The sequence below is a fragment of the Mustela nigripes genome, chromosome 15 (assembly GCF_022355385.1).
Source record: "Mustela nigripes isolate SB6536 chromosome 15, MUSNIG.SB6536, whole genome shotgun sequence".
NCBI classification, from domain to species: Eukaryota; Metazoa; Chordata; class Mammalia; order Carnivora; family Mustelidae; genus Mustela; species Mustela nigripes.
Window position 1 is genome coordinate 52,181,915 of NC_081571.1, and position 144,179 is coordinate 52,326,093.

Genomic DNA, 144,179 nt, shown 5'->3' on the forward strand with positions numbered 1-144,179 from the left:
GCATACCCCACTCTGAGCTGCTGCTGTAGGCAGACACTGGAGAAACAAAGCAGGGAGTAACAGGTGGTGTCTCTGGTGGTGCAAGAGTGTGTTTCTGTTGCAGGATTATAAGCTCCTTGGACGTGCTCATGTCACACTTCCGTTATCTTAATAGCAACTAGCCCAAGGCTCTACGTATATGCACACTTGATAACACTTAATGGTTGAATGAATAATTTGATACTGAAATTACAAAGCTACATAGTTACGAATTATTTAAAGGATATCTGTAAAATGACCTCCTTGAAATTACAGCTTAGGTTTAGACTTATTATAAAATGAACTATTATACCATTTCAGGAATGAGAGAGTGTTAACCTAAAACAGGAGCCAACAACATAACATTCAATCCGATAAATGGAATGTTCTGTCACAGGACTGTGAAAATTAACTGAGTCACCACATGGGAGACATTTAAAACAACTGGGTGCATAATCAGATCCCAGTGATGAGAAGAAGTTTTGTTAGTAGTAGTGGTAGCATTCTGTGTGTGTGTGTATACTGTCTTCTCAGCAAATCTTTCACAACAGAAGCCATGTAATATATTTATATGCACAAGGAAGAGGTCAATACAAATATATTGGATAAATGAATCACTGATTCTACTTGAGGAAGTTTTCTATCTGAAAAAGCTTTGGAATGGTACTGTTGCTGCTATGGGCAGAGAGAAGGAGAAGGATGTTGTATGCTGCAGAATGAGGGCTTTAGGGTTTCACAGGGCTGGGCCTCAGTCTTATGCACTACCTGCATTTATGTGGACAAATTACCTAATTTTCCTAAGATTCGGCTTCTCCATCTATAAAATGTATAAGAGTAACAACCCACGCCCCTCGTGATTGTTTTCCAGACTGGGTGAGAAAGTATAGTGCACAATACATGGCACAGTTCTTGCACTTTATTTTGCCAATTATTATAATCACTTAGGAATTCAGAGTTGTATCTTCTAAGAAGCAGAGAAGTTTAACAACCTTAACATACAACGTACCTCTTTCTTCCTCTTCCAGTTTATGGAGTTAAGAACACTAACAATAAAACAGGTTAAATCAGTAGGTATTTCTGCTTCATTCATTTGGAAATGCATCCTCTTTTGGGACCTCTCCTGAATTCTTGTCTGATGTGATTATGAAGAATTTCACCTGCTTGGCTTGTCATCTACAAATTAGGTTAGTAGGTGGTGGGGAGACTGCGTCTGATTCTGTTAGAGTCCTGGCTGTGTCAGTGATTGTTCCTTATATTGGGGATCCTGGTTCTGCAAAGTGTGACTCAATGAGCCGCAGGTTGTGCATTCTAAACTGGGGTCCCAGTCTCCCCACTTCTATAGAAGTAGACCCAGGCAGGTCCTTAAGCTCCCTGCAAAGCTATTTCCTCATGTGGAAAATGAACACAACCACCTGAGGGCTCTTGAAGGCCTGTTGTGAGATGAACATGAGCTAATGTACTGGTAAGTGCTTGGTAAGCTGTCAAATGTTGTATAATTATAAGGTAATCTATGACTAATATATCAACAATGATTTATTGATTGATGCCAGAGTGAGTGACTAATTTCATCAATGCTTAAGGCATTTAGGAAGTTATATTTGTGTAATATTTTCACAATCTCCCATACTTGAATTAAAATGCATTTTTAAAAATGATTAACTTGAGAAGACTATCTCAAAGATATGGTATCCTTCCTTATGTGAAGTCTCACACTTCGATCTCATTTTTTGGTTATTCATCATCTTTGGAATTTCTGCTTATTTTGTGTTAATGTTAAGGAAAAATAACTAGTTTTGGGTGTAGCTGTATCTCCTATGTGAGGGTTGTAAGAGAATATTTACCTACGCAGATGGTTGAGATGCACCAAAAAATACATTTGGCCCTTTATTAAGGACATACAATGGCCAAGATTAAAAAAAAAAAATGTGGTGGCATGTCACCTGCAATCAATTCAAAGATGTTAGAATGTTGCCACAGACTGAGTGCCTCAAGCAGCAGGGAAAAAAGATGTTATTAAATATTTCTGTTACCCATGCTTTAAAAAAATCATCATGTATGCAGCATGGTTGGTCATTTTTCTCTGGCGTCTAAATCTATTACTAATGACCTTTGCTATACAAGCCCTTTGCTATAACAAAATAAGAATCAGGACAATGTTGATTTAGTAAACATAGGAGTGACTATGTTGATGTATTTTATTTATCTATTTTTTAAGTAGGCCCCACATCCAGCATGGAGCCCGGTGCAAGGCTTGAACTCACAACCCTGAGATCAAGACCTGAGCTGAGATCAGGAGTCAAACACTTAACCAACTGAGCCACCCAAGTGCCCCTATGTTGATGCATTTTTAAAGCCCACATGTTTTTTGGTTTCATTTTGTATCTTTACCTTTAATAATTCCTACTATAGGGTGCCTGGGTGGCTCAGTTGGTTAAGCAACTGCCTAGGGCTCAGGTCATGCTCCTGGAGTCCTGAGATTGAGTCCTGCATCAGGCTCCCAGCTCCATGGGGAGTCTGCTTCTCCCTCTGACCTTCTCCCCTCTCATGCTCTCTCTCTCTCAAATAAATAAATAACATCTTTAAAATTTTTTTTAAATAGTTAAAAAAATAATTCCTACTATAGTTTTCTATCCCTAGTGGGAATAAAATTTCTTAAAACATTGTTTCAGTGCAGAATGTCACCTACCACTGAGACAATCATCACCAGAGCAATGGTGGAGGTTGAGGAAGCTGGTCACATAGGGAGGGTGATCAGATATTGAAGATTCTGATTAAAGTGACTTAGCAGGGGTTTTTCTAAAACTAGATTTTATATGAAGTATACAGATGGGCCTAGGGAAAGGCAGGATTCTGACTAAATTTGGTTAAGTATAGAATCCTTTTCTCTTACTGCTCACCTCTAGTTTTTAAAACAGTGGAGATTCAACAGAAAGCATGAGTGAGATGGAGGGACCCAGAGAGGGAGGGGATGGGAAAGAGGGGAAGAAGAGAGAGAGAGAGGGAAGGGGGAGGGAGAGGGAAAATCCATGAGAAGATAGTTGTCAGGAGCTTTAAGAGAACCTGGGGTTTTTGATATATATACCCTGGAAGGGGATTGCCATCTCACTACTACCAAGAAACTGTAGGTGGGGTTGGGGGTGCTCCTGTCTGGTTAGCAAAGAGAAAAAATCACTGTGTTGGGAAAAGGTTCACTTCTACCAAAGTGTTGGGTCAGGAAGAATCAGTTTTCTTGTGGATCCATGAGACAGACCAAGCAAATGCTTAGAACCAAGGGACTTCCCAAAGAAATGGGGGAGATGAATCACTGGGTACCCTCAATGGGCCAAAGGAAAGGGGGGAGCCTAAAGTTAGTTGAATGGTGTAACTTATCTCAGAGACATGGTACTATGATATGATGGCACCTCCCCAAAATAAAACTCCACAAAGGTACTCCATTGAAGCAAAGTATGATTGTGCAGTAGACCCCATCTAGAGGGAACCGATGGTATATCAAAATGTCTCTGCACCCAAAGAGTGTGCTGTTTCCCCAAAGACCCTACCCTGCTTGGTTTGATGCTGGGACACAGAGGATCAGGGAGCTGGGCTTGGGAGAGAAGGGGGAGTGTTCATGCCATGCTCTGCTACAAAACAGTTCCCTGTCTGAATTAGAGCTGAACTGCAGGGAGAGAGCTTTCACTTGAAGGATGTGAAAAATTGTCCTTATTTCACTGATCTTCTCATTTTCATATCCGACATGTGATTTTTCCAGTGACTGAGAGGGACTTGAGAAACTGTGGGACCTGCCTGAGATTTCATCCAGGGAAGAAAAAAGGAACAAATTCAGAGGGGGGTGTTTAGAGTGACCATCTGAGAAAGGACACAGTTGCTTCACAATCAAAATTCTGTACATTTGACAAGGAGATTTCACACCAATCACGCAGACATATTTATTACAAATTACCAAAAAGCATTATAATGAAAATGTAATAATACATCAGGATGGGAGTTTAGACCAAGACCTACAGACCACTGCATTCCGAAACCGAATATAACAAAGATGTTGAGCATGGCTTTTTTGGCCCCTTCCCTCTCCCTTCACTTCCTGTCCTCCATCTCCTCATTTGTTTCAATCACTTCCAGCACTTGGGGACATTTTTAGTTTAGTTTGGTTATTTCAGATTCAGTCCCACAGTGGGGCTGTATAGAGATAAATATATCTGTAAGCCAGAAATATCACAAACTACCAAGACGAATCATCAGATTGCCTTGTCATGTTGCTCTCAGTTGGAAAGAAGTATCTTAAAGCTAGAGAGAATTATTCTTAATATGCAATTCTCTTCTAGGGACAGTATTTGATGTTAGATCTTCGGTAATGTTGTTTTGCAGCAAGGGAGCTTTATCTTGCATATCATCTTCAACAGAGAATTTAAGAATGAGCAGGTTGAAAAAAAGTGGATGTGAAAGGTCCCCTTTTCAGTGATGTTAAGTAGGAAATGACAGTGTTTAGAAATGAGTGTGTTTTCTTATTGGTTTTGTACATTTTTTTTTAAGATTTTATTTATTTATTTTGGAGTGAGAGAGAGAGAGAGAGAGAGACAGAAAGAGTGTGAGCATGGGGTGGAGGGGAAGGACAGAGCAACAAGCAGATTCTCTGCTGAGCAGGGAGCCTGATGTGGGGCTTGATTCCAGGATGTTGGTATCATGACCTGAGCTGAGACTAGATGCTTAATCAACTGAGCCATCCATGCACCCCAGTTGTGCACATTTTAAAGTATCATAAAAAGCATTTGATTGCCAAAATATATAAACTTTGATGTCTTACAATGATCATGGTTATAATTTCACGGGAATCTTAAAGTGACCCTCAGATTCACCTACTTGTGCATCTATTCATCTTTTCTCACTTCCTTCATCCTTTCTCAGTCATAGGAAGCGTCGTTTATCCTCATGATCAAGGCCATATTCTCCCTTTCTGCTTTAGGATCTCTTTCATGACTTTGCTCCATGAACAGTTCCATCTCTATTCTATACTTCCTCTGTCTCTGATGGCTTCTACTATTCAGCTTGGAAAACATGATTAATTCTTCTTCTGGTTCTGTATTAGGACATAAGCCATCTTTGGCTTTGTATCTCTGTGTAATTACTATCCAGTTATTCCTGTGTTCTCAATCATTTCCTAGTGTGGTCAAATTCAATGGACAATTTTCATCCTTAATGTACTTATCATAACATTAGTTAATGATGTTAAGACAGTAATAATTAGTTAGTAGTAATAAATAATCTCCCCAAATATCAGAACCTTAACACATCATAATTTGAGTAACCTTGCTCACATCATAATCTGACAGGCGTATTTTCAGTTAAGGGTGGTTTTCTTCCCTGTGATGATTCGGGAGCCATGACTCTTTCCCTGTTGTTGCTCTGCTATCAGCTAAACCCTTAGAATCCTTTGCTTCTAGCCCTTAGAGGGAGGAAAAACAGGATGGAGAAGGATATCTTCTTTTTAATTGCTTTGGCACCCAAACCTATTGATAACTGGTAAAATGGCACCACCAAAATTTCACTTGAGTCTGAAAAATAAAGACCTGGTCTAGGTGTTCAGTGACAACTTTCTCCTAAGAATGGGGGCACACAAATTTTCAGTGGGGAGTACTATTGCCACTACCTATTTCTTGAAACCACTCTTTTACATGGCTTATAATACTTTTTTTCTGCCTCTCCTTCTATATCTGATAATTTCTTTATATCTTCTGTAACTCTTCTTTTTATTCCTCCCTCTCACATCTCACTGCGTGCTAGAGCTCTCTCCTGTTTCCACTTGACACTGCCCACATGAGCTCTTAGAGACTCAACTAAAATCTATATTCTAACAGTTCATAAATTTGTTTCTCCAGCCAACCTTTTCTTAGAACTTTCAACTACACATTAAATAACTTTTGGACACTGGATGACTCATAGTCTCCTTGAATTTATTGTGTCTGAAACTAAACTTATTTTCTTCCTTCACCCTCATCCTCAACCTGAATCCTGCTCCTCCATTAGCCAGTTCATAACATTATTACAGAGACAACCAATATAGGTTGACCTGGGAGTCATCCTAAAGCACTTTTCCTATCTCATGAATCTCCTTCTTTGTACATTCTTCCATCCACCCCATTAAAGATCAACTTGTAAATATTAGTGGTACATCAACTGCATTTTGATTACATAATCTCTCTTCCAACCCTGCTACCACTACAGGTAGTGGCCTCATGATGCCCATTCTAGAGCTCAGGATTATTGTTATAGAGTCTAAACTGTATCTCAGCCTCCAAGTTTGTGGCTTTCAAATTTACCAGCCATACCACTGTCAGCACAGTCTATCTAAAATGAGTATCAACTAAACTGGCTACTCCCCTCAATATCCACCTGTTGTTCTCCGTTTCTCCATAATTTACCAGATAGCATTCAGTTTCTTTGGCACATTATATAAATCAGCAATTAGCTGGATCCTACTTTTCTTTTTTATGTCAACTGCTGCTCATATCTAAAGTCCAAAAATACTGAATCAGCTGCTCAAACAATATATGTTGTATTCCCTAGTAACCTTGCTTATGCTTTTTCTCCTCTGTGAAATAGTCTCTCTCTATTCCCCATTTTCCCTTCTTACTTAGTACTCATGACTTTGTTCAGACATTACATACTCTAGAAAAGATTACCCAAGCCCCCCCCCCTTTTAAGATTTAATTTATTTATTTGACACACAGAGAGAGATCACAAGTAGGCAGAGAGGCAGACGGGGCGGGGGGGAAGCAGGCTCCCTGCTGAGCAGAGAGCCTGATGTGGGGCTCAATCCCAGGACCCTGAGATCATGACCTGAGCCAAGGGCAGAGGCTTAACCCACTGAGCCACCCAGGTGCCCCTATCCAAGCCCTTTTAAGCAACCTGAGTCCTATGCATCCTTAAACATCATTATCATTAGTTTTACCACAGTATATTTAAATTACCTATTTATTTTCTATGTTGACATAGGCAATGAGTTCCTCAAAGGCATTATCATCCCTATAGACTCAGGGTGGAAAAGAGTGCCACCCATAGAGTAGGTACACAGTAAATGCTTGTTGAACTGAAATTGAGCATTATTACATTTCATTGCTATCATTTCACCTGAAACATTTTTTTGTGTCCAACTTTCCTAATAGTTAGAGGAAAGACAGCATCTCTCTAATATCCTATTTGGCAGTGATAGATAATTTCCCATTTAACTCACCTTTTATTTTTTAAACTTCATTTGATTTTTTTGTCTTCTAATATGCTTTCAAAAACAAAACTATATATGTATCTGCTTTTGCATTACAAAGAGGAATATAATAAATATTTTTATTCCTATAAAATAAGATAAGCTTATTGAAACAATAGATTGCAGTATCAACTTTGTGAAATATTTTGGAAGACTGATATTAAATTTTGAGTTTTCCACTAAAATGGTTGTATTAGCCTGGGTTCTCCAGAGAAACAGAACCAGAACCCTATTTCTTATAATTAATTGGCTCCCATACTTTAGATTTGTATTCAGCAAGCTGGAGACCCAGGAGAGCAAATGAAGTAAGTTACAAAAGTCTGAAACTGAAGACATGAAAACACTGATGTTCCAGCTTGAAGACAGTCGCACAGAGAGAACAGATTCTCCTTTACTCCACATCTATTCAGGCCTCCAATGGGTTGAGGCTGACTCTTATTGGAAAGTGCAATCTGTTTTCCTCAGTCTACTTGTTCAAATGTTAATCTTATCCAGCAACACACCTCATAGACTTATCCAGAAAAATGTCTGATCATATATTTGGGCATCCCATGGTTGAGCAAGTGGACATGTAATACTGACCATCACAATAGTGTATCATGAACATCTCCTATATCATTAAATATTTATCAAAGCCATATCATAATCTTAAATCTTATGGATGTACCACTAATGACTATTAAATTCTACTGCTAGATATGAAATTGCTATAAATTTTTAGCAACATGAGTAAAAATACAATGAACATATTTATAAAAATCTTTGATTACATATCTGTCATTTTATAGAGATAAGTCGATGAGTTATCTATCTGCCCATCTTTGCTTTCTTTTGGCACTACTTCCCCACTCAGTGTGGTGGTGGTGGGGCTACTGAGTCTTCTTGCTTGAAGAGGTACTGGTAGTGTGGCAGAAATTTTGAGTTCTTCCCCACGCAATTATTTGTGGGTCAGGCTCACAGAGACACTTTATCTTCAAATTGTGACTTCTAATGGTACACTGGGTGTTACCACCCAGAAGGATTTATGGACTTTGCCTGGAAATGAGGTAATTGTGTTCACCCACATTGCATTGGCAGGGACTCAGTCATTTGGCCACATCAAATACAATGGTGGCTTTAAATTGTAGTCCAGTTAAGTACCCAGGAGGAAAAGAGAAATGGTTCAGCAACAGCCAGCCTATATATTTCCGCAGCTAAAAATAGATAATTTAAGATAGCATTTATATAGTTATAGAAACATGTTAAATTTTTGGTCCAGGAGAAATGAAAACTATAGATAAGTATTATATTTTATCTTCTGAACATTCTGTTATTCTAGTATTTCTAAACTACTCCTAAAAAAGACTCAATTAAAATGTTAGACAAACTATCTCGTTTAGGTTCTACCCTTCAAAAATTCTATCGTGTATTATTTTTATCAGAACCAATGTACTAATCCTATTTCATTTAGACAGCTTTATATAATATAAAAAGCATTGTCTTCAGGGTTAGAAAAACCCAAGTCACAATACTGATAACTACTTACTAAAGACAAAGTCTTAAACAAGCTATGTAACCTTTCTGAACCTCAGTTTTCTGTCCTAGAAAAGAGGCAAATATGTATCTCACAAGATAGCTGTAAGAATTAAGTAATATATTTAATGTGTAAAGTTTAATGGTTGGCCCATAGTAGATACTCAATAAATGTTGATTCCCTTCCCTTGGAGTATTTAATGTCTATTGGATAAACTTAATCAATTGCTACTTGATAAAACTGTTCCCTCACTCTAATTAATAAAGCAAATCAATTGGAAGTAAGTAATTTAAAATGCTGGAGAATAGAAATTGTAGCTATTAAAGTGTTGGCAAAAGTTACTCTTCTTCAAATGAAAGAAAAAAATAATGCAACTTGGGGCACCTGGGTGGCTCAGTTGGTTAAGTCTCTGCCTTCAGCTCAGGTAATAATCCCTGAGTCCCAGAATTGAGTCCTACATCAAGCTCCCTGCTCAGTGGGGAGTCTGTATCTCCCTCTGCCCCTCTCCCTGATTGTGCTCTCTCTCTCTCTCAAATAAATAAATAAGTAAATAAATAAATAAAATCTTTAAAAAAATGCAACAAATACTAGTTTTCTCCATATTCTCAACTTTGCAGAGAAGATAGCACACAATGAATTTAGTGTTCAAAAGACTTTAAAGACTTTAAAGACATTGTATGAGTACAGAAAGGCAGTCACCAACCTTCATGGTGAAGGGTAGCAGAATTTGTCACTCCAAAATATGTCGCTCTGAGATAAGGATTTTTTTGAACTGAAGGCAATTGAGGAAGAGTTTTTAAAAAAACAATAAACATACAACAAACAAACAAAACAACAACAACAAAACACTTCACTGTCCTCCCCTTATTTGCCTAAAAGCAGGACACAAATTTACAAAGGTGCCCCCCTCTACCAGAAAGGATACAAGTTAATCACCAGAGACAACCTTTATCAGCCTGGAGACTTTACTAACTAGCCTTTATATGCCATTAGTTTCTCATATATTTGCCTGCCCACAATTTTCTGCCCCTAGAGACTCACAGTCTTTTGTCTTGTCACTTGTCTAAAAATTTATTGTTCCTTTGCTAAGAGGCTATAGAAACCCAAGCTCTAGCCACTCTGAGTTACTCATCCCTGAATTTCTCCCATGTATATATGAAATATGCTGGTTAATAAAACTCTTGTTTTTCTCTTATTTAATCTGCCATTTGTTACAGAGCCCCAGCCAGGAATCTAAGATGGGTAGAGGAAAACTTTTCCTCCCCTATAATAGCAAGCTAAATTTAATCTTTCATGAGAAGAATTAAGAGAATTTTGTTGGAGGTTGCAGTACCTTAAAATATAGATGAAAAGAGTAACGAATTATGTAGAAGTAAAAGATCAACTCAGAAGTAGAAGATATCCCACTCTTACGCTTTCCCATGCTATCACAGCGTTTGTCATACCTTGGCTTGTTCTTTAGGAGGAAAAAATGGAATATAAACCTTGTCATCGTCATGTCTAAGTAGACTCTTTGGTCATATTTTTATTTTGGAGATTTGATAACATCTACAGCCTACTTGATTTTCAAGGCTGCTTTTTATCAATGTCTCAAAAGCAGTTGAAACCTAACAGAATTTAAAGCCAGTCACTAAGATCAGGGAAGGCTGTCACAATTTTTTTTTTTTTAAATTAGGAACATACTGGTTTTCTAAAATTTGGATGAGATGACATAAGTGCATGGCTAAGCAATTTTCAAAAATGTAGTTATTACTTAAATCTTGTCTTTAAAGGAAATTAAAACCCACTGCTTTGAATTTACAAGTGGTACCAAAACTTAACATCTCTGCTTAGGGGATTTAAAACAACAAAAAGGAATAATTTCATTTTAGTTTACTTTTAGTTTCTTAACTTTAGGGAAGAGAAGAGTCCACTTAAAGCTGAAAAATATAGATGATCCTTTGAAGGTGAATTTGGTTCAATGTCTTCTTTCTAATTATCTTCTCCACTTTCAACCAGTGGCACTATTAACCCAAATATGTTGTGTTTAGCTACCACCCCCACCACATCCCTTTTCTTGATGACCTTTCTTCCCATATGTTTGTAACTGTAACATTCCCCATCTTCATTGCATTTCATTTGTTCAGGGCTTGAGATTCAAACTATATAATGGCTCTAGGCCAAACGGTTAATGAGCAAGGACTAGAAACCTGAATTTTGGTGACCTACCCATTTTAGTGGAGATTTTTAGATGAATTTACTCCATACTAATTTCTGAAAGCATAAGTGCTGATATTTTCGGTTTGCACAAGAGCTCTGATTTTAAGGACACTCAAGTTATACTTCCTGGTGGCTACTTACCTTGTATCGCATAGGGTGGACTATGGCTATCATCAAGTCTGCATTCTTTTGTGGTAAGAGAAAAGGTTGAACCAATTGGTTAGTCTAGTGGTTCTCTACGAGTATATTTGGGAGGGATATCCATAAAAGAAATAGTGATGTGGTGCCCTGCGACTACAGGGATATCTAACACATTTTTAGTTCTTTTTAAATTCAAAATGATACTTACATTATAGAAAAATTATGACAGACTGACCAAGGTTTAACAGCAGACTTTCATTTCCTACATCAAGCATTTGCTGAAGACAGAGCTAGGAATTTAAATATGGCCTTCTCTGGAGATGAGCAGTTCTCACAAACAGACTAAGAAATTTGCCTGGAGGCCTTCCAAGAGTTCACTTGAAGGTCCCCTTTCATTGGAACAGATGACTTGGTAGGAGGGATGGTCTGCAGAAATTCTGCCTTTTCCAATTTGACACTTTCCTTTCCTCAGTCTTCAGAGCTAATATAGATCTAATTTTCCCTCCTTTCTCATGTCATTTTTCATACCTTGACACAGGGCATCTCTCATATTTCTGCTTAGATCAAGGGCAGAGCCAGGCAGATCAAGGCAGAGTAGAGCCTTAACTAAATGTTTATGCCAAGTGTTCAAATTTATGGCTTGCATGGAACACTTGCATGGTCATAGGAAGAAATCTGTTTTGTTTCCTACTTAAATTAACTTAATTTGGTCTAACAAATCAATAGTCAAATGTTGTCTGACCTGCTCTATGTTTCACAACTTCCTAAAATAAAATTAAAATTGATCTCAGAAGAAAAGACTAGAAGGTATGTCAATGTTTTCAAAATGGAAGATAAAAATAATCTTTTATTCTTATCAAGCAAAATAATTCCTTTTAAGAACAACGTGACATGGGCAGATTCCATGGCCAGATGGGTGGCCTCGGGTAGACAAAATAGTGGAACATCTGACAAAAATTTGTACTTTGGTGTCAGGTAGACATAGCAAATACAGAAGTTAGCTGATTCTATGACAAATTCCTGATCTTTTCCAGATTCATATGGTCAGCCCACTTGTGAAAATTTAGGAACTATGCCTCAAAATAACAATAAACAAAATATGATAATGTTCAAAGAGTAGAATCATAAATAAAATATTTATAGTTCATGTTTTCAAATATCTCTATGGGTGTCTGCCACGGAAGACTAGACTCAAAATTACTGAAGCCTTAATAGTATTTAAATGTGATATTTATAAAAATTAGATCTCTGCAATTATATGATATAATCTACATACATGATATATATTCAGCTAACATTTTTAAAGTGATTTATTTATTTTTAAATTATTTTTATTAACATACAATGTATTATTCATCCCAGGGGTAGAGATTTGTGAATCCTCAGGCTTACAGATTTCACTGCACTCACCACAGCACATACCCTCCCCATTGTCCATAATCCAACCACCCTCTCCCTACCTCCCCACCCCCCAGCAACCCTCAGTTTGTTTTGTGAGATTAAGAGTCTCTTATGGTTTGTCTCCCTTGTGATCCTATCTTATTTCATTTTTTCCTTCTCTACCCCCTAAACCCCCCACATTGCCTCTCAAATTCCTCATATCAGAGAGATTATATGATAATTGTCTTTCTCTGATTGATTTATTTCGCTCAGCATAATACCCTCTAGTTCCATCCATGTCATTGCAAATGGCAAGATTTCATTTCTTTAGATGGATGCATAATATTCTGCATTATATATGAAATATATGGAATATATGGTGTGTGTATATATATATATATGTGTGTGTGTGTGTGTGTGTGTGTGTGTGTGTGTGTGTATATACCACCTCTTCTTTATCCATTCATCTGTTGATGGACATCTAGGTTCTTTCCATAGTGTGGCTATTGTGGACATTGTGCTATAAACATTTTGGGTGCATGTACCCCTTCGGATCACTACATTTGTATCTTTACGGTAAATACCCAGTAGTGTGATTCCTGGGTCATAGGGTAGGTCTATTTTCAACTTTTTGAGGAACCTCCATGCTGTTTTCCAGAGTAGCTACACCAGCTTGCATTCCCACCAACAGCGTAGGAGGGTTCCCCTTTCTCTGCATCCTCGCCAACATCTGTTGTTTCCTGACTTGTTAATTTTAGCCATTCCGACTGGTTGAGGTAGTATCTCACTGTGGTTTTGATTTGTGTTTCCCTGATGCCGAGTGATGTGGAACATTTTTTCATGTGTCTGTTGGCCATCTGGATGTCTTCTTTGCAGAAATGTCTGTTCATGTCTTCTGTCCATTTCTTGATTGGATTATTGGTCTTTGGGTGTTGAGTGTGATAAGTTCTTTATAGATTTTGGATACTAGCCCTTTATCTGATATGTGTTTGCAAATATCTTCTCCCATTCTGTCAGTTGTGTTTTGGTTTCATTGACTGTTTAGTTTGCTGTGCAAAAGCTTTTGATCTTGATGAAGTCCCAATCATTCATTTTTGCCCTTGCCTCCCTTGCCTTTGGTGATGTTTCTAGGAAGAAGTTGCTGTCGCTGAGGTCGAAGAGGTTGCTGCCTTTGTTCTCCTCAAGGATTTTGATGGATTCTTGCCTCACATTGTAGTCTTTCATCCATTTTGAGTCTATTTTTGTATGTGGTGTAAGGAAATGGTCCAGTTTCATTTTTCTGCATGTGGCTGTCCAATTTTCCCAACACCATTTGTTGAAGAGACTGTCTTTTTTCCATTAGACCTCCTTTCCTGCTTTGTTGAAGATTAGTTGACCATAGAGTTGAGGGTCTATTTCTGGGCTCTCTATTCTGTTCCATTGATCTATGTGTCTGTTTTTGTGCCAGTACTGTCTTGATGATTATAGCTTTGTAATAGAGCTTGAAGTCTGGAATTGTGATGCCACCAGCTTTGGCTTTCTTTTTCAACATTCCTCTGACTATTCGGGGTCTTTTCTGGTTCCATTTAAATTTTAGGATTATTTGTTCCATTTCTTTGAAAAACATTGATGGTATTTTGATAGGGATTGCATTAAATGCATGGATTGCTTTAGGTAGCCTAGACATTTTCACAGTATTTGTTCTTCCAATCCATGAGCAGGGAACGTTTTTCCATTTCTTTGTGTTTTCCTCAATTTCTTTCCTGAGTATAGTTTTCTGAGTACAGATTCTTTGCCTCTCTGGTTAGGTTTATTCCTAGGTATCTTATGGGTGTGGGTGCAACTGATAATGGAATTGACTCCTTAATTTCTCTTTCTTCTGTCTTGCTGTTGGTGTACAGAAATGCAACTGATTTCTGTGCATTGATTTTATATCCTGACACTTTACTGAATTCCTGTCTGAGTTCTAGCAGTTTTGGAGTGGAGTCTTTTGGGTTTTCCACAGAAAGTATCGTATCATTTGCAAAGAGTAAGAGTTGGACTTTTTCTTTGCCGATTCAGATGCCTTTTTTTCTTTTTGTTGTCTGACTGTCAAGACTAGGACTTCTAGTACTATGTTGAATAGCCGTGGTGATAGTGGACATCCCTGCCATGTTCCTGACCTTAGGGGAAAAGTTCTCAGTTTTTCCCCATTGAGAATGGTATTCGCTGTGGGTTTTTCATAGATGGCTTTGATGATATTGAGGTATGTACCCTGTATCCCTACACTTTGAAGAGTTTTGATCAGGAAAGGATTCAGCTAACATTTTTAAGAGTGGTTTAAATATTTTTCAAAAAATTCCAGTCTGGGATCTAGTTTTATTTTTTCACACTACTGATTTGAGTGATAATATTATTGTCATCCCAGGAATATCAGCATCAGTTTTTCCATTCATTCTTATAAATGTATTTGTGTATGTGTATTTGTGTGTGTATGTATGTGTGTATCTGGGTGTTTGTGGGGGTGTGTATTTTAAGCACTGACCAAGGGTAGCAACTGATGTAGGCAGCTGACAGCCTCTTTTGCTTTGCCAAAATAGACCATAGGTTGTAGGATTTTTATAACAACCAATTCCTGACATTCCGTAATTTCCATTGTCCTGGAGAGAAGCCGAAGGCTTATCATCTCTTGAGTTGATTACAAAAGAGCTTTCCTGATCTTCTTCTTTAACGAAAATGTTCTCATTCTCTTTCTTTGCAGGGCCCTAGGCTCTTGTTTTCTGAGATAAATCACTCTCTTTCCTCCCAAAGCAAAATGAAAGGGGCAATTATACCCTCGGTGATTCTTAATTGTCCCAATTAACTAAGTCAGTTTCTGGAGTCTGAGCTGAAAATGAAGCTTAGAATGTGCCTTCAATAAGTGGAATTTGTTAAGTCAACTTGAGCCCTTTTTTTCCCTAGCAAAATTCAGCTATTTGAATTTTGAACTGCAGTCACTCTACTGGTGCCCTCAATTTAGGTTAGAATAAAAGTAATGTGCTCTTTTTCTATATCCTTAGTTAAATTACAGGGAACAACAATGAAATTCCAATACTGTGTCTCTTAAGAATATTTTAAACAATAAGTTTCATTTCTTCCACATGTTTCCCTTATATCAAATCAGTATTTAATATTTGTTTTTGCATTCATGCCTGTTTACCAGTGAGTATCAATATATCAAATAGATTTTACCGACTACTGATATAAAAAGCACTGTGCGTCTAACAGGGAAATTAATATCTGGATTATATAAACTAGATATGTTCTTCTAGGGAATATTAGAAAGATTCATTCATTAGTGATTCTGATAATTAGAGGAATTTGAAAAAAAATGTTTTGAAAAAACTTTAAGGCTACCACTGGGTAATTAAATTGAAACATATATGGTTTGAGTCATTGGATCAAAAGAAAACAAATACAATGTATATTTAGCTAAGTCAAAGGAGAAGTGACATCATCAAGATGGTGACATAAGTTATTCCTGACTTCAGTTTCCCTTACAAGAAGACCAACTAGCAACTCTCCACACACAAGACATCACTGTAAACATCCTAGAACCTGAAGATGAGAAAGCAGTCTATTGGATAAGAGACTGAGAAGGACCACTTTAGAAGGGTAGGAGGAATGGCTATATTGTTCCCAAATTGCCCTTCCCCCAGGTTGGCATGGTGCTATACCCAAAGGGCCTCATGGGGCCTATAGCTTCTCCAGTGAGAGAAAGAGAGGTCAAGGCTGACCAGGTCCTCCAGTATAGCAGGATGCTAGTAAGTTAACTCAGGTCTTGTCTCATAGGAAGCACTCAAGCTGAGAGCCCAACTAGTTGCTTGTGTGTCTACAGAACTAAGCTGCTGGCTCCATTTTGCCAGAGAGCTTCATGGGCAGTTTTGCCTGATTTAGGTCCACAGCCAGTGAACCAAACACACAGGCCTGTTTTACAGCCCCACCTGGGCAGGGAAACAAATTCACCACCCTGCCAATGCTGAATATAGCCCTCAGTTCCACCTAACCAGGAAGTCTAACCAGAAAACTTGGAACATTACATAACCCACCTATAGCCCTGCCTATGGTGGCACTCAAGCAGAGAGCCCAGCCAGTGGCTTTCTCCATCTGTAGAATCAAGCTGGTGTCCCTGTTTTTCCAGGGAACTGAGTGGGTGGATCTGCCTATTTTTGGTCCCCAGCCAACGAGCTTCAGTGGCCTTGGAGCTTTTTCTACTGCTCTTCTGGGGAAGGAAAACAAGTTTGAAGTCACATCTGCTGCTGAACATACCCCCAGGCCCATTAACCAGAGCACCTGAGAGAGTATGTAGCTCATCCTATAGCACTGTTTGTAATAGCAGCTGAGCAGGCAACCCAGCCAGTAGTTTGGCCTACTTACAGACCCAAGCCAGTGGACTTGTCCAGCCAGGGAACCTGGTAGGCAGACTGGCCTGATTTAAGTCTCCAACCAATAAGCTATAATGGCTTTGAAGCCTGTTCTGCCACCTTGCCTGGGAAAGGAAGTGGATTCACATCCCTGCTACTGCTGAAGATAGCCTCATGCCTGACTGATCATGAAGCCTAACCAGAGCAACTGGGAAGCTATGTGGCTCATCTTACAGTCCTACTTGCAGTGATATCTGAGCAGAAAGACTAGCTAGTAGCTCTGTCCATTAACAGAGACAAGCTGGTGGCCACATCTGGCCAGGGAGGTTGGTAATTGGTTCTGCCTGATTTGTGTCCCCAGCTACAAACCACACCAAAATGAAGCCTGTTCTATAGCCCTGCCTAGGCTGGAAAGCCAATTTGAAGTTCTAGCTATGGCTGAATATAGCCCCCAGCCCTGCTTAACCAGAATCCAACAAATGGGTCAATGAAGAAATTTAAAGGAAAAAGAAAAAGCTCAAGAAAAATGAAAATGGAAACACAATGTACCAAATCTTATGGGATGCAGCAAAAGTAGTTTAAAAGGGAGTTTACAGCATTAAATGTATTTCTCAGGAAAAGAGAAAAATCTCAAATAAAATAACTTTATACCGCAAGAAACTAGAAAAAGAAAGCAAACTAAGCCTAAATTTAGCAGAAGGAAGGAAATAATAATGATCAGAGAGGAAATAAGTAAAAGAGAAGACAGGAAAACAATAAAAAAGATCAATAACACTAAAAGTTTGTTCTTTAAAAAGATAAAAAAAAATTGACAAACGTTTAACTAGACTAACCAAGATAAAGATGGAAGACCCCCATAAATAAAATAAAAGAAAGAAGAGATATTATAACCAAAACCCAGAAATATGAAAACAAACATTAGAGACTACCATGAACAACTATTCACCAACAAGTTGAACAAGCTAGAAAAATGGATACATTCCTAGAAATGTACAACCTACCAAAACTGAATCATGAAGAAATAGAAATCTGATCAGACTTCCATTAAAATGAAGGAGAATGAATCAGTAATCAAAAACCTCCCTGGGGCACCTGGGTGGCTCAGCCAGTGAAGGGTCTGACTCTTGATTTCAGGGCAGGTCATGATCTAAGAGGGTTGTGAGACTGAGCCCTGCATTAGGCCCCAAGCTGGTCATGGAGCCTGCTTAAGATTCTCTCTCCCTCTACTACTCCCCCCCGAATTTGTGTGCTCTTTCTATCTCTCTCAAAACAAAACCTCCCAACAACAGCAAAAAGCCCAGGGCCAGATGGACTCATTCATGAATTTTACCAAACATTTAAAGAATAATTAATGCCAATCCTCAAACAGTTCCAGAAAACTAGAGAGAGGGAATACTCTCAAACTCATTAACAAAGGCAGCATTACTCTGATACCAATGTCAGATAAGGACACTACAAGAAAAGAAAACTACAGGCCACTGTCCCTGATGAATATAGATGCAAAAATTCTCAAGAAAATACTAACAAACTGAATTCTGCAGAACATTAAAATGATCATGCACCATGATCAAGTAGGATTCATCCCTGAGAGGCAAGGATGGCTCAGGATGCACAAATTAATAAGTATGATAACTATATCAGGTTAATAGAATGAACAATAAAAAAAATCACATGATCTGAATAGATGCAGAAAAAGCATTTGACAGAATTCAACATCCATTTATGATAAAAACTCTCAACAATTTGGGTAGGGAAGGAACATAACTCAGCATAATAAAGGCCATAGAGGATAAGCCCAGAGCTACCACCATACTCATTGGTGAAAGACTGAAATCCCTAAGACTAGGAATAAGACCAGGGTGCTTACTTTCATCATTCCTGATCTGCATAGTAATGGAAACCCTAGTCAGAACAATGAGACAAGAAAAATAAGTAATAGCCATCCAAACAGAAAAGAAAGAAGTAAAATTGTCTTTGTTTACAGAACATGATTTTATTTACAGAAAATCCTATAGATTTCATCAGGAAACTGATAGATCTAATCAATGGATTCAATAAAGTTGCAGGCTACAAAGTCAGTAGTGTTTCTATACACTAACACTAAATTGTAATATGAAAATGAAATAAAGAAAGCAATACATTTGCAATAGCATCAACAATAGTAAAATAGTAATAAATTTAACCAGTAGGTGAAAGATCTTTACACTGAAAATTATAAAACATTGATAAAAGAAACTGAAGAAGACACAAATAAGTAGAAATATACCTTGTGTTCATGAATTGGAAAAACAAATATTTTTCAAAAGACCATGCTATCCAAAGAGATCTATAGATTCAATGCAATTCCTATGAAGGGGGAAAAAAAAAAAAAAGATTTCACTGGCATTTATCACTGAAGTAGAAAATACAATACTAAAATTTGGGTGGAACTACAAAGGACCCTGATTAGCCTTCCTGAGAAAGAAGAACAATGCTGGAGCATCATACTTCCTGATTTCAAACTATATTGCAAAACTATAGTAATCAAACAGTATAGTATTGGCCAAAAAAGAGACACAGATGATTGGAACAGAATTGAGATCCCAGAAATAAATTCATCCATATAATTTCAACTAACATTTGGCAAGAGACTCAATAACACTCAATAGAGAAGACATTATCTTCAATAAATGGTGCTGAGATAATTGGATAATCACATGCAAGAGAGTGAAACAAGACCCAAGTCTTATACCACCCACAGAAATTAACTTGAAATGGATTAAATATGTAAATGTAAGACTTAAAACCATAAAACTCCTAGAAGGACTATAATATAGGGGAAAAGCTGCTTGACATTGGTCTTGGCAACGATTTTTGTATATGACACTTAAAGAACAAGCAACAAAAATAAATAAGTAGACTACATCAAACTAAAAAAGTTCAGAACATCAAAAGAAATGATCAACAAAATGAAAAGGCAACCTATGGAATGGGAGAAAACACTTGTATATTCCTAGCAGTGGAATTGCTGAGTCAAAAGGTAAGTGCTTATGTGTTTTTGTTAAATACTGCCAAATTTCTCTCCAGAAGGTATATATCAATTTTCTTTACCATAAGCAATGTATGAGAGTGTTCCCTCCAACCTCTCCAACAGAATGTGTTGACTTGCATTCTAACTTTTACCAGTCTGATAGATGAAAAATGATATCTTAATATTGTTTGTATTTCAATTTCTCCAATTTGAATTAGACTGAATATTTTTAATGTTTGAGCATCATTTTCAATTTTTTTAGTGATTTCTATTCATTTCTTAGTTATCTTTTAAAGAGGTTAATACAGAAAAATGTCTCTGATATTTATGCACATATTTACCATTTCTAGTACTCTTCTTTACTTTCTATGAACCCAAGTTTCTGTCTGGTAGCATTTTCTTTCAGCTTGAAGAACTGCTTTTAACATTTTCCCTAGTGTAGGTCTGCTGGTAACACATTTTCTCAACTTTAGTTTTTCTGAAAAAGTCTTTATTTTGCCTTCAATTTTTGACAGGTATTTTAGCTAGATATAGAAATCTAGGATGCCAGTCACCTCCTCCCAGTATTCTATATTGTGCGGCTGTCTTCCAGTTTGCACCTTCTCTGACCAGAAGTCTGAAATCATTCTGACCTTGTTCCCTTGCTTGACTCCAGCTGGTGGTTTTCAACCCCTGGGCACCCAGAGGACCTCTGGGAAAGAGTTTTCAGGAGGGTGCTGTCTTGTATTGTGTCGGTATCTCCACTGAGGTTTTTTTGTTTTGTTTTGTTTTGTTTTTAATTTTTTATTTTTTTATAAACATACATTTTTATCCCCAGGGGTACAGGTCTGTTAATCGCCAGGTTTACACACTTCACAGCACTCACCAAAGCACATACCCTCCCCAATGTCCATAACCCCACCCCCCTTCTCCCAACCCCCCTCCCCCCAGCATCCCTCAGTTTGTTTTGTGAGATTAAGAGTCACTTATGGTTTGTCTCCCTCCCAATCCCATCTTGTTTCATTGATTCTTCTCCTACCCACTTAAGCCCCCATGTTGCATCACCACTTCCTCATATCAGGGAGATCATATGATAGTTGTCTTTCTCCGCTTGACTTATTTCGCTAAGCATGATACACTCTAGTTCCACCCATGTTGTCACAAATGGCAAGATTTCATTTCTTTTGATGGCTGCATAGTATTCCATTGTGTATATATACCACATCTTCTTGATCCATTCATCCGTTGATGGACATCTAGGTTCTTTCCATAGTTTGGCTATTGTGGACATTGCTGCTATAAACATTGGGGTGCACGTGCCCCTTCGGATCACTACGTTTGTATCTTTAGGGTAAATACCCAATAGTGCAATTGCTGGGTCGTAGGGCAGTTCTATTATCAACATTTTGAGGAACCTCCATGCTGTTTTCCAGAGTGGTTGCACCAGCTTGCATTCCCACGAACAGTGTAGGGGGGTTCCCCTTTCTCCGCATCCTCGCCAGCATCTGTCATTTCCTGACTTGTTGATTTTAGCCATTCTGACTGGTGTGAGGTGATATCTCATTGCTCCACTGAGTTTTTAATCTGTCATGCTTACCAACACTTGACATTTAAGGACTTCTAATGAGTTTGTTTGCTTAATTTATCATTCTGCTGATGTTTTTAGGGGTGAAAATAGCCTCAGGTCTTTTCTATGATATATAAAGTTTGTTATTTTCTGGAATTTTATTCATTTATGTTTGTGTATTCAATTCTGTGATGAGTTAAAAGGAGTAGAGGGGTGTCTGGGTAGCACAGTCAATTAAGCTTCCAACTCTTGGTTTTGGCTCAGGTTCTGATCTTGGAGTAACTGGATGGGGCCCTGAATCAGGCTCTGTGCTCCTCATGGAGATGGAGTCTGCTTGGAATTCTCTCTCCCTCTCCCTCGCCCTCTGTCCTTCCCATGATCCCCACCTCGAGCGCATGCTTTTTTTTTTCTCTTTCAAATAAATCAATCTTGAAAGAAAAAGAACAAGAGGTTAAAACTTTGTAGCATCCCCAGCTTGTTAGTGTGAGAGTAATCTAATGGAGCAGAAGTTCCTGACTTCCAATGAGAATGTTTGTAGTTACATTATTCAGGTCACTTGTACACAAAGTCAATGTTCACTCACTTCATAGCATTCATTAAGGCCCCTGTTAAGGTATGATTACCTTTTATTTTACTGTAGGTACTGTGAGCTTTAGCAAGATAGAAAGTGTAATTGTTAAATCTAGAGATAAGTCAATCTACAGTTTCCTACTGGTAATCAAAGAGTGCTTGGCTTTTGTTCTCAGTGCTTAGTATTGTCAAAGGGATTCAAGGAACACAATGGTTAAAGCTACTATATTAAATATTAGCAATATATTTATAGATCACAATGCTCTATAACCTCTAGTAAATTGAAGTTTCTTTAAAAAAGATTTATTTATTTTTGTGTGAGAGAGCTAGCGCGGGAGTGCACACACATGCACACAGGAGGGGGCGGGCGGGGGCGGGGGGTGATGGGGAAAGGAAGAAGCAGGTTTCCCGCTGAGTAAGAAGCCTGCTGCAGGACTCCCTCCCAGGACCCTGGGATCATAACCTGAGCCCAAGGCAGACACTCAACTGACTGAGCCACCCAGGCGCCCAATAAATTGAAGCTTTGTTTTTCTTTTGAGTTTCTACTGAACTGTCATTCTTCTTGCGTAGATATCTAGCAGTGCCCAAACACAGGTCTCTATAAGAAAATGGAATTTGGAGAAATGGGTGCAGATTTCCAGTTTGCAACACTTTCTCTTCTCTCTCATATAATACATGAGATTATGTCACCTCCACAAAAGGTTTAATGGTGAAGAAAAGTTTAGACCATGACTTTCAACTCCATTAGTGTGTTTATCTCATTATTTTATTATGTTAGATTTAAGATAACAATCATTTGATTAATGAGTTAAATATTTCATTTCTAGGAGTGAATAACATTTTCTAACCTTTCTTTTGTTTCCTGAAAGAATACCAATTCAAGGGATTATGTTAGTTTTCATTTGAATACATGTCAGATATTAGGAAATAAAATGGAATGCCTGGAATGACTTTGCATTTAATTATGTTACAGCTGCTTTTGGAATAGCTAGATATTTTTATTGTTTCAAAAAATGCTATCGTGCTATAAAATCAATATTCTTTCTATTATTCTTTCCAAGGTGGATATTCTAAATTTATTAGTTTTTATTTAGTGGTTGACAATTCAATTGCATAAGTCTATTCATAACTAGCTTAGAAAAGCATTTGCATATTCCACTCTCTTGGTGTTTATAAACCATGTTAAATATTTTTATTCCACTCTCTTGGTGTTTATAAACCATGTAAATGTCGACTGTCTAAGGCATACTTTTCCCATGCTTATTTTTTTATCTGTTGCTTGAAATGAAATGGAATAGGGATACCTGCCTGGCTCAGTCAGTAGAACACTCTTAATCTCAGAGTCCTGAGTTCAAGCCTCCCATTGGGCACTGGAGACTACTTAAAAAAAAAAAAAAATTATAACTCTCTATAGTAAAGTCACAACTACAGTTTCAGAAATGAAATGGAATAAAGTACAGGGGAGAAAGATACTTCTTTTCTCCCCCCTTTTCCCCATTCCTACCTTTGTCCGTAGAAAAAGCATAGGCATCAACCACCAACACTTTGGCTTTTGTGGAAAGTCCTGGGTGTGGGTTAGGGATAGGGTGAGGTGTGCAGAGTGAGGAACTACCTTATCTGTCTCCGCCTTTACTAAATCCCTCCATCATGTGCAGGGATTTATCTGAGTCCTTTATCAACATTTCAGGTGTAAAATTACTGGATGGCAGGACAGTATAAGAGAGAGAAGATACAGAGTTAAAGCAGCCCCAAATGCCCGTGCCTGGAGTGTGTTGCAGTTTTATTTGGCCTGGGCCAGGTGGAGAGGAAGATAAAGTCTGCGTGACTTTCATCTTCTATTACCTGTTGAGTGCCTTTAGAAGTGCACTAAACTTTCCCCACTGAAAACTAAGTAGAGTAAAAGACAAAAATGCATTCAGTTTACTTAGGGTTTTATCAGTTAACTTATCTATACAACTTGCTCTCCATAAGATTCTAAGATAAGTGGAACCCAAACTATTAATTCTACTCTAATTGTGAGGCAACTGAACGGCAAGAATGATGTACCAAGTTCATACAGACTTCAAATGGCAGAAGCAGACACAAACCAAGGGTGCAAACTTCCAATCCTCCTATTATAGATGGTTCCACATTTTCCCTTTGCAACTAGTAATTCAGTTTTCTGGGTGATCGCAGGTTTGAACTTCCAGGGGGAGCCCAGTCCTTGAATGATATCTGTTTGTCCTGTCCTAAAATTTTTCTAACTCCATTAGCAAAACTCCTCCAAGCAGATAGCTTTAGGTAGAAGAAAAAATCTATATTGGATGCACTGAAAAGAATGCAAAAAGGAATCAAAGGCGAAGTTAATTCCCAAGAACTCTTAATTTTTCAACCTCTACTTTTTTCTGCGGTATTTATTTATTTATTTTTAAAGATTTATTTATTTTAGAGAGAGAGAGAGAGAGAGGCATGAATGAGCGGAGGTGGGGGAGGGGCAGGAGAGGGAGAAAATCTCAAGCAAATTCCGTGCTGAGTGTGGAGGCAGGCATGGGACACCACACTGGGCTGGATTGCACCACCCTGAGATCATGACTTAAAGCAAAATCCAGAGTCAGATGCTCAACAGACAGCCACCCAGTTGCCCCTGTGGCCTACTTTTAGATCTTAACTCTGTTTTGCAGTTCAACTATCAATTTGTGTTTTGCCTAGTCTGAGGTCAAACAATGGTCAATAACCACTGTTTATTTAGTATATTGTTTGTTCATTTATTTAACACTTACTGAATCCTGACTATATACTAATCATTAGTATTTGGCCTAGGAATTTAAAAAGAATTAAAAAGAATTTCCTGCTTTCAAGGAGCATTTAGTGTAGTAAACAAGATAGAAAAGTTAGCAGGACCAAGGTTTTTCTATTGATTACAAAATAATGATCACATGCATTAGATTCTTCCCACCCTGTCACTGTCCTTTCTCACTGCTATTGTAGTCAAGAAAAATGAAATTCCTGAGTAAACGCTCTTTCAGAAAATGCTCTTTTAGATAACGTAAGTTCAGAATGGAATCTGCAAATGTAAAGTGTTCTATTTACCCATGTTATAAATTCAGAAAGGGTGGGGCTGTTCAGCTAGAGAGTTTCACCAAACACTCTGTATCTCCTCTTAGAAAAACCTCCATATTCATTTTTGTGTAACCATTGTCCAGTATTATTTGGTAGAACAATGCATTTTGCTACTGAGGTTCTCAAAGTACAGATCACGGAAGACCAGGGTTCCCCAAGACCCACTCAGAAGTTTGTAAAGTCAAAATTGTTTTCATAATTAAAGGAAAACACTTTGTCTACTTACAACATTTTTGACACCAAATACATGGTTTTTTTTTCCCTCAGCAGCAACCAATTCTTTGACTCCCTGGGCAACGCCCGGGTGTCCACTGATTCAATTAATGCACAAGCTAAGGGCTCAGTCCCACAAGGCTGCCTCTACTTCAGATACAGTCACAAGTTCCTGACCTCTCACACTTCCCATTGACCAGACACAAACTGAGGGTTTCCTGATCCTTTTCTCAGTTTCAATGATTTGCTAGAATAGCTAATAGGACTCAGAAATGGTTTACTTAGTATTGCCACTTTATTTCAAAGGATACAGCTCAGGAAGAGCCAAATGGAAAAGACACATAGGACAAGCTAAGAGGCAGATCATGGAGTTTCTACCCACTGGGTAAACTGAGCTCCCAGCACCTCAAGGTGTGCACCAACACAGAAGTTCTCTGAATCTCTTTGTTTAGAGTTTGTATGGACATTGCATTACATAGACATGATTGATTAAACCACTGGTCATTCATGTTTAACTAAATCTCCAGCCCTTTTCACTCCCCCAAAGTGAATTTATCTTCTGTTAAGTATTTCACTTTTTTTAGCATAAGAAAATTTGGCTTAAAAAAAACCACACACAACACTTGAAACAGACCAAGATGTCATGGTAAATAGTTAAGACCAAAAAAAGGTTTAATTATTATGTCATCTTTTAAAAAAAGGAAACTACATCCTAAAATTTGTATGGAACCACAAAAGACCCCAAATAGCCAAAGGATTCTTAAGAACAAAGAGTAAAGCTGGAAGTGTCACAATCCCAGACTTCAATATATTACGAAGCTGTAGTAATCAAAACAGTATGGTACCTGTACAATAATACACATAAAACGAAGGAACAGGATAGGGAGTCTAGAAATAATCCCACACTTATATGGTTAATTAAGCTTTGAAAAAGGAGGCAAACTGGTGGTTACCAGAAGGGAGGTCGGTGGGAGGATGGGTGAAACAGGTGAAGGGGATTAAAGAGTACACGTATCATGATGAGCACTGAGTAATGTATAGAACTGTTGAAGCACTATATTGTACACCTGAAACTATTATGACACTGTATGTTAACTATACTGGAATTGAAAAAGAATATAAAATGCCAATTTTATAAAGATACAGCAAAAATAAAGATAAGCAAATTAATATTTATCTTATTAAGAAAGAGAAAACTGGGAGAAATTTTTATTAAAGTAACTATGAATATAAGTTGAAATTACAAATATAATTTTTTGTTAATTTTCCATAAAAAATATGTGCACACCCATAATTATTTATCTATTTTTTTAAAATCAGAGTCATTTTTTTTCTTTTAGGAGTACACCAGTTTTATTGTATTGTTTTAACTTAAGATGTTTTTAAAAAGGCTATTGTAAACTTTTTTGTTTGTTTTTATGATAGATCCCAATTTGTATTCTAACTGAAATACTGACATAGGTAATATATCATATAATACTGTCATATTTTGTGATCATCTGCTTGGTTTTAGTTTTTCTATTTCAAAATACTACTCTTGTATCAAAAGGAAAATAAGGATATAGAACTTCCATTATTTATTTATTTATATATTTTTAAAAGGTTTTGTTGATTTATTTGAGAGAGCGAGAGCGAGAGGGTTGGGAGGAGCAGAGGAAGGGGGACAAGTGGACTTTGCACTAAGCAGGTCTCGATTTTAGGACCCTGAGATCATGACCTGAGCTGAAATCAAAAGTCAGATACTTAACCAGCTGAGCCACCCAGGCCTCCCAGGACATGGAACTTTTAGAAGAAATTCTTTGTATTTCAAAATGATGGTAATATTTCATTATGAAAATAGGACATACCCACTAATAGAAAATGTAAAAGATATAGGAAAGTAGGAGAAAAGCTACCAGAACGACTATTGACATTTCTAATATTCTCTTTCAGGTTTTTTTCTACGCTATACACATGGTACATATTTTAAATCAAACTTTAGGTAATATTTGTTCTCCTTTTTTCTCTTTAAAGTAAGAAGAAAACTTTAAAAACCCTTCAATGGGGTCTTGCACATATAAGCTACCTTCCCTGTGCTCTTTGTCAAAGAACAGTATGGCTTAGTTCATTTTGGTCATGTTTATAATGATATTTTGAACCTGTTTACACACATCATCTCATTCAGTTTCCTCAAGAGCACTCTGATACAACTGTTATTCCTATATCCATTTTATAGGCTAGAAAACCGAGGTTCTTAGAGATCTGGCAATTTGCCCCCCATCCTACTGCTGGTAAGTGCCTAAGATTGGAACTCAGGTTTTAGCTGAGGGCAAATCCTCCAATTTTAACCATGAATTTTATTGCCAGCTATGTCAAAGTGGTTGAGTAAAATTTAAAATGAAAAGAAAAACAGGTTAGATAGCTTAGTGGTCATCACAATCACAGAGACTACCTTTTTAGATCTGTGCTCTTCTGGTTGAATGACTGATACAGTCTCCTTTGGAGGGAAAGGTCTGCATTTATCTTACTGAGCTGTTGCTTTCTCTGTAGACTGTGGGAAAATTGAGAATGCCCGTTCTCCATCGACCCAGGGAGTGCACTGGCCATGGCAGCTCTTCCTCTCTAGGAGGGCCAGAGAGGGGCACAGTGGCGACCTGCACAAGAGTGCACTGTTGCTAGTCTGCAGTGGCGCCCTGGTGCATAATTTCATGTGCTGTTGGCCTCCTATGCTGTGACCAACCTGGGGAAGGTCATCATGATGAAGACAGCAGACTTCCAAGTCATGTTGGGGAAACATGATTGGGATGACAACAGGGATGAGAAGAACATCTAGAACCTGCGTATTTCTGCAGCTTAAGCGTGATCGCATCCTTCTTGATGCTGAATTTACCATTCTGAGGCTCCTGGACAAGGCTCATGTCAGCCCCTCATCTAGCTCATTTTCCTCAAGGCCACTTGTGACCTCGGCATCTCCTTCTAGGAGTCCCACATCACTGCGGCCTGCTGGAAGGTACTAGCAGACTTGAAGAGCACTGGTTTCAAGAATCACACATGCTGTGCTCAGGAGTGGTCAGGGTAGTGGACTCATTGCTGTGTGAGGAGCAGCATGAAGATGATGGCATACTAGTGAGTGTCATGGACAACAGGCCATCTGGGATGCTACCTCCCTTCTGACATCTTCATCAGAGAGAGTGTGTGTGTGTGTGGGTGTGCTGGTGTATGGTCTGTCTGTCTACCGTCCATCCACCCATGCATCCATCCATCCATCTCTCCTTCCATCCGTCTCTGTGCTGCATGAGGCAGTGTGGACCTGAAGTGTGATTTTGCCTGTGAATTTGGCTGTGCTAGGAGGAGGCTTCTGATATCAGAGTGAAACTTAGTGGAGGGTGAGTAGAGCTCAGTTTCTATAGGCCACCGCCTCCTTGTCTTCTCAGACAACCATTTGGAAGACATCAGGTCTTACAAATACTGAGTTCTTCAGAGACAGACCATATGAGTAACAAAGAAAAACTTCCCATTTAACCAATCCAGGGGCCTTCTCCACCCTCCAGTGGTGTGAACAGCAAGGTCAGCTCTCGTTGAGAGAAGGTTAACTGGGGAGTCTGGGTTTCATGAGGCCTATTCTGAGGTTCCATTGAAACCAAGTTCCAAAGAACTGCCTGCAAGACGGTTTAGGACAGTGGAGCTTCGATGAGGCTTATGCTTTTGAATACATTGCTGCAGTATAGTGTGGTTCTTTTTTCCTTAAGATGCTCTATACACATATTACTAAAGCAAGAGTTGGTTTCTGACCTTCAACAAACAAACAAAACACAGCTCCCCTAGCAAGCAAAACAAAGCAAAACAAAACAAAACAAAAAACCAAAACAACAACAAGCCCTGGAGTGGACTGCGTGCTTGGTATTTATAGATGTTTGAACTCGGGGAAGAGAAACAAGGGAGGGAATCCGAATCTGTTGAATGAACACAAGGGGAAAAGACCTCAGGAAGTCAGAGGGGAAAAGGTTTTCTGAAGGAAGAGGGACTGAGGCTCTGGGCTACAGATCTCACAGGCAGAGGGGAAGGAACAGGAAGACAGTTAAATGATGGGACAAAAACCAAAGTAAACCATCTTCAAGGCTTTTTGGGATCCTGTTCCTGGCAGTGTAATTAGTGGGTGTTTCCTCTGATATAAAGAAAGGGAAAAGATGTATGAACGGCTCTCTAGGGATGGAGTGGATGGTAAGGAGTCCCTACTGTAGATGTCGAGTATGCAGGCAGAGTCTCTCTAATGAGTGTTTTCCAGTACCAAGTTCAACTGTTATGTGTGAAGATAAATATAAAAAGCAGATACATTACATTGGTATGTGGCTATTTCATCTACTTTGTCTGTTGAGGAGGCTAGCTGCCTTTGTCCCAGTGCATCACAGCCAACATAGTGTCTCTAGTTATAAAGCATGAGAAGGTAGATCTCACTTTAAATATGGTAAAAAAAAAAAAAAAATCCCGATTATACAATTTGAGATTTTTCAGATCAGCCCTTGGTTGAATCTCTTTGCTTAATGTTTTCTGGAGGTCAAAAGGAACAGGTAACGGTCTGCATTGAATACAGAGAAAGTTACTGCTCATTCCAAGCGTAGATTTTTAGGAGGGTCTTCCTTGCAATCACTTGCTGTTGGCTTTTTCAAATTTAAATGAGAATCAATATTCAGAACTGGTTTTGGTGGACCTGTGGGAAGATTCTTGAAATTATGCCATGGGTCAAGATGAATTTGACTTAGAAGTTTTAAAGCCTTTGTTGGTATATTTTAGAAGATCAAAAATTTAGATTAAAAACATCTTAGCACTGTTTTTTCCCAAGCCAAATCACAGCAAAATGTGTAATATTTCCCCCCCAGACATCTTAATAGGTCCTTCTTAAAGAAAAGTTTATGTAATACCTATGTTTTGACTCCTTTTACAGAATGCCTAACTAACGTTTCACAAAGAATGTTTCTCATGTGCTTACTGTTTTAAAAATCACTATAGTAGATGCTATCTTTAATGCCCTTCTCTACAGACACTATTTTGAAACTTCCACTATTAACTATTTTTGGTATTATTTCCAATTTTACTCATTTTCATTTAAAATAAATCAATATCAAGCATTGATTTTGGACGTATTAAATTACAAATCTGTGTGTCCACCCAGAGTTGAGTATGAGTATTCTGTATATTCAGTGAACATTCTCTATCCCTAGACTTCTAAGCCTAGAGCACTTGCCAGAATATTTTGGTGAATGATTTAACTGATGGAAAACATGGGTCTTAATAACACCATATTGAATGGGCAAAAAAGAAAACAACAACAACAAAAAAACCCAATACATTTTGGACTGATTTATGCACTAAAAAAAGTAAAGAATCAAGAATGGAAATATATCCATAATTTTTTTTTGTTTTTACTTAAATTTATATGAAAATATAATAGCTCAGAATATCTAACAGTGTGGGTATATTTTCAGCATTTAAGAACTACTAGTTAAAATACATCAGTAGGATATTACATCTAAATTGCATTTTTTGAAGATAATTTAAAAAATAAACAAATATCAGAGGTCTCATTTGATTACACAGAGAACAGTAAATAGAAGTTCTATTTTTCCCTCAGGGCCTTTGTCATTATTAAACAGGAATTGTTCATCCAGAGCTCCTGAAATAAGACGTCCAATTAGGGTACGTGCTAACTCATCTTGCAACTGATGGAGGAGAGTCGAACAGAGGTTAAACATGACCTAAGATTGTTGGAAAAGCTTCCAGGAATTCATTTTCAAAGCAGATAATGTAAACTGTTATAATGGACAGCACTATTCCCAGAATAATTCCTTCAATATTTTGCAATTATTAGATTCTAAATAAAGTATAAAATGCAATGTACAAGAATTATACTTGGCTAAACAGTGTTGGGTGATATAACTGAGTGGGTTATTCTTTATTTTGTTTAATATTTTGAAACCAACAAATATTTTGCTGTATAGGTTCTTTGTAGAACCTATTTATTCTGCCTGAGGTTTATGATGTTAAATATGGATCAAAGTGGTTAACTTCCTAGGTATCCACTCAAAATTCTTCTCATTTAAACTATATATTATAAAGGAAGTTTTGAGTATTTCAATAATTCCTAGGAGAGTCACTTTCTAGGTAAGGTACAAGTAATTTATATCCTGAGTCAAATCATTTGGGGGAAATCCTTCCAGAAAGTTAAAGCCTGACCATGAGCAGTGCTTTTAAGGCCTTAATTAGAGAAGGAGGCCTGCATTATTTAAATGCTTTCTAGATATATCTAGTATGCAAACTTATTTTTTAGGTATTCAAAGAAATTAAAAAAAAATGGAAACTTGGAGAACTTTGGAAATTATTTATAATTGAGTACAAATTGGCAAAATATGCCTTACTTTTCCTCATTTATGAGTTTCTAACTCAGCCTTTGATGGCTAACCTGGGAAGTGTTGGTGTTAGCAGAATGAATCTATCAGGCTGATAATACTTAGCACTTCTTAGTCTTAGCTCAACCCTCATGAAAAGGCTTTCAAACACCATGGTTTTGTTTTCATATGCTTGCAAATTAGAAACATCATCAAACAGGCTAAATAAAAAATAAGATTAAAAAAAAATTTTCTAAACAGAACAGCTAATTTCACTGATTCATTAAATAAAAGTGGTGGCCATGCTTCTCTTTTTCATTATTTGATCAACTTAACCAGATATATTGTTCAGTACTCTCAGTCTTTAAGTTCCTGAAGCCTCTTTTTAGCTGCAAATATTTTTTATTTTCTTGTCTTTCTCAATCTGTGATTAATGAACAAAGCATGTATAAACAATTTCTTTAAAATAAACTTAGTATGTGGGGGATTTTTAGAAACCCAGGGATTTTCAAGTAATTGAGAGATATGAAAAGAGCATTTGGAAATCAAACTTTGGATTCAGTTGGTAGTGAAGGAACTATAAGCTTTATAGTAAAGAGATGAAAACGGAAAACAAGAAAATCCTTATATAAAGGGGAATCAAACCAGTTCAAAAGCTGTATTTCTTTCTTGAATTGAGCAACTCAATATTCATGAGATAAGTCTTCCTCCAGCCCTCTGACCCTCTCACATATATCCTGCTTTTTAGTTTTAACAGTGAACTCTATTAAAATTAACTCCTTTCGTGTATGTGTGAAATTAGTCAGGTCTGAAATGGACTCCAGGCCTCTGGGCCCATGTTTTTTTCCTATGGAATTACTGAGGGACTATGAACTACTGTGTCATGAGAGAAGAATAGAAAGGCCAATTTATTATCATGTGTCTGCATACATCTTGTTATTATTTGCAAGTCTTAATGCTCACCAGTCACTTCAAGTTTTATAGGATGTAATCTAGTACATGTAAATAAAAGTCAGGGTTCTTGAAACAAAACCATAAAAGTAGCAGATTGTGATCAAAAAGCAGATGTTTTGTGATGTCAAGCTGAATATTTATGGTCTTCCTTTAAGCCAATCACTGAAACTGACAACTTATCACAAATTATTTGACCATCTTAAGAGAACAATTTCATTAGAAAGAAGCTAAAAAATTTGCAAACAAATAAACAAGATTTTTATTCTTAAGAAAAGGAAAGAAACCCGATATGAGACAGAAGTAGAAAAATTCTGTAAATATATTCAAGAGTCTCTGATTAGTAGTGACTAGTGACCCATAACAACTAGCTCAGACATCTCTTAATTAGATTGTGCTAAGTACTCCAATTTACCTGAAAGTTGAAAAAATTACTCTCAATTTGGTTCTTACTAATTTAAATTCTCAATCAAAGTAAATTTAGTGATGAAATTTAGAATAAAAATATGTTTAATGAACATCTTATGCGTTAGTTGGTCTAGGAAGTGTTCCCATTTTATTCTGGCTCTTTTATAGAAAGGCAGAAAGGAACTTGAGAATTTACTTTCTGTTACACAAACACATCACTCTTGCTTTTTTTAATGAGGGAGAAGTGACACTATTATTCACTATGTTTCTCTTGTGTTAGGACATAGAAGTTTATAATTGAGGCATAAGGTCACTTAAGCCTAAATTTTAAGTGAAACTTGAACCCCCAATACAACATCCCTAACATGTTATCTATCTTTAGGTGGATCATTTTGTATCAACTCATACCATTCGTAAGTTCACTCACTTAACAAATTTTTAATTGTCTACTATATGACACACATAGTCCTATGAAATGGAGCTCCTATATTGAACCAAACAAACACAGTCCCTTTCCATGAGGAATGTACAAACTGTTTCTTTTTTTAAAATATTATGTCAAATGCTAACCTCTCTTTAACAACAACCTTTTGCTATTAGTTTTCATCATAACCACCTTCTATTCCTATAAGCTACACAGTTAGACAGGCTCTTTTTATTAACTGATCTATAAACTGATAATTTTTACATCAAATCTGATTAAAAATAAGTTTTGAAGGTGAAAATTTGAGCTAACTGTGGTAGAGGCTACTTGCAAAACATTTCAGCCAAAACACGTGTGATTTTGAGTCATTAAAACAGACTCACTGAAAGTTCTACCTTTTTCCTTCCTCTGGTCCATGTTCCTGAGCTTGTTTCATTAAAGCTCAGTGCATAAAACTGATTGACAAGTAAAGCAATGTAAATGCAAATGCCTGAATCCACAATAGGGCAGCTCCTTTAGAAGGGAATTGATGGCTCTGTAAATACAATACAAAATAAATACTTATGTATTGCGAATCACCTACAAAAAAACCATTATTTTGTCCTTAGAAATATTTTGTTGTTGTTTTATAGGTAGTTACCAAAATTATTTTTTAAAAAGGATATAAAGTAGACATTAATTATCTGCAGATTATATATGGGAAAGAATTCAACATATAATCTCATGTGCTAGAAGACCAATTATTCTTTGAACCAAACCTTCCACCACCAATAATGGAATGCAGCCATATTTTCTTAATTGGCTCATGAATATGTTAAGGGACTAGAGTTATGATCTTTTGCATATTTATTAATTCTATGTTTTCCTACTTATCTAGAAAGATTAACTTTGACAAAGAAAAGAACTTATATGAATTTATTTTTTTAATTTACAAAAAACATATTTTATGTCTCCATTTACAGTCTTCACAGTATATCTTCACTGTGTATATGGAATAATTATTGATTTTATCAATTCAAAAAATCATAGGTGGGTTATTCCAGACCTGCTCCTTATTTTGTGTAAACGCAAAATCTCCTTTTCAGTATTTCTAAATGTTAGTTCTACCTTGTCAAGTAGATCCTTAAGTTGTAACTGCCACTATACAGAATTTTCTTTGTCATCATTATTTTCATCATAAATGAAAGCATCCATTTTATTAGCATAATCCTCTATCAACATTCTGGTGCTAAATATGTTCCAGTTGATAAATATTGGCAAAAGGGATCATCTGAAAAAGAGGAGGAGGAGGAGAATGTTGTCTGGAATTGCTTTATTTCTGTTACAATGACTGTCTTCTTTTTTACTTACTTTGGAAGAGCCAAAGTAAGTATAATAGCATTTGTCATCCTGGAAAAGAAGGGCAGGCTCAAATCACGAGGGCTGTTTAGGTAGTAATGGAAGGAAGAGCAGAAAGGAGAGAAAAGTTTCAGTCACAACCAGATCTAAGTGGGGAGTTGAGTCAACCAAAGAATTTTTGCTTTGTGATTACTCTTTACTTCAAGTGCAATTGCCTTGGCCAGATGTCAGGATTAAAGGACTGTTTCCTGAGGTATAGTCCTCCCCAAGCTGAATCTCTGGGAAACTGGCCTGTTCGTATATGAGGATCACATATATCCCCACAAGTAAGTGAGATGAAGGGATCATCTCCTACCACTGTGTACGAGTACTGTGCTTCTCAACCTTTATTCTAGTCACAGGCATTCTTGAAAATCAGATAAAAGGCATAAGCCCTACTAGAAAATCAGATAAAAGGCATAAGCCCTACTAGAAAAGAGTATGGGCACACACACACACACACACACACACACACACACACACACACACTTTTGAAAACAATTTGAAGGGGTTCATATGCTTCCTGACACCCAGCCATGATTCTCCTTGAGGCCAGAGATTCCAGGTTAAGAATCTCCTATACTGGAGAAGAAGAAAGTAGATTTTATCAGCCTATTCCATGTATCACATATTATAATAAGCACTTTATATACACTATCTTATAATAATCCTGTGAGTTAGTTTTATTGTCTCCATTTTTTAAATGAGCTGGTGAGCATCAGTGATTTGTTCATGGTTAAGCAACCTATGACTGAAGACCTCAGAATACTAATTAGTCTGTTCGTAGATACCTTATTGCTGCATTCTTTTAGTCTCCTCTTTCTGTTTTCCCTTTTGTGTAGCAAATATTCCAAACTGTGTTCCTGGCTCTCAGCTCCCTAGAGCTTTGGTTTCCCTTTATCCTTACCTGGGCCAATATTTACTCATCTTCCCACTGGGGGTTCCCATTATGCTTCCTGGCTGGGATTTGGTGCCATGCTCTCTCCTTTCACCAGCTGCCCAGAAACAGAATCTTCTGACATATCCCCTCCATTCTCTCTTCTACCCAACCCCCACCAATAAGCCTGTACTGGTTTAGTCTCACATCTGTTCTTAAGCCAATACTTATTGAGGAAGGAAGTAGATCTTGGTGTAGTGAGTCTTAGAATTAAATTGCTTTGACAAGATCTACTGATCTTGCCTCCTAGCTGGGCCCTAAATGTCTATTTCTGTCAACTAGATAAGGTCTCCCATGTTTTTAGTGTATGCCTTTGTGGGTCTCTGTAGTTTTCATTTCGTGGCATTCCCTTTGACAGCATGTGAGGACTTTTACTATCTTGGAAATTAAATAAAAAAGAATATCCCCTGAGACTTAAAATGTAGGCAATAAGGCAGAACAGAGATAAAGTTGTGAAAAAAGTAAAGACTGGTTCCCAAGTTAACAAGATTTAATTATAACTTGGTTGTCCATCTACATTTAAAAAAATAAAGACTGCATCTATCAAAGTAAGAAATGACCAGTCATAGAAATATGGAAAAAGGAGAGTTGCAGAAGATAAATTTTAGCAATGCTAGTCTAAGGATAGTCAAGGAAATGTACCCTTTGAAACTCAAATGCTTCCTTCTCAAGAAGGCCATTCCTCTTATGAAGAGAAATAGAAGGAACTGTAGCCAACGAACACGGCATGTTCTGGATTCATTCACAATAGAAGTATTTTTAGGGGCACGTGGATACGTTTTATGTTATCTTAGCCTAATGCAATTAAACGATTTATACATCAAATCACCCCTGTACTGATTCTGTGCTTACCTAGTTACCATCTAATTATGATTTGATTTTCCATTTAGTTCTTTCTATGGGCAAACATTAATTGCTCATATAGATGACAAATATTTGATGTCTATGACAGTGATTTCTCAAGATGACTTAATAAAGTGGTCTTTGAACATTATTTGATTTGTCGTAAAGCCAGACTACAGCTAAACCCTTGCTAAAGCAAGTGGTCTGCTTAGCGTGGAAGTTAGATTTCTCATTGAAGATACACATGTTTGGATTTGCATGTCTTCCCTGGGCTTGGGTGAATATTAGTTAGTCTTTCAATTTCTCATCGCTTGTTTCTCTGAACACCGTCAAGAAGGTGAGATTGAACATTCATTGCGGGGGGCAACTCCCCTGAAGTTACTTATCTATCCGGGGTAGTTCCTAGATAGGTCCTACCCAATGCAGGGCAGCCCTCCCTTTATGGTTCTGCAACAAATTTCATCTTTCTGAATAAATTTTTACAGCATCTGATCTAGGATAGGACTGAGTTTCTCTTTGCTCCCAACTCTTTAGTCAGAATAGCTTGTTGGCTAATTATGTATCTGGTCCCTTGTTCTGTGACAAACTCTAGCCATTTGGATGGTATCCAGATGCCTAGAAACAAAGATTTGGCTTGACTGTGAATTGATGATAAACCTGCTGAGTGCCTGGCTCATGGACTATATGATAGCCTGTTCCTGTCCCCTTGGACTCTTGGCTGAGGTTTAATATAGAAAAAAACTACAAAAGATTCCTCCTGGCCACCTAGTGTTTGACGACCATCTGGATTTGCCCCTCTAGTATCCAGTGTTACTGGAAAGGTGAAAAGGCCCTGATAGTGATCTGGTTTATGCTTGAAGTTTCTGTATTTTTTGAAAACTCTCCTTCGACTGTCCTCACCAAACCAGAACCTAGGGTTGGATCATTTTTCCCAACACTGTCTTCTGCTCAGGGCCAGTGTCTTTCATTTTCTAATGGTTGGACTGCTGAGTATTAAGTTCCAGGCTTAGAAATCAGTATAGACTTAAGTTGTGCCATGTTAGCAGGTAAGACTGTGTCATCCAAAGATGAATAGATAGAAAAGGTAAAATGAATTGGAAAGAGAAGGCATTTTTAGATGGAGGCCAGGAAGATTAAAACAGGGGTCTCCTTATTTTTTTAAGTAAAGTTTACAAAGAACATAGCTACACTTATTCATTTACGAATTTTATCTGTTGACTTTGCTCTACCACAGGAGGGCTGAGTAGTTGTGATGGAGACCTGATTATGCAAAGCCTAAAATATTTACTATCTAGTCCTTTACAGAACAAATCTGCATACTCCTTACCTGGACCTGGACAAATTAAAGGGTCAGCAGTAAGAATGAAAGAAAGTTACAAAGGACATTGAAGAACTTTTACTGCAAGTTCCTGATAAATCCCTAAGAAGTTTTTAATGCACAAGTTTACCTCAGATGTTACATTAAATTTGAATAGTTTTGCCACTGTGAGCGACAGGCACAATACCACCTTTTTGCCTCAAAAAGTAAAAGAAAAAAGAACCTATTCTGATGTTCTGATATGTTAAAAAAATAGTAACTTACTATCTTTGAAACAAAGACCATGCTTTATCTGAAGCTTTATGATTTTGGGGAAGAAACAAGGTACCCAGTGAACTCAATGTCAGGGGAAGTGGAATGATTCCAGATGGTGCAGACAAAAGAAATGTGTTATGCATTTGCTGAACTACAGCTTCAACCAAAGTGGAAAAACTATGGAATTCTGGGAAAATAAGAGGAATGGACATGTCTGATTTAACAAGAACAAAAAATAAATCTCTGTCTCTTTAGAAAGATAAACAGATAACTAGTTATGTGGCTAGAAAGAAGCAAAGAAAGGAAGGAAGAAAGGAGGGGGAATTCTGTTATGGTAACCGAAATTCTTCTCTATGCCATACAATCTATTTCTCCTTTTGCTGTGACCTTTCCCCTATTAATTCATTAATAAGCAATGTCTCAGGGGAGAAATTATATTGAATGTAGAGGACAAAATGTCAATACCTTGGCTTCTGAGTTCCAAAATAGGCTCTTGAGACTCATAGCAGATACATATTCTTGGATGTCAGGGCTTTTGACCTGTAAGGGTCAGAATATTGTATTTCGAAAAGGCTAAGACTGGAAGTTATCTAGTTGGTTCTGTAACTAATAGTTTGGAAATACAGTAGGAGTTTATCCTTGAACATTAGGTAAGGGGTGTCCAAAATGGGGAAATATTGGAGAGGATGTGGACTTTATTTTAGAAACTTGTGTTGAGAAAGTATCACTCCCCTAAGACAACCTAAGACTCCCCTAAGAACTGAGCTATAAGTGGGTATGGCTCTAGAACCTCAACCTTGCTTGGGGCAGGGAGGTGCAGCATGTAGAAGGTATGTATGTCTTTTTTTCAGAGAGTACTGGGGAGAAGCCCTATGTCCTGCATGGTCCCTAAGATGTCAACTCAGTATGGCACAGAAGTTACCTGGGTAGAAGTGTTTTAGGCAGCTCCACAGAGTTTTAGGAGAGTGTCAGTTGTTTTCCATATCCCTCAGATAAGGTATGGATCTAGCTGAGAGTCAAATGGAGAATCAAAAGTCCTTACTGTTGGAAAGAGGATGATGTAGAAGAATAGAGATGGCTTAATGAGAGAAAACTAGCTGGTCTATGGGACATCTTATTAAAGACCAACAGGAATAAATGTAAACAAACAATTATAATGTGCTATCTCCCCACTGTGGTGCTGTTTGAGCCGGTCCAAAACTTGGGTATAATTTTAGAGATAAAAAAGAGGGGGGAAAGCCTAATTGGCTGAAAATTTTTAATTTGTCTGAGAAAATACTGCATTGACACTTAAAAACTCAGATTGGATTGAGTTTACATTGAACTGAGTAAGTTGAAGTTCTTGCCAGCAAACCAAAAGATGTATCAATATAAAAAATAATTTTTTAGGGGTGCCTAGGTAGCTTAGTTGGTTAAGCATCTGCCTTCAGCTGAGGTTATGATCCCAGGGTCCTGGGATTGCGTTCTGCATTGGGCTCCCTGCTCAGTGCAGGGCTTGCTTCTCCCTCTCCCTTTGTCATCCCCCTGACTGTGCTCTCTGTTGTCAAATAAATAAATAAAATCTTAAAAAAATAATATTTTAAAAAGATATAGCAGAGATTTTGTATACTGACATATCAAGAGAATTTTTAAAATTTGTTTGCCTTTAGAAATATGATTACGATCATGATCTTTATGTATTTATGTTACACTTACTGAATTTTTACAGTGGATATGTATTATTTCTATAAATATAAGCCCTGATGTATTTCAGAAGTATTGAGTTGGTTTAAAAGCAAAATAAATAAATAAATGAATACTGTACATATATTGTACAAAGAGAATTTGGGCCATGTCTGTATACATAGATCATGACTTCCATTAGTGGCTACATTCTGGATGAGGAACAGTGTCTCTCATTCTTTGAGTGAACACACAGATGAAGGTTTCCATTTCAGTCAAGCAGGATAATGGGGCTAACCTGAGAGAACACACACAGCTCATCAGTCTGGAAGAGGAAAGGTGATATAATTCAGAGTGTTTGTTGTTGCCACTATTTGGTCATCCAAGTTGATTAATGAAAGAGAGAGAGAGAAGGGGAAAGGGAGGAAGGAATGATGAAAGGGTGGAAGGAAGGAAGGATGGGGAGGAGACGGGCATGACACAATAAGCCTGTTGGGTAAATTACCCCCCTCCCCCCACTGTCACAGGAGATACCCTGATAAGACCAAATAAACTGCCCTCATGAATCATCTCATTGCTTGTCTTTTTAGTGTCAAAACCAACTATGATCAAAATCAAAACTTTGTTTTAACATTTTGCAGAGGATGCATACCTTTAATATCCTCATTAAAAAAATGAAAAGAACCTTGAAACTGACCTAGAGTTTCTTTTTATGGCTCAACGGGGAACTGTTTTCCCAATAAGCCTAAAATGTCTTTATCAATATTAATTTTCTAGGTTATTGATGATGATGTGAAAAATTTTACAGTGAGTAAAAATGTTTTGAGGACATAAATTTTTTTTGATGTGGGGCTGAAGTGAAATTATGTAGGATTCTTGGTAGCACACTCAGAGTGCTATTTACTAAACTCTAATTTTGTATTCTTTTAGTTGATTTAATAATGTTTATTAGAATAATTTAGTGACAAATAATGGCATGTAACAGGCTTTATGCTAGTTTATTAGAAACTAGAATTGTGTGTGAGGGGGCAGTGAGGGGAGCAGATAACACATTGGCATGTATTTGCAAATATCTTGGGAGGTAGAGAGGTATATTCCTGTTGAATAATAGGAGACCCAAGAAATACATAAATCAGTTATCATAAAACTAAATGAAAAGAAGCTGGAATTGAGATGTTTTTCTTTCTTCTACTCAAGTACATATTTCAGGTATAATTATTACCCAAAGGGGCTACATTACATGGCTGATTTAGGTTAGCTAAGCAAAAAGAATTTTATACTTCAAAGTTCAATAGGAAAAGGCAATGACAATTTATGTCTTTACTGCCAAAGAAACAAGGAGCTTTAGGAAGAAGATTAAATGTAATGATAGTTTAAAATCTTTCAGTATTACTAATAAAATTGTCAAAATTGAAAACTTAGACTATATATAAGGGAACTTGCATAAACTTAAGAAATAAAATGCATAAAATTGGAGTTGGTGATTTATTTCTACCTGAACAAGTTTATTGCTTCTGTTTTATTAATCAAACTCGGTGTGTGTGTTTTTCCTCTCCATTCCTAGACTTCCCATCTGATTATTCATAGGTTGAAGCTTATAGAGAGGTGTACACATACAAATATAAGCACTAGGGACACCTTCTCAGATAAACTCTCTGAAAATGCAACATTTAGCCATGTAGATCAGGTATTAAACAGTTCTCTGCTGAACATTTTTCTGTGTGTTGTGAAATAAGAGTTTTCACATTTTTGATGACTAGCAGCTGAATTCTCAAAATAGCTCTGTCAGTTAGGGAATTGGACATTATTCCCATTTGATTCATGAGAAAACTGGGACCCAGAGTTATATACCTCCTTGAAGTAGTGAGAGCAAGGATTATTATTATTATAATTTTAGGGAGTAAAGAAATTTAAGGGAGACACTGAAGCTTACTTAAAGGTGAGGAACAAATTATGGAATCATGTCCCAACAAGGTCTAATGGAGGGTGCCTTTCAGGCAAACGTATCATAAGAATAGATTCCAGATACTATTTTATCAAAATGGTGGGTAGATTGAGGAGCTTTGCCAGAATAGCTTCTGAGAAGTTGGAAAATTCTAGGCTTAAATATCTGTTCTCTTTGTCATCTTTAAGCATATAGGCAGATCTCATCCCTGATTAAAAAACACATTTTGGCTCTAAAAATATTTATTATATATGTGTGTTTCTTTTAACATACAACTCAAGAACTATTTCAAGGGCATCTACCTTCTCATCCATCAAGTATTTATTAAGTATCTATAACACACCTACGATACAACAGAAATCTTGTTAGAACCTTTAGACAGAACACAGCCTGATGGAAGGGTAATCTATGCTGTTAAAAAGAAAACCACTGGCCCAACATGGAGCCACTGATGTTAAGACTTCATGTCAGCAAACCAGCGCTTAAGACCTAACCTAACAGAGGTTTCAATACCCCTCAGCTTCCCCCCGCTCCACCTTCCCCACCCAATATAACTTTTAAGCAGTAACATGGAGCTGGCCAGCACTAGGAAATTTACTGATAGACCTCTTCCGTTCCCCTCTGGAGGACAACCTTGACTATAACAATATATTCTTTGCTAATAATTTCCAGCTTTTCACTCTGTCTCTGCCTTTAAAAAGCTTTCCTACAGCTCAAAAGAGCTCCTTTCTATTTGGTGGATGGGATGCTGTCTGATACATGAACTGTACAAAAAAGATAATCTTTTAAATTCCTCGGTTAATTTCTGTTGTCTAATAATGTAATCATAGTACTTAAAAATGGGAAAGATCAATATTATACAAATAAATAAAATATATGTAGGAAGCATAGTTTTTAATTGAAGAAAATTAAGGATTGTAATGATTTAGGCAGCTGATTTAGATTCAGGATGAGTAAAGGCTCCCTTGAGAAAGGGATATTAAATTTAAGACCTGAAGGGAAATTAGGAATTAGGCTAAACTTCTGGGGAAAAGAATCCCCAGACAGGACAGGAGATATAGGCAGTATAAAGTTGCTGAAAAATTTGGTCCTTTTTTCCCTGGGTAAGTATCGAAGCATTTTAAATGGGCAGCTACAAAGTTAAATTTTTAGTTAATGTAACTACTGGGAGGCAAATGGATTGAAGGAAAAAAAAAAAAAAAAGATGTAGAAGTCAAAAGCAGAGATTGTGGTGGGAAGGATAGAGACAGGAACCTATTTGACATACATCTCTTCAACCCAAAAAGGAACGCTACATGGACAAATGCTAATTATCATTATTTAAGATTCTTTTTGGTTAATAAGTAGCAATATTTTAGAATAAAATCCATAATCCAAAATATTAGTGGGATACAATTGTTCCTATAAATGTGCAGGTTTGATGCCAAATCTATGGAAGAAGTTGAAAAAAAAATTATGGAAGCATGAACTTTTTGAAAAATCTGTGTCAGGCATAGTGTTCAAAAGATGTCCCACACTTGGCTCAGTTTTGAGGCTTCACAATAATTAAGTATCTAAGAGCCAACAGTGTAAGTCCCAGCTTGCCAGAGTTCAAGAAGTCCATGTGTGTTTTGTTTTTGTTTTTGTTTTTACCAGTTTTATTTCTCAGGTGTTATCTGAATATCCCCAGGGAAAGCTGACATGTTTGCCAAATCTGTTCTGGTGGCCACCCACCACTTTAGCCAGCCAAGTGTCCCTAGACCACAATATGTCACCCCTTATGGTCTTGAGACTGGATTCTCTCAACAGGCTATATAGCTTTCCCATCTCCCCCTGCAGAATACATTCCCTGGCCTCAGATGCCCCATGGTGATAAGTAAATCTGTAATCCTTAAGAAGCTTTTTCTGAAGGCCTGGGGATAACAGAAGAGATTTGCAATTCAGAGAGAACAGAGCTGGAAACTTGAAACAGTCCATCTCAGTCCACGGCACACGCTCTCCCACGCGGGACCACCCTTTCTCCCCAGCCTGTGCTCCAGAGCTTGGGTACCTGCAGCTACAGCAGCCTTCTTGCTTTCAAAGTGACTCTCCTCCAGTGGTCACTTCCCTACCAGGAGTTTGCTCCCAGCCACTGGAAAGAAATGTATGTTTCTGGGTAAAAAATACTTGCAGGTGTACAATTCCATCCCTGGCAATGGACAACTTAGTGTTCTTTTGCCAAGGGCTTTAGACTCTTGATCTTGGGTTTCTCCACGGCAGGGTCGAATTTGTGCTTTACATTTGCCAAGATCATAAAATTATTACTCCTGCACGAAACAATAATTGTCCTCCAGTATGGTTTCGGCTTTTAGAGAAACAGACACCTGATCAAAGTTTAAAATGCTTGGATCTATATTAGATTTTAGGGCTTCCAGAACAAAGTACCCTGGACTGCGCAGCTTCAACAATAGAAGTTTATTGTCTCACAATTCTGGAGACAATAAATAAAATTCTAGAAGCCCACAATCAAATCATTGGCAAGGTTGGTTCCTTCTGGGAGCTGTGAAGAAGAATATTTTCTATTCTTCTTTCCTAGCTTCTGGTGGTTGGCTGGCAATCTCTGGCTTTCCGTGGGTTGTAGAATCATCATGCCAGTCTATGCCTTTGGCATTGTGTGGTGTTCTTCCTGGATGTCTTCACACTGTCTTCTTTCTAGTGTCTCTGGGTCCAAATTTCCCCTTTTGATACAGACATCAGTCACAGTGAAACTGGGGAAGCTGCCTCTCTCCCAGGATAAAGAAGAGTCTCTGTGGTTGAGGGGGAGGGATGGCAGCTATGGTCAGTGGAATTATCTCAAGTTTAATCCTTTTTTCTCCCCTTCTAAAAACTTCATTGTTTCATTTTGGATTATGAAAGTTATCATATGATCATTGTAGAGCATATAGAAAATACAGGTAATTATAGAGGAGAGGGAAAAAAAGCCATAATCCTAATAACTGAAATAACCAACAATTAAACATGGAATCATCTTATTTATTAAAAATGGAAATTAGCTGGTATACAAAGTTTATTATCTTGCCTTTTCTACTTAATGTTATATTATGAACATTAAAAATATAATAATATGCTTTAATACTATGATTTTTGAAAAAAAAATGACTGGTTGGTATTTTGTTACCAGATGCATTATAATTTAGTTAACTGTTCTTCTCTGATTGATTATTTAATGATTTCTGTATTCAAATTAAGCATAACAGGAAAATGAAGATTTTTGTACATAAATCTTGTGTGTATTTCTAATTATTTCCCTGTGTACATTGCTGTAGGTAGAGTCACAGGTCTCATTATTTCAAGCTTTTGATTTGTGCTGCAGATATAACCAATCCAAAAGAGTGATTTAACTTGTTTCATGATGTCAAATAATATTCACGTTGCTGAACCCTTGTCAGTACTGGATAAAGTCATATAAATTCCAAATTGAGGAGTAAAATGTGCCTTTCCTTTATTTGCTTATTTTCCTTTTTGTAATGGTGTCAAAATGATTTTTTTTTTTTAGACATTCACATTTCTGTCTTTGTAAATTGTCTTTTCATGTTCTTTGTCCATTTTTCATTGAGGATTTTTATTATTGTTATGTTTTCTTGTTGATTCATTCGAGGTCTTTTTCAGTCACAAGTGACAAAATGTACTGTTTTTCCTCAGGATGCCATTTGCCTTTTAATTTTGTTTATGGTTTGTTTTAAAGTATAAAAACTTAATTTTTATGCCATTGACTGTGTCAGTCCTTTCCTTTATGGTTTCTATCTTTGATTTTATGCCTTGAAATTGCTTTCTCAATCCACTAGCATATAAAAATTCATCTGAATTTTCTTGTATTTTCTATTTTTTTCAGGGTGTGTGTTTTTAATCTTTACACATTTAACTCTTTAGGCTGCCTTGAATTCAATTTTTTTGTGTGTGTAGAAAAAGAAAGGGTCCACACCCATTTCCTTTGTATATAGTTATACAGTTGCCTCAGCACATAATTCTCTTCCCCACAGCTTGGAATACCATTTCTGTCCTAAACCAAATTCTTACTCTATTGGACTTGGGCTTTGTTTTTTTTACATTCTGTTTCTTAGGGTGATTTTCTTTTTCTTTCTTTTTTTTTTAAGGTTTTATTTATTTATTTGAGAGAGAGAGCATGAGAGGGGGAGGGTCAGAGGGAGAAGCAGACACCTGCCCTGAGCAGGGAGCTTGATCCCAGGACTCTACGCAGGCACTTAACCCAGCCGCCCCCTTAGCGTATTTTTCAAGGTCCCCCACTTTTAATTTTATTTTTATAGCTTAATATAGATATAAATGTTTGAGAAAATCATTTCCTTCTTTCTCATAGCAACCTTGATATGAAAGACTAAATTATCTCAGTTCTCCTGTGTTCTCTTCCCTAGTTCAGAGCGCTGGTAATCACTTGTTTCTGGAGACACCCTGATGTAACGCTGACTTGGAGCTTTTGTAAGTGGTGACAGGGAGTGGCTAGACTGGGTGCAGGCAGCAAGAGTGTGCATTGACTGTAAAGAATTTATAAACAACAAAGTAACTGAAAAACACCAATCTGCTTTTTATTATCCCCGTGAAATAATGTTAGTGATAAAATACTCCTCTCCTAAAAAATCTTTGTTGGTTTAAATTCTAAATAATTTTCATGGTTATGGTTGAGCTTTAATAACATACGCATGGCTTCAAATTAGTATAAACATTATATTCTCTATGAACGTTAATTCAGAGAACTCAAGTGACAGAGTTAAGTCCTAAGACACAGAGCTTGTATGAAGCTACATGTGCTTATCTGAAGAGTAAATTTGTAAAAGTTCACAATCCTTCGAGCTTGCACAGGGAGCAATTTTCCAGCTCCTGAGGACCTAGATATTCTTGCATTTAAATGGTAGATACCAAATGAACAAGAGAGCACAGTGATTGTAATTTGGAAGAAACAGAACGTGATGAATTTTCTGGTAAAGCTATTTTAGTGGAAATTTTTTGTCTGCAGAGAGATTTGAGAGCTGCTAGAATCGATTATGAAGAAACAAGACGTGTGGTATAGCAAGTTCTAGAATTTATTGTAAAATGAGATTTTTATAAGTATTTGCAAAACTTATCTGCATGTCTTAGATTTTCCACGTATAGATACGTATTTACATATCTATTGCCTTATTTGAAAAGAGCACTTAAAATTAAAATTAATATAATCTACTAGTTTATAGAAATCTTTACAGCTTTATGCAGTACTATAACAGACAGATATGTAGGTTTGTGTTTTATTTCCATTTCTAAGTTTTGGCCATCACTTATTTTCCCTTTTGGCATTGTAGTATTTCTTAGTGTTTAATCAATTAGTTCATTTGTATGGGGAAAATTCTATGACAGAGTTAATAAAACAACATTTTCATCTCTGGGTTTTTTTTCCTGGTTGTTACTATAATTTGTTTCATAATTATTACTGAAAACAATTTTGTTGTCTAGAGAAATGGGTATTAAAAGTGCTCTGGTCCAAGTTTTAAGCATGCTAGGTGTACCTGGGCTAGGTAGCACTCCTCTCCACAGCAAACCCTTCCCCACTGTGGGTGAGCCTGGGCCCGCATCCCAGAAGGCGCCTCTACTGCTTCTGTAGTATTTGTTGTCTTGGCGTCCCCCTACCCCCCAGGTTTGGAGTGTGTAGAGATACATTATAGATCTATTCGACAACCTTCCCAGTCATGTCCATTGGCCAGTGATGTCTCCTTCAAGTCACTCCAAACATATCAAAGTTTCTGTTTGGCATTCCTCCTAGTTTCCCATGATTTCTTTCTTACATTTCTACCTTCCTCCTCGCAATGACTTACTTAAAGGTTAGGCTTATGGCAGTCCCTTTCCACGGTCTTATCTGGAAGTCAACTATTGACCGTTCACAACAGGAAAGAGAAGATAGGGAGGCCGCCAGAGACTAAATGTGGCCACACAACTCAATGCGCTCCTCTTCCATCAAGGCAGTGGGCAGAGGGGGAGTGTCCTTCTGAGGGTTAAACAGAGGGTAGCATACGCTCTGCAATGAGGCATAAGCCTCTTATGTTATTTCTACATCTAGAATTAAGAATTCTAGCTTTAAAACGAGTGGCTGGAATGCATATTCTTTGATGAAAAATATGCACAGAATTTTAGAGTGCAGCTTCCAGTCTAAGCCCTTTGAAAAAAATTAACTCCCAGAGGAGCTACATTATTTGAGTTAAATCCTCAAGTTAGTAGCCAAATTGGAATCAGCTCAACTCTACTTACTCCTAATTACACGTTTTCTAAAAGAGATGCTGCAGTCTTCACTTTTACATCTCTCTTAAACTTTCTCCACAATTTCTGCCGCCTGGTTGTTGTGAGGATTAAGTACACTAATATACATTAAAAATGTGCCTGAACTCCTAAAAAACACCAAAAAAAAAAAAAAAAGAAAAAGAAAATTAAAGAAAAAGAAAGAAAGAAAGAAGAAATCCTGGTAAACTTACCATTATTCTAATAAATGCTCCACGTGATAGAGGTCTTAAAAAGGATGGAAATTGTGACTTTTCGTTCTGTTCTGTATGGAATAGAGCCTTTTTTTTTTCTCTTTTAGAGTGATACTGACATACTTCTGCTCCAGTGAACTAATGTTCCTCTCTCAAATGACTTCTTTGGCAGGAACAGAAATTAACATGTTAATATAAAAAAAAGACATGGGAAGAGATTAAGACAGGGAATGGCAGCATGTCTTAAAAGGTATCAAGAGTCAAATGCCAGTGCATTGATTTTATTTTAAAAGAAAGTGTCGAGCAGCTATATAATCACAGGCAATTGTCCATGATTGTGGATGTAACCTCTCCCCTTCTTTCTTCTACTTATCTACTTGAAGACTTCAAGTCTTTTCATTAGTTTTTGTTTTATTCATTCATTCCTTCCCTCAAAAAATATTTACTGAAACACTATTATGTGCCTACTCTATGGTTACAACAATGAACATAATATAAGCACACTCCAGAGAAAGAAACAGAGACAATTACAGTAAATTGTGGAAAGAATTAGATCATCAGGGCGCCTGGGTGGCTCAGTGGGTTAAGCCGCTGCCTTAGGCTCAGGTCATGATCTCAGGGTCCTGGGATTGAGTCCCGCATTGGGCTCTCTGCTCAGCAGGGAGCCTGCTTCCTCCTCTCTCCCTCTGCCTGCCTCTCTGCCTACTTGTGATCTCTCTCGGTCAAATAAATAAATAAAATCTTAAAAAAAAATAAAAAAAAAAAAAAAGAATTAGATCAGCAGAACGAGGTGTTAGAGAAGGAAGGACAAAAAAATTTAGCAAAACTTGGTACATTCAGATTCTCTGTAGAGAGCAAATCTGTTAAAAGTAATTCTTGGGGATAAAGAAAAACCAGAAGTTTTTCCAAGTAAAACCAAAAGTTTCAAAATCATTTTTGAAGCCTAGTAACTCAAATTTGTAGTCTTTCCTAAGGATAATCAGTATATGGCTACATTTTTAACTCATTTGAAATTTCTTCTGATTCTTTACATTGTGAATGCAATTCTGATTTCTTTGGTTTCAGATATAATGGATAAGGAGTTGGATTCTAATATTTGTTAGGCTTTAAGGACTCATAAAACATTTCCCATTACTAGAAATTATCTATTGAAGCTGAGAGACTTGGGTTGGAATCTTTGGATATATCAGCAGCAAAATGATCAATGGTCAACGCTGACATGGTGAGACAGAGACTGTCACTAGGTAGGGATTTGGAAATAAGGAAACTGTGAATGCATTGCAAATAGGCAGATTAGATTGAGGGGGTAGAAAGCATGTTAATAAAGAATCATTCTATGAACATGGGATTTTGACTGGTATGCTATACTGGTTCATTGTTCCTAGAGGTAGTACATAAGTACCTTTCCAATGAATTAAGAAATAAGAAAAAGTAAATAATCAGTGTTATTATCCTCAGTTGTGAGAATGAGGACCGGAGGGGAATTATTGTGTAAGACTCAATTATGGACTAATAAATAGGGCACAATTTGGTAATGAACAGATAATTCCTTTCTATGGGTTAATTCCAGTAATAAATTCCGAGGACATACAATCTTAATGTAGACAAAGAAGAAATATCCAATAGTAGACAAGGATAAAAGTTAACACAGAAGTATTAAAAATGCAACATAATAAAGGCAGGAGAGGGAGAGATGAGTGGAAAAAAGGAAAGAAATAGAAGCACACAAAACCTACCGTATGTTCCCATAGTATACAATATATAAGAACAAAGTCAGCAGTGAAGACAATATGGGCACTGAGAGATACTGGGGAGTGTGTTAATTCCTGTGGATAAGGAGTTGTTCAAAAATATAATGAATATCTTACTCATTGTAAAAGATTCATATGGGGACACCTAGGTGGCTCAGTCAGTTAAGCATCTGCCTTCAGTTCAGGTCATGATCCCAGAACCCTGGGATCGAGCCCCATGTTGTCAGGCTACCTGCTCAGCGGGGGTGTGCCTGTCCCTCTGCTGTTCCCCCTGCTTGCCCTCACTCTCTCTGGCTCTCTCTCTCAAATAAATAAATAAAATCTTAAAAAAAAATAAAAGATTCAAGCTATGTAAGCAATCTTATGGGAAATGAGTAAGACTTTCCCTCAATGAAAATGAAAATTTTGAAGTAAATTGGATAATATTAATATATATTCAAGGATTTAGGCTATAGATATAATCCTTGAGTCTGTCATAATGAAAGCAATATAAAAGAAGATGAATGAGACTAGGTTTACCATAGAATCTCAAATCCCATTATTTTTAAGTCTGTAAACAGACAGAAGAAATAGTATTTATTTGCCTGTTAAGGAGGCCAATTTCTTACATAATTGAACAACTTTACCATTCACTTCGTGGCATCCTTGGTGATGGATGGGGAAGAAGGTCAGGGAGAAAGTGAGAAGAGAGTTCCCCATGCTCCTGACAGCCTGTTGTCTCTGATTTGTACCCCCCACTTCCAGTACACATGAACACACACAAGTTCATGACTTCATTCTTCTCTGCCTATAGAACTATAATGACCTACCACTACACTCTAACAGGTTTTATGAGAAATATTTAGAAGTATAGAGGACTTACAAAAATAATAATTAAGGTGACAATATATGCCAGTCACTGGGACCATGTACCTATATGAAATTATGTAATCTTCATAACAATCTGTGAAGAAGTTGCTCTTTTGAGATGAAGAAAAGGAAACAGAGGAGAAGCTTATTAAATGTTACATGGCTGGCCTGACACGGCACCAGAAACAAACCCAAGCCATCTGACTTCAACTCTTGTCACCATAATGCCTCACTTATGTGGGTGAAAATGGAATGGAATATTTTTTCCCAGTGTTATTAAGATATAATTGACATATAACAGTGCATTTGTCCAAGGCATACAACATAATGATTTGATACACGTATATATTGCAAAATGATCACAAGTTCAATTAACGTCCATCACTTCACAGTTATAATTTCATCTTATGTTCAGAACATTTAAGATAGAGTCTCCTAGCAATTTCAAATGTACAATACTGTATCATTAACCATTGTTGCCATGCTGTACCTTATATCCCTGGAACTCGTTTACCTAATAACTAAAGTTTGTACCTTTTGACCACCTTCACCCATTACCACTCCCCCACCATCTTCTACCTCTGGCAACTGCCAATCTGTTCTCAGTCTCTATGAGCTCAGTTTTTCTAGATTTCACATAAAATGAGATCATGAAGTATTTGTCTGTCTCTTTCTGATTTGTTTCACTCGTAATGCCCTCAAGGTCCATCAGTGTTGTTACAAATGTCAAGATTTCCTTCTTTTCTATGGCCGAATAATACCGAGTGAAATATTGAAGAAAATCTCTTAAAATGTATTTATCCATTTGTTCCAATATGGAACAATGTAGACTCTCTTTCAATTTTGTTATTTGAAAACAACCTAATCCTCTCTGCTAATTCAGGGCCCAGATGTTTTCTGTTTTTGATTGTGTTTCCATCTCTTACACTATTTCTTCATCTCTTTAAAAATGTGAACATTTTTAATCCATCTTAGACAGTCACCAAGAAGAGTGTGTGGCAAATGTTTAATCTGAGAGTAGCTGATCTGTATCAGCAAGAGTCAGGTTGTTCAGGAGAGTTACTGAAGCAGCTTCACACACAGCATTTACTCTCGCACATAAACAACCACAGCAACAGAGTTCAGAGAACACGGTCTGGAGAAAGCACAAAATCATGGAAGACCCAGGATCCTTCTATGTTTTGCTCTCCTTGATTTCCATCCGCACTGTATAAGACAGCAGCAGGATCACTGCGGTAGAAGGAAGGAGGGACAGAGAGACAGAGAGAGAATTTCCGATTAGAGAATCTTCCCAGAAAGTCCACAGGACACTTCCTTTTCTCAGTGACCAGAAATTAGTCACATAGCACATCTAATTGCAAAAAAAAAAAAAAAAAAACCACACAAAACCCTGGGGACTAGAGTCTTTCATTGGACACACAGCCACCCTGAATAAAACTGGAGTTCTGTTACTCTAAGGTGGACAGTGAGAATGAATGTTGGTAGAAAGAACAAAGAGCAGCGGCCATTGTATGGGGAAGAAACTTCCAGGACTCCAGAGTGCCCTGAGGAAAGAACCCTGGGGGTCAGAGCCCAGTTCAGAAATCCATTGTAAACCCAAGAGAGTAAATAGGAGGGAACTGTGTGCTAGGGAACTGGATTAGGTTTGTTTATAATGGATTAACTTTTTTAATTGTTGGGAGTCAACTTCTACCTAAAGGGCTTCTTACAGGTTGGATTTACATAGCAATAGTTACTTTAAAATCCTTTTAGGAAGTAAAGAAAGCCCCCAATTTAAGTATTCTAGGTCTGCATTCCCTGAAATCAATCAGACATGGACTCAGCCCTCCCCTCTTTGTTCCTTAGAAAATAACCCAATGCTTGAGAGGCAAGGGAAGAACTCTCTTCCTTTCCTTTGTTTTCTCTGTCTTAAACCACGCTCTCTGAATGCCAAGGTACAGTGGAGATACACACCAAAGAAATCTTTAGATAATTACACTCCATTCTTTTCATCTCATTTCAAATTATAGAAATGAAACTGCCAGCAGATAAGGACATTTTCATAAGCACTTCACTTCTATGTTCCAGTGGATGTTGATGAGAGAACATATGTACGCACAGCCATATTCACAAACATTTATAACCTCCAGCAACTATAAAGTCTCATCTGTTCTAGAAAGAAAGGCTCTGTTCCCAGTGCCATTTGCCAGCGGACGTTGATCACTTGACAGTTACATTTAAAGGCAGCAGGCTCTTGACTCTGAATCCTACACACTAAACACCTGTTCCCTGTCAGACATTGCAGCTGACATTTTTCCAAGAGACCAACTTATTTTGTTGGGACCGTTCCTTGCCCCATGAACCACATAAAGAATAGGCAGGGGATTGCTTGAGTTTTCAATAGGCTCTAAGTTGAAAGCAGAGCCCTGCAAGGCTCTTGACGTGTGAAAAGAGACACAGGAAGGTCTCAGTTTACCAACTTGGAATACCTTGAACTGCTTCACCCCCAGGGCATCTGCTACAGTAGACCAGCATCTTCTGAAACCACTGTTAGCATATGATTGGGACACTGAAGCTGGCTTGCAGATTCTTTTATAACCCAATATTAAACATGTTGTTATAAATATTATCCATTGTTACCACAGTGGGATAGAAATATATAAGAGAAATCACAAATAAAGAAAATGTACATTATCAGGAAGCACAAGGTGTGAAGTTAGGCTGCTGCAGGTTTATAGGCGCTGGGAGAGGACATGAGACTCCCCCGTCAAAGGCAGAGGACAGTGCATTCCGGCAAGAGATGATGAGTAGGCTTTGAACCAGTTTCTGAGCCCTGATTCTCACAGAGTAACACAGAGAAAGCCAAATGGCACCTCAGGACACAGTGGGTTTGGTTACAGGAAAGGAAGACTGAACAAATCTTTTCTTACGGGCAGTAGCCTGCCTGAACTTCCTCTCAGGAGATATCATCGTTGCTAAACTGGGTAGTAAACCAATGTACTTTTTGCCCCCAGAAAGTCACAATCTGTGCTTTCCAACGCTATTCACAGCACGTTTTTGGAAAGGTGGTCTGGAAGGAGGAGCAGTCAGGGCCTCTACCTGCAAAATGAGCAGAAATGTAAGGGACCGCAGGAAAGCCACCTCCCAACATATATAAACCAACGCCCCAGAGAAGAACGACACTGGCATCTTAGAGCTTATAAATCCATGGACATGTTTATTTTAAACAGTTAAACCCTTAATAAATAGATCTTAAAAGAAGAAGGGGGGGCACCTGGGTGGCGCAGTTGGTTAAGTGGCCAACTCTTGGTTTAGGCTCCAGTGGTGATCTCAGGGTCAAGAGATTAAACCCTGGTTTAATGCTTCCCACTCAGCGCAGAGTCTCCTTGGGTCTCTCTCCCTCTCTGTCTGCCCCTTCCTGCCACTCTCTCTCAAATAAATAAGTCTACAATACAATTCAACATAATACAATACAATAAATAAATAAAAAGTTAAACCCTTCAGTAATACTATGTTAAAACCTTAAGATATATCATGCTTAAGAAAAAGAATAAAATGATTTTTCCCTGTGACTTTATAGGATATAGTGTTCCAAAATACAGATTTATTATTTTAAAAAATAAAATTCCTACTGTTGGACATTTAGAAAGGCTCTAAAATTTTACCATTAGAAGCATTAACAAAAATTTTTTGTACATAAGTTTTGGTGTACAGATGTGATTATTTCCCTAGCATAAATTCTAAAAATGATGTTTTAGGTGAAAGGCTAATTTTGAAGCTTTTAGTAAATCTTGCTGAATTATTCTAAGAAAAAGTGTGCCAACTTACACTCCAATCAACAATGTATTAACACAATTTCCATTTTAAAAAAGATTTTAATTTGAAAAATAAAACTAATATTAAAATATTACAGTAGGGGCACCTGGGTGGCTCAGTCGTTTAAAGCCTCTGCCTTCGGCTCAGGTCATGATCTCAGGGTCCTGGGATGGAGCCCCGCATCAGGCTCTCTGCTCAGCGGGGAGCCTGCTTCCTCCTCTCTCTCTCTACCTGCCTCTCTGCCTACTTGTGATCTCTGTCAAATAAATAAATAAAATCTTTAAAAAAAAAATAAAATATTGAAGTAGTACTTGTGATTTCAATCATTGAATCATTTATACTCACAAATAAACACAGTTAAGCAATGAGTTTCTTTCCTTTCCTAAGTGTCCTGTCACAATTCCCTTTGAATTAGTATCAGAGTTCACAGCAATCAACTTTCTGCATCCAGCAAGCACTTAATGAGGACAAAGATAGGGATACTGCTCCAAACCAACTTCATGTTTATTTTAGCAAGTAAAAGTCAATGCCAAGCTAGATGTAAAGCACAAGAACACCAAAAGGAATAGGTCTGCTACTCTAGGAGTTTGCAGTCTAGGGTTTCTATGCTAACAAGCAACAGTGAGTACACCTTGATGTCCTGTTACACACTGTAACTTGAAACTGTACTTTGTGTGTGGAATTATTCAGAATAAAGTACATTCATACACAGAAACAAAATATAAAACACATGTGTACCCTCATAGGAAGCAATCTAGTAAATGTTAGATTGCTGCATTTAAATCAGCACCTATATAAAAATTGTTCTGTTAACAAATAACAAGCGTTCATTTATGTGTCCATCAGCTTATTTGCCCATTCCACAAATATTTTTCAACTTTACTTCTTTCTCAACCCCCGATTCCCTCCCTCCCCTCCATGCTCTCTTTCTCTGTTCCTTCTTTCCTTAATTCTAGTTTTTCCCATCAAGCTCTTTGTCTCTGAGATTTTTCAGGGTTTTTTTTTTTTCTATCCATGCTTCTAATCAGAAGCAATGATAACCACAAGAGTCATGCAAGTGAGCATAAAGTTATCTACTTCATTACTCACCAAGAACTCTGTAGAATGTGCCTTGAGATATTCTCCCACTTTACCTTAGAATTAAAGTTACTCACCCAGCATATTCTGTGCTAGAAAACCATAGGCTTTTCCAGAAAAGTCTATCCCAGGAAACCTAAGGCATAGAGGAATAGAGAAAGTATGCTTCCTGGGGTCAGGCTAATGCCCAAGAGGGATGAGCTTCTAATATCACTGACTAGAAGAAATGGGAGAGTGAGGCCTGGAATGATCTTTTTTTGGTAGCTCTTCCGCAGGAGTACGTAAAAGGAGGGAGTGGAACGTTCTACCCTGATGCCCATGATAGATGAAAGCAGGGAAGCATTTTAGAGATGTCTCATTTAATGGAATAGAAAAAGAGGGAGAATAAAATGCCTAAGAGCTCAAAATGAGGAAAACGAAAACCAGGATTAGAGGCCAATTTTTGCGGATGCCACTACAATGAGAGGCCAAAAAGTGTTTGGCGAGCTGGCAAAAAGGAATCTGCATTTTAAAAGGTTGGCCAAGATTCTGGCTTAGCAAACTTTTTGTTCTCTCCTTTATTCTCACTCAGGTGGGTGGGTTTTGTGTGTGTGTGTGTGGTTAATACTGACTCTGTTTTAATTTTTTAAATGTACATGTGAAATATTTACATTTAAAGTGTGAATTTTTTTGTGTGTAATCCTTAACCAGTTTTTCAGAGAAGAAGAAGTTCACCGCACGAGGAACTTACGTGTGTGTTATTTCCAAATGTAACGCTTTAGATTAATACGGATGACCCTTGGCCTGAGCAGGGAGAATAAAGGCTGACTCCCAAGGGCTAAATTCTACAGCTGTGATCATTTTGACGAACGAAATCACTACTGTTTATACTCTGCTGGAAGGAGCTGAGACTGAGGCCAGAGCGCAGGCAGCATCCTAGGACAACGGGCGCTGAGGAATTTGCAGTATAGTGGAGAAATTGGCTAACCCACCCTATAATTTTTATTTAATGATTTTGCTCTACACCAGGAGGAGAAAGGCAGTTTCTCAAAAGTTCTTTGTTAGGAGAGGAGGAGGGTGTGGTGGAGTAGGGAGAAAAAAAAAAAAAAAAAGGAGGGAAAGCTTACTGTTTATGGTGGCTTGTTATTTCACAGATTTCCTACACACACTAGCATGCACACACTTGTGCGTGTGAAAAATGGCAAAAGGGAGAACAAGAGATCATCTCGGGATTATCCTTTAAAACAGAAACGGGAGACGAGAAGAAAATGACTGGCAATCAAACCCCTGAGTGACTCTACATTGCCTTTAATTCTCCTCTAATCAAAGGGCAGCACGCGGTGGTGGGAGATGGCCGGCGCAGGGGAGATTATGCGGACGGTGACTTCATTCAGAGAAATCTTGGCACGATTCCTAACCTCTTAGCCCGAGGAAGCATTTCTAAATTTTATTTGTGTTCCTCACCTGAGAGAATTGATGCCTTCAAGAGAGCACAAGACAGAGGCTAAACAGACATGCAATAAAATTATCCACCTTGGATGGGGTCAGGAGCTGCCTGATAACTTGGTCTACGCCTCCATCAATCCGGGAGCAGCAAGGAGCGGCGGCAGCCAAGGAGAGCTGAAGGTGGCAGGGCTCACGGCAGAGGATCTTCTTAAACAAAGATACAGAAAGCAGACCCTCAAAAAAAGGAGCCAGATCGGGAGCTATTGCTAATGACCTCTGCTTATCATTTTGCATTGCCTGCAACGTTTCACTACAAGCACGTGTTGTTTTCTTACATAAAAAGCAAACAGTAAACTAAGAAAGATACCGGGATCAATTTTCACTGACTACCCTCGGAGGAAGCCATGTTCTGCCTGTGTTTTTCTCAAGATCACAAGTGATTTCCTTTTTTCTTTTTCTTCTCTTTAAAAGAGTACATGCCAGCTGATCAGTGAGTTCATGCATCGGGATATATGGATATACAGATATTAAATTTGGTGTCACCATTTTCATTATTACTTGTTTTAGAAATTTAGGTTTATAAAATATATTCTAGCAGAGTTTTAAGGAAATCAGGCTATCTTGTGGTCATCAGAATTTATGGAACTCTGTCCAATACCCTCTACTGGATTAGATTTGAGCTCTGCAAACAGTCTTATCTCTTAAGAGCTAGGACCTGAAATTAAATTATAAATTGATACTATCAATAGCAGAAATGTTATCTTGAGCCTGGAAGGCCAGAAAGCTGATTGAATCTCATTCATCACAGATGCACTTTGCTAGTGATGGCTGTGCTTGGGTGTGAGGTGTGTTTATTTGTTAGAACCAGTGGGCTGGTTAGTGGGAGCTGGTTAGCACACAGTGCTAATGGGGGCTGCAGAAAATGTTCTATGGCTCCATGAGCCAGTTGACTCTGCTTTGTTGAGTAATGATTGATGGTGATTTAGATCCTATATGGCAGTCTCATATCCCACTGATGATCCCAATAATAGAACCAACTTTATGCATGAAAACTTAAAGCTATTTTTTTTCCTTATTGGATTCAAAGAGGCACAAAGAGTCGCACTGATAGGCAATGCAATATGCTTACAGCCTTTTTTTTTGAGACTCTGTAGGGAACTCACGTGCCCACTATCTCCTTCTTAGGGATTTCTACACGTAGGACATATAGAAACTGTACTTTGATCCAGTAGATCTGGAAGTCCTGGCATTCTTGAATCAGACCTGGAATGAATGTCAGCTAAAACTCAAACCTGTATAGATTAGTCAGTGGCTTTAATGAGGGGGAACTACCATGAAAGCCAGACCCCAAACTTAAGTAGCAAATCTGATAAGATTCCGTCTTTTAGGGGGTTTTAAATCTAAAATACGTACAGAGGGTAGGAAACACGAGTGATTCAGAAGTGGAACCTGATACAGAGAGAAGGTAGCAAGAAGTGATAATCCAGTAGAAGTTATGAGGTAGCAGATACTGTGAACAAGCAGAGCAGAAAATATTTCATTAGGAGCAGCCAGAGCACAGGAAGTAGCGACACAGAGCAGCTCAATAACTGTGCTGAACAGGGCATAGAGGAAGTCTTTCTGCAGCTGGGGGCATAAAATGATAGCGCCGTCTTCATACCATATTGTATACTGCACAGCATTTCCTTTCCCCACAAGGCCCAACTTTGTTATTGTGGAAGGATTCTTAAATTTATTCTAGTTTCTTGGAAGCCTGGCTATGCAGCTAGCTATTTCTGATCTCTCTTACTTTCTTGTGTGTCCTTTATAATAAAACTCTACCATTTGGGGTAATGTGAGGGTGGCTTTGTACTTGCTACCCGGAAGGTCCTAACACAGAAATGTTATTTGCATTAGCAAAAATATTTTATTTCTTTGGGAATTAGTTTTTAATTCTCTGCTTCTCATCAAATTTCTACCAGTCCGCAAGTGTCATTAGCTTTTACCCCCCTTCGAGGTCCTATTTAACAGGCCTATATTTAACCCTCCATCAAAACCCTAAAAGAAATTTAAAAAAAGAGGGGGCACCTGGGTGGCTCAGTGGGTTAAAGCCTCTGCCTTTGGCTCAGGTCATGATCCCAGCATCCTGGGATGGAGCCCCTCATCGGGCTCTCTGCTCAGCAGGGAGCCTGTTTCCTCCTCTCTCTTTGCCTGCCTCTCTGCCTACTTGTGATCTCAGTCTGTCAAATAAATAAATAAAATCTCACACGTGCCAGAGTGGCTAAACACACACACACACACGAAACAACAAGTGTTGGCAAAGAAGCGGAGAAAAAAGGAATCCTTGTGCACTGTTGGTGGAAAAGCAGACTGGTGTAACCACTGCAGAAAAGAGCACGGATGTTCCTAAAAAAATTAAAAATGTGGGGGCACCTGGGTGTCTCAGTCATTAAGTGTGTGCCTTCAGCTCAAGTCATGTTCCCAGGGTCCTTGAATTGAGCCCTGCATTGGGCTTCCTGCTCAGTGGGGAGCCTGCCTCTTTTATCTTTTTACAAGATAAAAAACTAACAATTTCTTTTGCTAAGACCCAGAGCCGGTCATGAATGTAAGAATGTACTGGTCTCTTACACACTACTCCATTCTCTCGGCTTATTTTGTCTTATGTTGTATCTTCACTGATTGGCTTGACCCATTGCCTTGGGTTTCCAGGTTAGTTCACTTAACCCTGACATTTACTTCTTCTCTTTCATTAACTCTGCTGGCCCTGGTTTTCAGTTGTACATTCTTGACTTCCCACTCCCCTTATGTGGGCTGACTTTGCCAGAAAATTCCTCCTACTGTTAGAAGAGCAATTCGATTTAAGTCAGCCAACAGGAGAGTGTTGCTATTATTCTTAATAGTGCATATTTTGTCTGCCAGCTTCTATTCCTTCTTATTTTAGTAGCGACTTCCATTAGGGACCAAGCAGGGATGAGTCTCACCATTCGACCAGGGCTGCCCACGCGATCTTTTCCAGGACTCCAAACTCAGTGGGGTGAGGCAAAGACAGAGAAGCTAGACAGAACAAAGGCCTTTGGGAGCACATCACTGACGTGGTGGAGCCTGTAAGATATTGCCATTGAATTTGTACTCATGAAACATCTGAGGCTTTCCCAGTTTCTGGTATTTTTAGGGCCCAGTTTTCCAACCTCCTTCTTAAATTTGTGAATTTTCCTAAACTCTTCCGATAAATACATTTCTTGTACCTTAGCCAGAGTCATATTTTGTAGCTGAGGGGTGAGGGTGGGGCCACTGATCCACTCTTCCAAGAAAAGTACAGGAAAGAATAGTGTATTTCTGAAGCTAAAGACTTCAAGAAGGAAATACTAGGTCCTCTGCTGACAGGAACTGGATTAGCAGGGAGGTAAGGAGGCTAACCTTTCCTCACAGGCATAGCTGATTGCCTGGGGTCATGGTGCATTTACACCATTACATATGGCAGGCTTGGAGACACAACCAGTGAAGATTTAAATCTCTCAGCTATCCAAAGATCTGCGTGACTGCCTCCCGCATCTACTTTTCCAGTTTTCCTCACACTGTTCCCAGTTCCTCTGTATGTCTGCTAAACTTGCCTTGCCTTCTCCTCCGTAGCATTCCATGCTCTGGGTGAAGACAAGTTTCAGCTACTGTTCTTTCTCTCCGGTTCCTTACCCAGGAACACAAGTTTCAAGGTATCCCTATTTCGCAGACAGTATCCCTAACCTTTCTACTGGAAGTGAAATGGAAGAGAAAGCCTGGTATTCTCTTCCAACTTTATGACATCTGGAAGAAGGAAAAGATATTTTTTAACAGATTCTGTATTGACAGGAGGAAACTGTGATCACTTCATTACAGTTGTCTCCATACCCCTGAAAAAGAGACCTTACATTATAAACCTATCTTCTCTTCTCCCTTTGTAAATACCATGCTCCTCATTCTCAGGGGTAGTATCTTCAGGCAAATTTATTATTCCTTATGACAGGGTACTCTTTCACACTGAACAGGTGAGGCCCAGCAGCCTAATGGGATAAAGACACAGTTGGTATAACATTTTAGTACGTTGATGAGATTATGGGGTCAAGAATAAAACACAAACTTTGTACAGGCCTCTGTGTTTGGAGCTATGCAGATTCCTACAGTATGCACAGACTAAAATTTTCAAAGAAAAAAAAGATGCTAAAATGAATGAAATAATCTTATGACTCAGTATTGCAAAAACGTGTTATGCTCACATCATTTTCAAAATATTTCCCAAAGGCCAAGGGAGAGAGCCATGTCAGGATGGGGTCAAAGTGAAGAAAAAAAATTACTGTAATATTTGTGTTGCTAAATGTCCTAATGTTTTATTTTGGAAAACTGATAGCTGGCCTAGAGGAAGGAACACAGAGGGGGACATGCTCCTTTACATCTTCTCTCAGAAGTGAGATGCTTTCTCTCCCTCTCCAAAGAAAGTATATTACTAGTCTCCCAAACATTTCTGGAATGGACATGTCCAGGACTGCTTAGAAGGAGAGTAAAGAAGATAATGGTAATATACTAAATGGATATTTTACTTGGATTTGAATTTATAATGCCAATTTCCTCCTTGAATAGGAAGTGCCTCCACTTCCTTTTTAAAGTAATATGTTCAAAGAGACACCCTACCTGACTTGGCAGAAATCCTACCCTCTGTGCCAGGGGCAGATCCACACATAAGCAGCTAGCTGGGCTGTAAATAGAGCAATGAACCTTGTCTCTGTGTGGTGTTCTCCTTTCTAAATCTACAAGATGAGCACCTCCTACCACCTCATCTCCTGTGTTGCCCTAAAGGCTTACTTCACCACTATTACTGCTGTTTATAATATATTAGAATTGTTTGTTGATGCATTTTTCTTTCCTGCTAAGCTGCAACTTCTTAAACCCAAACTGTGGCATCTTTAACTTTATCCTAAGCATCCAGCAAAGATGGGCCTGATATAAGATGATGATAAACATAAACATAATGATAAAAAAAATTTAAAAAATAACTTTCTAACTTCTGACCTTATATTATCCTTACTTTCCTGTACTGTCTCCTATTGTTTTTATTCTCTTGTGTGCAGTTCTTCAAAAATCTGCGTCCACTGTGAAAATGTGAAGCTTTACATTTTAGGTAAAATAGGTAACTTTCAAAGAGATGAAGCCCAAATTCCACCCATAGTATGTTTATTTCAAATTCTATAAAAAAATGGAAAAAAAAAAAAGACTGTTGGAGAATTGAAGTTTATATCCACTGTGAGAAAAAAATTTCAATCTTATTTCTAGGAATCTTACTGATTATTTCTCTCATAAAAGTATGAAGGACAGACTAACAAAGATAGGAACTAACTCTCCCGGCTTGCCCTGTCTGCTTTCCCTGGGAGTCCAAAGCACATCTGTCCTTCCTGCTTCTAGAATTTTCCACAGGCTATAACTAGGGGATGCAGTCAGGTGTGAGCCAATGACCACCCAGCTGGAACGAATTTTTCTGCTTAATTCGGCAGAGATAAGATCACAATTCTTAACAATAAACTCACATTAGAAACTAAGGGTAAATGAACAAAACAGAAATGAGCAAATTTACGGAGAGTAGCTCTTGGAAGTCTTCTTTAATATGGTTTATGCAACATTGGATCACTCAGTGCCTAGATCTTATTCCATTCCTTTTTTAAGCTTCTGGGGTTTTCCTTCCATATTCCCTGGGGACATATTCTATTATCTCATGCTATTTGACATAAGAATTAATGGTAGCAAAAACACTTTCAGAATAGTAGAGCAAGAACCTCTGAAAACCACTCCTCCATAAAAGCAATGAGGATTCTGGCAAAAGTTATCAACATTTTTCAGAACAAGTTTTCTGAAAACTTTTTCGGAACTCTGGAAATTAATCAGAGATTTGCAACAATGTAAGGAGCATTTATTCAAGAAAAATGACTATCAGAACCATGAAATTTTTGGTATTTAATGCCTTATTCTCAGATCTCTATCCCCAGATCTGCAGTAATCTTGGAAACCAACATCCTCACAACTAACCTATCTGTGAAAATCAGAAGAGTAGAAGCCACTGGAAGGGGTGGAATGGGTTTGGAGTTCAGACAGCATTGGCTTGACGTATGCACCCTTCATTTAGGAAACTGACCTCAGGCACTCATTCAATCCTCCCTTCTCACAGTGGTCTGCTCCCTTCCTGGTGCCCCTCTCATGCTGATGAAAATCACATATTACCCAGAGCTTGAGGTGGAGTCAAAGAAGAAGTCAGTTAGTTAAATAGAAGCCAAGAGAAGAAGAAACGAGGCCCGGATACGTTGGTCGAAGCACAGCAAGGTTTGAAGGGGCCTTTGAAGGACTGTAGGGAAATCCTTAGGAAGGAATGGATGCTTGGATGATTTGAATTTAAAACTTACTTTTCTTCTCTTCTTTTTCCCTCTTAATGTTTTAATGGGCAACATAAAGACTTTTTGGTAAAACTTCTCGTTTTTTCTATAAAACTGTGCATGTGTCTATGGGTGTGTGAGGTCAAAATGACTATTTTTAAGGGTCAGTTTTCCTTAGCCGTAAAGATTCAAACACCAAATACACCCAGGGATAGGGACTACAACAAAGATTTCGATTCACAAGAGTAAGAAAATTAAGCCTCTGGGGAAAATTAGCATACTGAGCCACTGTTTCATCCCACTTTGCCTTATGAAAATATTTTTCATCTCTGCTATGCACCAAGCTGCTATTTAGAATGCTTAAATAGTTTTTAATGGTTAACAGGTTAATATTGAGACATCAGTGCTTCAATGGAGCCTTCTTAGCTTCTAAAACAATTTTCTCTTTCACAGAAATACTTTATGCCTGTTAAGTCTGGGAATGTTTTTCTATTCTGAGGGAATGACTAGAACAAAACTTTTTGAGTCACTACAAAATCACTTATACGTTTTATTCTTAAAAAAAAAATTCCATGTGCTTGAATATTATTTAACTACTATAAATTCTCAGTAGTCTAAACTTGGCTGGGCACCATTAACGACTTCCTTTTGCTTCTTCAGAGTCACTACCTGATTTCCTGGTCTTTCTCAAACTAAACAAAACTTAACATGTTCTTCTCTCTAACTAGAGGGAGAGTATATGGAGTAGTTAGTGGGGAGACAATGGAAATATACAGAGATGGATTCATAGTACACCATTTGAATATGTAAGTTCTAAAGCCAGGAATCATTAAATCTAATGCAAGTAATGGAATCTTTAGCAAAGGGAATGGAGAATTTATAATGTATCCATACCTTGGAGACAGGGTAAGATCTTTCTTCTAGATCTCTTAATTGAAAAATAAATATAACCTAAATTTTGAAACATCCTTGGTTGCATCTTAGCCCAATGCTTTTGTTTAGTGACACTGGTTCTGTGGCAGCATACAGAAGTCACCCTTTCTTCTCTTTATAATTATAAAATTTACATTGTGTCCATTAAAAATTAAGCTCAAGTTTGTTATGTTGATATGTGTGTGATGTGTTCATGATGAAATCCTACGGCTGACTTTGAACTCTGTGTTTTTATTAACAAGATGTCAAGAGTCCAAGGCAACCTCAGTTTGGTAGTAGTTGCAATTCAGCCTTTGCTCTTCTCTGAGGTGCTCTGACACACCCACAATGCACACACGCCCACAAAGGGTGGAAGCTGTTTTTGTGTCCATGCAATCGAGTTTAAGGGTCAACAATTCAAGGGCACAGGGTTTGGTGGCATGCCGAAGAGAGACCTTCCTGGAGTTTTACAGAAAGGTCTTGGTGGGAGAATTTGATGCTATTTTGTTCATCAATATATCCTAGCTTCTGGGTGAAGAAAGCTTGCTCCCACAAAAGAAATGAGCATATATTTAGGAATGACTTATACCTGCAAAAAGTAGTTGAAATACGTATTTTGTGTGTATAAAGAATGCCTTTTATAACAGTCCAAAGATGATAAATACAACATTTTAGTAGCCACAGTAAAACACACAGTACAACAGGGGTGGGGCGGGGCGGGGCAGGGGACAGTGGGCAGGAAGTAGAATAGGGATGCCTTGCTGAATAAAATCCTGAGGTTGATGCCCTTTTCCTCTATTGCATCTCTTCATGCTAAAATTCTTGCTCTGGTTTGCAGAGGGGTTTCAGCTCACGGGTTTCTATTTCAGTAAGTTGTGATTCTCCGTATTTGCTCATTGGTTGCTCCAATTTTGGGGCTGGTGGTTTGTCCTGGGACCTTACTTCTTTTACAGATCTAAGAGGAGTTGTTGCTTTTTCAGTTTGTTGAGCTTTTTACTTGTTAGAACAGAGTGGTGACTTCCAAGCTTCTTCTGTTGTGGACAGGAAGCCATTCCACATGCTAACAGGTAAAGGGACTTTTAGCAGAACTGTAAGCTGTGAGTTCACTGCTCCATTAACATGAGAAAGTTTGGTTTCATTGGTAGAGTCACATTTGTGAATAATCTGAAAGTTGGGTGCCTTTGAGCAAGGTAGCCTGTTCAGGAATCTCTGCCCCGCCTGCCTGGGACAATGGATACCCTGTGCCCTCGTATAGATGGACTAGTCTTGGTAGCATTGCAGAGAGGTAGAAATGGGAAGTGGGACAGAGACAGGAAATGGGTTCCCAGACCTACTACTGGGACTGGGCTGTATTGGGCACGAGCTAAAGAGGACTGGGAGAGGAAAAATAAAGACAGGTGAGTCTGAGAAGGATGACTAATTAATATTTTCTCTCTGGGAATGGATTGTACTTCTCTCTCTACCCATCGCAGAATTTCAGGATACAATAGAGGGGCACAAAATAAAGTGTCCCCGAAGTGGTTTTCAAATGTGAATATCCTTGGGATTCTACTATTTTTTGTTGTTGTTGTTATAAAATTAAATTTCAGAAGAAGAAAAATCTACTTGAAAACCTTGTATCCTGCTATATTAAACTGTAAACAATTTACTATGGACGCATTTCTCCAATTTACTCCCACTTTGCAGGAAATTTTGTTAAAATTTCCAGCTCAGGAGAATATCGTGAACTTGGCTCAAACCCCATGACTTGGGGTGTAGCCCAGAAACAGCTGCTCGGGTAGTTTTCCCCTCCCTGCTGTTTTTTCCTCATTCACAGTCCTGGGGTTTTGCTAAATGCCGCCCATAGAACAAAATTGTCTCAGTGCTGGTTGCCAACAAAAGAAAGGCAGTTGGCTGATTAAACAAAGCAGAAGATATCTTCCTTCCATCCTTCCTTTCTAAAGGTGTGAAATCTATAGCTTTTTTGTAAGGGATCCCAAAAAGTAGAGGGCATACAGCAGGTGGTAAGTAGGAACCACAAATTCCAAACTGAATTCTTTGCTGCAGCACTGTCCATGGCTGTCCTGCAGGCTGTGGTGGAGAGGATGGATGCCTGGGACAATGGGAGGCTGGGGTCCCTCAGGGCCCCGCCTGGGCTCCAGCTGCTCAGTGCCTTCCCTGCTCCGAATCCTATCTAATTGAACCTACCTTTCCCCCTGAGTCACTCCCTCGTATCCCCATCATACATATATCTCTTTGACCCTCTCCTTTCCCTCCCCCACCTCCTGCTCTTCTCTGTTAAACACGGTCCAAATTGAACTTGTCATTTTTACCCTTCAAGTACTACTTTACACTAAACAAAAATTTCTACTGGCAATAGGGCCTTCCCCGGGGCTGCCCAGCTGCCATTGGGGTGATTAGGGTGTTTCCTGCAGCTGAAGTCTCTTGTAATTAGCGAGCCCTTCAGGCAGTCTGGACTCCGAATTTAGCTGCCATCTGGTATCGTCTGTAAATGACAATGGCACTATATCTTCTCTGTTGACTCAGCCCTGACTGCATCCCCATCCCCACTCCCACCCCAAGCGACCCTCAAAGAGATTTCACTGCCCAGCTTCTCATCAAGCCTTAACTATCAAGGCATCTTGGGCTCCAGTTAACTAGCCAGGAATTTCCCAAGCCATCAAGAAGAGGCTAAAGCCAAAGGCCACAATGGGCCAAGAAGCATCTTCTGTCACTGTAGACCAGTTTTCCTCAAAGTATGGCTTCAGGACTGACAGCACTGGGGTTATCTAGGAAGTTAAAAGAAACAAATTCTTAGGTCCCATCTAAGACCCATAATCAGAAACTCTGAGGATGGTCCCATCAATCTGTGTTTTAACAAACCTTCTAGGTCATTCCAGTGCATGCTGAAGCTTGTGAACCACTGCCTTTGGCTTCATACCAGCACTTGATTGATACCTGAGGCAATTCAATTCTTTTTTGCGGAGACCGTTAGGTGCATCATAGGATATTTAAAAGTATCCTTGGCCTCTCCTCACCAGATGCTAGTAACATTCCCTCAGTTGTGACCCTCTAAAACATCTCCAGACATTGAGAAAATCACTGACTCCCCCAGTTAGGAACCACAGCAGACCAGTGGTTCTCTGCAGGTCCCAGGTCTAACTGCTTAGTGCTATCTGACCAGTGACTGTTGATATAAAAAAACTCTATGTACCCTGTATGTCGAGTGTCGTATATGCAGTACTTTCCGAGTTCTGATGTGCACGCAAGTCATCTGTGGGTCTTGTTAAAAATAGTTCTGATTCCAGAAATCTGCATTGGATGGTAACACAGTGCATTTTTAACAAACTACCAGTGATGCTGCCGTTCCTGCTCTGCAGACTACACTTTGATTAACAAGGTTCTATGAGATCTGAAAAGATTTATTAACTAAAGGAATGAATAATTAAAAGATAAGGATGCCTTTTTTAGAATGTGTGAGCATTGTTTCCCCTTGTCATTGAACTCATTTCGAGAATTTCTTTCCTTTCATTATTTCTGTTTTAATATTAAGAAAGATCAACTTTATTTTAGTAATTGTTGTTTATATAGACAAAAAATACCAAAGATCTTTCATATGAATTAGACTACATTTACAGATACATAAAAGTAGATGCCCCAAACCCATGTCCTAGCCAGTGAAAGACATAGCATGCTGCTCTAAAGCTTGATGAACTCAACTAACATCTCTTCAATGCTTTCTCTGTGCAGACCAGGCCAGTCAGGGCTCCTCTAGAAATATATGTGCGCCACTTGCCACACACACATACCTGCGGCTGTATGCTTTCACCATATGCATTTCCAAAATGATGTAAAAGTCATGTTTACTGGAACAGGTTAATGCCTCATGGTCAAACATTCACATAAAAAAAAAAAAAAAAAAAAAAAAAAAAAAGAATCAGCCAGCAGGGCTAACTTGTTTTCATTGTCATTTCAGTTAGTGAGAAACCTGTTTTAAATGATCTTCTATCACCATAGGAGAATGATGGTATTTGCCATTGCAGAAGCGGCAGGGTAATTTCCTTCTAGAATGAATACCGGGTGCTTGCTTTGTTTCTCAGTTAATCCATTGATAGATGTGGCTCTGGGGTGCAAAGAAGTCTGAAACCTTGGGGATTGAGAAATATCTTCTTTTTAAGAAGTTGAAGGGCTTTTTTTTTTTGGCTTAAAATTGGAAAACACCCAGAGAAAGGCACACCAAATATTCCTGTATATGCAATGATACTGTGTGATGGGTAATAAGGACAATATTAACCTTGACATACTGTGTTGCACAAAGTCTTAAGACAGAACTATGTGGGGTGCCTCAGTTTCATGTGGACTCACCTTCAGCACCGCATCCCGACATGCCACTAGCTTCCAGTCTGAGGTGTGCTTGTGTTGCACAGAAATCATTGACCACTGATAAAGACACCGTATGCAAGGTGCATTCTATTCAGAAGCAGAGGCATTCTCATTTTACAGTGTGTGTCAGAGACTTACTAGCTAGTCAATAAGCCTCTTTCTTCTCCCTTCTCGGTACATGGCTAGACTCTGTTTTCCAGTTTCCCTTTTAATCACCACCACTGAACTGATTTTTGCTCACTAAAATGTGGGTGGATCTGACATGCTCCATGTCCACCCCTGGTCCATGAAATCTTCCCATGCACGATCCTCCAGGCTCTGAAGGTTTTTGCCAGCCTGACGCAGAAGAGCACAGTGACTTTGGAAGCCATGTTTTGAAGAGGGAGAAACCAAAATATGAAGAGGCCTGGGTCCCTGTTTGGAGGGAGCCGTTCGCTAGTCAGACACCCTAGTTTTGGTCTTTATGTAAGTGAGAAAGTGAGAAATAATTTCCCTTATATGTGAGCCATTACACATTTTTTCAGATTCATTTGTTCCAACTGCTGGCATTACCCTAATTAACAATGTATTTCTCATATGTAATTGTTACATCAGCAGAGGTGCCCTTTTTCTATCAGTGAAGCTGCCGCCACAAGTTACTCTGGCTTCTTTTCCTCTTTTTCTGGCTGATCCTAAATTACATCATCCTCCGTTAGATACTAATCACTATTCTATACTTACCTAGCCTACCTATTTTGGTCCCTCACTAAGTGTCTCATTTTAAAGCTCATTAGTGGAAAGATGTATGAACAGCAGGAGGGAGGGAAAAGTCAACACTAATCCCTCACCACTGCTCTTGTTCCTGCCTCTGACAAAAATCCTTCCATCTTTTCCTTTATCTCCTTACTCTTTATCCAAGTTGGATATTTTTCTTATTTGTCCTCATTTTATAGGCTTTTCATTCTTATGTATCACTATGCTAGAGTCTCATTACTACTTTTGACTTTATAATTTTAACTACCTCTGCACAACCAGCCTAACTGATCGATATTCCCTTCATCATAGGACATCTCATCACATAAATGTATAATTCTAAATATCACAGAAGGCATGAGCTTAAGAGGATCTCAGAGGGAGAAGAGAATCAGTAGAAAAGAGTCCTGAGACACTTCAGCAGGGCAGTGCTGGGCCACAGAAGCCATGGGAAGAGACTGTTTAAAGAAGGAATAATCGATGATGTTGGATGTGGCTGAGATGTCAGGCATCGTAAGAACTGAAAAATGTCCTTTACATTCGGGAATGGAGATCATCAATGAATTCTGTGAGAGCTCTTCTGATGAAGTCCTCAGAAAGAAGTTAGACTGGGTAGGTGTTAGAGAGTTCGTGGGAGATGCAGAAATAGGTAACTATATATAGACAATCCTTTTGAGACTATTGTGAAGAACGAAACAATCAGGAACCTAAGGAAATGGAGCAGAGAATGCAAACTTTGCATGGAAGATCGGGTGTAGTGGAGGAAAGGGTCAAGAAAGACATGGATGTGCAGAGTTACGGACCCAGGTTGAACGATGAATAGCCAAGGGAATGAACAAATGAGTAAGGGAAGGGGCCATATGAAAAGTAGAAACTGAGAGGGAAAAATACGAAATTTTTCTACTGAACAATTATGTCTATAGATGAGTCTGGTGGCCTTTTTTTCTCTAAGGAAATCATATTCCCATAAATAAGAAAACATCATTCTGAATGATCAGAGATAGAAAGGGGGAAATGAGAATTGTAACTAACACTTAAATTTACATATACACATATTTACATATATTTACTTTCACTGTAGAAAGATTGATCGTTAAAAGCCTATCAAAATGGAGCTGAAATACTGAAAAGTTTGTCTCCCAGCCAAATCAAAATTCATACTGAGATTTTTTTTTTAAAAATCATTTTTTTTTCTTTGCATAACTGAGCATATCATTTCTAGTACCACAACGATCTACTATGTTCTGGTCTTACTTATTTAAAGATTATAGAACACTGACATAATCAGTACTTTAATGCCCAGGAATGCTATATAACAGCTGAACTGAACAAAAATGGAGATCAGAAAATATCCAAGAAGGACATGGACCTTCTTCATTCTAATGAGCAGGCTATATAATGGCTATCTAATATGTATCACTTCAATTTCACTACCTAACATACGGAATCACCAGGGAATAAAAGCATACTTTTTTTTTTTTTTGGTAGCTGCTAAGGTAGTAATAAAGAACAATGATGAAGTAACAGGGCAACGACGAGCTCATTATTTAATATTAACAGTGTGCCCATGATGAAAACAATATTTTTTATTTTTTTAGAACATTTTAAAAATACTTTATTTACTTATTTGTCAGAGAGAGAGAAAGAGCGACCATGGGATGACACATTAGCAGGGGAAGTGGCAGGCAGAGGGAGAAGCAGGCTCCCCGCTGAGCAGGGAGAATCCTGGGATCATGACCTGAGCTGAAAGCAGATGCCTAACCAATTGAGCCACTCAGGCATCCCTAAAACCAATATTTTTTAAAGATACTTTTTTTCTATTCTATTGCTAGCCTTTACTAAGTAAATGTAGCATAGTTCCATAATCCAATTTCATTCAGTTTGATTCAACTAATCCAGATCTATTCAATTCGACTAAATACACACACATACACACACACATTTAGGAAATTAAAGCCATACCCAAACTTGGGTTTTGAAAAGAATTGATTTTTTTCAGAGTACAAATATATCTGACTACATAATTATACATATATATGATGACATATATAAATATGTAGAAATAATATATATATGACCACATCATTAGAGTATGAAAACATATTATTTTGAACTTAGAAATTTTGGCAAGAGATTTTACAGCAGAAATGTCACAAGTGAAAACCATGTACTAAATGCATGCTTGGGAATATTTTGGAGAAATTAAATACTTTCTTAATTGTACTTATCAGTTATATGTTGATGCTTCTTATCGCTGTTAGCAACTTTAAGAAATAAAATCCCCCAATTTTTTCCCCACAATTATTCAAATTGAAATGGCATTCTGTTAGATATCTATTGTTAGATATCTGTTGCTATCTAAGAACACTGGGGAGTTGGGAAGAGAGAGTAATTTGGGAAGAGATAGGAATGGCATCTTGATGAGAGGCTTGGGGACATTAGGAAGACAGTAGTTGGTTAGTGAGAAACTTCTTGTGGCTGTGTGTGTTAGTTTGCTAGGGCTGCCCTTATAAAGTATCCCAAGTGGGGTGACTTAAAACAAAATAAATGTATTGCCTCACAGTTCTGGAGGCCAAAAGTCCAAAGGTATTGGCAGGGTCATGCTCCTTCTGAAACATATAGAGAAGAATCTTTTCTTGCCTTTTTCCAACTTCTGGAATCTAAAAATTCTTGGTGTTCTTTGGCTTATAGCTACATCACTCTAATCCCCACTTCTTTTGCCACACAGCGTTCTCCCTGTGTGTCAATCTTTACATGGTGTTTTCCTCTTCTTAAAAGAACTCTAGTCAAATTGGATTAGGGCCCACACTAACGACTCAGCTTAATTTAATTACATCTTTAAAGACTCTATTTCCAAATAAGGTCACATTCACAGGTGTCAGGGGTTAAGACTTTAATATCTCTTTCTGAGGGACACATTCAACCCATGACAGCAGATATGACTTAAATACTTTTGTATGGAAAGTGGTATCTAATATTCTGTATTAGGCTCTCAGCAGAGCTCTTCCATATTGAACGTTACTCGTGCTGTTATCCCCAAATTTTCAATAAATTTCTACTGCTTCTGTACTGAGTAGCATTTTCACAAAATCAAGGTAAAAGACCTTTGTTCCATGCCTTAGCCAGTGTGGGATAGAGAGAAAACAGATTTGAGCACTAAACAATATAGAAAATAAGCTAAGTTTCTGTAAAAGAAAACCCAAACACAGTGGCTTAAATAAAGCAGAAGTTCAATTCTCTCTCATCTTACGGTCCATGGGTAGGCCACCAGACCACATCAGTAAGGAAATTCTGCATCAGTCTATCAAGGGACCCAAGTTAGTGAGCACCTCTGGGTCTATTCCATTGTTACCATTCTGCAGTCCGCAGAAAGTAAGAAAAAGAATATAAAGGCAACAGCTTCCTTTTGAAGAACAGGATTCAGAAGTTGCAAATACTGCTTCCTCTTACATATCTTTGGCCAGAACTTAGTCAAATGATAAAATTTGGGTGCAGAAGAGTCTGGAAAATAGTCTTTACCTAACCAATGGTGTGTCTTGCTGAGAAATGGTACTGGGGGATTCCACTTCAAATAAAGAGAGAAAAATGGATACTGGGGGATAATTAGCAGTCTCTACGAAGGAAAATAGTAACATGAGTGAGATTGGGAGTTCATTGAGAATAAGAAATTGTAGTTAGAGGTAACCACATTAAGCCCCCAGGAATTCTTGGAGACCCCAGGACTTCCAAAAGATAGCAAAGCAGTTGAAGGTGCATGGTTGTGAGGTAAATGTGGTGTTTGGCAGAGGGCCTAACCAATATATACATATTTTTATTTTCAAAGTACATGGTGACAACAGCTAGTAACTAAATTTTATATAGTAAAGCAAGGAGGCTTGTGTTGGAATTTCAGCATTAAAAATTTTATCTATTTCTCTATTAAGATTTTTATTTATTTATTTGAGAGAGAGAGAGAAAGGGAGGGGGCGAACAGAATTAGAGTGAAAGGGAGAAGCAGACTCCCTGCTGAACAGGGAGTCTGAAGCAGAGCTCAATCCCAGGATCTCGAGATCATGACCTGAGCTGAAGGCAGATGCTTAACTAACTGAGCAACCCAGGCGACCCTCAGTCTTAAAAAAAATTCTTTAAAAGGAGGAACTACAGTGAACTACATTAAAGAACTGTTGCAAATCTGTTAAGAAATGTTGATCTGTAATCAATTAACACATATTTATTATAAACAAGCAACTAAAAAATTTTAGAGAGAACTCATGGGAAACGTAAGCAGTAAAAAGAACCCAAGAAAGTCACTTTTAACTTTGAGATTTAAAACAAATCATTAAATTTATAATGCTGATACATACATATATTATATGTATTATATATTATATACACATGTATATGCCTTATAATGGTATATAACTGACCCTTGAACAATATGGGGGTTGAGGATGTTAACACCCTTGCTACGGCACAGTTGAAAATCTGTGTCTAATTTTGACTCTCCAAAAACTTAACTACTAATGGCCTACTGCTGACCAAAATCCTCACTGATAACACAAACAGTCAATTAACACATATTTTGTATGTTATATAATACATATAGTCTTATATACTTATGATTTTTATTTTTAATGTATCATATGTAAGGAATAATATATAATACATATAAGTCTTACAAAAAAGTAAGCTAGAGAAAAGAAAATGTCATTAAGAAAACCATAAGGAAGAGAAAAAACATTTATAGTACTTACAGGTACAGCTGTACCATGCTTTTCTACAAATATTACACAGAAGTGAACTCAGTTCAAACCCACTGTTATTCAAGCTACTGTTACTATGTATTGTAATGTTACTACATATACTTTATAAAGTTTTGGTAGCAAGCTATAAGGAGAAGACCAAAATATTCTGAGTGAAAATTTAGCATATTGTTTCCTAAACCCCTTTGAAAATAGACATTCATTTGGATGCATAAATAATCTAACACTTGTTCTAAAATCAGTTCACAAAAAGCTACCACAAACAACACTCAATGGTAAAACATCCAAAACTCTTCCCTCAGCTTGAGAATAGCCAAAGATAATCACTATTACATCGTGTTGGAATTTTCAGCCAGTGCAATTAGGCAAACAAATACACAAAAACTCCCCCACCCACACACAAAACTAACAGAAAAGATAACTAAGAATTAGGACTGTAAGCTTGTCTTTTTTTTTTTTTATTCCTGACAGACACTGCAATTGTGTATTTAAAAAGTTCAGAAGAATTTATATGCAAACTACTAGAATTTAGCAATGTCCAAAAAAGGACACTATAAAAAATTCAATTTTATTTTTATATACCAGTAACAAATAAAATTTAAAAGTATACTGTATTTATGAATAGCATCAAAAGGCATCAATTATCTAATAAACTGAAGAAAAATATTCAAGACTTCTATACCAAAAGCAGCCTTATTGAAGTTATTAAGGAGACCTGAAATAAAAAGATATATCGTGTTCATGGATTGGATGATAAAATTATTTAAATATCAATCCTTCTCAAACTGTTCAACTGTTCTGTAGGTTCATAGTGATCTCAACTAAAATCTCAGTAAGTCCTTTATGGAAAATGACGGTCTCTAACATTTATATGGAAATGGAAAGGCAAAGGAGAGTTAAATCAATTTGGATTAAAAAACAAAGCAGGAGGATTTACCCTAGCAGATATCAAGACTTATTGAAAGCTAATTAAGACAACTGGTATTGACTCAAGTACAATAAAGTAGAACAGTTTAGCAGGAGAGACCTATCTTCTTCTCCCAAAAAGCAACCCACACATACACAGATGCCAGATTTATGTGACACTGTAATACAGTGGAAGGTCTTTTCAGTAGGTGGTGCTGGGTCAATTGAGAATCACTCGAAAAAGATCTTGACCTCACACTATCCATAAAAATCAATTCCAAAGGAATTACAGATTTAAATTTAAAAGATAAAAAGAATAAGAATTTAGAAATCACAGGAGAACATTTTTGCGATCTTGGAGTAGGCTAAAATTTCTCAAAACACAAATGCACTAATTCTAAAAAAAAAAAAAACCACAACAAAAAAAACAAAAACTACATTAACAGATAACTCTATTAACATTATGAAGTTTATGTTATTAAAAGATACCTTAGTGGAGTAAGAAAGAAAGCCTCACCATGGGATATAGCATTTCCACTCACAGACCTGAAAAAGATAGTATCTGGAATTATATGAAGGATACCTATTAATTAAAAAGAACCAAACATCTCAGAGACATCTGGGTGACTTAATCGGTTAAGCATCCAATTCTTGTGTTAAGCATCCAATCGGTTAAGCATCCAATTCATCACCACCTCAGCGTGGTGAGACCAAGACCTGAGTTGGGCTCAGTGTGGGGCATGGATCCTACTTGAGATTTTCACTTCTCCCTCTGCTCCCCACCCTCTTAAAAAAAAAAAAAAACACAAAAAATAAACTAAACTAAACATCTCAAAAAAATGGGCAAAAGTCTTGAAAGCATATCAAAAAGAGAATATCAAAATGATCAATAAACATATGAAGTAATAACAACACATAAAGTAGCAATAAATGTATGAAAAAGTGATGAAACTTGAGGGAAACAAAAACATAATGCTAGCACTACACACTCGCATGAATTACAAAGAAGGAAAAGAGCAACAAATCTAAGTGCTGACAGAAATGTAGCACAACCCAAACTTGCGAATACTGCTTGGGGGTATAAGTTGTCCAACCACTTTGAAAACCCTTTGGCAGTATTTATTAAGCTTAAAATACACATACCCTACAACTAAGAAATTTCACTCCTAGATATATATCCTACTAAAATAGGTACATAGTTTCACCAAGAGACATGTACAAGGTTGTTGATGGCAGCAATAACTGGAATTTGTCAAATGCCAGTCGAGAGTGGAAATTTGGGTAAATTGTGGGATATTCCCCTCAGTAGACTCTTAACACAGTGTTGAGAATTAATGCACAGAAACTACAGGCAACAGGGATGAATCTCACAAACATGGTGAGAAATAACAAGAACAGAAATCCAGACACAGAGAGTACATAATATGTGGTTTTATTTATTTAGTGTCCAAAATCGGGCAAAATGAATTTGTGATGTATGTTACGAACTCAAGAGAGTGGTTACCCTTGGTTGAGTGAAGAGATGGGAGGGAGTATCAAGAGTGTTTCCGGAGATGCTGGTAATACTCTGTGTCTTGATTTGATAGGTGGTTACATGGATGTATTTAATATGTTAGAATTCAGAGCACTGTACATTTATGATTTGTGTACTTTTCTACATATAGGTTATACTTTGATACAATTAAAAACATTAATTCTATTACTTTATGGCTATATATCATAGAAAATAATTAGAAGGCACAATTTCAGCTCTTAAAGAACTTCATAAATCCAAGTGAAGAAAATGAAATTCATGCCATGATGTGATTTGGTGGACACAGAAGCAATAATTACAAGAAAAATAATATGCCACAACTTAAATGAGCAGGATAAATTTAAGTGAAAGGATTCTAAGGATAAGTCTTTTCATTAATTTTGTTTTGTTTTGGGTACTGTATTTGGAAAAGACATGCTACATTATATTTTCTTAAATGCATATATCTTTTACTTTAATAAAAAATGTGATTTTTGCACATTAAAACTTAAAAGACTCTAAGGAGATAGAACAGGCTGTAGGAAATTCTAAAGCAATTTCAGTCAGCAGAAAATAACAGTTTGACAAGAAGAATCTTTGCCAACTAAGTGAAGGGTTCATAAAGAAGAAAAATATGTCCATGACTCCATAGCTCTTCTATTGCTATTGATCTTCTAGGTGTGGGTAAAAGTTGTCCTCCCTTAATGAGTTTCCAGTCTACTATTTTCCCCATTCTTTTCTTTCTTTGGCCCATGCAAGTTGACCTGTATATGTGAAATTCATAGAAAAAAATTTTTGCAACCCCAAATACTGATCAATTATTATAAATGCCATGGCTTCAATAGAAACCTACAGGAAAATTATCTCAAAATGCAAATAACATCTTTTTCAACAACAAATTACAGCACTTCTGAGTGACCTGACATTTTAACTGAACAGTACAATTAGGGCTACAAAATGTAGACATCAACCATAACCTTATGATATACTCTAACTTCAAGGTAGTTGTTTGCAACTCTTGATCTCTTTTATGGGAGATCTATTTCTCAAAACAGAAATCGAGCCTCTTCTGGGAGGACCTGAACTTTTGAAATTCTCTTCTTATCCTATCCCTGTAAAAATCACCTTTGTGGGGTCTGAGGCTATAATGATCCTCTTAACATGTCTCATTCAGGCCACTTGAGAAAATTCAAATGAGTTGAGAAGAACCATAAAATAGTTTCTCAGGAGTAAGATTACATGTTTATTTTGTACATGTGCCCAGTGGCTTTGCAATGAATGCATTTTTATAATTCAAATAGATTTCCAGAGAACTGCCCATTCTTTTTCTATGCTAATGGCCAGAGGCTATTGAGAAGGGAGCAATTTTAGAAAATCCTGAATAAAAACAAACTAAAATAAGCATTCCTGCCAATTTCTGAATTGGCCAAACTTTCCAGTTGCCTTTTTTATTCTTTGATTCTTTTTTTTTTTTTAAGTTTATTTGATTTTTCTAGTTTGTTGATAAGTAAGAACAGCAATGACCTTTAGTTTACTTTCTCTGGTATACAGCCAAATTTTAACCGGCAAGACTTACTGAAATTCAGGTGCCACTATTACTTAAGTTATATTTTGAAAAAAATTAAGACGAACAGAAAAAATATGGCTTTGGTGTAGACAGAAACTTCTTTAAAAATGCAGTGGAAGAACATTATTTCGGGGTGTGGTTCTTTCCCTTCCTGCTGTCTCAGGCACTCAATCTTATTTTCAAGTACTGTACATTCTCAGTGAAGAGCAAAAAACCAGCATTTGTACTGTTTCAGTTTGAAAAGAATATACTGAAAGGCAAAGAGCAAACTTAATATTCTATCTTTTTTTTCTGTATTTTTGAGGAATTCTTCAAATCGAGAATCAGTTTTGAAGAGAAAAATCTCTTCAGTTCCATGGCCATTATTAGCTTATAATGTGGGATTCCTAAACCAAGTTTGGGAATCAAGTTGCTTGCTTCAAATAGCCTTGCTCCTCTGTATTTCCAGGGTGCATTACACATGTATGTAGACACAGTCAAAGACAATGCCTTGTGTTTTCACCGTTTCTTGGTTTCTAACCTTTCTACATAATACAATTGCATTATCATGTCTTGGAGAGTGTGAAGACGGCGTTAGTGGGTTTTTTGTTTTTTTAAAGATTTATTTATTTATTGGGGGGGGAGGGGCAGAGGGGGAGAATCTCAAGCAGACTCCCTGCTGAGCACGGGGCTGGGGTCAGGGTGGGGGCCCTGAGATCACAACCTGAGCCAAAATCAAGAGTCAGATGCTCAAGTCTCTGAGCTGCTCAGGCACCGTGACAGGCTTAGCTGAATGACCATCTCTAGCCCTTATTCACACATTACCACTTCCACTTTCAATTTCCCTCTCCTATAAATTCTCTAAGATAACTTAATTCCTGCTCCTTTTTTTTTTTTTTTTACCATACTTATTTGAGTTTCTTCTGTTGTTATCTTCCAAAAACTTCAGTATTTTAAAATTTTAAATCATTATTGTTTTTTCTCTGTTCCTTAGTTGGGTCTGTTCATACATATTTTAATACATATATGTATGGATGTATCTCATTATTAAACCACTTAATGCTAAGTGAAAAAAAATGATATTTTGTCCATATCCTATGTTCCCTTATGTGACAAGAACCAAGGTCAAGTTTGTAATGGCAACTGCAATCGCATTTCGTTGCTAGGGAGTTGCTAAAGGAAATCAGCAGTCAAGAACTCAGGCAAAACTTCACTATTGGATAGATCATTAGACCCAGCTGCTTGGGAGCTGTTGGAAAGGGGAAAAAACTCTTCAAGATTATTCTGGAGAAAGATCCATTGCTTCTGAAAGTGAATGTCGAGTGAACCTTCATCAATTCTTAAGAGCAGAATTCTATATTTCAATCTTGCCTTTTCCTCTTGCTGCATGCCTACACCTGAAGGATAATTTTTGAGAAAACACACAACAAACCAAAGTAGCCACAGCCTTTAAAGAAGTATATCTGAGAGACCTGAGATCTTTTTATCATTATGGAAACTTAGAGAAGTGAAACGTCTTGCTCCAGGAAAGTAATGGGTGAAACAGGAACTGAAACATACAGCTTGACCGAATCCACTAGGCTTTTCACTGTCCCACTACATGGCTACAATCAGATACAGATGACCACAATTACTGCCAGTGTCTGTGATTTTCATTTCATGGTGCGGGGCCGGGGGGTGGTGGTGGGGGCCAAAGATGTTTCCTTAACAAAAATGTTGAGACAGCCTGGAGTTGGCTTCTGCTATCATTTCAAGCTGCCTGTAAGGAGGAAGTGACATGCTGGCATAGAGGAGTAGATGGCAGTTAACAATTCTCAGAGTCTGAACCAAGACCAAGTTCAAATGATGGATTAGAAAGGGGACTTACGGACTGCAGTTTTGATATCTTGGGTAACCTTTGGTGAGAATGGGGAAAGAACTAGATAAGGTAGGGATGGAGTTAAGAGTAGTTTCTTTCCCGGCAGGATGGTGGCAATTACATGGGAATTTTATGCCAAATTTAACCACAGTTTTGTCTCAAGCCTCAACTCCACCAATTGTGTATGACCTCCATGTTCCTCCAAAACCTTGGTTCCAGGTAGACTGACTGGCCATCCCTGGATGCACTATGCTTTTATTAATTTGTATTTTAAGGTTTCCATATCATTCTACACAGGCAGCCCTTGATTTTTATCATTCCACTACACATGAGTTCAGTTACCATGGTTCAATTAAATAACACCAGTTCCTCACCAACACAATTCAACTTTCACTTACCAGGCTACATAAACTATGAGTAATTGTATAAAGCACAAACTTTGCTGCTAGCTCTTTAATGCATCATGATCAGTGACCAATCATGTTTCTTCTTTTAAAATTTATTCGCATGCTCATTGAATTCTACTCCAGAAACCAATACTACACTGTATGTTAAGTACCTAAAATTTAAATTAAAAATATATACATAAATAAAAAGTTTTATATATGTAAAATAAAAAAAATAAAATATGTTGGTGATTGGTCATCGCATATCAGTTATTCAGTTTACGTACATACTGCAAAGCACATTGTCTCCTTGTCTCCCAGGGATAAACCCACATGATATTTTATAAAATGGATCATTACAGAAGGAATTGGCTATCAGTGGCAAAAGTAGAACAAAGAAATGAAACGTGATAATGCTGAAAGAAAAATTGGAATTGAACACAAATGTAATTATGGGAGAAATCGCCTACTAAGGGAGCATTGGCTACTGCCACTGGCTGGGACATTCTCGATGGGCTGCCAGAGGAATTTAGTGGAGGTGAGCTTATCGACATGAATGAGCAAAGCAGTTGCGAAGAAAGGATGTAGATGTCCCAGAAGAAGTGACAATGGCAACAAAAACAAAAACACAAAACCAAAACCCCAAACTCTTCACATGACAGGAAGTCTTGAAGGCATTTCATGACATGGAAAGCACAGGGATAGCGTTAGAAGCCGCTATCACACTTGGAAGGGAATATGGCAACTGACTAAGGCATAAAAAAGACGCTTGCTCCACACTGATGCAAAGAAGAAAAACACTATTAAAATGACTTTGACAATTTTTGTTTTTACACTGAGACGAAACACTTTAATACTCAAAGTTTCTAATATTTAAAATTACAGTGTACTAAATATTGATTTCACTAATTTTCATTTACCTATATGTTTAGGACCAATAGTAAGATAGCTTTAATGTTTGGGGAAAAAAATTAAAGGTCACAGAATAATCACAGTTTTTCTTATTGGTTATTAATATTGCTTTGCACAATTTTAGCATTACATTTTAAAGGTTCCATATGACTATGCAAAGCAAGAACTGCCTGTAGATAGCATTTTGTATCCACCTCCATCATAACACCTGTCATGTTGAATTGTCATTATTTTTATGTGTCTTTCACATGAGACCACTGAGCTTCTGTGGAATAGGAACTGGATCTTCTGTATATTCCCCACATGGCTATCTGGCACATAGCAGACCCTCAACAGTTTTATTGATTGAATAAAAGAAATATCTTCCAGTTAATCTCAGAACTTTTATATAGAAAGCATATTGAACAACTTATAATTTTCACATTTGCATGTTCTTGTACCTAAGATCATTAAAGAACAGAAGGACTAGGTGATGACTGAGAATTTTTACCTTTCAAGACCCAAGATATTGGGACTCTGTCCATCAAAAAAAAAAAAAATGTTGACAAATACTCCCTTATAGTGGACTCCTATCACAGTTTAAATAAAAAATGTCTTGGTAACAATTTTTACAAAAAAGTGCTTTTGACTTCAGGCCAAATATAAGGGAAAGTATACCCTTAGTTGTCTAACTGGTTAATGTATTAAAATAAGCACTCTCAGAGACCTAAAGTGTTGCCAAAACACACTGGATATGAAGTAGATCTTTTTCTTAGTTATTATTATTTAGTCAATTTTGCTAGAAAGTTGTGATTATAGTGGATCCAGGAGGCTATGCCAACTTGCCTGAAATTAATTTTTGATAAAAATGGTAAAAAATGTTAATATCTTGTCATCTACAAACTGTATTCACTTTCTTCCTATCTTTTAACATGAGGTCAACTGTTAAAAATCATTAGGGAACATAGATTAATAGAGAATAAAAGACATTTTCCCATTTGGGGGTTGCTCTATATTTTATCTGCCAGTGTTTCTTTTTTTTTTTCTTATTTATTTATTTATTTATTTATTTATTTTTTATTTAAAAATTCTTTTTTTTTTTTTTTAAAGATTTTATTTATTTATTCGACAGAAAGAGATGACAAGCAGGCAGAGAGGCAGGAAGAGAGAGAGGAGGAAGCAGGCTCCCTGCTGAGCAGAGAGCCCGATGCGGGGCTCGATCCCAGGACCCTGAGATCATGACCTGAGCTGAAGGCAGCAGCTTAACCCACTGAGCCACCCAGGCGCCCCTCTGCCAGTGTTTCTTGAAGTAGGATATACTGAAGATCCTTGCAGTACTTACATACATTCTTACCACGTGTAACTAGCTCAAGTCACAGGTGATTAACAACATGAATTCAATCAGGCCAAACTGCTTGGTACCCTGTTTAACAAGATGAGTCCCTTGATCCCATCAAAGCCATGTCAAATTGCTATAAAACTTTCTAAGACTTATTTTCAAATTCCATATCCATCTTGTGGACTAGTTTGTGGTCCGTACTTCAGGTGGCCCACTTATAGTCCAGACTATGCTCCAAAGTTCAGTATATTAAACTTTTTGACCACTAGACTTTCAGCCATTTATTCTCATGATTGCATCTTTCCCCATGTTAAGCAGAAAGCAGATGTTCAAGAAATTTTACTAGATTAAAAAAAAAAAGCTACAAAACTAGTAAATGACAAAGAAACCATAGATTAAAAAAGGAGTAGCTATGGAGGGAATAGGAGCTCAAAAGTGAAAAGTGAGAAGTCTTGATGTGAAGCTAGGCATAGGTAAAGCCCTTACCTAATTGTTGCTGGCAGAGGAATTGGGCATTGGGGTAGATTTTCGAGTCACCACTCTATTCAAAACATGTCAAGTAAAATATACAATCTGTAATCCAACTATAATGGGAGGATGGATACTCAATGATTTCTGGAACTCTTTCCTTCAACATTACATTAACTGACCAACTGGATATCTCTAAACCACAAGGATTCTTCTGACTCTGCTTCATGTTGTGTAGTTTCTAGATTTCAGAGCATTAAAATGGCATTGTAAGTTGTGTTGTGTCCTCACAATCCAACTACTGTTGTAACAAATACAAAATAAAAGCAAAACTTACTAATTTAGTTGTTAACAGCTTTCATGCTCAGAGAATAAAGATACTGGAAAACTAATTTAGAATAGATGGTTTTCTAAAAGCTTCTTCTCTTTTTTGGCATACCCTATAGTACAAGTTTTTTCCACAGGCAATTTAGAAAAACAGGAAACAAATATTTATTTTGTAAAGGAAATATTTTCCTTTTAGGGGTAAGATTATAAATGCTGAAATAAAAAGCAAGTAATTTTTCTCAAAAGTATATTTTATATATAGCTTAATTAACATATTTTTGTACATTAATAAAATATATATTATATATTATAAGCATAACAGAATATATATATTTATATTTTTATATATTTATAAAAATAAAACTTAAAATATTTAAAAACAAACAGAGAAGAGTGAAGGTGGATTAAATTAAAGTGGGTAAGGAAGTAAATATCTTAATCTGCCTTTAGTCATTTGCACACAAAACTAGGACGATGAATTATAGGATAATGTGCCAAGGAAACATAAAATGTTTAATGGCCCTGGTACTCAGTTCATGGCTGTAAAAACCTACTTTGAGTCATGTTTAATTGAAACATATGCTTTCCAACAGTTTGCAAATTTGTTTTGAAAGTTAACCTGCCTCATTTTTTACCTAAAGTAAAAATAGACTAAGATAAGCCAAGTATGTATACAGAGATTTTAAGTATAAAATCTTTTTTTTTTTAAGATTTTATTTATTTATTTGACACAGAGAGAGAGATCAGAAGTAGGCAGAGATAGAGGGAGAAGCAGGCTCCCTGCTGAGCAGAGAGCCTGATGCGGGGATCGATCCCCGGACCCCGAGATCATGACCTGAGCGGAAGGCAGCGGCTTAACCCACTGAGCCACCCAGGCGCCCAAAGTATAAAATCTTCTAATAGCTGAATGTAAAGTAGTCAAAAACTTCATTTTCTTAAGAATTCTTGTGATGATTTTTCATTAAAATAACTCTTTGTTGGTAATATCCCTGCGAAAGCCCTCTTTTTCAGTGTTCAAGTCAAATTTATGTTACTCCCACGGGTCTCCTATCCCTTCCAAAAGCAGTCCAGGCCATCATTGATGAACCGGTTACACGATGGTGACATCATTCCTAGCGTTCCTACTCCAAAAGAACATGAATCAAGGTATAATTGGGGACTAGAGAGGTGATGAAAAACAGTTTTATCCATCCATAGGAATAAATTCTGATAATGTAGGCCATCCAATTGTTTCCAGCTTTGGCAGCAAGTTTGAAATTAAGATACTGTAGTATTTGATCATTTTTGACAAAATGTAAAGATTCAATGTGGAGGTGAAGATAGGAAAGAAATTCTATCAGGTAGTTATAAAATCTTGAGCACAACATCCTTCATTTTGTATGTTAGAGTGCCCCGGAAAAGTTAAATGTAATGGAAAGTAGCTGGAATTCTACTTTAAGGGAAATAAGGGATTTTGATCTTTAAGGAAATCTTGCTTTAAAAGAATTCTGTAAACCAAATAATAATGCCGTAGTCCATCTATTGCATACTATACTCTAGACTAATTTATATTAATTTATATGGCAACAATTCTTAGATGTGGTTGGGAAAATTTCGATTATATGTTCAATGAATAAATATTAGGTGCTGCCAAACAAAAATAAGAAAAAAGTCTATAATCAAAATGCTTAACAAGTAATCTGGTATAAACACAAATTCTCTTTTTCATGAAAAGTGAAGAAATTATTTACTTTTTGGTTTCTTCATTCAACTACAGCAAAAATAATTTGATTGGTAGTTGCAGCCACTTGGTAATTTTTCAAAGTCTTCATTCCTTTGAAAAATAATTAAGAATTTATAGGGTAATTTAAAATTATTGTTTATACATCTTTAGAATTTGATACAGTGTAAAGCTTTAGGAGCTATCAGCTAATGTTTCTTTTCCAGTATCATTGGATTATGTATAACAATTGTGATTAAATCTGATTTTGCACAAGTATTTAGTAGCCATATAATGAGGAGCTATTAATTCTTTTAAACCCATAACTGCTATTTTAGAATAGTGTAATAATATCTCTTTGAAGCACAAAGATAATTGAATCCAGTCATAATATGTCAATAAATGTGTAGAGCATGCACAATGCCTGAATAGTAGTATCCCATATTTTGAGAATTACAAATAATGGGGCTAAGATTGGAGACTTCTGTACCTAATTAATCACTCAGTTTAGCAGAGAAATATTAATCTGAGACTAAATCAGGACCACCAGTTACAATGAGAAAATGGACTGAGGGGATTCTAAAAGAGATGAAATATACCATAAGAATTATAGAATAATTTTCAAATCTCAAAGTGGAAACAGTTCCAGGGGCATTATTTTCAACATTAATGCCGTAAGTTCCCTTTACAACATCCTGCCAACTTACCCAGCCTCTACTCAACATTGCTCATGAAAAGGAACACAGTGTCCCCTAAAGACAGACAATTTCAAGGCCACTGAGTGGTTAGCTTTTCTTATTGATGTGAAATCTATCTTTCTAAGCTTCTCCCCAGTGGGTCAGCACAGCCTTGCCATAGAACAGGACTCGTTCTCTGAACTCCACCACCTACCCTCAGCTCCATTTTTTTCCTTCCTCTCTCTGAAGTTTGAAAAAAGAAATAGGGGTGCCTGGCTGACTCAGGGAGCATGTGGCTCTCGATCTCAGGGTCATGAGTTCAAGCCCCATGTTGGATGTAGAGATTACTTAAAAATAAAATCTTTTTACAAGATGGAACAAAAGTTATCCTGGAAGAACTTTGTTTAGGCTAGTAGAATACACATTAATTTAAGAAAAGATGCCTACAAACTTTTTTCCAGGAGGAGTTATCGAAGATTTTTTGTGTGTATGAATAAAAAATCTGGTTAATAAGACTGACTTGCAAGAGGGAGCACAGCATAACGGTTTAGTGTCAACAGTCTGAGCAGAGGGCTTGGTTTCAAATTCTGATTTTGCCATTGACTAGTCATTGACCTTGGGCAAGTTACTTAACTTCCCAGTGCTTGGTGTCCCTGCTGCTATTGAGATTTAAATTAATGTAAAGCCTTTGTAAGAGTGTCTGTCACAGAGCAAGCACTTGATAATTGTGAACTATCAGTGTTGCGGGGCACATGCAGTGAAAAGAGAGAAAAGAGAAAAATTAAGGAAAGAGAAAGGAGAGTTAGCATAGTAGAGTGAAGACCACTATTCTGCAGACTGTGGGCCTCATGCTCTAACCTAGCATAATTTCTAGAATTCTTCATACAAAGAAGGGCTTAGCCAGGAGGAATATGGTTAAGTGTGAACTGAAGAGTCCGGGGGGCTGTATGTGATGCCCGTCAATGTTCAATGCTCTTTTGAATAACATCAAGTGTGTTTTATTTCATTGGCTTTTATTTCATTAAGATTTTTATTTTTGTGTTAATTTTTGTTTAGATAATATCTTAACATAATTCCATATTCTAATGGCATAAATGGACAAGAAAAAATCTGTCCATTGTCTTCTCTAACAATCCAGTTGCCCACTCTGGTAGCCACCAATTTCATGAGATTTTCAAATGAGAAGCCGTCATTAGACCCCTAATAGATACTTGGGGTTCTTTAACTCCACCGTTCTGATTTTGGAATTTCAGTACGGCAAAGAGGCCATTTTGTGATATGCTTTCCAAACATGTCTTTGTTACCTGTTATCTTCAATTCTTAACAGTGGGATAGTTATTCCCAGTGAATAAATTTTGAAAATTGGAGAAATCTTTCAAGGATGCTGCTTTGTGGAGTTAACTTGTCAAGATTTTATGTGTGTCATGCAGACTGTATATATTATCTACACCATAACAGAAAATCTTTTATGAAGAAAAACCACGTATGTTATATTTCATGTAGCCTTTGATCTATGAATTTGTCTTAGACTTGTGTTTCATCCAAGAGAGAAAAAAAAAAAAAAAAACACATCCCGATGCAGTTTTATCTACCAACTTAGGTTCTTTAACAAAGTCTGAGAAGACCAAATCATATTATGTTGGTCTGATTTGACTTTTCCAGGCAGTATATAGAAAGGTAAAAGGTCTCTGATTCTATCAAATATGCCCTGAAAAATAAATCTTGTGATTTGTTCATCTTCTCTCCATCTATCAAAATGAAACTAATAAGCAGTCCCAGATGTAGCAGTAGAAAAATGAAAAAAAAAAAAAGTTTTTTCTCCCACACCAACCCAATAAAGACTAATATTTACCAGAAAGAGTGCTGATTGTCAGTCTCCTCTCACACCTAAGTCCACCGGCTTAAAGAAGAATTAACACAGGTGAAGGAGCAGATGCACTAAATTCTTCCATTACCCAAGCTTTGCTGGTAAAAATACTGGATTGAACCTAAAGGTTAAAATGTGGATACACGCTGGACTGGTGAACAGTGGCATGCCGCTATGAATTATTCTTTTCGTATTACTTTTGGAGAAAACAATTACTCTGTAAGCTTTGGTTTTATAATCATACATGTTGGCTTATAGTGGAAATAGCTCAGGAATGAGCTGTGTATGCAAAGTCATACATTTTTACACATGTGGGTATATAGAACAATTAATATGATGGTATGAGGGCAATCTGACATCACTTTGAATGGATGTTTGTGAGTGTCACACTTAGGTGACTAAACTGAGCTAGTTTCATCAGCTCCCTTTCTTTCATGACTTTTTTTTTTTTTTAAGATTTTTTTATTTATTTGACACAGAGAGACACAGTGAGAGAGGGAATATAAGCCGGGGGAGTGGGAGAGGGAGAAGCAGTTTCCCGCCAAGCAAGGAGCCCAATGTGGGGCTCGATCCCAGGACCCTGGGATCACGACCTGAACTGAAGGCAGAACCTAACGACTGAGCCACTCAGGTGCCCCTCATGACATCATTTTGATGTGAATGGCCAAGATGACTGTCAGTTTCCCAGAGATTATTACCCACAAATGAAGGTGGAAGTGTTTATTGGTTAGGACATTTATCCTACTATATTTCTATAATGGATTGGTAGGGGCCAGTGTCAGGGGAGGTCTCTGCTCCATATAGTCACTCAGGGATCCAGCATCTTGTGGTTGTACCACTGGAACACATAGCACCTTTAGTCATCACAGCAGGAGAAAAAAATGTATGGATTTAAAAAAAGAAAAGAAAAGAAAAGAAAAAAGAATGCGTGACTAACTCACACTTGTTCTTGTCACACATTTACCAGATTTTGTCTTCTAGTCACTAAATACAGTTGACTTCCCATCTCCCATATGGAACACACTCATCTCTTCCTCAAGACCTTCTCCTGTGGAGCATAAGGAATAACAAAGAGGACATTGGGAGATGGAGAGGAGAACTGAGTTGGAGGAAATCAGAGCAGGAGACAAAACATGAGAGACTGTGGACTCTGAGAAACAAACTGAGGGTTTTGGAGGGGAGGAGGTGGGGGGTTGGGTGAGCCTGGTGGTGGGTATTATGGAAGGCACATATTGCATTGAGCACTGGGTGTGGTGCATAAACAATGAATTTTGGAACACTGAAAAAAAAAAAGACCTTCTTCAGGAGACCTCTGTCTCTTCCTTTTTGATAATTCAAGCCCATTCAGTCATAGCACTGAACCCACTGAATCTGAGGGTTCTCAGATATCTGGGTGATTCATAACAGTCATTACATCAGATGTGAATGTGGTTTGTCTTAGTCTGAAGCTTTTGAAATAATAATAAAAGTTATCATCTCCCACCCACCCCCATTGCCCTGAAATACACACACAATATAATGACAAAACAGGGAAAGAGTAACCACAGTTAACACCCCTCCCCCAGAAGGAAGAGCAGGAAACATAGAGCAATCATTGGTCTATACAGTTCTGAAATCCCATTGAGCAGGCACCATGGGGGTGAGGTAATTAAGCTTTTGCTGTGACAATGATATATTAAAAAAAAAACAAAAACCAAACCAAAACAAAACAAACCCCAAACTCAAAATTAGTTGCTCAGAACAAAATACTTATTCTGGCTCTAGGATATATCCAGGAACAGGAATGTTCCCTGATTTGGCACCAAGTCTATTCTCTGGGAAGGGCTCTTTCACCTATTTAACTCTATAGTCCTTGATTTTTCCCCCTTGGCAGTTTTTCTACTTGCCCTTATTCTTCTTGACCACCTCAGATGTTGGCATTGGGTAATATGTGCACCTTGGGGGCTGTGCAACTTTTTTCAGTCCTCTTCTCAAGGAAGTTTGAGAACCCAAGAGTTGTTTCAAATGTTCAAGAAGTCATAGGATTTTTTTTTCCTTTGTCTTAACTGCTTTGTAGCACAAATCTCACAAAATATATTGAATAATCTATTTTGCAGTGATTCTCAAATTCCAGGAACTATAAGCACAAAAATTCTTTCTGAAACATATTTTACAGACTTGTTATATATTTTTGTTTTTTCTTTCTTAATTTTAGATATTTTAATATTGCATAGTAACTTTTTGAGGAAAGACCATGCCCTTAATCTTTTTTCTTTTTCTTTTATTTTATTTTATTTTTAAAGATTTTTTTATTTATTCATTTGAGAGAGAGACAGTGGGAGAGAGAGCATGAGCAAGGAGAAGGTCAGAGGAAGAAGCAGACTCCCCATGGAGCTGGGGGCCCGATGCAGGACTTGATCCCCAGACTCCGGGATCATGACCTGAGCGGAAGGCAGTCGTCCAACCAACTGAGCCACCCAGGCGTCCCTCCTTAATCTTTTTTCTTGAGCCTCTTCACCTACTGTCATGTTTCACTGGGTGCCATACCCACAGTTTAATTTTTCACCTGTGGCTTTATGCCTAAAAGGTCTCAACATTAGCTTTGTGAAAGCCAAGTTCTTAGTCTGATCTTCCCTTAAAGTCTCAGTTTGATGAGGCTTTCTCAATTTTATATCTTTCTGTTTGGGATCTCAAGTCAAGGCTTTCCAATATTGCAAAATACTGATTTCTTTCTTCTTGGTCATATTTGCTTATAAACTGGTCAAGCACTTCCTCTTTATTTTGTAATATCGCAATAAATACAGGCAGTAGCAACCAGGAACTTATCCAATGTCCTCCTCAAGACCAAGTCTTTCAACCACAGTACCATTGATATTCATGTTGGAAAATTCTTTGTTGGGGTTGGGGAGAACATCCTCTGCATTGTAGGAAATTTAGCAGCATCCCTGTCCTCTAGCCATTAGCACTCTCCCAACTGTGACAATCAAAAGACAGACATTGCCAATGTTCCCTTTGGGGCAAAAATCACTGTGTTCGAAAAGCATGATTCCAGAGCCACAAGCCCATTAGAAATATTGTCTGCCTTCTACGTTATATGTAATAGCCATCATTTTTTATTTAATGTGTTGTCATTATGGCCTCTGATGTTATTTTCTTTGACGCTGACACATGGCTGCCAAGACAATGTGACATGTTTTAAGTTTTTGTTATAGAACCACTCAGCTTACATTACTAATTTATAAATCAGGCAGGGTGACTCAGTGGCATAACATAATAATAATTTATTGTACTCTCTAATCTGGTCTCTAACCACAGTCCCAACATCACCAGAGAGCTCTCACAACCTGAATTCTGGAAAATAATTCTTCAAGCTAGGATCAAAACTTGGATCACAAATACCTTTATCTCCTTTTCTCTTCTCTCTTTCTTGTCAGCTATGCTCATGATATATGACTAGAAACTTCTCACTTAGTAATTTACTTGGTACTCGAGGAACTAAGGGGAATAAAACCTACCATTAAGTAATTGATTGTGATGTGAAAGGTATAGTCAGCATCTCTCTCACTCCCCACCTCAACGTAGTTATTAGTTCAGTATTGCTATGCTCAGGGTATAAATGAGGAAACAGAGACTCAGAGAGATTAAATAGCTTGCCCCATGGTGCAGCATTAATTCCAAAATCTATGATCTCTCACAATGTCACCTGCTTCCATCTATCTATGCCACCCACACCTCAGAAGACTAAATCAAGTGGTGCCTGGTGGGTGCCTGGGTTGTGACTCTTGTTTCAATTCAGGTCATGATCTCAGGGGTCATGGGATCAAGCCCCCCATCAGGCTCCGTGCTCAGCACAGAGTCTGCTTGATCTTCTCTCTTCCTCTCCCTCTGCTTCTTCCAACCCCATGGTCTCTCTCTCAAATAAATAAATAAGTCTTAAAAAAAAAAAGACAGAATCAAACAGAAAACTTACAATTAAAGATAGTTCAAGAACTTAGGATCTGCTAGAGTGGAATGGGGTGGGAAGGAAACAGGATTTCTAATAAGAGACTAAAATCCTTTACATCTTTGTGTCTGTGCTGTGTTCAATTATCTATGAACATTTGAAAGAAAAAACCTACTTTCAAATGTTTTTCATTAGCATTTCTTTGTGGAGGTTGTGATGTACCACAATTCCTCAAACCTGTGGCCATTATGCTTCCTTTCTATTTTCTGGGACTGCCTGGCACTTACCCACTAATCTTGCTTCTGTTGTTCCTTCTCCATTTTCTAAGCCCAGCTCCTGGTGAGAAACCTATGTGTGATTTTTAAGGCCTGACCCCAGGCAAAGATAAAGGCTTTACCTGGTAGGCCTCTGTGGGAAAGCTACTCTACCCTACACCAAACTTGGCGCAGGACCAGTACATTTCAGTCTCTGCAGGAGTTGCAGTCAAGGACTCAGCTCCCTTTGGCCGGTTATGTTCTTTCACATATTTGCATTCCTAGCCCCAGTGCCTTCTTCTTAGCTGCTTTATTTGAGGCCTTGATCAGAGTCTTCTTCAGATGCTTCAACTAAGGCCTCCTTATGGGGGGAGGAGGGAGAGACCTCAAAGACACTTTACCCTACTCTCAGTACCCATTCCTTTTCTACTCCTAGTGTTCTTTGTCACTTTCCCTGTGACCACAGAATCCACATCACAAAACTTCTGGAGCCTTGTTCATAGCTCCTGTAATAGTGAGATGACCTATACACATGTTCTGGTCCACCTGACTCTGGACAGATGTGCTGCTCTATGGAGAAAAATGAAACAGGCACAGTGAGTGCCTCCTCTGGTGTTAGATGTCTGCTTCACCATCACAGTAAATAGTTCAAGGCTTCCTCGGTCATTTTTGACTCATTGCTTTAACTGGCTACTCAGACACCTGACAGCTTAGCTTTTCTTTCTCTTCCAGCTCAGCTGACCTTGTGATGAAAGGAACCCACTGGGAGCGGAAATGAAACTGGAAGCTGTGGACCCCCCTGAACTTCCTTGAAACAAACTAGTAGGCCACTTTCAGGCCAGTTTAGTTGCCATCTTTGTTTAGCTCCCCATGATAGGAAATGGTTTTGAAGTGATGTCTGCTATATGTCTACCACATCATACAACAGATACGTTTTTATTTCATAAAGTTATCCAAATAAAATAAATACTAGCTGAATACAAATATCCCACCTGCCACACATACTGCTATGTTCAATGAACCAGTGACTGACTGAATAAATGTATGAATGACCATTTAATCATATAGGGACCTCAGTATTGAGTCCTGGAATGGGATCAGAGAGTAGCAGTAAGCATAGTGTATGTGGGGATTGTGCAGCCTGACAGGGGAAGGAGAGAAGAAACAGAACAGCAGGTAGTAGGTAGGAGAGGGAAAAACACAGGAAGGAGAAAAGGCAATACCTTCTGTTTTTACCTCAAAAAATCAATTCTCTGTCTCCTGATTGATGTTTCAGAAAGCTTAATATGCTTCTGAAGAACAAGACCAGGAAATTGGAGAATGTCCTCAGCACTACCCTGCTGAGTACCACCAAGTCTAGCTTGAATGAAATGAAAAATCAAAGTATAGATATGCTTCATTTCCAGTGGAAGCTTAAAGGGTTTTTTCCTTCATTTTTTTCCCTCCATAAAAATTTTACCCTTTGAAAAAACTAATATGACACCTGGGTCTACATTAGTCCTCTTCAGTAAAAAATGATTTTGACCAATGTTATCCTGGATATTTCATTGTCTTGTCAACAACAAAATGGTAATTGGAATGAATGTCTGAAAATCAAAGTCTTTCAGAAATGATAGGCTTGATTTCGTCCCACTGACATGGTTCTCATTAAATCAGTGAGGACTGTGTAGTACAAATATACATATTCCTCTTATTCATCACTGTAACAACCTCAATGGGCCTCACTGAAAATGTACGTGACAGGATAGGTAGATAATGCTGTTGCCCAAATAAAGAGAAATAGAAAATGACAGCAAGATAATTTAACATTCATTTTACAAAGATCACTAAGTAATCATTACTTGAATAAATTATGCATTTTCATATAATCTGAAATATTCCATATTTAAGAGCCCTGGAAAAAGAAATACATATTTCACTAAATGTTTAAAGATTATAAATTTTTTTAAAGATTAAATTTTTTTTATTTTCTATTAACATATAATGTATTATTAGCCCCAGGCATACAGGTCTGTGAATCGCCAGGTTTACACACTTCACAGCACTCCCCATAGCACATACTCTCCCCAGTGTCCATAACCCAATCACCCTCTCCAACCCCCCCATCCCCCACCAACCTTCAGTTTGTTTTGTAAGATTAAGAGTCTCTTTTATTTTTTGTCTCCCGCCTGATCCCATCTTGTTTCATTTTTTCCTTCCCTACCCCCCAAACCCCCCATGCTGCCTCTCAAATTCTTCATATCAGGAAGATCATATGATAATTGTCTTTCTCTGCTTGACTTATTTCATTCAGCATAATACCTTCTATTTCCATCCACATTGTCACAAATGGCAAGATTTCATTTCTTTTGATGGCTGCATAGTATTCCATCGTGTGTGTGTGTGTGTGTGTGTGTGTGTGTGTGTGTGTGTGTAAGCGTATACATACCACCTCTTCTTTATCCATTCATCTGTTGATGGACATCTAGGTTCTTTCCATAGTTTGACTATTGTGGACATTGCTGCTATAAACATTCGGGTGCATGTGCTCCTTCGGATCACTACATTTTTATCTTTAGGGTAAATACCCAGTAGTGCAATTGCTGGGTCATAGGGTAGCTCTATTTTCAACTTTTTGAGGAACTTCCATGCTGTTTTCCAGAATGGCTGCACCAGCTTGCATTCCCACCAACAGTGTAGGAGGGTTCCCCTTTCTCCGCATCCTCGTCAGCATCTGTCATTTCCTGACTTGTTAATTTTAGCCATTCTGACTGGTATGAGGTGGTATCTCATTGTGGTTTTGATTTGTATTTCCCTGATGCTGAGTGATGTGGAGCACTTTTTCATGTGTCTGTTGGCCATCTGGATGTCTTCTTTGCAGAAATGTCTGCTCATGTCCTCTGTCCATTTCTTGATTGGATTATTTGTTCTTTGGGTGTTGAGTTTGATAAGTTCTTTATAGATTTTGGATACTAGCCCTTTAACTGATATGTCGTTTACAAATATCTTCTCCCATTCTGTCAGTTGTGTTTAGGTTTTGTTGACTGTTTCCTTTGTTGTGCAAAAGATTTTGATCTTGATGAAGTCCTAATAGTTCATTTTTACCCTTGCTTCCCTTGCTTTTGGCGATGTTCCTAGAAAGAAGTTGCTGCAGCTGAGGCCGAAGAGGTTGCTGCCTGTGTTCTTCTCAAGGATTTGGATGGATTCCCTTCTCACATTGAGGTCCTTCATCCATTTTGAGTCTACTTTCATGTGTGGTGAAAGGAAATGGTCCAGTTTCATTTTTTTGCATGTGGCTGTCCAATTTTCCCAACACCATTTGTTGATGAGACTGTCTTTTTACCGTTGGACCTTCTTTCCTGCTTTGTCGAAGATTAGTTGACCATAGAGTTGAGGGTCTATTTCTGAGCTCTCCATTATGTTCCACTTACCCATGTGTCTGTTTTTGTGTCAGATCATATTGTCTTGATGATGACAGCTTTGTAATAGAGTTTGAAGTTTGGAATTGTGATGCCACCAACTTTGGCTTTCTTTTTCAACATTCCTCTGGCTATTTGAGGTCTTTTCTGGTTCCATATACATTTTAGGATTATTTGTTCAATTTTTTAAAAATTGTTGGTATTTTGATAGGGATTGCATTAAACGTGTAGATTGCTTTAGGTAGCCTAGACATTTTCATAATATTTGTTCTTCTAATCCATGAGCATGGAATATTTTCCATTGCTTTGTGTTTTCCTCCATTTCTTTCATGAGCATTTTATAGTTTTCTGAGTACAGATTCTTTGCCTCTTTGGTTAGGTTTATTCCTAGGTATCTTATGGTTTTAGGTGCAATTGTAAATGGGATTAACTCCTTAATTTCTCTTTCTTCTGTCTTGTTGGTGTATAGAAATGCAACTGATTTCTGTGCATTGATTTTATAACCTGACACTTTACTGAATTCCTGTACGAGTTCTAGCAGATTTGGAGTGGAGTCTTTTGGGTTTTCCACATAAAGTATCATATCCTTTGTGAAGAGTGATAGTTTGACTTCTTTGCCAATTCCAATGTCTTTACTTTCTTTTTGTTGTCTGATTGCTGAGGCTAGGACTTCCAGTACTATGTTGAATAGCAGTGGTGATAATGGACATCTCTGTTGTGTTCCTGATCTTTGGGGAAAAGCTCTCAGTTTTTCTCCATTGAGAATGATATTCACAGTGGCTTTGATGATACTGAAGTATGTACTTTCTCTCCCTAAACTTTGAAGGGTTTTGATCAAGAGAGGATGCTGTATTTTGTCAAGTACTTTTTCAGCATCTATTGAGAATATTATATGGTTCCTGTCCTTTCTTTTATTAATGTATTGTATCACATTGATTGATTTGAGGATGTTGAACCAACCTTGCAGCCCTGGAATAAATCCCACTTGGTCGTGGTGAATAATCCTTTTAATGTACTGTTGGATCCTATTGGCTAGTATTTTGGTGAGAATTTTCTCATCTGTATCCATCAAGGATATTGGTCTGTAATACTCTTTTTTGATGGCATCTTTGTCCGGTTTGGGGATCAAGGTGATGATGGCCTCATAAAATAAGTTTGGAAGTTTTCCTTCCATTTCTATTTTTTGGAGCAGTTTCAGGAGAGTAGGAATTAATTCTTCTTTAAATGTTTGGTAGAATTCCCCTGGGAACCCATCTAGTCTTGGGTTCTTATTTGTTGGGAGATTTTTGATGACTGCTTCAATCTCCTTACTGGATATGGGTCTGTTCAGGTTTTCTATGTCTTCCTGGTTCAGTTTTGGTAGTTTATAGGTCTCTAGGAATGCATCCATTTCTTCCAGATTGTCAAACTTGCTAGCGTATAGTTGCTCATAATATGTTCTTAGAATTGTTTGTATTTCTTTGTTGTTGGTTGTGATCTCTTCTCTTTCATTCACGATTTTATTTATTTGGGTCCTATCTCTTTTTAAAGATTGTAAATTAAAGCTTAAAGAAATCCCTCTTTGTGATTGTCTGCTAACATAGGTCCATTGGGTTACTTTAGGCAACAATATTCAAATCATCTGACTAGCAAAAACCTTGAGGTAGACTTTTGCCTCAGTGACTGCCACCATCACTGTCTCTATTCCCCCTGTTCCCCATTCCCAGTACATACGCACCCCTGTATAGCTATAGACTGAAATTTGCTGTCCCTCCCAATTCATATGTTAAAATCCTAACCCTTAATTTAATGGTATTAGGAGGTGGGGCACTGGGAGGTGGTTAGGTCATGAGGGTGGAGACCTTATGAAAAGAGATCACAGAGAGTTACCTCCACCCTTCTGCCCTGATAGAACACAGTGAGTAGACAGCTGTGTATGAACCAGGAAGCAGAGCCTCACCAGACACTAAATCTGCCAGTGCCTTGATCTTGAACTTCCTAGGCTGAAAAACAAATGCTTGTGTTTAAACTACCCATCTGTGTTTTCATTGTTTTGTTTTTATATTGGCCTAAATGGACTAAGGCATATACCTATATACATGCATACACCTACCGACTTGCCTGTAGAAAGCTTGGCTATAGTGAATAGAAATCTGTCCAGAAGAACAGTATTGCATCACTAACAAGGGCACTGGAAGGAGAAGAAACCATAATTAGTAGCGGGAAATAAGAAATAAAATGAACATATGGAGAGAAAGGAAAAATGAGACAATGGGGACAAGTTGTTAGAAGATAGGAATATATGGGGGAAAAAGAATGATGGACATAGCAAAGAGGTCAGAGCAGAATGCAGAGATGGAGAGCAGAGCAATATATACACAGAACCTCAAATGTGCCTTAACTTTGTTACAAAGTGAGGAATGCAATTTTAATCTCACCCAAAAAAATATAATTACTGAAGGAACAAAAGGCATTTTAATCATAAGACTTTTAATCTATAAGTCTTAGAGAATAATGGCTGAGAAAGTGAGTAAGGCTTGAGCTTGGCTCTTAAGGGTTCAGCAGGGTTCTGTAGATCTAGTGGATTTCTTAAAACAAATGATATCAAGGATTTTGAAAAGGCTTGGTAGAGAGGTCATTAAGACTGGAATGGGCTCTTTATAAAAAAATGAGGTCAAAATTAAGTGGTTTGGGTATCTCTGGAAGGAATTAAAATGCTCTGAGTGTGCTCCATATTTGCCATTCTCGTGAAAACAGCACAGATGATGAGGCATGTGACCATTCCACAGTGAAGGTGAAGACAAAATGCTTCAAAATTTTAAAATAAACCAACATGGAAGAGAAAATCATCATTGTTTCAGAGACTATAAATAATTCAGAAATTTTCCAGAAATAAGTCAGTTTTTTAATTTAAGAGCATGTTTGCTAGTTAAGCTGTGGGAAACTACATCATGCCCAGAAAGCTGGTAATCTTATTTTCAAATTTAAAAAAAAAATTGTCTGAAATTCATATGTCACTGTATCCCTGAGGAGATTTTTGGTCTAGTACTTGATGCTTTGCAGTTTCTTAGCTATGTAATGTAGAAATGTCCATTCTTATTTATGTGACTGGGACATTTATAAATACCCTATTTAATTATTTGCATAAGTTCTGTTCTTACCTCCACAAACTGTTCTTTTTAACACTTGGCTGGCAAAGATTTTAGTAGCCAGTTTCTCAAATACTGGAAATGCACATTTGCTGGGCTCAGGAACATTAAAATTATGAGTGATGGAAGAATAAAGTACACTGGAAAGTGGCTTAGATTAAGCTATAGGATGTTGGATGAGCATGAGTGCCTGAGGATGCATTCGAATGATTCCTAGGATCACAGCCTGAAGCAATGTAACATCACAGTAGAGAGCCGAGGAACAACTACAGCTGAGAGAATGTGCTAGTATGTGGCAGTCAAGGACAGGTTGATTTAGTTTGAGCAAAATTGCTGTCTACAGCATAAGGGCACCATTCTTCAAATAGCAACAAAGCCCATGGCATAGTCATAAGCAACAGATATTAGGATAATAACTTTAAGTCTTATAAATGCAATATGGCTTTATAGTCAAATATTATTTATCTAGCTATTTCTGTGTCCAGGTAGAAAAATTTAAGTGCATTATCTTCATTTCCAAAATACATTAGTTTTATGTGTGTAGAAGGATATACACAAGTTATATAACCTTAGGATAATGTTTTTTGATGGAAAATAAGATTGAGAAAATAAAACATACCCATGTCAATTGAAAAGGATTAAATAAAACAACTGTTAAATCATGAGGCAGCCTTACAAATTGGTATTGTGTCATGCGTTCCAAAGAAGGTTTATAATTAGGGATCTTGATAGGTTGTAAAAATGTCCAGTGGTTTTTTCACAATCCCTTCCATGTCTTCAGTAGTGGTGTCCCACATCGACTCTAGAACCTTGTTACCTCTCATAATTTGCTTTGGCCAGTGAGACCCCAGCAAACATGATGTGAGCAGGACTTGGGAAACACCTGCATATTGGGGCTTGCTTTCATGGTCCTACTTGGAACCCTGAGACTGCCCTGAGAAGCACAGACTAGCTCACTAGAACATGAAGTGAGTTGTCTAAGCTGAGGTCCTTCCAGACCAGTAAAGTGCCAACTGCCAGAGATTTAAGTGAGACTGTCTTGGACAACCCAGCCCCAACTCCAAAGAACTGCCACGCCAAACCACAGAATCATTAAAAAGAAAAAGTTTAAACAACGAAGTTTGGGTATGTCTTATTATGCAGCAAAAGCTTATTATTACATACTTAATATAATAATCATAATAACAGTAGTATCCTCTAACAATTGAGGGGTTACCATCTATACTAGGTGATTTATATCCATTATTTCTAACCTTCAAATAAGGTGTTCATAACACCATCTGCAAATGATACCATTTGTGTCACAAGGAATGAATGTAGTCATGTGAATAATAAATAACAATGTCAAGATTTACCTCCAGGTCTGTCAGATTATCAGTTTCATGCCCTTTCCAGGATGCCTTTGCCAGGATGTTGAAAGGGGATTGTCTAGAGGAGGGGGGATGAGGCACAGACGTAGACGGGCTATTCACATTTACTCCAAGTGGTAAAGTGTCTACGCTCATCTGTAATCTACTCAGTAATTTCTTCATTTGCCTAGAGCCTTACTTTGCAAAATATTTTCAATAAACGTTTCTTGAATTGTTATAAAAAGAACTAAAATGCATTTCAGAACAAGCTGGGCCATTCAACTCACATGAAAATAAGATAGAATAGTGGCAATCAAACAGGCTTTTGTGTCAGAAAATGTGAATTTGAATCCCAATTTGAGCTACGTGTTAGAATATGTGACCTTGTATAAATTCCTTACAACCTTAATTACCTCAGTTGAAAATGGAGGTGATAATATTCTCCTCACAAAATTGTCATATGAGTTAATGGAATAATGTTAAAAACAAACAAACAAATCATATATCTGGCCCACAAAGGTATTCTATAAGTAGTAGGTATTTTAAATTATTGACTAAAAATGGAAAGATTTTGTTAATATGAAATATGCAATTTCAGTATTGAGATATTAGCACATTCTGTATTGTATATAACATTTCTTTTTTGCAATCAGGACATAATTGTCATATATAACAAACTAAATTTCTTCTAAGGTTGTGTATCAGATATAAATTTTTCCAATGTTTGATAATGACATAAATATTAAATATATATATATTTTATGAATTCCCATTTCTGAATTTATTGGTCATTATAATAAATATTATAAAATATTATAATTTTTTGTTTACACTTTGGCATAATGTTTTCAAAAAAATTCTAAAAGTAGCTTACAATGAATTAAAAAACATCTCAGCCTGGCAAATTGGGAATTTTAGCCTAAATATAAATTTTTTTTCACCACTCAGTAGTAGCTGCAATCCACCAGGAAGATCCCTATTTATTTAATCCACTTGGAATTTGGTCAGGGACAAGGATTCCCCCTTGTACCTCCACTCCCCACAGTGGGTATCTCACTACCCTATCCCTTATACTGGGGAGCTTACAAATGTCCAGGACTGGCTGGCAGCTTATAATCCAAAAGTGATGAGTGGAGAGCTTCATGAATAGTCACCTCTCCCATGTTGGAAAACCCACAGGGTTTCTACAAAAAATTTAGGATCCTTCCATATCTATCCCTGACTGCCTCTAAATGGGCATTTGGCATTAGAGAAACCCAACAGATTGCACTCCCATTTAAGGAAAAAACTTCTTGCTTTCTCCCCATAGTTTTTCTCGCTGTTAACATGGAGGAGCTAGGATCATAACAGGAGTGTCTATAGCCTTCTTTCCCGGAAAGTTTCCTCTAGTGTGATCAAAGCTTGAGTCAAGGAGATCACAGGACATGAAACCGAGGGTTTGCACTGATTCGTCCTTAATACTAGATCTGACTGGAGTGCTGTGGTAGCTCTGTGGGGGAGGGAGTAGCTATGATAGAAAAATAAAACTACTTCATCATGAATTCAGAACTTTTACTTAACTACTGAGAATTGATTGATTAGATTCTCTCTCTTCTATTATAAAATAGTTTGGTAGTATTTTCTGGGTTATGTGCTTCACAAGATACTAAGGATTCAAAAAACTTCTATTTGGAGAAAACTCTTCATAAATTCTAAAAGTGAGAGTTATTTTTCTTACAAAGGTCCAGGGCTTTGGATTATTAAGAGGAGAGAATATGTAGGAATGAAAATGGTTATTCACTTTTATTTATTTTACTATATTAGTTATTTTTAAAATAAATAATTTTATTTAAGTGAATATAATAATTTTAAGTATTTTTATAATAATTTTATTTATTATAATAAATAATAAATTTATTTTAATAATTTTATTTATATATAAATATATAAATAATTTATTTATTTAAGTGTTCACTTAAATAAAATTATTTAAATAAATAAAATTAATTTTTAAATAATACATTTATTTGAGGAAAGAAATTCCAGCCACAGACTGCTCCATTCCTTTACTTTGAACACAACCCTTTATGACTATTTTAGAATGATGGGCCTTCATTTTTAATCTAAATTTCATTAGGCAAGTCTGTAAGAAAACACTCTTTACCCTGTAGGTGATAATGAAATAAAAAGTCCATCTTAAGATGCTTATTTGCTCTTTTTATAGGTCTAATGTGTTTCCTTTACATTTATTATATTTGTATCAACAACATATATTAAATTGTCTTTCTCTGTATAGTAGTGATTTAAAAGGGGGTACAGGAACACAAATCTGAAAATATTAAAAGATAAAAAGTTCTCCCAATTCTCACAAATACTAAATGAACGTAAAACACCGTCAAAGAATTAGGTGGCATAGCAACCAAAAATTTATAAGCTCTTTACCATCTTCTATCCACGCACGCAGACATACACACATCAAATAAAAGAAATTTATCTTAGGGGTGCCTGGGTGGCTCAGTGTGTTAAAGCCTCTGCCTTCAGCTCAGGTCATGATTCCAGGGTCCTGGGATCAAGCCTCACATTGGGCTCTCTGCTCAGCAGGAAGCCTGCTTCCTTCCTCTCTCTTTGCCTGCCTCTCTGCCTACTTGCGATCTCCGTCTGTCAAATAAATAAATTAAAAAATCTTAAAAAAAAAAAAAGAATTTATCTTAGCTATGCTAATTAGCATTAATCTAACCACTATTTAAAAAAAAAAAAATCTCTCAGGGTGCCTGGGTGGCTTAGTGGGTTAAGCCTCTGCCTTTGGCTCAGGTCATGATCCCAGGGTCCTGGGGTCCAGCTCCTCATCCGGGGCTCTCTGCTCAGCGGGGATTCTGCTTCCCTTCCTCTTTCTCTGCCTGCTTCTCTGCCTACTTGTGAACTCTGTCTGTCAAATAAATAAATAAAGTCTTAAAAAAAAATCTTGGAATCTCAGTCGCTTACCAAAATAGAATTTCATTTCTCAATCACTTAAATTCCAACTAGTTGTTCTAAACTTTAAAGGTCTCAAATTTCTGGGTTCCCTATATTCCTTTCAATTTTTGTTCACAAACCAGCCAACTCTCCCTGAGTTTTTATCTTCCCTGTGATACTTGGCTGAAAGAATAAAACAAGAGTCGGTAGACACTCTTACTCTGACTCTTATCACTTCTCTGGGTCTTAGGTGCAGGAAGCTTGTGTTCTGTCTTCCATTTCATCACAGGTGACAATTTCACTGGGTGTTTTTTTCTTAGTTTACTTTTATCTGAGAATGCCTATTCCAGGATTTGCTGGATTCTGGGTTGACAGGTTTTCCACCCTTCCTCCCCTTACACACTCTCTTCAGCATTTTAAAGACACTGTTGCTCTGTCTTCCATTCTCTATTGTTTCTGATGAACAGTCTGAGGTCACTGGAACTGTTGTTTCCTTGTGTATGAGTGTCATTTTTCACTGGCTCTTTTCAAGACTGTCTCTCTGTCTTTGGTCAGCAGTTTGACTTTGATAAGCCTAAGTGTGGTGATGTATGCCTTTTTCTTTCTCCAGCTTTGTCAAACTTCTTAAATCTGTAGACTCTGTATTTTACAAACTCAGGAACATTTTGGCCATTATTTCTTCAAATATTTTATTCTGTCCTACTTTTCATCCCCTTCTGGGACTCGTGTTACACATATGTTCTATTTTTTGATATTGTTCTACAGGTGCCTAAAACTATTTTCATTTTCTTTCTTTTTTCTGTTTTTCAGAATAAATAATTTGTATTGATCTATCTTCAGGTTCATGGACTACACTCTCTTCTACTTCTGCTAAACCCATCCAATGCAGTTTTAATTTGAGATACCCTTTCCAGTTCCAGAATTTCTATATACTCGTTCTTATGGCATTTATTTCTCTGCTGAGATTTTCTATATTTTTATTCCTTACAAGCTTTTTTTCTTCACATATGTGAGCTTAGCTATAATAGTTGTTCTGAAAGTCTTGTTTGCTGAATCCAACATGTGGGTCATCACAGAGTCAGTCCCTATTGATTGTCTTTTCTCTTGAAAATAAATTATATTTCCTTGTTTCTCTAAATTTTTAGTGTTTCCATGTTGTATCCTGGATATTTTGAGTGGTTAAAGTGGAGACTGGAGGGGCACCTGGGTGGCTCAGTTGGTTAGGTGTCTGCTTTCAGCTGAGGTCATGATCCCAGAGCCCTGGGATTAAGTCCTGCGTCAGGGCTCCTTACTCAGGGGGGAGCCTGCATCTCTCTCTCCCGCTCCCTCTGTGTGCTCTCTCTCTCTATCAAAAAATAAATAAAATCTTAAAAAAAATAAAGTGGAGACTCTGGATGCTATCATATTGATTTGATCTTTTTTTTGGGGGGGGTGGTAATAGTTTGGATGGACTCAAACTGAAAACTCAATTTCTTGGGTAGGAATAGAAATCACATTTCAGCTCTTTAATCATTAGTTACATGGCGTGGTATCTTCCCCACATGTATGTTTCAGAGGTTTGCCAGAGATTTGGGCAGAGTTTATATACAGAACTTGAAGTTTCACCTCTCAGGATCTTTTCTTTCCAGGATTCCTCCTTACTTTGCAGTGGTTGTGGTCATTTGAAATCTGTCCAAAGTTCTTCATCCTGGGAAGTCTGTGGCTTTCCTGTCAAAGCTATGGTCACTCATCCCATCACCTCCTGAAGACTCTTTTTAGGCTAAGAGGCATAAAAATGGGGAATTCTTCATGAGACCATTATCTTCTTTCAAGTGTTTCCTCCTTTTCAGAATCTGTCTGCTTTTGTTTACTCTCTAGTGCATTCAGGTAATTATGTTTTAGTTTTTCATTATTATCTGAGGAAGGAGTCAATATGGTTTGGCCATTCTGGAGGCACAAGAATCTTTACCAAATGCTTTGCCCCTTCATAAGGCAAATCTCTATTTTCCAAGCCTCTGTTAGCAGTTTCCTGTCAACATCAGAGTAGTAAGCTAAGGCTCCATATTTTAGATTTTTGCTATGGAAGCATCTCACTTTAGGGCATAAATTTATGTATTAACTAAGATAATACCAGGCTGTTAGATAAGCTCCTTCAATTTGGTTGCTTAATATAATTTTAAAATTTTATTTTTTTCTCATGTATTAGTACAATGTGGATCATCCTGTTGGATGGCTTCCCTTGAAGTGATAAATCATGGACCCAGGCTGGTGCTTTCATGTAGATCTATCATACTGACCATGTGCTCTGGAAGGTCATCTCCACTCCAGCCAGCTGGTGAGGCAAAGCCATGGAGAATTGCATGGGAGGCTCCTGGAAAGGTTATACACTATTTCTGATCACATTCCAGTGCTTATGACTCAGTCTCATGGTAAAATTTAACTATAGGGAAACATGGAGATTTCGTCTATATGTATTACCAGGAGGAAAGAAGAATGGATTTGTTGAAAAGATAGCCAGTGTTTTATAAAATAGATTTTTTAAATTATTATTATTTACCCTGTCTTAGTTTGTGTGCTTAGCTTCTCAGTGGGGTTTCTTCAACTATTGTCCATTCCGACTACCTTTCACCAGCAGAGGCACAATGTGTGTCTCAGGAGAATCATCAGTGAAAAAGGGTAGAAAGGAAGGGTCTGTACCTGAATTCACCGCTGCATAGTGTGAAGTTGAATAGACATTAAATAAAGCCATGGCTAACCAATGTGAATGACATTGCCTGAAGAAGAGGAGGAGAGGGGATAGAAAGTATATAAGAAACTCCAAATACGTGATTTTGGTTAAATATTCAATGTTTAGTTAATGTTCGGTGGATTAAACAGTGACTTATAAAAGACTGACCTGGAGGGAAAGAATGAGGTTCCTGGAAATGTATGTCCAGTCTGTGAACATGACTCAACATACTATACTTCAAAGCTCAGGGTTGGAAGTGCTTTTTTGGTAGCCAGTATTTTTCTTGGTAAATGACCAAATCACCAGTTTAAGCATAGAGAAAATAGTTCACACTGTTAGCAATTTATGTACTCATAATTTCACATGGGTTGCTTTTAGAAGAGGCTGATTATGTCTCAGACTTTCTACAATTTGAACCCGCCTTGCCACTAAGTAACAAAATTACTAAATGGAAAAATAGATTCAGTTCACTTTAACTAGGCTAAAGGGGAGGAAAAAAAAAAAAAAAACCTACCCTAACCCCAGAGTTTTTTATTATAACATCTGGAAAATCATGTTAAATTTTACTGAGTATCTTTTATGACATCAAAATAGTGGCAATATAAAATGGAAGATGGAGACATTGAAAATTTGTAAAATGACAAATACCCTTATGTTCCTCAGGTATTCAAGTCAGATTTGTAATCAAACAGAACACATGCTAAATTTATAAAGAGAAATAGAGCCCAGGCCTGCATCTAGTTTTCCTATTGTTTTTATGAGACTTGGAAAAATCCTGATGTAACTATAAGTCTTATTAACTTGAATGTAACTTGGATTAGAAAGAAAACTTGTGATTTTATGCTGTGAGTTGCTCTATTGTCATCAATATTGAAGTACTCACTTAGGGCAAATAAATATGTTGGCACTTGTGGGAAGTTGAAGAAACAGTAGTTTCTGCTATTTGTAAAGTTCACAGTTAAAAGGAGGTGTGAGAGAAGTAAAAGGATTTAAAAAATATTAAAGTAAATTGTTGAACTATCAACTAACGATCACCCTAGAATAGAGTCAGAGAAAATGCTGAAGAGTTTGTGTCACTGAGCACAAAGAAGAAGAAGAAAACAAACAAACCAACCAACCAACCTCAAAAAATAGCAAACAGTTTACAAGGAAGGATAATTTCCAAAGTTTGTAGATACCAGGGTGAGCCTAATTAACAGGGAAAAAATATATATATTCTGGAGAGAAATGGAGAGAGCATTGTTCTTAGTAGGAAAAGTCCTTTAGGGCCACAGAGCTTTAAACAAAAAGAAGTTCCTTGGTACTCTTGGGACCGTCCAAGAGAGGGGCAGGAGCGATAGGGGTGAATTGCACAAGGTGAATTGTGAGGAAATCAAGAGGTTGTGTTAGGGGGAAGGATATAGCTAAAATGAAGCCTGAGGAAGGAAAGAAGAGGAAATTGGAAATTATTACACACATTAGAAGATTATATAGAGAATCAGACCGAATGATCCTCTGCATAGCATTAAGACGATTATTACGATGCATAAAGCTCATAATCACATCAGGGTTTAAATTTAGTGAATGATTCATAACAAACAAATAAACAAGTAAACAATCTCCCCTAATGTGATGTAATGGTTTTGGAGTCAGTCAGAATTAAGTTTAAACCTGGTGCATGTTCATTACCTGGTGGCTGATTTGCGATGAATTACCTTAGTTTTACTGAGCCTGGGTTCCTCGCCTCTGAAATGGGGAGAGTGAAATTTCCTTTGCCGTGTTAGTTGTTGAGAGGGGCAACTGAGACGATTAAATACAGGACTCAGTATGTGTTTGACATGTAACAAAGCCTCAGGAAGCAGTAGCCCATTCTTTTTATTACAATGGTAGGGCCCATATGCCCAGGGGTAGAGTAACTGAATTGCTGGGAGTTCATTTCTGTGCAGTGGTGCCTTTCTGAGCTTTGTATCATTCATATAATTTGAATAATGAAATATACCCTTACAAATAATTTAACCTCTTAGGGCTCCCAACCCTTTATGGTTTAAAAAAAAAATTCTGAGTAGAAATAAATAAATAGCTTAACTACTCCTTTAGATTTTAGAGCTGGAGAATATGCCATAGGGAAAGCCTAATTAAAGTCACTGGAGCCTTAACAATCAATCAGTCATAGACAGAGAGGGAAGCAGGAGAAGAAAAAGAGGCGTGGGAGCGAAAGAAGGGGGAGAATCAGCTTCTAAGAGTGATGCGTGGACTCCAAGATCATGGCTCAGTGGGCTGTGTAGCAGCTTGTAATTTCTACCTCTATTTCTCCCAAGAGCAATAGTTTCACAGCACCTCACCTCTATCCCTGTAACTGGGAATTAATACTGTAAGAGGTTGTTTCAGCCAAGTCTTGATAATAAAAACAACTTAGCTTTTATGATGTGCTATGGTTTACAAAATGTCTTCTGAACTATTATCTCACAGAAACTAGATAATACATAGAACTGGTATCTCTCATAATTGTACAAATTATCATGTATGGAGAAAAAGGCAAATGAAAATGTTTAAAAACAGTAATGCAGTGTCCTGAATATTTACTGTATCTTGGTTTCTTTGTATTGTATGTAAGAACTATCAAATCCAATATATAACTCTTGAAAGAAATAGTTCTAATGTTTTTCCTATTTTTAAAAATATTTCAGAGCTATTTCTCCCATACCTTCACTTCATTTAGTTTTAAGAAAAAGCACAATTACCTGAAGCCATTCAACAGCTGAGCTAGAATGCACCCCAAATTCTTGACTGCTATCTTATATCCATAAGAGCAAACCTTCTCCTTACGCTTGTTTTAAAATATGATAATCAATATGCTTTGGTCTGGGACCTAAAAGCTTTACAAGTGAAGGAGGAAAGATGCAAAATAAGTGAAAAATAATGAAGGTACAGCTGATATTTGGGGCAGGAGAGGAAGGAGGGATGTGTACTCTACCCTCCATGGTTTCATATGCATCAGTTCCCCCAAAGATATTTTTCAGGATATTAAGAGATAAGCTACATCAAAGAGATAAGAAATGGAGGAACTATAACTAAAAAACCCAAATAAAGTGTTACAACTTTTGGAAACTCATTTAACCTCTTGGGCCTCATTTTCCTAACTTGTAAAGTAGTGATTGTTATCGTTATCTATTAGAATAGATAATTAGAGTGTCTACTACAGACAGTTATGGTAACAATTCGATAAACATTACATGACCAACATTTGGATACTAGCACAAAATAAGAGCTAAATAAATCTTGCCTCTTCTTCTTTTTACTATTACTATTATTTTTCATTATTCCCTAATAAAAGCTACAATTAGGCACATGATAAGCGTGATCATTTGCTGCCTAATAATCCAAGTACTGGGATATTCTGCTGGATTTATCACTGTCAGCCATCCTCTCCCTCAGAATTAGCTTCTTTTAAAAGAATGAAACAATTACAAACATTCAGTAGCCATTTCTTTGGCATTTTTGGTCAAAAGAAACCAAGACTTACATCAGCTGTTTAGAGAGACATCCTGTGAAATTTTTAGGAACCTTGTTTTAAGTCTCTCATTGTCAATTAACATGTGTATAGTAATTTTAGTTCAATGGTAATTGAAGACAAGATACTAATCAACTGTACAGCCTCCTTGTTACTTTAACTGATACTATAACCATGTTTATATTTAGTTTTTTCATGTTCATGTTGAGAACAGAAAAATGGATGCTTTTTTTATTTGATGCTATCAGCACAGCGTTATTTTGCACTCACTATCTTTTGTTGGGTTTCTTTCACCATTGGCCTGTTTTGCTATTTAAAAAGGGTAAAGAAGTGCCTTTTGAAATTTTAATTAGAGGTTCTGAATTTAAATTCATAATGATAGCAAGTAATTTCTAAATATTATACGGAGACAGTTCTAAGTACTATGCATACAACATAGTGACTGATTATGATGATTGTAAATTTAGGGGTCATTTCATGGAAGCTGGAATGAGAAATCCATGTAGTGGTTGCAGGTCACTAATTGACATCATTGTAGAAAGCTTACTGCCAGGGAGGAACTTAGAGCACAAGGAAATGTCCCTATTGCAAACACTATTCAGAGTGTCTATTAATTAAGTGCCTGGAAAGCTTTGTTAACTTGGATGGGCTTCAAGACCATCATTTTTGGTCACTAGGGCAGCACTGACTTGAAAGCGTTAATTTAATTTGCTAACATGTTCAGAATGAAGCTGAATGGTTAAATCTGCAGTATATTTCATCACTCAGATAGAGAACCAGAAGGCAAAGCTGATCCAGGTAAGGTGTTTTTAGGTACCCGTGCAATATTATAATTAAAAGAAGAACAATGAAAAGATCATCTAGCAGTGTTGAGTTTTAAAGAATGCAGACTAATATCACCCCTGGCCCGATAGCAGCCACACTCTGGGGTATTTTCTGTCCTTTTCACATTCACCTTTCCTGAAGCTTTAGGCCTAGCTGACTGCCTTCTCTGTCCCAGGGATATTTGCTGGAGATTCTTTTCACACTTCACTCCTGCACGTCTCTGGTTCAGTTTCTTCATCTCTGATTAATTCCTCTTATCCTCGGCTTCTCATCTCTGCCATGCCCACCTCCATCCCATACGCATCCTAAAGATGGTTTGGGTGGGTATTTTCTCATTCCCTCTATGTCATTCCAGGGGAAGTGTTATGGGCTGAATGTGTATCCCCCCTCTACCCCCGCCCATTAATAGGTTGAAGCCCTAACCTCCACTGTGATGGTTTTGGAGGTGGGGCACTTGGAAGATAATTAAGTTTAGATGAGATCATGAGGGTAGTAGGGCCCCCTCATCAAGGGATTTCTTCTAAGAAAAGAAAGACATAGAGATTTCTTTCCATGCATGCAAGAAGAAGAGGCCAAGTGAGCATACAGCAAGATGGTGGCCATCTGTAAACTGAGACATAGTCCAACACCAGGAAGAAAATGTGGAGCCACCTTGATCACCTTGAATGATCTAAAACTGAGAAATATGTTTTTTAAGCCACCTTATCTGTGACATTTTGTTACAGCAGTGTGAGCTAAGACAGTAAGTAAATAACATTGATTTCCTGCTTCAGTAATCAATGAAATGGATGACACCCCAGTAGAAAACAGCACCCACACTCCTGGTTCAAGCTGCCCACTGGACCACACTGGAACTTCAGAGTCAACAGCCCTAAACACATCCTTTTAATCCCACTTCTCTAAATTAATTCCTGGGCTTCCACTCACCCTGATTCAGAAGTCTGGATGCTGCTGCTAATTTTAGTCTTCTGACTCATTATCCTTTATTCTTATTACCCCATCTAATAAGTTAGCAAGTATTACTGATTATATAGAGGACTGATAATATGCCATGAACAGGTAACTTTATATTCTATATCCTTATAGTATCACTTTTGAGCTTACAACTTACTTATTCTGGTGTTGATGGTAGGTGAGAGAAAGGTATTGAGAATACTTAAAATTGTCAATTTAAGGTATATTATCATTTCCTGTTTAAAGCAGTTCCTTCAAGTTCACAACATTCTCTTTTGCAAAAGCGAGCAGCCTTTCCAGGTTTCCTTTTCTCTTTTGTAAGAAGTAGTCTTGGTGTGATAGAGCTAGTCTCTAAGAATACCATCTAAAATTCCCTTTTAATGGTTACGGACTCAATGCTGCCTTTTTATTTCTCTTTCATTCCTACTATTATAATTCTAACAATACCTAAGTCAAATATCTGTCTCTGGCTGAATAGGGGGAAAGTCACATAAAAGGAAGTTTAAGAGAAGAAAGCATGTTGACACATTTCATAACATGACCCTCTTGAGATGCCTGTGATGCCTCTGGAAGATGATCCCTCTTTCCATTCTGGCTCCTCCTTCTCTTGGACTTTAGTGAAATTCTGCAAACTGTTTACTGTGGCTCCATTCTCTCCCCTCAAAATCCATCATCCTTCACACTCTTAGGTAATAGCCACATTCTGTCACTACTCGAGAAGGTTCCAGAACCTGAGTGCTTTCCACACAGTAAACGTGGGCTCCTGTGCTTCAAAGCCAAGCCTTCCACAGGCATACCTTCCATCCTTATGCCTGAGAAAGGCACTTGTCCCAGTCTTCCAATAATGGAGAAAATTCACCACTTCACAAAGAATGAATCTGCACTCCTTACCCTGTGTATATTGATACCACTGCCCAGAATGGGTCTGCACTCCCATATATGCTTCATGAAATTCTACAAATCCTTAAACGCTCTGCTCAAATGTCACTTTCTGCATTATTTCCAGATTCCCATCCCAAACGAATTCCTCCCCGTTCCACGCTGCCCTTGTTAGTTTCTGTAGACTTCTTTTGTGTTATTTTTCACATTCTATATTGCACTGCAATTAGTAGCATTTGTATCTTCTCTAAGTTTCAATATTTAACTTCCTTCAGAGTAGAAGTCAGGGCATATTTATATTTTGTATCACATAGAATACCTAGAAATATCAGGTCCTCAATGACTGTGAGCTGAACTGAACAATAAAAATGTTGGCGATAATAAAAGTCAAATAGTTGCATTTTATTATCCTTACTACATTGAATCTATACCCGGGAGACTACATTGCTGGCACATTTTGTATTCCTTAAAATTAATGCTTTCAAGTCTCAGGAGTTTCTTAGATAAATAGAAAAATATTTATTTTTTTCCTTAATGGAATAAATATAATGCCTTTATCAGTGAGATTAATAATGTCGTTTCAGATTCCAAAGAAGTAACTTTGAAAACCTTGCCAAAATCTATCATGATTTCTTTTTTCTTGTTGAGCTTAAAAATTGGTCTCTTGCTAAAAAAAGCTAAAAGCAAATAATTTCCCCCTACAGATAGATTTTAGGAATAAAACAAAATTCAGATAGCCAGCCAAAAATACTAGCTGAAAGCACCGAAGAAGTCCCAGACAGAGAGGTTATTTCATTTTAGAGTTCAAGTGGCAGAGAAGTTACTGTATTATGGGAATCCTAAATTGGCATTTGGCAGCAAACAAGAATCGCTTGCAGGAAATAATATCCTTCATTTTCCTAAATGCCAGTCACCTCTGGGATTCAGTCTAAGTCCCTACTTTTATCTCCCCATGAGCAGGCCCCTCCCCCCTTTCTTTTTCTAGGGCATAATAATGATGCTATGTATTATGCATTATGCCTTAAGGAAACTTAGACTAGTAACATAGGCTATCATTAGCTCTCACCATTTCAGGATTGTCCCCAATAAAGTCTATAATCACCTGGGATGCAGCTGAACCAGGTACGGTAGGAAAAATGGCTACTATAAAGCTGAAAATTATGATGCTCTTTGAGGAGACACATAAAGCACCCACCTATTTTATCAACTTATTTTTCAAAGCCTCTCTTTAGATGTTCAGTGACTTTCTTAAAAGAGTGATTTGCTCTCATCGGGGGAAAAAAAAAGTTTCTAAGCCTCTGGTTGCAAAGATAGGCCCTTTTACTGTAAATCAATGTATTGCTGTCTTGTTAGCTTTGGTGCAAGAAAGATGGGCACAGCTCAGAACCAATGGTGCTCCTTCCTCCCCTCATTTATCTCGTGGCTCTGTTGCCAGAGCAGCCGTCTTAACCATGTCACCTCCCCTTTACTGCCATTGTTACAGGGGCTCTGAATACAGATACTTAAAAGTATAGAATGAGGTTATCTTATTTTTCTGATTTTTGGGGGGATGTCAGGTTCAAAAGATTGGATTAGTTATAGCTCTCAGTTTATGGCACTCTGTTTTTATTTGTCCATGCCTAACTCCTTCTTTGTTTATTAACTAGTTACATTTTAATTTGATTTCCTTTTGGTCCTGTTTCTCACACTTACTCCTTCCCTTCCTCTAGGCACTTCAGACACTATTCTAACACGTTGGTCACATACCTTTCTGTTTTTGTATGTTCTTGTAAAACATGTATTATATTGTGTGCATAAAATTTAACTTTACATAGATGATAGAAGATCTTCTGTTCATTTTTCTTTTTTTTTTTCTGTTCATTTTTCACTCAGAATTATGCTTTTGAGAACTTGCCATGTTGCGTGTACATTCACTCACTACTTCTTTTTTTTTTTTTTTTTTTTTTAAAGATTTTATTTATTATTTATTTGACAGAGAGAGATTACAAGTAAGCAGAGAGGCAGGCAGACAGAGAGAGGAGGAAGCAGGCTCCCTGCTGAGCAGAGAGCCCGATGCGGGACTCGATCCCAGGACCCTGAGATCATGACCTGAGCCAAAGGCAGAGGCTTTCCCCACTGAGCCACCCAGGCGCCCCTCACTCACTACTTCTAATGTTGCTTTGTATTCTACTGGTGCCAACTAATCCCCACTGAAAGATACTTTAATTGACTCCAATTCCCTGTCAACAAAAGACATGCTGCAATATAATTGCTATGAGAACTCATTATCCGTGAGGAGATATATATTACATATATATATATGAAATTTCTTAGTACTGAGATCACTGGATCATGAGGTATGCATATAGATAATTCATCAGTAATTTATCAGTGGTTCTGTGTATTTTTATTGACTTAATTATTTGATGTTTTATAGTTTTGTTCCTCTAGTGGATGGTGTACTTTTATATCTATTTTCTAGATTATTTCTGGTTTGGAGAAATGCGATTGGTTTTTGTTTGTTAGTTTTTTTATCTTTACTTTGCTGAACTCTTATTATTTCAAATTTTGTTCATTATGGTTTTTTTTTAATTTAAAAATAATGATAGTTTCTAGAATGCCTGGGTGGCTCAGTTGGTAAAGCATCTGCCTTCAGCTCCAGTTATGATCCCAGGGTCTCAGGATCCATCCCACATTGGACTCCTTGCTCAGTAGGGAGTCTGCTTTTCCCTCCATCTGCGCGCCTGCCACTCCCCGTGCTTGTGCTCTCTCTCTCTCTGACAAATAAATAAATAGATTAAATAATTTAATAAAATGAAAATAAAAATGATAGTTTCACCAGTTTATGTTGTTCCTTATATCTCATTTATTTCCTTTTTCTGTTCATGCTGCCTAGAACCTTCAATCCCATGTCAAACAGTAATACTGAAAGAGTTACCTTGTCTTTTCCCAGTCTAATGTTTCTGCATTAAAAATATTTGTAATAGGTTTTGTTATACGATCTTTATGAACTTAGGGAAATTCTACTTAATTTCATAATTTCCATGAAATTTTTTTTTAGTAATTATGATTTGTAATTAGCAATGAATTTTACTATATGTATTCCCTACATTCATTGTGATAAATGAGTATTTTTCTTTTCTAGGCAAATTAATGAAATTAATATATTAATTTAATTAATAAAACTGCTGCTGTTGAACTATCCTTGCATCTTGGGACTAATTAATCCTGATCATACACATTTCAAATCTGTCTTATAAAATCAGTGTTTTATTTAACATTTTTGCATTTGTATTTGTATGTAAAATGGGGCTATAATTTTTTCTTTGATTTCCCTTTCTCCTTTTAAAACCAAGATTTCTACAGAGTTACACAATTAGTATAAATTCTTTTAATTCTTTTCAATTTCCCCCCCCCCCCTAATTTCTGGAGTATCTCATATATGATAAGAGTGAAATATACTTTAAGATGTTGGCAGAACTGTCGATGAAACAATAAGGTTTGGATTTTTGGTGGAAGCATATCTTTGCTAATCATTTGACTTATTTAATGCTTATTGGGTTATTCAATTTTGCTATTTTTTTCATTGCTTCATTTTTTTTTTTAATCCATGTCCCCTGCTTTTTTAAAGTATAACTGTTTTTGTTATCCTGTCACTAATTTTTCTACCCGTTAGTTGTTATTTCATCATTATTATTCTATACTTTTACTTGTAAATTCTTTCATTTTTCATATCACTTTTTCAAGAACTTTGTTATTAAACTTTTTAAGAACCAGTCACTGATTTTGCTAATATTCTTTTGTTTGTTCTATAGTCTATTAATCTGTCATGTATTCTTTTGCTCCATTTTTATCATTTTTTTTCTTAACTACTGATAAGTTATTTGGAATTAAACACTTTTTAATTAAAGCTTTAACATAATTTTCATCTCACAATTAGTGTCCTTTAGCATTTTCACTGGTATTCAGTTCTAAGCATTTTTTAATTTCCTTTATAATTTCCTTTTTAATCCAGTGGTAATTAAATGAAATGTTATTTAGTTTTCAATTACATAGTTTTGTTGTTAATATTTAATATTATTGAATAATAATCAGAGAACATAGTTTGCATGACATTGATCCCTTGGAATAAATGGAAGTTTTCACTATAGCTTAGTACATGGACTTATTTTATTTCACTTTTTTAGATTTTATTTCTTTATTTGAGAGAGAGAATGAGAGAGTACACATGAGCAGGGAGCAGGGGGAAGGGAAAAGGGAGAGGGAGAAGCAGACTCCCCGTTGAGCAGGGGCCCTGACAAGGGGCTTGATCCCAGGACCCTGTGATCATGACCTGAGACAAGAGAGATGCTTAACCAATTCAGCCACCTAGGCACACCTGGACTTTTTACTTTATTTTCTATGTCTGTGCATAAAACAAGTATATTCTCTTTATTTGTTTTTTTGCTTGGTTTTGTTTGTGTCTGTGTGTGTATTTTTTTTTTTTGATTGAACAGTTTTATATTTGCTCAGATCTTTGATATTGCTTTTTATTTTTTATCTGCTTGACCTGTGGATTTCAAAGTCCATATTAAAATCTAAATTTATAATTAATGAGATTAATCAATTAATTTCATCAGTTTAAAATCAAATTATATTATGTACATGTGTACTTATAAGGATTATATCTGCTTGCCTTTCCCTTTACCAGTTTACAACCTCCCTTTTTGGCTCATACAATAAGTTTGCCATAAAAGATCTCTTTGGTTCCTATTTACATGACCTATTTGCTTCCAAATGCACATTTTCAACTTTTCTTTGGATTTTCATTTGCAGTGTGTCGATTACAGAAAACTTACTATAGAATCTTATAGAAAAATAAAATCAACAAACGTGTAGTCTTTTAACTAATGATCATAAATCATTTAAAGTCTTTAAAAAATATATTTATTTTTATTTATTTATTTGACACAGAGAGCGAGAGAGAGCACAACCAGGAAGGAGGGGCAGAAGCAGAGGGAGAAGAAGATTCCCTGCTGAGCAGGGAGCCTAATATGGGGCCTAATCCCAGGACCCCAGAATCATGACCTGAGCTGAAGGCAGCAGCACAACTGACTGAGTCACCGAGGTGACCATAAATCATGTATATCAAAAACTTTATCTTAAGATTCATTTTGGCAATTTTTTTCCTATTTTCTATCATTGCAGAGTCTTTGTTCTCTCTTGCCTTTCACTGGGTCAATCAAGTTTGCTTTTCAGTTAACAAATTATACATTAAACTTTGGTTTTATTGTAGTTGCCCTTAATTCAACTCCCACATTCATGTTTATTCACACATGTTAATTTGGTAAACATGGGAATGTTTACATATCCCCATTTCTAAAACATACATTTCAGCATAATCTCTCCTCCATTTGTTTTTTGTCTGCCCATGTCACTGTTTTCTAGAATTTTGATTCTGAGTTTTTAAACATTTCTATTATCTTTTATTTTTTTAACCTCTGCCTTCTTTGACAATAATGTTTGCATTGGGATTTGATGGTATTTTACCATCTCTATTTCCTATAACTCTTACAACAACTTCCAACATTTATTTCTCTTCTTATTTCATTATTTGCTGCAAGAGCATTTTTTTTAAAGACTTTTATTTATTTATTTATTTGACAGAGAGATCACAAGTAGGCAGAGAGGTAGGCAGAGAGAGAGGGGAAAGCAGACTCCCTGCTGAGCAGAGAGCCCGATGCGGGGCTCGACCCCAGGACCCTGAGATCATGACCGGAGCTGAAGGCAGAGGCTTAACCCACTGAGCCACCCAGGCATCCCTGCAAGAGCATTTTTAAAGTGGGCTGTTTTGTGGCAAATCTTTTGAAGACTAATTTACCGGAATAGATTTTATCATACCCTTCCATGTAAATAATAATTTGGCTGTATGTAGAGTTCTAGTTTCAAAATCATTTTACTCTAAAATATTTCTACATTGCCTTTTCAATCTTTTAAAATGCATGGTATCAGTATGATTCTTATTCTTTTTTGAGAATCTACTCTTTCACTTTGGAACTTAAAAAATTTTCACTTTGATATTTTTTAACATCACTGTCTTGGTTCTAAGTGTGACGCTTTCTTTTTGGCACTTTATGAGCACTTCCCAATTCAGGTCTTTCATTCTTTAATCTGGGAATTTCTGAAAATGTTTCATTCTATCCATTCTTTTATTCTCCTAGGGTGTATCTGATTTCTAGATTTGGCAATTTTATGACATCTACCATGATTCTCCTAATTTTTTTTTCATTGCTCCTGCCATCAGTTTCCCATTTTGATATATTCCAACTTGCTAATGTTTAGCCTGTGAGCTCATCTTGCTGTTTTCCCACCCAACATGTTTTGAAGGTCCCTCTTCTATTTTTTAATCTTTAATATTATTACATGGTTCTCTTTCAAAAATGGCTTCTTTTCTCTGTTTTACATATTATAAATATTGTACATGCTGTAACATTGTTGTAATACTCTATATTCTGTATCTGTTGAATATCTTCCTTTCTCTTTTACATATATTTACCACACTTCAGTATATTGCACCTTGTATGTTTGAGGAGGGGAAGGGATGAACTCTAGCATTGAGAATCCAAATACCATAGAATCACTGTTGAGTCTGGTTTGCTAATTTTTGGTCAGGTACTATCTCTTAAAATGACTAGCAGTATAGAAGTGCCCTGAGATTGTGTTCTACCAAACCTGGGTTGCAGGTGCTAGGGATGGCTGAAGAGTTCATACAGAGTGGGTGAAGAGTTCATACAGAGTTGATACTGAATATATGAGCACAGCTGGTGAGCCTGTCCCAGTATGAATCAACTCTAGATCCTGGTGGGGCTTCTCAGCCGCCCAAATATTACAGCTCCAATGATTCTCCCAGGTCAGCAAGACAGATGCAAGAGAGCAGAACAATAACTAAGAGGTGTGATTTCAAGTAATGAAATACGCCTCAGAGAATGTAAACTATGAAAGGACGTTAGAAATGATGGTCATGGAAAGCTTCTCTGAAAAGGTAACATTTGAGATGAAGCCACAGTAAAAAGAAAAAGTCAATAGTGTGAATCTCTTGCAGGAACAGGGTCCGGGCTGAAGGAAGCGTGAGGTCCCCATAATGAGAAGAAACTTTTCATATTCAAGGGATCTTGGAGCACAGTTAGTAAGCAGTGGATTCATAGAAGAGTTTTCAAGCCATTTGGGAGCAAGACAGGGATAGAGTTTTAAGTGTCAGGGCATAAAGTTTTACTTTTATTCAAAGTGAAAATGGAAGCCATTGAAGAGTTTTAGGAGGTCTTGGCAAACCATGATGGTATCTGAAGTAGGGTGGTTACAATGAAGATGAAAGAAAGGACAGCAGTTTAAAATATAATTGACGAATATAGTTTCTAGCATAAAACATTCACAGGCATCATCTTTCATGATTTCTTTTTTTTCAGTTTCATTTTGTCCTGAAAAATTAAATCAATGTCTTCAGCATTTCAGAATGCTGATGTTTAATCTAGAAGCTCTTTCATTATTGTCTGCCTGTCTATCTTTTTAAAATCTTTATCCATCACATCACCCCGATAATAAATGATTTACATTGAATTCTCAATTTTTCTCAACTTAATGTATGCATTTAGGCATAGAACATAAATATTTTATGCAGGTAAAGGGCTGAATTTCTTCTTCAAGTTCAGAATGCTCTCCCTTTATTCAATGTAGATTTTCTTATAGTTCATAGAGTCACATGGTTCTCATCATTGCTCTCAATCCTACACCAGCTCTCTCAACTCTACATCACCTCCAAAATGGACAAAGTCTTCCTTTTGCAGCCCACAGCACAGAAAGAGTTTTTATCATAAGAGAATTATGATACCAAAGTGGATAGTGACATGTATATCAGACATCAGTTCTCCTAAAGTCAGTAATCACACTCTATCACAGAGAATCCCCAAAGGGTAGTTTCTCAAGATCTATGGGCTAGCCTATGATGAAGGTCACTTTTCACAATGAGTAAAATTATAATGGCCATTCTGGTGTCACTTCCAGAAACTAGACAGAGTCATGTTCCATAGTGGTGTTCTGCTATTTCTACTAATAATACCTAGCAACTTTTAAATGCAGTCATTTTGCTAAAATAATTTAGAGTTCTTTTCTGGCACTATGGTGAGATGCCTAAATTATAACCATAACTGCTATTTTTGCTTCTGCACCTTTGCTTGCTAACCCATGAGGAGATGGAAACTCACCAGCAAACTTTCTATAGGCACTCTGTAACCACACAACCCCCGCCCAGAATCGAACCTAGCAGATGGCCGCTCCCAGACCCCCACCCGTCTCTGGGCCGAGAGATAACAGCCATCTGGCGCCAGAGAAACCCCCACCCAGAATTGGATGGGACAGAGTGACTGCTCCCGGACCCCCCACCCAGCTTTGAGTACAGGAGATAATAACCATCTGGCACCCCGCGGCTTGACAGGGAGACCCTGGCCAATCCTGAGGTGACACATACCCTAGCGGTGCCACCCAAGCAGTTTGAAGAATGACAGCCCTTTGACCTAACCAATAATCTGTTCCCAGCCCTTCCGCTCTGTAGAGTGCCAGTCCTATTATAGAGTTGCTGTTTGATTTTCCCGCAGTATGTAGTGATTTGTTACAAGATACTATGATGTATGCTAAGTCCCTGCCTCCCCAAATAGTGTATAAAAAGTGCTGTGATCCTGAGCTCAGGACCTCTTAGCGTAACCGGCAACTAGTGCGCGGAGGTCCGGGTTCGAACTCAATAAACGACCCTTGCTGTTTGGCTTTGACTCTGGACTCTGGTGGTCGTCTTTGGGGGGGTCTCGAAATTTGGGCACAACAATGGTAACACTAAGTTTTTACAAAAATGGGACTAAACTATATATGCTCTTTAATCCCTTGCTTTTTAAACATGACAATGTATTATGAACCTTTTAAAATGTGACAATATATTATGAGCCTTTAAAAAATCTCAATGAATATATTCTTAAACAATTATCTTAAATAATAATAATGATAATGTTAACAATAATAAATTGGGGCCTTTTTTCCCTAAGTGCTTTACATTATTTATTTCATCTCATAATTTTATGATGTAGGTATTGTTGCTATATCCAAAGCTACATAATTAAAATATCCGCATTCATAATTTCTAATAATAATAGCTAACATTTACAAAATACTTACACTGATTGCTTAATATAAATTATTTTATCTTTTTCCTGATAAGTTCATGAATTTGTCTTATGGGTTAAATGTTAAAGTAAGCTGACAATTTGTCTTATGGGTTAAATGTTAAAGTAAGCTGACCAAGCCAATTAGCATATCTATAACTTAAACCCAGGCAAAAAAAAGTTGAGTCTTTACAAAACGTTATAGTAAATCATTTCAGTGCCTAAGTGCCAGGAAATCTGATTCCAACCAGAACCCAAGGTGTAATTTGCTATCTGGTACTTGGAAATTTTCTGGAAGGTGAAAAATCAGTGTTGTCAAAATAGCAGAAAATAGCAGAATGAGCTCCTGGTTATTGTGCCTTTTCCTACCTCTCACAGATCCATTGTCTTTTCCTAAAGCCTGGTCTTTCCTTGGGATTGGTCAAATGGAAGAAACCAACAGAAGATGGAGGAAGGGAAAGAAGAAAATCAAAGCATTTCTTCTTTCCCCCTCCCTGATAACAGATCTTTGGCAATAGTTATGTCCTTCTGCACTTAACAGCTTCTGACCTGCAGCTCCTCTAAGTTTCTCACTAATTTCAGGAAATGCCTTTTTTTTTTTTTTTTTTCTCTGTCCTTTCAACCCTAGCTGGTGCAATTGCATCCCACTCTTTAGTCTCTGGAAGCCTCATCATCCCTTATTTTTCTTTTAACTCTGCTCACTGCTTTTTGTAAGTAGTCCCTTCATTAGGGTCTTTTTATAAGAACTTTCAAGGATAAGTTCTGTTTCCCACCTGGGCCCTAAGCAATTAAAAGAGAAAAAAAAAAAGGGGGAACTAGGTTGATCAATAGATTACATTTTCTAGTAACAGAGAAAATGAGGGCAGACTATTTTGACAATGGTGCTTAGAAGTTATGCCTGCAGCCAAAATGAGAAGTGTCTGTTTATGCAGAAAGAACTAAAAGAAAAACATTTGCCAGATAGTCCAAGGATTCACTTATCAGCAGTGACATCCACAGGCATGGAAAGTTCCCTTTCACTGGGAACTGTCAAGCAGGGTCTAGCCACTATAAAAATATGAACCCAAGAAAATGGAAGTGTTGATTAATAAGGACAATGTGAGACACTCCACAGAGACATTCCTACCCTTCTGAGGCAGAGGAAGTGATGGATTTGGCAAAAGCTGGGAGAGTGGAACTATGGAATTATAAATCCTACTTTACACGCACCCCCCCCACTCCCTCGCAGGCAGGGGAGGTGGAAATCACCTATCACATGCTAATACAGCACTATTGTGCTGCTGTGGTAGGAAAAAAACCCAAAACTTTTAAAAATTTAAACTCCCAGAGGAACTCAATCTAAGATTCACTGGGGCTTCCTTTCTAAGCAACAAGTTTGGGAATTCATTTCATTTTGTTTTGAAAGGTTTCTTTGATAATTGACTATAATTACAGAAAGTGTTTTCTTTTCCACTTGAGTTTAATTTATATTCCCTCATAGCCTTGTGCAAGAAAAGAAGATTGTTTGGTTGAGTACTGTAGTACCAGGAGTAAGCTCTTTGACTCCTATGTGATTTTGCTTAAATTTATGGAAATGTCCTATTTTCTCCATATCACCCCAGGCAAACTAACTAGCAGATGCCTACTTCCTTTTAAGATACTGCTCAATAGCTAACTCTGGAATGAAGTCATTCCTGAAGCTCCCCATCCCAATCTCCCCAAGTAAAATTCATCACTTCCAAGGGCAGAAAACTGTGGGAAGGAAAGTAATAAAGTAAGGCCTCTTTGTAAATCCTTCTGGTGCTGTTCCTAGGTTGATAAGAGTCTCTCTCCAGTAAAAAAAAAAAATTTATAACCTGCCCTTGGGCAGAAAGGAGGGAGATTTTTCTGTGTTTGCTGCTGTTTAATTGTGTTGAGCTCAAAATACTTTTTATGCCAAAAGGCATATTTTGCGATGGTGTATTCTATGTTCCTTGACCCTTTATACCATTTTATTTGTTTATTTTTAAACAGTCTCTCTCATCTACCACATTGTAAGCTTCTTGAGGGCAGGTTTGTGTCTCATTTGTCAGTGAGACTCCTTAATATAATGCCTAGTCATAATTTGCATATAATAATGATCTTTGAGTAAATAAATAAATATCTTTTTAGTCCAACATATGATGTGAAGAGCAAGTAAGCTTTTGGTTCAACTTTTCTAGAATTTACATAGTTTTTACTCTTTTAACATTATAGGAAAATCTGAGGCAGATTCTCTTAATTGCCTACCCACTATCCATTTTTCCTTTACTTATAAACAGAATCCTAAATTTTGGAGGGAAGCAATGTATTATGCATAAAATAGTCCTTTCTGTATTCATGCTTTCCAAATCTAGACAATGTGATAGATATGGAGGCATTCATGGAAAAATTTCTGGTAACTTAGGTAGTAAGTATGAGTATGTATCTCTCTTTCTCTGACACACACACACACACACACACACACACACACACTAAATTGGTGTAAATTTTTGCCACTCCATCTTAATCCTTCTTTCTCCTTTAAACGTAGATGTGATGCCTAGAACTATAATAGCCTTTCTATCTTCTGTGTCCAGAGACAGAAGTAGTTCCGTACATCAGTCCTACACAGCTTTCAACTTTATTCCTTGTTGTATGAGATTTTTAAAAAATCCTTACTTGTCTGAGCCATTGTTTGTCAGATTTCTATAATATGCAGCTGAATACAATTCTGAACAATTCAGCAATGTAAGTCTCTTGGTAGCTTTTATTAACTTTTCACTTGTCATTGATTCTGTGGACAGAAAAATGGCTATGGGCCAAGATGCAGGAGGTTAACACAGATTCTCAGTTATTCTAAAATAATTTCAAGTGTTGAGTCAGTTGTTCCCCCTCTTTTTAAAATTATACCTTAATGATCTGATTGCTTTTTTAAGATAAACTTTATGTATGAGCACCTCTACTGATGACAGCTTTAACAGCATGAACCAAGAATGGCCTGAAAAGACAAATGATTCTATTATCCGAGGGCTGTAAGAAAAGAGGGGCTCAGTGTAACTATAAGAAAACTAAAAGCATATTCCGTAACAGACAGTCCCTAACATTGAATGGATCACTTTTAAATAACTCTACATATTTAAAAAATTTATTTGTTACCTAGATAGTAGATATCAGGGGTCAATAAGCCATTTGGCCTTCATGTTGGTGGTTCTGATGCTTAGCTTCAGTTCCTCAGAATGGTGCTACCAAGATTACCCTACAGCTATGGCACTTATAGTAACTCATCCTCTGAAAATGATTCAGGAAAACACACACTGTCCTGTTCCCCAATGTGGAAGTTTATGGACTCCATCAGAAATCTGCCTAGAGCTTATTCACCGAAGCCTTCTCAGGAAAAAACTGGTTGTCCCTGTAGGAACTCCTACAGCCTGTTTCTGTGAAGAAGTAATGTGGTCTTGCCCCTGATAAAATGGCTTCACAGTCAATAGAACTACTCTCCCTTCCCTTTAACTTGTTTTCATACTTATGCTAATGGATCTACTGATTCGGAATATTACTAGTATCAGTTCCCTATCAAAGAAGCAACCTAAGATAGTTTGTTGCAGTAAAATGACTCCGGTGTCTGGAGTAAGAGCTTATTACTATAATTAAAAAGTGCTCTTTAGGCAAGTTTGTGTACAGCATTGCCTGGAAGTTTGTCCTCTTTCCTCTTTCTTTGTATTGACGGATCTTGCAAAATAGTGGTTCCTTCTGCCTCCCTTGTTTTTACTTCCTAACTCCTTGAATCTATATTACACAATGCCAACAGCAGACTGGTGCAAAATTTAATTCGGGTTAGAAAACTCCAGTCAAAGGGAAGTGCTTCCAACATATTCATTCAGGAATTCCAGTTCAATCTCAGTTGGATAAAGTTGAATAACCAGCTGCATATTTGAATCTCATTAGCCTTGGCTGAGATGTCCTTTCATACGAGTCCTGGACTTCTAACAAAGATGAACGAGAAATGGTCACATAAAATCCATCTTGGTGACTGTGGTAAAGCTGATGACAAGGACATTTTCCATTAAATCGTTGAAATAGTCATTGTGGGCTGTTTATAACAGAATCCACCCTCCTTCCATTTTTCTAACAGAAGTCAGTGTGTTATGGCATTCAGCCATACTCCATGGAGTACAAAATATTAGGGTAGAATTCCTCCTCCTTTCCCAGGGACTTAATGATATAAATAAAACACCTCTATCTGGGCCAATGAGACATGAAGAGAGGTTTCCTAGAGTATTCTGGAAGTGGTCTTATTGTTGAACATTAATTCAAGTTGGGTTTTTTAGCATTTGTAGCTGAAGGGATTCTAAATGATAAAGTCACTGTTTGTTTTCTAATAAATTTCTTTGTAAATATAGTAGAAGGAAACACCTTGTGTTTTCTATAAATTTCTTTCTAAATACAGTAGCAGGAAACAATTTGTATTAGAGCTATGTAGTTTCCTTGGATATCTTCACTAATATGGGACCGTGTTTTTATAGCTATTAATTTTATCTTTTCCCTCTGCTATCTTTCTTCCAGGATGCAATTTAAAGTAAAGTCCCTTTATGTCTAGTAATTTTTTTTTTTACATTTTCATTTGCCTTCCACCTCCTTTTGATAATTGTCCTATACATACCTTGTCAGAGCATACAGCCATTATATATTATAATTAATCTTTGTGTAAAGGTAAACATGTTTTTAATGGTTATTACGAGTTCTTAAATTGGTGTTTCCCCAGTATTTTTGGTCGTTGGAAGCTGATATTCTAGTAAATTTCTCTACAAGGGTTCAAAAGAACATAAACAATCTTCACAGCCATATTTTCTATGGCCTTTAAAGGCTATATCTGACAGTTTGGCTGAATATAAAATAAGTCCTTAACTTTAATCTCTTTTCTGAAGTAGCTAAATAGATTACACTATTGCCATTTGGTGTAAAGTTTGCTATTAGAAATATGATGCACATCTACTTTTGTTTCCCTTATAAGTGATTTGATCTTTCATGGACTTCCTTACCTTTTAAAAATTTATTTCTTCTTCCTTTAATTTTTCTGTTTTTTGTTTTGGTAAGACTAGTAATTTTATAGAATATGTTTAGTGTTTGACATTTTGAATATTAATTTTTCTTACCTATGTGGTATGTCCTTTTAGTATATTGTCTAAAGTATATTTTACTTAAGAAAAACTTTTTAACTTAAATTTTTTTTTAAATGGTTCTGTTTCATTGCCTTGTTTTTTTCTCTGGGGACTTCTATTATGCATATATTAGATTCCACACCCCCCCCCCGAAATCCTTTAATCTCTTATTTTTTTAATTTGTAAATTTTCTTTTTCTAAAAAAAACTTCTGCCTCTTTTAAGCCATTATTATTACGTTTATTTGTTTATTGTCCCTTCTAGTTTAGTCTTTACTTCTGAAATAATTTGTTTTCTAATGCTCTGCTGAGTTCTTTTTTTTTTTCTTTTTTAGATTTTATTTATTTATTTGACAGAGAGAGAGAGAAGGAGCACAAGCAGGCAGAGCAGCAGGCAGAGGGAGAGAAAGAAGCAGGCTCTCTGCTCAGCAGGGAGCCTGTGCTATGGGGCTCTGGGGTCATGACCTGAGCCAAAGGCAGATGCTTAACAGACGGAGCCACCCAGGTGCTCCACTCTGCTGAGTCCTTTCACATCATTTCTATTTTTTCCTAACCCTAAGCTGTTTTTTAAAAATTGAAGTATAGATGACACACAATGTTAACACTAGTTTCAGGTGATTCGACAAGTCAGTACATTATGCTATGCTCACCCCAGGTATAGCTACCATCGGTTACCATATAACACTATTACAATACCATTGACTGGATTCTCTACGCTGTATCCTTTATATCTGAGAACTTGTTGTACCTTGGCTCTCCTTCACCTATGTTCTCATCCCTTCACCATCTACCCCTCTGGCAACCATTAATTTGTTCTCTATATTTATAGGTCTGTTTCTGCTGTTTGTTCATTCATTCTTTGTTTTGTTTTTTAGGTTTCACATATAGGTGAAACGTTGTTCTTTTGTGTCTTTATAACTTCCTTAATTTCTTTTAGTTTGATTTAAATTCTTTTTTCATCATATTTTCTCTGTGGCCCAAGATATGATCAAGTTATGGGAATATCCTCTGTGCCCTAGAAATGAAGGTGTGTTTTATTAGCTGAGATCAGCATTTGAATAAAACAGTTAGATCTATATGACTGGATATATTGATAAAGATGTCTCATAATAACTTTGTATGAAGTTTGACCATGATTCTTTTCTTTTACTCACTTTATTTTCTAACACTTTATAGGAATAAGAGATGAGTCCATATATCTGTCTTAGTTTGTTCATGCTGCTATAACAAAATAACACAGATTGGTTACCTACACACAGTAGAAATCTATTGCTGACAGTTCTGGCACCTAGAAGTCTAAGATCAGAGTGCCAGCATACTTGGGTAAGGGCCCTCCTACTGGGTTGTAGACTTCTTACGGCACCCTCATATGGGAGAATAGGCTAGGGAGCTCTTTGGGGTCCCCTTTATAAAAAGAGCACTACTCCTATTCCTGAAGGTTTCACTCTTATGACCTAATAACCTCCCAAAGGCTTCACCTTCTAACACTATCACGTGTGAAATTAGAATTCAACATGTGAATTGGGGTGGAAGGGACACACACATTCATTCAGACCATAGCAATAACTTTCTTGAGTTTTTAACCTAATACATAGTTCATTTTAGTAGTTTCCATGGTGTTCAAAAGTGTGATTTCTTATTTTTTAAGTTTTCATTTGCATTCCTTCCCTTGTATTTGTGTGGATCTTTTAATTTAATTGTTATTATTTGTTTCCCTTATGATTCATATCCTAGTCAATTTAAATTCTACTTCCAACAGCTTCTTCTGACTGGGGAGCATTTATAGAGGGAAAGTTGGCTGATGATTCTGGGATTTCATAGAACAGGGTGATCCAAATTCTTCAGAACCTATGGTGAACACTTGTTCTCACTCCAGATTGGATCCTTTATAAGCTCAGCTCAGTTTCAGCTTCTATTTTTAAATTGGATTGCCATATCTCCCAGGGTATCTGTTGGCAATTTGAGGCTTTCTGTTAGGGTCTATCAGACATTGTGTTGCTTCTCTCTATTTCTTCCTGCACAGATGCTAATATGAGGTACATCTTTCAGCTGATTTGTCTCCATACATTTTTATTTTGGACTTCATAGTGATAACATGTTTCCTACTTTTGATGTAACTGGTGATTGTGATCTTCTTTTTGAATTCTTGTTAGTCTGTCTATTTTTGGGGGCAGGAAGATTTGGAGAGATTATAAACTCTATTGTCACTATATTCTCTGAATTCCTCAAGTAATTTTTCAATCCTGTGAGTCCTCAAATGTTCAGTATCTCAGCCCACACAATTTCTGACCTCAAGTAGAGAGCTTTCCTTATCAGAGCAAATTGGGTGTATCTAGCCCAAATACATATATTTCATGTCAGACTTCACTGAAAAGCTACACAGCATCCAATACATTCCAATATTTTTTTCTATCCACTTTCCCTAATGCTATACTCTTGATTAGTATATAATCCGCTTAAAATAACTCACTAGTAAAAAACTTACAAATATCTTTTTCCCCCACAGAATAGCTCTGGTTGCAAGCTTTCCAGCCTGTTAACATCTGTGTCCTCACTGCTGGCTATATCACGGGCTGAAACCCCATAGTGTGATTTCTCTTAGATACAGTCCCACACTTGTATTAAATTAGTGCTAAATAGAAGGAAGTTTTAAGGCTATAGTATTAGGAAAAGGGGATAGAAAATTTCAAAATTCATGCACAGATGAGGGAAAGTAGATGCAAAAACCAGTTCTAACACTGACAAGCTCTGAACTTAGTTTTTAAATTTACAATAAAGATACACTGTAACTCATAGTATACTGTGATGAGTATATTTGTTAATATACTTAGAGTCTAGGATGAAGTTTTGCATCATTCTATGAAGCACTCAGTTAATGAAGTTCATAATAATTACTGTGTGACACCAGAATGCATACTAAGTTGAAAGAGTATTTTTATGAGAACTTATCAGATAGTTAACTGAATTTTAAGTAATCTGTTTATTCACTAACTCACAAACTTTATTCATATTTTGTAATCTCACAAAGATTTTAGATGCTTTCATATTATTTGTTTTTCAGATTTAGGTAATGCCTTTTTGTCAAAAGAACTATTGTCATACATGGACCTTTTCTGCTCATTAGCATGTTTACACAGTGACATTATTAATAAAAGAATCTCTACAAACAGTAAACAGCAACAAACATTACACAGATCCTAAATTAATGGCTAGATGAATGCTTTCTGAATATGGAAAAAGATTTAGAGCTTTACAAAGGCAACTGCACTGTAAGCAGTTTTAGTAAAAAAGATAGCTAATATTGATGGAAAGATATTCCATGCTCATGGATTAGAAGAATTAATATTGTTAAAATGTCATACCATTCAAAGCAATCTATAGGATTCATTGCAATACCTACCAAAATACAAACAGCATTTTTCACAGAACTACAATAAATAATCTTAAAATTTGTATGAAACCACAAAAGAACTCAAGTAGCCAAAGCAATCTGCAGAAAGAAAAAAACAGAGGGTATCACAACCATGTATTTCAAGATAAACTACAGAGCCATAGTAATCAAAACAGTATGTTACTGGCATGAAAGTAAACACATAGATCAATGTAATAGGACACAGAACCCAGAAATAAACCATAATTATATGGTCAATTAATCCATAACAAAGGAGGCAAGAATATGCAATGGAGGAAAGATAGTTCCTTCAACAAATGGTGTTGGGAAAACTGGACAGCTTCCCGCAAGAGTATGAAACTGGGCCCCTTTCTCACACAACACACAAAGACAAACTCAAAATAGATTAAAGACCTAAATGTGAGACATAAAACCATAAAACTCCTAGAAGAAAGCATAGGCAGTAATTTCTTTGACATCAGCTCTTACAACATCTTTCTAAATATGTCTCCTGAAGCAAAGCAAAAAAAAGCAAAAATAAACTACTTGGGTCGACACCAAAATAAAAAGCATTTGAACCGTGAAGGAAAACATCAAGAAAATGAAGAGGCAGCCAGACTAAATGGGAGAAGATATTTACAAATGATATATCCACTAAGGGGTTAATATCCAAAATATACAAAGAACTTATACACCTCAACATAAAAACAAAACAAAAACCAACCCAAATAATCTGATAAAAACATGGGCAGAAGGTCTGAATAGATATTTTTCCAAAGAAGACATTCAGATGGCAATAGACACACAGTGAACATCATTAATCATTCAGGAAATACAAATCAAAACCACAGTGAGATATCACCTTATATCTGTCAGAAAGGCTAGAATCAAAAAGACAAGAAATAACAAGTGTTAGCAAGAATGTGGAGAAATATAAACTGTGTAGCCACAGCAGAAAAGAGTATGGAGTTTCCTCAAAAAATTAAAAATAGAAATACCATATAATACAGTGATTTCACAACCTGATATTGACCCAAAGAAAATGAAAACACTAATTTGAAAAAGTATATGTGCTCCTATGTTTATTACAGCTAAGACGTGGAAGCAACCCAAATATCCAGCAATAGATAAATGGATACAGAAGATGTGGTATATACATGCAATGGAGATTACTCAGCCATAAAAAGAACGAGATCTTGCCATTTGTGATGTGGATGGACCTGGAGGGTATTATGCTAAGTGAAACAAGTCAGACAGAGAAAGACATATCATATAATTTCACTTGTATGTGGAATCTAAAAAACAAAATAAATGAATAAACAAACAAACAAGCAGAAACAGACTCATAAATAGAGAACAGACTAACGGCTGCCAGAGGGGAGGAGGTGGGGAGATGAGTAAAATGGGTGAAAGGGAGTGGAGATACAGTCTTCCAGTTGTGGAATAAATAAGTCATGGGGATAAAAGGTACAGCATAGGGAATATAGTCAATGATTTTGTAATAGCATTATGTGGTGACAGATGGTAGCTACATACACTTTTTGTGAACAGAGCACAGCATATGGACTTGTCGAATCACTATGTTGTATACCTGAAATTAATGTGACATTGTGTGTCAACTACACTTCCATAAAAAAAAAAAAAAGTGGGATCAAGAAAAAATATAGCTAATAATAGAATTTGATTTTCTAGTTTGGGATAAATAAAAATCAAGAATATGATTATTATACTTTTTCTAAAGCTCATAGGAATGACTTTTTATGTTTCTTCAGCAAAGTAAAATTAACAAATCAAGAAGTATTGCTAAGTAATTAATATGTACCAAAATTTGTGCTAAATATGTACGTTTTACAAATGATCAAAAAATTATGCTATGGTTTAGTTGTTTTAAAATACGTAGTCAGCTATTTATTTATTTTTTATTTACTTATTAACTAGCAAGTTTCAATATCAGGTCAAAATATAAGTTAATCAGAAGTTTTGGCAATAAGCTAATGCTTTGTGTCCCTTTTCAGTCTGAATTTCATTAGAACAACAAATGATCTTTATAGTTATCTACAAGTCTCATAGATAATATATATGTTAGATATATGTACTGAAGAGACCTGTCATACTCAGGACCGAATTTGTGAAATGAGCAAACAGTAAAATGCCTGTTTACCTTCACATAACTTTTGTCAGAAGTGTCAAAGCATCTGTGTTTTAGAGAATTGGGGCTTATAAGTACTATAAGAATAGCAATTATTCTCTCTACCAAAAGCTGGGATGGTATAAAATTCCCCCATCTGCTCATGTGCAAGACAGACAGTACTGAGAGTCAAGATAACAAACAGCACAGTGTCCTCAAACACAATGAAAACAGAATCATCAGGGTCTCATAAATAATTACAAGAAGCCCTTCTAAAAGTAAGAAAAATAAGAAGAATTGACATTTTGGGAGCATTGATTATTGGCATACAATGCACTTGACTTTCATTAACTCATATAATCCTCACAAGACTTCTTCAGGTAGGGCCTTTTATTGTCCTCATTTACTGACGGGAAGACTAAGAGGTCAGAATTTCAGTGACTTGTCCAGTGTCATGGGCTGATGTGTAAGTGGCAGAGCTGAGATTTGAACAAAGATCTTTCTGTATTTGGTACAAATATAAAAACTAATGCATCAATGCTTTAATTATGATTGAAAGTCCTCAGAAAAAGGCACATTCTGTCTCAATCATGCCAGGGTGCCAAATAATGATTTTCATTTGCAAATTTAGTTATTGTTTAGTTCAATATTTGTAGATAAATAATATAATTTTTAATAAAACATGTATTTAAGTAAAACTTCTTTGTGAACAAAAATAGAACAGTAAAAAAAGGTGAAAAATTCTAAACTAGGCCAAAAAATCCCTCCACTCTAAACCAAAAATTGAGATCACATTCAATGACCATAATATAATCAGTGTTAACAAAATTTAAGAAATAAAAAGGAAGGGGCGCCTGGGTGGCTCAGTGGGTTAAAGCCTCTGCCTTCAGCTCAGGTCATGATCCCAGGACCTTGGAATAGAGCCCTGCATCAGGCTTTCTGCTCAGCAGGGAACCTGCTTCCTCCTCTCTCTCTGCCTGCCTCTCTGCCTACTTGTGATCTCTGTCAAATAAATAAATAAAATCTTAAAAAAAAAAAAGAAATAAGAAGGAAAACTAGAAATTTAAGAACCTTAAGTAACTACTGCATCAAAGAAATATCTAGAACAATATCAGATTATGTAGAATATAAAGAAAATGATACTACTGTCCATTAATAGTCCAATTCACTCCTTAATACTTCAAAACTTCAATAAGAGGAAAAATATATTAATTGAACAAAAAAAAATTAGAGAAGGAAAGATGAAGAAAAAATAAAATAGGAATCAATAAGATAACATAAGTCAATAAATCAGAATATAGGAAAGCAGAAAAAGCAGTAGGTTTTTATACCTTGAAAAAAATGCAGACAAAATTCAAAAAAATATAACCCAGGAGGATTAGAATTCACCTAGATACATAAAATAAGCAATAATAAAGTAAACTAACAGACAAAAAAATGTAAAAAAAAAAGCTTTATCAATATTTTAAAAAATATCAGTGAAATGTTTATTTTCTGTATTAGAAAGTAAAACTCCCACTAAAAAAAGGAAGTCAATTAAAACGTTATTAAGGAAACACTCAGTTTAATGGAGAACGCCTTTCAAACTCTCAAGGAGATAATTCCCATTCCAAGTACATTGTTCCTAAGTTTTGGAATTTAGATACGTGTTCTTTTTTTTTTTTAAGATTTTATTTATTTGACAGAGAGAGACATAGGGAGAGAGGGAACACGAGCAGGGGGAGTCGAGAGGGAGAAGCAGGCTCCCTGCAGAGTAGGGAGCCTGATGAGGGGCTCAATGAGGGGCTCCATCCCAGGACCCTGGGATCATGAGCTGAGCCAAAGGCAGATGCGTAATGCCTGAGCCACCCAGGCACCCCAAGTTTTGGAATTAAAAATAAATAATTTATTTAAATTAAGGAAATATAAAAAAAAGATAATTATCTAATCATTTTATGTAGTTAATATAATCCTGATACCAAAGTAAAATGCCCACCACACCAAAAAATTATACACCAATTCCTACTATATAAAAAAGATCTACAAACTCTGTTTTACACAGTGCACACACAGAAGAGTTTTCTGAATAGTGTTCAGAATAATGTTCCAGGAATGTAAGGATGGGTTCTACTGGGAAATCGATGACTGTGCAAGTTTTGACAGGCACTGGCTTACAAAAGGGTGCATAGTCATAGAAAATTTAAAAACAATAAAAAAATTGAATAAATGTTCCTCCCCTTTTCATTGTAACCATGCACTGGCAAATGAGGGTTAATGTTCTAATATATAAGAAGGTCCTAAAAATAGCGGCTGGAAATTAAGCATGTCAAAAAACAAAAATAAGGGCAAAGGATATGAGCTTCTAATTCTTACAATTCACGAAAACTAAACTACAGCCAGCTACCTTCCAGAGCCATCAGCATCTGAACCAGGGATGAGAAGCACAAGTGAGTTCCTGTTCAATTAACAATCATAAAAGATGGCCTAAAGTGACCCTAGGGTGCAAATAAGCCCTTTGGAAGTATGTGATATACCAGAACATATGAATATATACATACTTATGAGAAGTATGAAAATAAATAATTTTAGATTTTAGCTGTTATACATTTTTCAGTATTTCCAACTGTCTTCAGCAGGTACTTACAACTTAAAAAAATATATAAAGATCATGAAAATGATTTTATATATATGTATGTATGTGTGTGGGTATACACAAACACACACACACACATGCATATATATGACCTATTTGGATAAGGCAAAAGGAATACTGTTAGATATTCTAGTTGTAAACCACAGTATCTAAAGATAACAATGAACAACCAACAACCTCCCATTTAGGAAGCTGGGCGAATGACATGATCTGAAAAGGGCTCTGACGTCCCCGTAGAGGGTTACTTGTAAATAATTATTACTTTTATGATACAACTGTTTTTGAAGGACAGTTAAAGTCTTTATTAAAAATGTCTTAGGCCCCTATGAGATTTCTCCATCCCTAAGATTAATATATTTGAGGAAGACTGAGTGTTTTTCTACCTTGTAATTGTACATGAAGAATTATTTTGTGCAGTGCCACAGGTTAAATGCATATGATGAAATTCACTTTCCTCTCTGCTGCCATTTCTATCTCTTAATTCAATGAAAGGCCACAAAAATACAGTATGACTCGGAATATTGAAGCTGTGGCTAAGCAAGAAAAGTCCATTCAAAATTGATTTTCTTTCAGGAATCCTTGATATTCCTCATTCCAATTGTTCACCTCTACTGTAGGGCTCAGTAAACACTTAAGGAAGTTGCCATGCACTGCAGCCTGCTGGAGACATGAAGGAATGTAGAGCAGGATAATCACAACATCATCAACCCAATTCTCCAAGGTAGCTGGCCAATAATGCTGTTCTAATTGAATAACTTATCCACAGCTATTTCCCCTGGGAAAGCCGAAGGCTCAGGCTCGGCAAAGAGGCAGATGGTGCCGCATATACAATGAAACCTGTAATTTTCTCTTGCCATTGGACACGTTAACAGTGGGCTGTTTCTGCTTATGCTTTAATATTTTATTTTAATAGTCCCTTCCCAAATTATAATGTACCATGAAGCAGCCAAAGATGGATTGAGTGATACATATCATGTTTAATTTATCATACCTCTAGCTCACCGAACAACTCACTTGGTAATCAGCAGCAGTCTATGTCAGTCAGGTGCAAACTGATATGAAAGCAACAGAAAAGAACCCAATTAAAACCAAAAGGAGAGATGAGTCTTCAGGGTGGCATGGCATTAACTAGCAGCAAAGTATGGAACATCAAATGCATTCTAATTCTGATTTCTTTAGTGGTGATTTGCAGTGCAATACTCATAGCCTTTGTATTTGGTAAGACAATGGAAAGACTGCGTTTTTCACTTCTAGACCGTTTCAACCACTGGGCTCTAAAGGAAGGTGAAGGGCTGGGTGGCTGCTTGATTTTTACCTTCCAGGGGCAGCCAAAATTGGAAGAGGAGAGTGCAGGCTTAAAGGGTAACCAGTGACAGCTCATCAGCAGTCCAACAACACGACAAATGACAGGCCCAGAGGCAAACCCAGGACCGCCAGCCCATCAGCTTTGAAGGCTGCCAAATGGAAGCTACAGCGATGGAAGGTCATTCAGACTTGAATGCATAGGCCTTGCTGGGGTCTTTTCACCCTGGAAACATTCCTCTGTACACAGAGCTCCTCCCAGAAGAGAGTGAAAAGGAACTAAAATGGAACAGGCATAAAGAAAGGAGACTTGTCACTCTTGTACAGCACTTCCTAGGCAAAAGCTACGTCAGGAAGAAGGCCCCAGTTAGCAGAGCTCTGTCTCTGCACTTTGCCTCAGAGGAGGAATGCTTTCATGGCCATAATGAGTAAGCAGACCATTGCTGATGTTTGTCAGAAATGCCAAGACACAGGAAGAAAGCTCTTGGGGTCACTGGGCAGTGCAGATCTGCCTGTGGTAATTGAAAACAGCGATGAGGCTGCGTTGATTTTATATTGGAAAAGGTAAATCAGTACTGCATCACCATGACATGGAAAATTCATGAAGTTTCTGGTTTGTACTAGATACCCAACCTGCCTTTCAGAAGGAAATGACACAACAATTAATGTGTCAAATAGTAATGTGCCACTTGGAGAAAGATAATTGTAGCCAGTGTTAGATAGTTATTAGGTCGGAACACATGCTCTTCCTATCCAAGCGGCAGTTTATTCGTGCTGGCATCCTACTGTAAGGAAAGTATTGTGTTCATAAGCACACAGGCTGTAGCAGGGACACTGGGTATTATCTGATTTTTCTCCACTTGCAATAATACTTTGTTGATTCCTTAAACAGCACACTCGGTCATGTGAAACAGGTGAGGATGATGAAGAGATGGAGAGACAAAGGAGGGGCTTTTCTTCTTACATGAAATAAAATATGAGCAATGTCCCCAAGTGGGTTTGAGCATTTGTAACACAAACTATCAGATCTTTTATTCACATGTAAAAGACAGTCTATCTTTCTGATGATTTATTGTATAAGGGTATCAATCAGCCACAATGTGGTATCTGAAATCATTTCACCACACTGAGATTCCTTTTCTTCATTTGAAAAATGTAAATAGGAAAATATACTATATATTGAAGTCCAGGATCTACTGAGGAGATCAAGATGAGAGGATACGAGAAAATATTTATAAAGAACAGTGTCAAAACAATGAATATAACTGATGTGCTTACTGGAGATCAAATGTATTACCTTTTCAACAGAGATAATTTTAAGAAAAATTGCGCAAAGTCTTAGGTTCTTAAAAATGAAGAACATATAATAAATAGGAGTTCTCTCAAGACCATCTTCCCTAGACTGAACCAAGTACTTCATCCAATCAAGGAGAAACTAAAATACATAATTATTATATATGCACATACTTATGCTTTATTCACTCAAGCATAGTTGTAGTAAGATGTGAAAAATAATATTTAGCCATTGTTGGAAGGAGAGAAACAATATTCTATCTGCAGAATCTGTTGAATTGGTTATTGTCACAAAAGTATTTAAAGTAAGCGTGATTATGTGTATGTAAAATATTCAATGTGTTCAACAGTACTTCATGGACAAAAACGGGACAACACCTTGTCTTTTCATGAAGATGCATCCCCAAGTGACATCCTGACTATATAGACCACAAACTATAACAGAAAAAATTTACATTGTGGTCCTTGACCTTCAGTAGATTATGACAGACATTCCTACCTGAAAGAGATTTTGTTAGGGGAAATCAAGCTAATACCCAGCAAACAGGTAATTAAAGCAGGCAGTGCTGAGAGAGAAGAGAGATGGTAAATGAACCTGTTGAAGGCAAATACTTACTTCAGCTGAGAGAATGCAGGAATGTCTGTTCTAATATTGTGTAAGTGTTCCTAAAAAACCTTTCTTTAAAAAATGTGCCTAAATATTAATAGAGCTTATTGGCAAAACAGGGCTGGAACCAATCACTCAAAAACTACAGATCTCTGTAAGTAAAGCACTAAAGAAAAAACAAAAACTGAAAGCAATCAGTTTACATGTTCATCACCATTTGCACACAGCAACACTATCAGTCCATCCTTTGTAGTCTTAAACCTGAGGCCATGTATTTCTTCCTACAAAACTTAGAACACTGAGGAACTTTGATCAAAATTAAAAATCTAGATTCTTCCAGTTCCTCCAAGATACAGTAGCCCTATTCCTGCCATCTACCCCCATTACACTAAAACAAAAGCAACATCAAACCTCTGGACAGAGTATAAGCACAGGAAGCCTCTGAAAGGTGAAAGAAGGTTGATTGCTGAGGATCTCAGGACTTGAAAAACAACATGGTGGTGAGCTCCCTGGTTTCCTTCTTACTGCCCATATATTCCAGATAGTGCACTTCAGAAGCCACCAACCCATAACCACGTGGCAATAGGCATAGACATAAAAAAGCTCTAAGAAAATCCTGCATCTTCTTGCCAAAGGCCTGGGGAAACAGTGGTCTAATAATAGGAAAATGTTTTGGCCATACCCACCCTATTCCAACCAAAACTGAAGGGAAAACTCATGAGTCTCCATAATCACCTGGCTGGAACGAGGCTGAATGAGGTGTTAGGAGGTGGTGCTTAGGGTTCATTGGCCTTCTGCTTCCCTTGTCTCCTCCCTGGTGGCAGTGGGGCCAAAGAGGAGCTGATCTTGTACCCTTTGTGTGGGTTGGTGCTCTTCTGTCACTGGGAAGTTATTAGCTGGACAAACGGGGAGCTGAACTTCAACCTCGCCAATGTGCTATGAGGTATTATATGAGTCATTGCCCCACATGAATTCTTTTAAAAATAATCCTTTCTTGAAAGCGATATCACTCTGTCTTGATGTTCAACAGAAGTATGAAGTCCAGGCTATTCCAAGGGGAAGGGGATAAAGTTCTGCCTCTTGAGAAAAGGCATAGTGAGGAATTTGTGGATTATATTCTAAGTCACCACAGAGGCTCTTCTAGGCATGAGGAGTGTTCAAGGAAGAGGGTGCAACATATGTGGAGAGGCCCAAAGTTTGGAGCTGGAAACCCATAAACCCATGGTCCTTCTGATCATCTGACATTGGCAGCCACTGACTGAAGCAGTGGCAAGCCAAAATGAACAATTCTGCATGAAATGGCAGCCCTAAGTAACTAATACAACTCTTGTCTCAAAACTATAATCCCCCCAACCCCATAGATGACCTCATCTTGTATTTTATTAATAAAATACATGCAATCACATGAAAACAATCTCATCTTTCCACCAATCCGACAAATCCACTGGTATCTATACACATATTCAGTCCTGTCTTAGGGCCCTTCTTTCTATCAAACCACCTCTCCACTACTCCTTCTTAACCAATTTACTCTCCCAACTATCACCTTTTCTATTCTGTAATATCATCGGTCTCTACTGGATCCTTTCCATTTGCTGAAAAACATGTCTTGATATAGTTTTTTTTCCCCCTTGACCTATAGGCCTCCCCAAATACTGTTTTATTTTTTCTGCTTCCCCAATAGTTAATCTCCTTAAAAGAGCTGTCAATATGCAGTTTCCACGTTTTTACTTCCCCTTTGCTGCCTTATTTAATTTCTCCTTTCCACCATTCCACTGAAACACCTCCTTAAAGTCTCTAATGTCTTACATTTTGCCCAACCCAACAGCTAATTCTCTGTCTTCATTTAACCCATCTTGCAGCAGTTGACACAGTTTACCATTCCCTTCTATCCCTGCCACTTCCACCTTCAGGCATCTGTAGATCTTATCCCACCATCATTTCCATGACAGGCTGAAATAATTTGGGGAATGACAGTTGCAAGTAGATACTAATTCTTAGCCTTAGTGTGTGTGTATGTGTCTTGGGGTATGACTTTTTAAAGCTTGTTGGAAGGTTTGGGATTATTTTGTTTCATTTTTATTATAGGCATATATGTGGGCCAAATGTTTTAAGAACTGAAGGACATTTAGAGATGACCTTAAAAGCCACAATCTATGGCCAAAAAAAAAATGGAATTTGTGTTAGCAAGGGTTCACAGACAAAATATAAATACAAATTAAGATTGCCAAATACCGTAAGTAAGCAGAGTCTAAATTTTTTACACATCTGTTATACTTGTTTTCTTGCCTTAGTGGCAGATGAAGAATGTAGATAGATGTGCATGGTTTCCAGAGTAAGTTCTAAGTTGGGAACATAGCTCAGTACCTTGAGTAGGTCTGGACTGCAGATAATCTTATGATGCCAGATGTGAGATGTGGGAGGGAATCGTGTTTAACAGGAATGTTTCTAAATATCATCCCAGATAAGACAAACGAAGACTAGCAGAAATCCAGATTAGTACTCTAGGGAAGTAAGACTAGAAGTGGGGCATGAGGGTTTATGCATTTTCCCTAGGGATATCTGCTTTAAGCTGATGCTAATAATGAGAGAGAAGGAAAGGATGAGAGAGAATGAGAGAAATGGATAGGGAGAGAGAGAGAAAGAGATTGGGGGCAACTGGAGATGGAGAGAGGAAGGACACAGCTGGAGATGGAGAGAGGAAGGACACCAACCGATGGTAGATAAAGTCCTGCTCCCTTATCTCTCTGGAGGAACAACTCTGTTTCCTGTCTTTCTCTCATGGGATTAATAAGGTTTTCCCAGTCTCCATTGTGGTAACTAACTTAACTATGTATCCTTATCAATGTCACTTTCCCACTCTCTTGCTCATTTTCACATACTCCCCAAATACCTACGTGCATTCAAAGTCTTGCCTTGGGACTTTTGTGGAGGAACGAAAACCAAGATGCCACTTAAATTGTTACAAGTCCTGGTCCAAGGAAAGGGTACACTTGTGTTATAAGCTGAGTTGTATCCCCTCCCATATACAAATGGTCAAGTCCCTAATATCTCAGAATGTGACATCATTTGGAAACAGACTTGTACCAGATGTGATTCATTAACATTAAAGTGGACCTCTATTCCAATACAACTGGCGGGGGCGTGGGGGGGTGGTTTGGGCACAGAGATTAACATGCATACAGAAAGAATATCTCATCAATAAGAAGGCAGAAATTGGGGTTTCCATGGACTAAATTTGTCCTACCCCAAATCATGTTGAAGCTCTAACTTCCAGTGTGACTATATTTGGAGATAAGGTCTATAAAGAAGTAATTAAGGTTAAATGAAGTTATAGGGATGGGAATGTAATCTGATAGGATTAGTGTTTTTGTTATTTAAACAGATTTATTTTGGAGAAGGTGTGTTGCGGGGGGAGCAGAGGGAGAGGGAAAGAATCTCAAGCAGACTCTTTGCTGAGCATGGAGCCCAATGCGGGGCTCATCTCAGGACCCTGAGATCATGACCTGAGCTGAAATCAGGTGTCAGATGCTTAACCAAATGAGCCACCCTGGTTCCCCAGGATTAAGTGTTTTTATAAGAAGAAACACCCGAGTGCTCTCTCTTTTCATCATGCAAGGACACAGCAAGAAGGTAGCTGTCTCTGAGCCAGAAAGAGAGCTTTCACCAGAAACCAAGTCAGCCAGCATTTTGATCTTGAACTTCCTATAGCCTTGAGAACCTCAAGAAATAAATTCAAATATAGGGGTGATGCATCTACAAACCCCAAACACCGGACATTGTCAGAAAACCACCAGAAGCCAGGAGGCATGGTACAGAGTGAAGACCAACCCTACCAGCATCTTGATCTCAGACTTCTAGTCTTTGGAACTGTGAGAAAATGAATTTCTGTTATTCGAGGCATCTAGTTTGTGGTGCTTTGTCACAGCAGGCCTCGCAAATTAATATGATGCATAACTGAAAGATCAAGGCAGTGAATACAACCTTAGTCACTCTCTGAGGCCCCATGACTTGTCTGAGCTGGACCTCTATTTTTGCGCATATCTTCAGGAAAACCAGAAACTAAGTGAGACACTGGACTTATTCCCAAGGGTGGGACCTGGGTCTGTCACAGACCAGTCTTCAGCAGTTGTTTTTCTTATAACATCACACCTGTCTCTTTAATATATAAGAGGCTTTTACCTTATTGCTATTTTTTACCCTCAGTATTCCCTTAAGCAATATGCTCTAGAGACCTAACGGTATACAGTAAATTGTAGCCAACTGCTGTAAATGTGACTTTTACTTTTTTTAAAAAAAGCAGATAAATAACTTTAGTGCTCAAGAGTCTCTTTTCCTCAAGGAAAATCAAGGAATATCACAAACCAAGCTTTTAAGGAAAACTCACAGGCACAGAAAAATGAAATAAATGGGTTTAATAAAACTTAATAAAAATAAAAAAATATATACACAAAAAATAACTTAGGTCCTGGGGAAGAATCTTGGAATCAGGACCAGAATATTTGAATTCTAAAATGGGTTTTGCTGCTACTAATTAAGCAAATTTGGAAAAGTCCATCTCTCCTCTTGAGATTGCCATTTCCTCTTCAGGATGAGGAGATTGGACTGAGTTCCCTCTAAAGCACAAAGGCCTTTACAATTGCCATATTCCTGTGATATCTGTGATTCATCCTCACCTGTGCCAGGCTCTGCTCCTGGCAGGATTGGGGACCAAGAGACTGATGGAGCCATGGAATAAAACCAGGTGGATATGGATGGCTCTGGCTGTCCTACATAGTTCTAGTGCCAGACTCAACCAACAAAAAAGCATTTGCCAACAATGACCTTGTGGGGAATTTTCAAATGCTGAACACTTATGCACATGGATTTTCCCATTATTTTTAGCCTCACTGCATGTTTTGTTTCATTTTGTTTCGTAAAATGATTTTGGAACCCTGTCTATTATAGAGACTTTGACAGTGTTGGCAATCATGGTAACTTTCTCCTCCACACTGTGATTTAATGTGGAGTCAGCCTTTTTCCAGAGAATTTACCTACTGCAGAGGCTGAGCTCTGTTTTTCTCTTATTCCAAACCCATTTTCTTCCCCTTAGATATAATAGCCCAAAGAACTGGCTGAGGATAGATTTTTATTTCTTCTAGGTTTTTTTTTTTTTTTGTTGTTGTTGTTGTTGTTCCATTGTTACTGAAATAATAAACTGTGAAATATAAATTCTATATTCAATATAATCTGAACAAAGAGTATGATCTTTCATTAGTATAAGACATGTCAAAACTTGAATTCAGACGAAGTAGAATACAAACCCAATTTATGGCATTGTTGAAATTCCATGAATAAGGTGGAATTTGCTTTGGACTTTAAATGAGTTTTATAATATAAAGGCAGTAATTGGGGAAGACATTATTAGAGAAGGACTAATGTGAGATGGGAATAAGAAAGTCATTGGCCATATTTAGAGACATATCTAACTTCTCAGTTTGGGCCAGACTAAAAGGATCCTAAAGTAATGCCTAATGGGTATGAGGTTTCCAAATGGGGTGATGAAAAGTTTTGGAAGTAGATAGGAGTACTGTTGGCATACCACTGTGCATGTATGAAATACCACTAAACTGTTCACTTTAAAATGGTTAATTTTATGTTATATGAATTTCACCTCAATTAAAAAAAAAGTAAAAGAAAATTAAATGGCAGGCCCTATGAGCTGCTACTTAATCTGACAAACAATATGGGGCAACTGGAATCTATGGAAGTGCAGAGGTCACATGAACAAAAAAACAGAGAACATGGAGACAATTTTGGAAATGAATCAAATGGGGATGTATGTGGAGTGGGGAGACCACTTATGTGCTTATTGAAGTAGTCTACCTTGTAATCTAAAACGGAGCAGGAATCTTTTCTTTGACCATTCTTTTGTGGAAATTTCCAAACATACATAAGTTAGAGAATAAAGGTTAATGAGTTGCATAAATGTATCACCCAGCTTCAATAATTTTCAACATTTTGCTGAGCTATTTTCATCTGTTCCCCTTCCAACTGCACCAACTCATCTCCACACATTGTTCCACTTTGTTTCCTTAGTATTTTAAGGGAAATTCTAGATATCATATCTTTTCACCAGAAACAAACTTCAGGGTACATCGTCAACTTATAATGACATTTTTCTTTCTCCTTCTTCTTCCTACCAAACAGTATACCTAACAGAATTAGGAGCAAACTCTTAATACCATCCAAAGTTTTTCTGATTATCTGATTATATTGAAAGTAAGTTTGAATAATTGAATTATTCCGATGAGATCTAAACTTTACTGTTTCTTAAATGTCTTTTATCCTATAATGGCACCCTGATGCTTTTTTTACATGCCATTGATTTGTTGGAGAAAACGTGTAACTTGTCTTGCAGCATACTACACCTCCTGCATTTGGATGGTAGCTGCCAAACGGTTCCATTTTCAATATGAGTATAAACCACCTCAAGTGGGCTTCTCTTTCCTACTGATATAAAGATGGTATTGAGAGACAATAATCAAAGACCTGGAATGCACAGTGCTATCACTTGTCATTGCCTCTAGGAAATTTCAGAGGAGAAAGCTAAATGTGCATAAATTTATACACACACAAAAAGAGGAGCTGATAGTGATATTTATAATCCAATGGTTTTATTTAATTCCCTTGGTTGAATTTTCCATTGTTAACCTTAAAATTGTCAGTTATTTCACCAGCAAAAATGGGTTTATTTGGGAATAGCTGAGAGTTACAATCTGGGAAATGCGGCTTTTCATTGGCTGAGTTGTGACAGTCTCTCATTGGCTAAGCTATTGCCAGTGAAGGAGAAAATCTTTCTTCCTTCTGTTGTGATAGCAATGTATAGGCTTCTTCCTGCTGGGAATGTAAGGTACTTCTCCTCCTGTTGGGGTCTACAACAGATGATGAGTGGCAGAATGT